The following is a 144,179-nucleotide window of genomic DNA, read 5'->3' on the forward strand; positions in this document are numbered from 1 at the left end:
GGAGGAATCCTGAAAAGGGAGGATATGGTGCGGCACCAAAGGCAGAGAATGAAGCTTTGTTGCCCTTTGCTGAGAATCAAGGCTTCGCAAACTGAGCCTCTCTGAATCTCAGGGGACAAGATGGCCAAGAAAGCTAAGGAACCCCTTTTAGCCACTAGGTCTCCGCCTCTGGCTACTGCAGAGCTAAGAAGGGTGAGTACTATTCTGCACTTTGTATTACCCAGACCAATAAGTGGCCAGTCCCTATAATCATTAGTCCCATTTTACCTGTAAAGAACTCCTTTGCTCAGCAATGTTCACAAAGAAACCCTTGTTTCTTCCCAGATGTCTCAGCTCCATCATGGTCAACCCTTCGGGCCTAGCCTTTTTAAAAAAAGAAATTGCTCTAGGAATCTCACTTCCAAGTGATCCATCATGATTTTATCTCACCCTGCCTCTAAGGAGGTCAAAGTAACAGCCACAGGGTTCCCACCTGCCATTTTATCCTCACAACAACCTGGTGCGGTAAGACAAGCTGAGAGAGAGGGCCTGGCCTTCCGTCACAGAGTGAGCTTCACGGCTGGGTAAATGATTTGAATCTGGGTCTCTCCAAACAATGCTCAGCACTAACCCCATACCACACTCACTGTTTCTAAGTCCCTACAAGTAATTAAGGTGATTGTCATTTGGGGGGAAGGGAGGAATCTTGTGAGCTGCAGCATGTTTTTGAGATTAGGTTAGTGGCTAGCAATAGTTTTTGAAGTATCAGCAATTTCAGACCTCAAGACCAAATCTGATTCTTTGTGCATCACTAGGGATGCCAGGTCCCCTACCCTCCCAGTGGGAGCAAGGGACACGGAGCTTCCCTTGTCAGTGTTCCCGGCTGCTCCTCTTCCCGGAAGTGACATCACCACGCAGGCATCGGAGTGCATACATGCTTCTCAGCAGGCCTATTTGAGGCCAAAATCAGCCCTTTGAGAAGGGGCAGCATGATGACATCACTCCAGGAGGTGATGTCACTCCAGGAGGTGACATCACCACACTGCCCCAGGAGGCCTGTTCCCCCCACCTTTCCTCTCCCACTAACCAAGTGAGTAGAGGCAGATGGCGAGGGTGGCAGCGGGGGATCCCGTGCCCCCAGTGGAGGAATGGCATCTCTACGCTTCACCAGGAGCCATCCTAAGCAGAAAAACGGCTGTTGAAATGGATTTGGCCCTCTGTGTTATAGAGTAGTCTTCCTATAGAACTACTTGCACTAATTCTAACATATAATTCTTCTATATGCAGTTCCTGAAATCATTTCAAAAGAGATCAGCTACTTCAGGGCGGCTTTCACACCAAGCATTTCCCATGTGACTTGTGCCTTTTATGTTCACATTCCACATGACTTGATTCTCTGTTTGTGCACAGACCATTAACAGCCTGTTCTTGCCACACACACACACACACACACACACACACACACACACACACACAAAATCTTCTTTATTTTAAACCTTTAAAAAACTGGTATTTTCTAGGTAAGATGCTTTCAGCATGACAAAGGGAAACCTCTGCTAAAAACCCAGGACAGTCTGAAATCTCTAATTCAAGGGTAATTTCACACAGAATTACATCTGCAATCAGAATACCACAGAAAATAACCCTGGTGTGGAATCAGCCCAGGTTAGGTTACAATAAGTATCTCCTGGTCAAACAAAATCTAATCTTGAGATCCCTGTTTAAACTCTGGCTCATAGTGATGTTTTTCCAGGCCTCGGATTTTTCCTTCTCTCTGTTTCTAAATTCAGCTACCTCTGAATGGCAACCTGCTGGTCCTATTTGATGTTCTAATTTGCCAGATTTCTAATTCCTAGGGGCTGCTCAGCAAGTAACATGCTGGGACTACTAAATAAATAAGTCATAAGCAAATGCGTAGGAGAGTTACTCCTAAATCTTTAATGCCAGTGATTGCAAATCTTCAAATGGTTTAAATACATTTACATTTTGGGGTGTCCTATTTTTTATTTTTTGGTTACTGAAAGTGGCTTGGAAATGTTTGAAAGCACCACACTGTGATTGATGATGCCTTGAATACATTTCCCTGGTGATACCTAATATGTGTTTACTTATTTATGTATTTGCTTCATTTATAGTCCACCTTCCTCACAGAGATTCAAGGCAGATTTAAACTCTAACACCCCCACACCTCCACATCCCTTTCTGGACAAAACATGTTGTAACACTTCGGCTAGCTGAATGAAATGCTAAGTATTATTATTATTTACTATTATTACTTAATATAATATAATCAGCCAATAAGAACCAAGAATTCACACTTCCAAACCAAATGAACTGTGGTTCCTACCTATAAAAAGGACATTCCACCCCCTCGAATTTTGTAGCTGGTTTCTGGATCTTACCCTTTACTCCAACTTTACAGTTCATCTACTTCTTTGCTCTTGCTGAAATCACATAACTTCCTCACCTCAGACCTTGCCTTCACACTGCTTCCATCTTCAATATCGTCTACCCCAGCATGACAACTGGCTCTCCTTCCAGACTCCTGGATCTTTACTTTACATTGGATTACTTTCCTTCCTCTCTGGGATCTTTACCACTACAGACTGGGCTTCCCCTGATAAACTCCCTGTCGTTTGGCATCACTTTCCCTACAACCCAGTGCAGTATAACTTTCCTTGGTCTTTTCCCATTTCCCACTAGCTTATTTTCCCCTCCGGTCTCCAATAGACAGAAAGTCCTAGGCAGGTAGGTTTATGATAGTTTATTGGTATGCTTCATATTTCAATGTTTGCTGTTGTTTGATTGCTCTGTTTTTGTCATTTCTCTCTTCAATCAGTATTCTCATTAAGGATATTTTATTTATTTATTGGATTTTTAGCCTGCCCTCCCCGCAAGCAGGCTCAGGGCGGGTCACAATCATAAATAAGATACAAGAAATAAAACCAATAAAATAACATCTCATGGATATCCACATTCCAAATGGGACACCCTTCCCCCTTTCCCTGCCCACCATACACAAGGGAAGAAAAGGGTGGAGGTGTGTGTTGGTGAACCTCTAACTCCTCAAGCATGGGGAGGCAGATGGACTATATGCTCCCCCCCGCCACTGACAGGAAACCGGCAGGGAGGCTAATTAGATGGATCCAGTGCTGGCCTCAACCATACGCCTGGTGGAACATCTCTGTCTTACAGGCCCGCCAAAAAGATACAAGATCTTGGCGGGCCTGAGTGTCTTCCAACAAAGAGTTCCACCAGGTTGGGGCCAGGACAGAAAATACCCTGGCCCTGGTCGAGGCCAGCTGAGCTTCTCTGGGGCCAGGGACCACCAGTAGGTGTTTACTTGCAGATCTAAGAGCTCTCCGAGGTACATATGGGGAGAGGCAGTCCCTCAGATATGCTGGTCCCAGTCTGTTTATGGCTTTATAGGTCAGAACCAGAACCTTAAACCTTTCCTTGTTCTTTAGAGAGTTGTTTTTCTTCTGAGTGTTGTTACAGGTCGGAACTCTAGTATACAACGGGCAGTTGGTCCCGATTTAGTTAATTGCCCTGGAGACACATGTTTAGCCTGACACACGAAGGGGACAATCTGAGCATTGCTGGCCCTGCGCGTGCATCCTCCTTATTTGTGTAACATACAAGTCTAAACAAAGCAATACTAAAAAGGCAAACACTTCTTTTAAAAAAGAGAGAGATCAGAAGCTGATCGAGTTTTTTTAAAAGAAATCAGAAACTGGTATTACTCAGTATTAAAAGCTGAGGAAGAGAACCGACTTCGCTTGGCATCTAAAAGGTAATAATGGGAGTATTCCTGAGTACAATTCCCTAATCAAAGTGCTAGCAGAGAGAAGATCCTCTATCCGGTAGCAGTGTCAGCCACTCAGCCACTCAGAGAAGGGCCTCCCACCCAGATCATAACAGTCCTCAGTTTCTTCTAAAATGTTAAGGACTGCTTTAATCTACTTGCTGTCACACAATGACAGAAAATACAAAGAGCACTTAGGAAAATGCAATCAACAATTATCCCAAATTCATATATTTAAGGTGCTAAAAGTGCTCAGTGCGAATAAGTCCATCATATGAATTGTTCCATCATACAAATTGTCATATAACAAATATCAGCAATGGTACGAAATCACAAATTTCCTTTAGACATCAACGGTGGTATACAATTCACAACATTTCTACAAGCAGTACATGTAAACAATACATAAAGTGCTTGGAAGCCCTAATAGTCCAATATAAAGCCGGAATTTCCACAAGAATGTAGCGTCCAGGTTATAGAAGTCTTCTCTTGAGTAATGTGTGCGGAATGTATTGTTTACATGTACTGCTTGTAGAAATGTTGTGAATTGTATACCACCGTTGATGTCTAAAGGAAATTTGTGATTTCGTACCATTGCTGATATTTGTTATATGACAATTTGTATGATGGAACAATTCATATGATGGACTTATTCGCACTGAGCACTTTTAGCACCTTAAATATATGAATTTGGGATAATTGTTGATTGCATTTTCCTAAGGGCTCTTTGTATTTTCTGCTTGTTTGGTGCCCTTGAGACAGCTCTTTTGTTACCTTTGGTCTCACAATGACAAGCATGCCCTGTCCTAAATACCTGTACAGCTAAAGGTGCATAATCTAAGAGTCACAGCTGCCCGCCGCCCAAGACGTCTAGGGACAGCACAAGCTAGAGGATTCATAGTGCTACCTTCCCCCGTATGTCCCTCTCACAGCCCACGAGGCAACTCTTAGGACTCTCCAAAAAATAGAGAATGACTGCTAACGTGTAGAGTAGCTATATCTTAAGAGCTTGGATCAGTCCGTTGCAACGTACAAACAAGCAGACGCAAATGCAACTATATCATATTCTGGGCTCAGGTGCAATTAATCCTTCATATGTTTGTCAGTATAGCTGGATGTGTATCCTCCCATATGGCACGAAGAATTTCCTGGCTGCTGTGCGTGGCTGATTCAGTCCTAAAGGCAGAACATTTCCATCATCGGTGGAGACAGCCACACTGCTATTGTCACATGTCTCTTAAATAAATGCAAAAGAAGCCATTTCCTTCTCCATCACCACTTCTTAGCCATCTTCCAGGTCTTCCTCCGCACCAGACTCTGCTTCTTCCATTGGAAATGCCATCCCGGGCTACCGTTTGTTTTGCTACAGGCTTGAGCCAACATGTTGCGGGAGAAGAGCTTTTCCTATGTAGAATGTTTCACAACAGAACTGCACAGAAGAGGAATCCTCAATAGGAAGTCAAAGAAGAATGGGATCCTGGGGCCAGATCATGGGGACATCTCATTTGCGTAGTCTGGTTACCATGCTGTATGGCCCAGCCCCATCGAGCCTGCAAAAACAAGGAGAAGATAAACCTTTCCACGAGGAGCAACCTGTCCTTAGTGCAAATGGATCTAAGCTGTAGCATAGTTGTTAAGTGGTTGGGTTGAGAATCAGCACTCTGCTGGTTCGACTCCCACTTCTGTCATGAGTTCAGCAGGTGGCCTTGGGTAAACCGCTCCTCTCAGCTCCAGCTCCCCAGCTGTATCGTGAGGAAAATTGTAAAGAAACTCATTTACCCAATCTGTTTCTTTTTTAGTTTAAACATCTGGGTTAGGCTTTTGAGACTGAAAATTTGGTGGAGTTTGCATGAAAAGTGCCACCCCCAGCACCCCCTGTCCTGTTGAAATGCAGAATCTTCAGGATATGAATGGCTTCATGTAGAAGATGCCATTTCCTAGCGTCTCCTAATGTAATGGCATTAATAAAAACAGCTTTCCTCTGCTTGCAGACCAAGGTTAATGGCAATGACCAAGTTCACGATAACCTCTCAATGAACACAAGATGCTTTTCACAGCTAAATTCAAAGTGGATTATCTATAGAGAGAAACGCAGGTGACCCAGAGAAGACCATGCGCATCTCATCTACCTAGTTTCAGGTGGGTAGCCATGTTGGTCTGCAACGGAAGAGCAAAATTCAGGTCTAGCGGCACCTTAGAGACCTAAAAGATTTCCATGATATAAACTTCTGAGAATCAAGCTCCCTTTGTCAGGTAATTGACAAAGAGCTTGACTCTTGAAAGCTTATACTCTGGAAATCTTGTTGTTCTTTAAGGTACTACTGGGCTGATGCCGCACACGTTGGATAATGCACTTCCAATCCTCTTTAAAGATCATTTGGAATGGATTTTTTCGTGTTTGGAACAAAAAATCCACCTCAAACTATTGATAAAGTGCATTGAAAGTGCATTATCCAACATGTGCGGAATCTCAGTTCATGCTCATCTCATCTACCTAGTACATTTTTATAATAATAACCTAACCTTGTGCTTATATACCGCTCTTCAGGATAATGCAACGTCACACTCAGAACAGTTTACAAAGTCAGAGTTATTATTATATCCACAACAGACCCCCTGTGAAGTGGGTGGGGCTGAGAGAGCTCTGAGAGAGCTGTGACTGAGCCAAGGCCACCCAGCTGGCTTCAATTGGAGGAGTAGGGAATCAAACCCAGTTCTCCAGATTAGAGTCCTGCTGAATTTAACAGCTAAACCAAACTGGCTCTCCAAGAAGTTCAAGGCAGGATACATGGCTGCCCCTGCCCCTTTTATACAAGCAACATCCCGATTCACTAGGTTACTTTGAGAGAGAGTACCTGGCCAAAGGTCACCCAATGAGCTTTGCAACAGAATGGAGACTGGAACGTGAGTTTCCCTAACCCTGGCCTGGCATACTGAACATCACCCCATGGTGCCTTGGTCTTTTAAACACCTAATTATGGAAAACATACCTTGGTATTCATGGTTTCACCATTACATTTATTACCAGAGATTACGTCATGCCAGATGTTTTCATTTTTGCTCTGACCTATAAAGGTGTTCCGACTATGGAGCCCTGCTTCCTCACTGCCAACCAATACTGCAAAACAACCGGCCATTACTAAGAGTAGTAGACCCTTCCCAAATCAATAGCAGCCCTGCCTCTGGCAGGCAAAGGGGCCAATGGAAGGGTCAAGGAGGCAATTCATCACAGCCTCCACATAAGGGACGGATCTGCTGCAAGCATCTTTCTTTCATAATAATTTTCATCCAATTATGAAAACTCAGAAATCCATTCAAACAGACGAGAAGTCCTGCTATGGCCCCACTGGTGTTGCCATTTAATAGTTTGGAACAAATAAAGCTATCGATAACTCTTAAAACACACAAAGTGCTGGATCTCCATAGAGAAAGAGAAAAAAAGTCTTACTTCACTGAAACAGCTTTGGACGCTACTGATTTAGACTGGGAAGACCAGAATTGTACTTGGTACTTCAGTTCTTCATTCTGGAAGAAAGAATTGCACAGAAACTGTTTCATTTTGGCACCAGATATTAATGATCAATTGCAGTAATTTGTTTAAGCAATTAGTGACCACCAAATCACCACCTCTGGACAGACTGCCTTCAGATTTTAAAGATCTATTCATTTGCTGGCATTTATCAGAATGGCTTTTTGAGGGGTCGGAGCCAGACGCAATGAGGCCTGCATTGAGATATCTGCTTCTAGAAGTACAAATTTATACCCAAGTTAACCTCATGGATTCTAACATCAACCCCTAAAACTGTTACACAAAGAGCACATCACATAAAACCAACAGCCATTACTATTTTTCCAGTGAGGAACACTGCAGCTGAGACACAAAATGATTTATTAATCCATATTTATAAGATGTAATCAACAAGTTGTGTCAGCATTTTTTAGCTGAGAGAGGAAAGGCTGTTTTAAAACCCACATGCAGTAAACCAGAGAGAGAAGTTTAGCATATCACCGGGGTGTTGGTTTATTCATAACATTAGGATATTACACAGAGAAATATGCCCTCCCAAGCAGCACAATATGGCGTAATCTAAGCTACTGCTACCCATTCTGTGCTTATCTGCTCTGAGCTTTGCATGAAGATACAACCTTTGAGTTCCCTCCTTTGTTTACCTTCGCCTGCAGCATCCCAATTTTCTCTTTTAGGGATTCTATTCTTTCATTTTGAAGTCGTAGCTCATTATTCAAGTCTTCAATCTGCAAAAATTGGTGGAAAAGAAAGAAAATTAGCAATAAAACTGGTTACTAATTAATAAATCACTCTCAATTCATGGTGACTCTTTCATTTTATATCTTTCTTGCAAACTTTTGATGGGAAGCAAGTTTATATTAGACCAGCTTTTACGCTATGTAAATGAAACAAGAAGTCACAAACAATTTCCCAGGTGATATCGACAAGTTTAGTTTAGTTTATTACATTTATATTCCACTCTTCCCACACGCAGGCTCACAACAATGTTTAAATACAGAGTTTAAAATATACACTTAGAAGCACAATAAAACACAAAAAAGCTCAATAAATACAGGCGTTAAATAATTAAAATTTTAACACATGATATCGGACAAGCTACAAAAAGAAGGAACTAATTTTTTTTCATCTTCTGGGAAACCTGCTTACATGTCAAACAATTAGGAGGATAGGGTGGGGGAGCAAGGAAGTTTTGGAAAACCTTAACAAAGTTGTGGAGAAACGCCATTTTGTTGGTGGAGTTAACTTTCTATGGGCTGCAGAGGGCAGGGGCCAGTTCTAGATTAGAATGTGATTGGAGGGAGAGCAAGTCAGTTGGTGGAGGGGAGTTGGAAGTTGACAGTTGGTGGCGGAGTTGAGGGAGAAATGGCTCTGAGGGGAGATGGAGATCTAATGTAACCCCAGGTATCAAAGGATTGGGCCTGCCCTACACAACATCTAATTAGGGCATGAGGGAGATAGAGAGTGGGGTTTTCTATTTAGGTTTTATTAGTCCTTCCGTCCACTGTATATTTGCCTGTGTATAGTTAGAAGTTCAATAAATGATTTTTTGGAATTTATGAAGGGAGAAAGCTCTTCTGTTCCACATGGTTCCCCAACCGCTCAGGCCCACTAGCAGAGGAGGGGGGTTAGGAGGCTGTCCCGCCTAACCAGGACCCCATACAGGGACAGTGGTGGCAGCAACTACCCGGAGACAGGAAAGGGAGACGGCTCCTCCAGGTGCTAGGCTAGGCAAGGGAGGGGTAGGCAGAACGGGGTCTACCAGTTAAGACAAAAAAGAAGGGAGAGGCTCCGTTTCGCCACAAAAGTGAATAAATAGTAATAACATTCCAGAAATGAAAACTGGACATGCTTATAACATGCCGTTGCTCATCTCCGTCTGTGCCTTCCCATTCTAACTATATATTTGCTTCATTTATATCCTTCCTTTCTCCCCAGTGAGGATCCAAAGTGGCATTGTTCACATTGTTCTCCTCTCCTCCATTTATCCTCATATATCTACCCTGTGAGTAGGTTAGCCAGGAGTGTTTAACTGGCCCAAGGTCACCCAGCAAGCTTCCACGGCAGGGTAAGGATTTGAACCTGGTTCTCCCAGATCCCAGTCTGGCATTCTAACCACTACACCACGGTGGCTCTGTTACCACAAGCTCTACTCAGCATGCTGCATTCGTGAGCAGAATAAATCTTCTGCATTGATTTAGGAGCCAAGACGGTGTTTGTTCATTTGGATAAAGATGTGCTAGACAAAGATCATTGTCCTCCAGTATGTTATTGCTCTGCAGCAGCAATATGTCAGGCTGTGCGTGGCATGGTGCCTTAGTGTTCAAATGCAGGCACTGATGCAGAGGTGCGCTAGAGACAAGATGAATCCATTCCCCGCCCACTCAGAGATTCAACTTCTTGAGACCCTAGAGAAGGAGCTGAGCTGAAAAATGCCGCTCTAGTCACTCACACTAGAAGTTCTAAGTGGGCATCCCCAAAAGGCAGAAGGCAGGGGCAATGCTGCACCAGGGACAAGTAGACACCGTCTCTCGTAGATAGGGAAAGCCGAAGAACACACAGAAAATACTCCTGATGGTACAGCCCTTCTTGGATAAACTCAGATTGGACGACTCTCACCTGATGGATCACAGCATGTAAATTTTGATGCTGAGAATGAATCACGTGGTCAAGATGACTGATTTGTTCCTGAAGAGTGGAGATCTCTGTCTGAACTTTCACGCAGCTGTTAAGAAAAAGGAAAGCCTTATGGGAAAAAAGCCTCAACTGCCATGGAACAATCTGCTCAAAAATTCCAGATAAACCAGCCCCTTCTTAATAGCCCAGGGTGCAATTTACCAGTAAAACAAACATGAGCTGTCCTAGACTGTCCTTCGATTCTCCTTGCCTGAATTGCATTTGCTATGCCATCCCATATCCAAAAATAAAATGGCCTCCATACATCAATAGGACATAGATTGTATGGTCCTTGCCCATTTAGAAGCTGACAAATTCTCCACAATGGAACCACCTGAAGTTGTGCAAACCTGTTAGTATCTTCCGCTTTCGACATCATCTGTTGCAGCTTCCCTTTTAATAACCGTTTCTTTTCTGTCAACGTTTTCTTTTCCTAGGATACAACAAAAGTATTACTGTCTTTCATTCAGAGGTTTCAGGATTTCCAAGCAACCAGAAATCAGAAGGGTACAACCTTTTATGTGCCTTAGAGTGCAATCCTAAGAAGAGTTACTCCAGTCTACGCCTATTGGTTTCAATGGGTTTGGCTGGAGTAACTCTTCTTAGGATTGCACTGTTAAATGTTTCTTCAGTTGACTTTCCTTGTATGCAATGGCCCTGACCAGCTTCAGATGTGTGCTTCCTACACACTCACATATGGAATTACCACACTTGACAGGAGGTGTAGACAAAGTCTCTATAGATGAGACATCTTACACGAGAATGCTCAAGTGAAGAGAGATGCAATGTTAGCTGGGGAACATAGGAGACAGAGAGCTAAGCTACAAGTGACGCCTGACACAGGTTGGACACTTGTCAGCTTCCCTCAAGTTTTGATGGGAAATGTAGGCGTCCTGGTCTTGCAGCTGTAATGGAGAGCCAAGCTGTAAAACCAGGATGCCTACATTTCCCATCAAAACTTGAGGTAAGCGGACAAGTGTCCAACCTGTGTAAGGCGTCACTTGTAGCTTGGCTCAGAGAGAAGGCTTTGCCACTTTCACCTCTCCACAAAGAGCTGGGAGATCGCTCCTGGGAGGGTTTGTTAATTTCCTCTTCCCCCTTCTCCTTCCTGAAGGCTATGTTAATTTCACCTCCTGGGTGGGGAGGCTAAGAAGAAATAAACAAACCCTTGGAGGAGCAATCTCCAGGTTCTTTGTAGATAGGTGAAAGTGACAAAGCCTTCTGCTCTGTCACCTATGTTTCCCGGCTAACACTGCGTCTCTCTTCACTCGTGCATCATTGTGTAAGAGCTAAGCTACCAGTGACGCCTGACACAGGTTGGACACTCGTCAGCTTCCCTCAAGTTTTGACGGGAAATGTAGGCAGTCTGGTCTTGCTGCTTGGCTCTCCATTTAATTGAAATTTACAGAGCAGCAGTCTATGGGAGGGAGAACATGTGGTCAGGAGGGGAGTGCAGACGTTGGGCTCTCGCTGGGTGCCCCCCTTCCCCTCTGCTGGGCGTGTGTGTGTGTGTGGGGGGGTTCTATAAACTTCAATTAAATGGAGAGCCAAGCTGTAAGACCAGGACGCCTACATTTCCCATCAAAACTTGAGGGAAGCTGACAAGTGTCCAACCTGTGTCAGGCGTCACTTGTAGCTTGGCTCTAAGGTATCTCATCTATAGAGACTCACAGTCATCTCTGGTTACTAGGCTAGACTTAAATCTCTCCTCCTAACTGTAGTGGGACACTCCTGCTTCCACAAGAAGAGGAAGCAATTTCCACCTGTTCCCCCTTCTCCCAGTACAGCCATCCCATGACACATCTCTCTCTATTCCTTGGGAGTGACTTGGAGGTAATGTGCAGAGGGCTGCAGTGGGAAGGCAGGAAATATCCTATTGTACAAGCCACAATCTGTTCATAGTGCTTTAGATTCCATCCCATGTGTATGTGGCATTATTTAGCTAAGAATAAGCATTTGGAAACTTGCTTCCACACCCATCTGCTCCTTGCTGGATGGGAGCTAATATGTTCATTAATGTTAATTGTTATTTGCTGTTTACTATAATAGATGTGCTTGACTTGAGAACTCCAGAAGGGTTTTGTAAAAGAATCTACCAAATCTTTTAATCGCCTTGGATGGGAGTGAACAGAAGTGAAGAGAGTAGGTGTTAAACATGCAAAGCTGTCATACGTTTTTGAGCATTTAATTCTTCTTAAGCCAACTATTTTACTATCATCAGGAACAAAGGAAAGAAATCTGTATCCCCGCCTACATGTTAGAAGAACAGATTCTGGGGGTCCGCTCCCATTTTGCAAACAAAGACATGTTTATGAAATGCGAACAAGGTATTTTACGGCACAGCAACTCTATACAACCTGGGAACCAGGGCTTCTTTTCAGCAGGAATGTGGTGGAACAGAGTTCTGGCACCTCTTGAAATGGGTTGCATGGCTGGTGGCCTCACTCTCTGTTCTTCAGACAGAGGGGAGTTTAGATTGCCCTCTGCGCAGCAGTGCAAAGGGCAATCTAAACTTCCCTCTGTCTGGAGATCAGGGGGCGGGGCCACCAGCCATGTGACCATTTTCGCCGAGGGCGATTTAAACTTTAAAAAACTCCCCCCTTGTTCCAGCTGACCCAAAGTAATGTCATTGTACAGTCCTGAGTTCCATCACTGAGTTCCGCCACCTCTTTTCCCAGAAAAAAAGCCCTACTGGGAACCATCAAAGACCATCATTGGCTTGGATCCTACTAAAAGTTTCCACCTGTAAAGTATGACTTCTCCACCTCCCATCTACCATTACAGCCCCCCCAAATCACCCCAATACTGCTCCTGGGGGCCAGGGAACCACCAGGAATAGCTTAGAGTACCCCAAGGTCTGCCACATTAGACCTTGCCCCCTTTCCTTCCATGGGGCATTTAGGCAGGATCCATGGGACATTTAGACAGGATCGAACCTGGATTGATTGGTGGATTGATTAATTTCCCATGGTACTTATTTTATTTATTTAATCAATCTACTAAAGTTGTGAGCCACATTTTCTGCCCACTCAGGGACACCAACGTGGCTATTTGAGACTATTAGCACACTGTGTGTGTGCGGGGGTGGGGGGAGATAAACAATCAGGACCGCCTTGGGTCTTGATGGTTAGGACAAAGGCAGGCATAGAAATAGTTAAAGTAAGTAAATAAAATAGATAAATCCTAAAAGTTCAGTTTTGCATCTTAGGGGGTGCCACTTGACCTGATTCAAAGTGCATATCATCATCATCATCATCATCATCATCATCATCATCGTCGTCATCATCATCATCATCATCATCTAATTATTTAATTATTTTAATTATTGAACCTCTCTACAAAGAGACGGGAGATCTCTTTGTAGATTTGTAATAATATTTGTAGATTCGTAATAATATTTTTATTATTATTATTTTATTGTATTATTTTATTATTTTTATTATTTTATATCATTATTAATTTATTATTTTTTAATATTGTTGTTGTTGGTAAAGCCCTAAATGCAGTGGTGATCAGGTACTCTGCACATGACTCCCATCTGAAGTCCTCTTTTGAAGCCGTATGTTTTAAAGTGAGATGGCCATGTACAAGTGAGGGGGTGCTTTTCAGTTATGGCACCTCAATGATGGAACACCCTCCACACTAATCCATTCACCTGGTGCAAAATCGTTTGTGGTATGTACAATAACACCCCTTGGTTTTCCTAGGCACTCTGCCCCAAATTGATAGCAACCTTGAATTCTTTTTTGTTAGTTGCTTTTCGTGCATCAAAGGTTTAGCATGCTATAGTGGTTAGAGAGTCAAGTTAAGATCTAGATGACTCAGGTTTGAATCCCCGTGCCATAGAAACACACTGGGTGACCTTGGGCCATTCAGTCACTCAACCTAAACTACTACACTGGGTAAACAAGGAGGGAAGAATAATGTTGTAAGCTGCTTGAAAATCCCAGTAGGATTTTGGTTTCCGTTTCCAGTTCGGGCACTACAAAGCTGTGCTCCGTTCTGAGGCACTTTATTTTTCCTTTATCTTTATTTTGGCTTTATTTTATTTGGTTCTACTTTGCGTTCTGTCTAATTTAGTCCCAGGCTCTTTCTCTGGTTTGTTTGTAAGCTGCTCTGAGAGTTCCTGTTGGGGACATCCACGTGATTTAATTGCTACAGAAATATCACCAGCCTCATGTACCATATTTGATAGAGAATGCAGGAAATGAATTTTTTTTAAAGCCAAGTAAAAGCAGAGTATCAAGAGTATAGCCAAATACCCTTTTTATTCTGTGCCATTTAAAAAAGCCTCCTCCACCTGATGCTTTGACTGAGCCTGTATTAATGGAATGTGATCCCTATTGCCTTCCACGTTCTAACAGAACAGATGGCAAAGCTTTAATTTTAAGTAATGCATTCATTGTGATAAACTGCTCATTGCTAACCACTATTTACTATAAAGGAGGTGGTGTTTGCTCACTGCAAGCACTTGTGAATCAGCCGAGAATGCTGGAAGGGCTTGGGCGGGGGAAGGTAAGAAGAAAAAATGTACTTGAATGATGACAAATAACGATTTAAAGAGTAGGTGTTCGTAAGCAAACTGTTCCAAAGCTGCATCAATTGGCTTCTTTCTGGTATTTAATTGCATTTCAGCCAATCAATAAAATCATCAGATTTTTAAAAAATTGCCTACTTGCTCCCTCTTTACAAAATGGAACAGAGTCTTTGCCTCATCTCCAAACCAACAAATTTGACCGAACATGCAGAAGATAACACAACAACATTTATATTGATTTATATAAACATTGATTTATATACCGCCCTTCAGGACAACTTAACACCCACTCAGAGCAGTTTACAAAGTATGTCATCATTGTCCCCAAACAAAACACCCTGTGAGGTGGGTGGGGCTGAGAGAGCTCCAGAGAGCTTTGACTAGAGATGGGCATGAACCGAAATACGATCCAAAATCAAGCACAAACCAGGTCGGTTTGTGGTTCGCGAACCATGGTTCGTCAGATCCCATTTCTGATGAACCGCCATGAACTTTTAGGCTGGTTTGTTTGGTTCATTTTTTGGTTTGTGACTGCAGACAGCCTGGTGTCAATCAATCAGTTTCCTAGAAAACAGGGGATGGACTTCCTGCTGACCTTCTGCTGACCCAGAAGTGACTGTCTGCTGGCCCAGAAGTGATGATTTCCTGACTTGGATGTGATATTTTCACGAACCAAACGAACCGGTTCGTGAACCAGGGGCAGGTTTGTGAAAGTTCATGGTTCATGAAATTTGACGAACCACGAACTGCATGGTTTGGTTTTTTCTGGTTCATGCCCATCTCTAGCTGTGACTAGCCCAAGGTCACCCAGCTGGCTTCAAGTGGAGAATCAAACCTGGCTCTCCAGATTAGAGACCTGCACTGCTAGCCCAACTGGCTCCACGGATACTGTAGATCTGTAGCAGAGTACGTGCTTAGCACGCAGAAGGTTTCAGGTTCAATTCTTGGAATCTTCAGTTAAAGCGACTAAAGTAATAGGTGATGTGAAAGACCTCTGCCTAATACCCTGGAGAGCTGCTGCCAGTCTGAGTAGACAATACTAACCACGATGGACCAAGGGTCTGATTCATAATAAGGCAACTTCCTGTGCAGAAGCTCCTCTGAGTATCCCAAATCGGAATGCAATTGTCTGTGACTTTCCACTATGGATTGACTCCAAAGATTCTCTTCCACTAAAGGCAGGCCTTCCACTAATGCAAGGAGCCTTCCACCAGTGCAACATACCTCTTCCACCACCAGAAGGCTTCTTGTGCCCAAAAAATATCCACCATTAGCAGAACCAAACCTTTCGATCCAATCCCATAGATTCACTGAGGCAGATAAGTGTCCTGAACAGGTCACAGGCATGAAAACATCACCAGACTGGTTGACAACAAATCCAACAACTTAATGCACAAACCTGCTATGTTCAACTAAACCAACCGGGAATAATTATACATGTGCAACTTAATAGTGATTATCTGGCTATCCCTTGATTAAAAACATTTTCAATCTGCTCTTACATCTGGACCCTTGCAGGTGTCAGAGGGCAGTGTCTGTAGCACCCCTCCCCTACATATCCATTTTACCCAACACACACACACACACACACACACACACACACACACACACACACACACAACTGCTTTTGCTACTAATCAGGATGGGCAATTAGTTATATGAGACACCGAAACCTCACTCCCAAACATGATTTCCACAGCAGGGGAGTGGATGAATTTCACAGGTTGCTTTCATACATGTTCAGAAAATTCCTGAATGCTAAATGATCACTAAAGGGCACTGAAGTGCATTATCCAACATGTGTGAAAGTAGCCAGTTGCACATGACTGCTAAAGGGCATTATCCAACATGTGTGAAATCAGCCTCTCTTTGCATGATTTAACGCAGGGGTCCCCAACCCCCGGGCCGCAGATCGGTACCAGTCCATGGCCTGTTAGTAACTGGGCCGCACCAGCAGCATAGTGTGGTCTATGGCAGTGCCAGTGAAGGGGCGGGAAGCCGAGTGGCGAGGCAGCCCGCTTCCCTGCTTGCCTCCCCGCACCCCACCCCCCCTCCGGTTCATGGAAAAATTGTCTTCCACAAAACCGATCCCTGGTGCCAAAAAGGTTGAGGACTACTGATTTAAAGCATATATTTGCAACCAGAAAAGCTAGAAACTTGGGGGGGGGGTGATTTTAATAAAGAAACAAGGAAGCTGAAATTCTTAGAAAGTTACATTCTGCAACGAGTAATTTTGTTTATTTAGGAAATGTATATGCCACCTCTTCAGAGTCCTCCTGCTCAAGACAGCTTACAGCTTTATTTATTTATTTATGTCATATGTAGTCCACCTTCCCCACTGAGATTCAAGGTGGAATACACAGTGTGAGTAAGAACAGTTAATTTCAAAGACATTTCAATAATCAGTGTATTAGGTCAACTCTGCAAAGATTTAGAGCCAGCAGAAACCCAATACAGAGTTGAAGAAATGCTGAAACAGATAAGCAATTCTAAGACTGACATATTAAGCAACATAGAAAGTACCCAGTAGGATCATACTCTCCGCAACAGACAGTAGGTAAAGGTAAAGGTAGTCCCCCTGTGCAAGCACCGAGTCATTGCTGGCCCATGGGGGGGCATCGCATCACGACGTTTTCTTGGCAGACTTTTGTTATGGGGTGGTTTGTCATTGCCTCTCCCAGTCATTTACACTTTAACCCCCAGGAAACTGGGTACTCGTTTTACCAATCTCGAAAGGATGGAAGGCTGAGTCAACCTTGAGCCGGCTACCTGAACCGGGTTTCCACCGGGATTGAACTCATGAGCAGAGCTTGGGCTGCAGTACTGCAGCTTACCACTCCACGCCACGGGGCAACAGACAGTACACAGTAGTAAAGTCTATGGACCCTTTCTCCTTACTGATGCGCCTCTTTGAGACCACTTCCTTACAGGGCAGCCTTCCTATCTAACTAAAAAGCCCTCTTGAATAATTCAGTGTTGCACAGTTTGCAGAAAGCCAAGAGAGCGGGAGCTTCCCTGACCTCTTCAGGCAGGCCATTCCACAAGGTTGGGGAGAATGCACACAGAAGGGCAGCTGTTGATGTTGCCCATGTGCAAGGCGGCACCTGCAGAAGGCCCTGCTCAAATGAGCAAAGCTGCTGCAGTGGAACAGAAGTAACGTGTTTTTTTTAAAAAAAACATAACATGGTCAACGTTACACTCTTTGCCAAAAAGGCTGTCGAATGCAGACCAGGACACACTTACTTCTTCCATCCTCTGGACTCGTTTCTCCAGTTCTTCGATCTGGATGTACTTTTCTTTAAGTGCCACATTCATTCGACTGAGGTTGTCTGTACTTTGCTTTAACTTCTCTTCTTGCTCAAACTTGCGTGCCTGAAATGGACGGGAGAAAGCTGGAGAGCATTAAAGGAGGAGCAACCCTTGGAGCAAATCAACCTTGCTGTCCTGCAGCCACACAGTCTTTATTTTGTTTGTTCACGGCAAGGTTGTGGTCTGCCTGGGGCAGGTGAATAGATAATAGCCGTGAAAACTGATAAAATGGACAGAGTTATGGTGTTTTATATGATCACGGCGGCCAGAATGTGTTATGCACAGTTGTGGAAGACTCAGGAGATACCATCTATGGAAGATTGGATTTTGAAAGTTTTGAATATGGCAGAAATGGGCAAATTAACAAGGACATTGAAAGAACAAGAAGAATTGGATTATACATTAAGTTGGGAAAAATTCAAGAAATTTGTGGAGAAAAAGTGGGACATGAAGGGGAAACTGTGGTCTTTGGAGAATTAAAGGGGAGATAGAAACTTACTTAAGGTCAAAAAGGGGTATATTCTATTTTATTGTATTTTATTGGATTAGTATGGAGTTATAGTGTTATAGTAATAGGTACTTAAGGAATAGAATGTTACACATTTATATGTATCTTTTTAAAGTTAGTATATTTAGTAGTACTTATTATGTACTTATATAATTTTTATATTTTTTAATTAAGATAAGTAATAGAGTAAGTGTAGATAGTTAGGATGAGTAAAGAGATTTGATTAGTATGCATAACATAGATATATAGTATAGACTTTAAGAATCTATATGATATACTTTTTAGATTAAGTTGGGTATGGAAAACTGCTGGGAGTCACCAGAAAAGGGGGGGGGGAAGGATGGGGAAAATATTATGGGGTAGATAATGTTATTGATTTCTGTGTATGTTTGTGAACGCATCCAATAAATTTTTTTTAAAAAAAAGATAATAGCCGTGAAAACTAACTAGATGTAAAGTAAAGATACCAATAAAGCAATATTGTTAAATTTAAATAGTCTATTTGTCTGATTTTGAACATATATTCAATCCAGATATCTTATTTAAGTGGCATAACACTATAAATCATAATTTGAGGCAAACCTGACCTTTAATACATACAAATATCTAAGCAGTAAGTCTGATGCACTATAAACGAATCTCAACATTTAAAGTGCAAATGCACAGATTCAAGTATACCAGAATAAATACCGCAATAAATACTACAATAAGTATCACATTTTCATACAGTGAGTAAACCTATTACATATCTAGTCCACAAGATTGTAAGAGGCACTTGTACTTTTTGTATTAGCTGCCGCAGATGTGGTCTCTATCTCGCAATCGTTTCCTTCCTGATTTTGTTCATCTGCCTCCCTCGTCATTGTGTTGTCCGGCTACACTGCAGAAATGTGTACAATATGAAAAAAGTGGAGCTCAGATTGTTTTTCTTTTAGATTCTTCATGTTCCCTTTCTTTTACCGCCTTACATTTTTTGGCTGCCTGTTTTATGTTTATAGCCACCACCATGCATGACAGCATGATGTGTGCGCATGTGTGACTGTGAGTGAATTAGACTCTTACTCTCATATACTTTGGACCTGCAGCTCTTACCAGAAGTAGCAGCAGTAGCGCTTGTTCCCACTGTCTCATGGTGCTGCCTACCAGGTGTCCTCCTGCCTATGCACAAGGAACATTGGGATTTGCAGTCCTTGATATGATATACCCTGTCCAATAAATAGTGTTGCCAGCCTCCAGGTGGTGGCTGGAAGTCTCCCGGAATTACAACTGATCTTCAGGCAACAGAGATATGTTCCCCTGGAGAAAATGGCTGCTTTGGAGGGTAGACTCTATGGCATTATACCCTGCAGAAGCCCCTCCACAAACCCCACTCTCCCCAGAATCTACTCCCCAAATCTCCAGGTACTCCCCAACCTAGAGCTGGCAACCCTACCAGTAAAAGAAAACAAATCTCTGTCTTTCTGCAGAAGCACACTATCTCTATTGTAGAAAAGGGCTCGGGGCTGCACAGTTCACAGTCGCTTAAGATTGCTGCTCCAACACTGCTTCTGATTGGCTCCAGCCAATCGCACAAGAGAGCTGGACTACAGATACAAGGAAATAAGTTTCTATAAATATTCTCAGGCACGATTTATAGTTTAACCACAATTTTTCCACATAGTAATGATGGCAGCCTGGGATGCAGCCAGGCCTTCTAGACCTCCGGGCACCAATAAAATGTAACCTTTCCCCTCCCGTGTGGGGGTCCGGGGGAGGCAGCACTGTTTGGCACAAGGGCTAGCCAATACAGAAGCCATCCCTCCCTTCCGCATATTTTAAGCAATTCTTGAACAAACCGATAGGTCATTATTTTTGAGTTTACAAAGGAAGTGCCAAATGTATATTTGATCAGGTATGCTAGAAAAGGGGAAGTCCTCAATCTTGCGGATTAGGTTTGCCAGGTCCCTCTACACTCCTGGTGAGATGAACTGGGCACTTACCTCATGCCGGCAGCGTGTCTCCTGTTCCATGCGTGTGAAGTGCGTGCGTGCTCTCAGCGCATGCGTGATGACAATTTCTGGGGGTGATGTTATCGTGCCAACTGCATGAGCACTCCTGTGCTCTGTGTGTGGCCAATTTGGCCCATTTGGGGTCAAAATCAGCCCCAAATGAAGCACGGAAGCATTTGCATGGCCGGTGCAATGATGTCATTCCTGGAAGTGACATCATAGTGCTTCCTGGAAGCATGTGCGCCGCACGTGTTCCTGAGGTGCCTGTGGCAGGTGACCTACAGGGGTCTGCCACCTCCTGCCAATCACTGGTGGATCGGCGGGCAAGGAGTCAAACCCCCAGGAATTTGCCTGCCACCAGCGGGCACCTGGGAAACCTACTGTGGGCACCTTTGGAATTTTGAGGGCAGAGAAGGGAGACTCCTGCCCCCCCCCCCTGCTGCCCACTGTTGCCAGTCAAGCAGTGGAATAGGTTTGCAGAGAAAAAGTCGCTCTAGCAGTCACTTCTGGCTACAAGGACTGGCTCTTTGTTTTGGGGGGACAGAAGCTTTGCTAAAGAAGAAAATGGGTGCCAGGAAATCCATCTACAGGTGTCATGGTGCCCACAAGAGCCATTGCTTTCGCAGGTGGGGCAATGAGAAAAGGAAGTGGGCAGCAGCAATCCATTTGGAAAGCATGCAGCAAGGCAGGGGAGGAAGGAGCACTCACCCCACGGCAGAAAATCCCCACACTTATGCCTGTTTACAGGTGTGCTTCACACGTGGGGGTGGAGAGTGCCCTCAAGTCATAGCTGGCATATGGCGACCCCGGTGGGGTTTTGAAGGCAAGAGGATAACAGAAGATCCTTGCCTTTGCCTGCCTCTGCCACCCCGGTCTTTGTTGGAGTTCTTCCATCCAATTACTAACCCGTCAACCCTGTTTTGCTTCTGAGATCTGATGAGATCAGGCTCACCTAAGCTATCCATGTCAGGGTGTGCTCTGCATACAGACCTCTTTAATTACTTCATTTACACCCTGCCAGTGTGTGACTGGCCCAAGATCACCCAGCCTATTTGGCAGAGTGGGAAATCAAACCCAGGTCTCCCAGGTCCTATTCCGACACTCAAACCACTTCTTTACCCTGTGCCATTACCTTCATTGTGTGTATAACCCCATCATGCCTTTTCTTAAGACCTTCACAGCGCTGATTGTATTCTTCCTGGAGTACCCGGGAGCTGTTTCTCACGCACTCTATTCCAGCTGCTCTTGAAGCATCGAGCTGGAAAATAAAACATTACCATTGCTCTAGACAACGCTTTATATCTCCCTTCTGCCATAAACTTATTGAGTTTCTCTCTCAGAGCCTAACCACATGATGCGCACCCTTGGGTTGAGTCCACGTCTGCCATGGAGACTGTCAATCACGTATGCTTATGACTTCTCTACGGGGAACTCAACAGCCAGTTTCCCAACCTGAAAATACCGTGGGTGGTCTGTTTGCCACATTGAGGAGATCTTTGTGTATCCTATCAGTACAGATGGAGTCTCCAATAAAGCAAACAACAGCCCCGGAGGCCATTTCAAGTTGGGAAGCCGGTGCAGGATGGAGACCAAAGAAGAGCCACCACCTCCTTGCAAACTGGGCACAGCGCACCTTGGAATTAAGCTCCCAGCATGGAACTCACTACATACATATAACCACAAGGACCTATGGAAAAATATCCCCCCACTCCCTCTATATAAGGGTAACAATAATAGTCTCCTTTACAGGCCTGGTGTCGGATGACTGTGTCCGTGCATTCTCCGGAGTGGCCCCCACTTTATGGAAGAGCCTATCTGAAGAGGTCAGGGAAGCTCCCACTCTTCTGGCTTTCCACAAACTGTGCAAAACTGAATTATTCAAGAGGCTTTTACTCAGATAGGGGGGCTCAACTGTAGAGTAGCAGTCTCAAAGAGATGGATCAATAATGAGATAGGGACTATAGACTTTACTACTGTGTACTATCTGTTGCTATAAGTATGATCTCACTGGGAAGTACTATGTTGTTTAATGCTAATGCTCCATTTCAGCATTTCTTCAACTCTGAGCCAAGCTAGAAGTGACGCCTGACACAGGTTGGACACTTGTCAGCTTCCCTCAAGTTTTGATGGGAAATGTAGGCATTTTGGTCTTGCAGCTTGGTTCTCCATTTCATTGAAGTTTACAGAGTGGCAGTCTATGGGATGGAGAACATGCAGTCAGGAGGGGAGTGCAGGCATCAGGCTCTCGCCGGGCACCTCCCTTCTCCTCCGCTGTGTGTGTGTGTGGGGGGGGGGGGATTTCTGTAAACTTCAATTAAATGGAGCCAAGCTACAAGACCAAAATGCCTACATTTCCCATCAGAACTTGAGGGAAGCTGACAAGTGTCCAACCTGTGTCAGGCGTCACTTCTAGCTTGGCTCTCTGTACTGGATTTCTGCTGGTTTTAAATCTTTGCAAATTTGCCTTTATAGACTATTACATTGTTTCTTGAAAAGTCTGTGAAATTGACTGCATTGACTCACACTATGTAATCCACCTTGAGTCTCAATGAGAAAGGTGGACTATAAATGATGTCAAGAAATAAATAATATCTGAAGAGCTTTGAACACTATACTAGATGAATATTAACCATCATTAGACGAATGGGTCCGATGGACCAGACAGAAGGAGAATTAACTTGCTCAGTGATCTTTGTTAAAAAAAAGAAAAGGTGCCGGTAATCATATGTAAGTTTGTGCTCAATTTCCACCAATTCCCCTCTGTCTGTATGGGTCCCCATAGGCTGTTGCTGACAGTCTACTCTCTCTTTCTCTGGCTGAGTGGAGCGGGCCATTGCATGAGGATCAGGACTTGGGAAGGCCCTTGCAAAAGGTGTCAGTTCTCAGTACCAATGCACAACACACACAAAAATCTCTGAATATGATAGTTAAACACCAGACTTTCCTAACTAGCAAAGCATCTAATTCCCACAATCAGGATTCTGAAGTCCAATGTCTGCTGTAATGTTATGCTACCACCACTAGGTGGCAGCAAAAATGTCATCTCTCCAACACACACACACACACACACACAGAGGTGCAGCGAGCTTATTGTTGCTCTTGAAAAAGAAATGTTACTGGAAATGTGTTAGAGAGACATTTTAAGTTGCAATATGTTGGGATTAAACATTTTAATGTGTATTGTTTAGTTATTTGCCAGCTCAAACCATCTGTGCAGACAGCTGTACAGGCTAATTGGAAGACTGGACAGGACAGGAGATCATCCGTTGGAGAGGGAGGAAAGAATGGATAAGTAGGCTAGGGTTTTTTATTTTTTTTTGAGGAACAAAATGGGGACACATATAGATGTCGACTGCATTGACTCCTTCTCCTTGTATTTACCTGCACTCCATGGCAGAAGCTCTCGCTCCTGAAATAAATAACTAGCCCCACATCTTAGAGACAGGAAAATAAGTAGAACCCAGAGCTATTGCTACTGAATTTAAATATGGAAGATGTTCCTATGCAATACAGAACATTACTATTTTACATGACGACGGCAGCAAGACTTTTATATGCGCAGAAATGGAAGGTGCAAGAAATACCAACTATTGAAGATTGGATGCATAAATTGCTGTACATGGCGGAAATGGACAAAATGACAAGAAAGCTGAGAGATCAGAATTTAGTAGAATTTTTTTACTGATTGGGGAAGATTGAAAACATATTTAGAAAAGAAGTGGGACGTGAAAGGGGAATTATGGCAATTTGAAGATTATTAGAATTGTTTCTTTTTTTACTAGAAGAGACAGAATCTTTACCATATGAAGTGAAGTATTAGCTAATTGTTAGCCTAAATTTAAGTGGATTTAGAGTTAATAGATATTGGTAGAATTAATAAAGTAGATATTTTATTTAATTGTTAGCTTAAACTTAAATATATTTGAAGTCAACAGAAAGTAATAGATAATAGATTTTAAGTTAATAATAATAGTTCTGAAGTTAACAGTTAGAGCTTAGTTGAACAAAGTAGAATGTAAACATGATATAATGAGTTATAGAAAAAGGGGATAGATTAGGAATAGATTAAGACATAGGGTTGGAAAGTTGTTGGAAGTCCTGAAAAAGGGGGGGAGGGGGGGGAAATGATATTGGGATGTTATTTGAAAGTTGTATGTATTAATATTCTCACCTAATAAAATTTTGAAAAAAAAAAGAGACAGGAAAATAAGTGAGGCACTTTTGGAATTGCTTCTGTCTGTTGTGCAGTACTAAGAAGTACTTGTCCTTCTTTCCCCTTACAAGATAGCAGGGACAGCTCCTGGTTGGGAAATTCCTGGAGATCTGGGGGGATGGAACCTGGGAAGGGCAGGGTTTGGAAGGGGGAGGGACCTCAGCAGGGTATACTGCCATAAAGTCCACCCTCCAAAGCAGTCATTTTCTACAGATGATCTCTGTCATCTGGAGAGCATGTGTAATTCCAGGAGATCTCCAGATCTCCTTGGAGGTTGGCAAATTTAATAACAGTATGTCAAATACAGTAGAAAGGAGCAAGAGTCCAGTAGCACCTATAAGATGAACAAAATTTGTGGTAGAGTAGGAGCTTTTGTGAGTCACACCTCACTTCTTTTGTGAGCTGTAACTCATGAAAGCTCATACCCTACCACTAATTTTGTTAGTCTTATAGGTGCTACTGGACTCTTGCTCTTTTCTACTGCTACAGACAGACTAGCACGGCTACCCATCTTGACTGATGTCAAATACAGTGTGAGTCTGCATGGGGCAGGTAAATGGGTGGGACTGGGAAGTGATGTAGGGTTTTTTTTTTGTTTTAATTATTGCCACTCGGAATGGCAGCAGGCAAACAAGTTTGCCAGCGGAAGGCCTTCCACCATAGAAGGACGCCTGTCAGCCTTTATAAGCAAGTCTTCAAAAGCCAAGCTTCACCTTACATGGATTCCACGGCAAACAAGCCCAGATGTAAGTAAGTCTGGTTTAACACCAAGAGTGTTCTACGCTATCAGCTCAAAGCAAAGTAAAACATAACAGACCCTCCAGCTTCAGGCTCTGGCCTAGTTCATAAAAGATGAAGATAATCTTCTTGGAAAATTTGCAGGGCTGTACGGTTGCCTGGCAACCAGCAGGAGTTTAGGAGGCACATTGTGGGTGCTATTGGTTTCAGTGTGACATCACATCCATGCCATATCAAGTGGTGTGATGTCACTTCCAGGTTTCACCCAGAAGTAACATTACACCGACTCCCTCCAGACGTCCCCCTCGTATCCCCACACCCCAGTATCCTGTACCGGACAACCCCATATCATCTTCTCTTCATTCTGTCCCCACCTCCCCCTGCTTTGCTGAAATCTTTCCCAAGCCTAGTTTGGTACAATCTTTTTGGAAAGATGAGAGTCAAAACGCCTTTGCACTTCATGTGGATAAGAAGGTGTGCATTTTTGCAGGCCCTGCTGACATCACTGCCATTTCATAGTAGTTAAGTGGTTGGGTTGTGAACCAGCACGCTGCTGGTTTGAATCCCACCATTGCCATGAGCTCAGCAACTGACCTTCGGTAAGGCGCTCTTCTCAGCCTCAGCTCGCCAGCTAGATTGTGGGAATATTGAGAAGACTGACTAGGTTCACCGCTCTAAGTTGGGCACTAATCTGTCTAGAAGAGCAGTATATAAGCGCACCATTTTTATCATTACTTCGCCTCCACTGGAGAACTTTTTTGGACTTTTTAAAAAAAAATTAAAAGATCTATATTTAAGGGAACGAAACCAGCATTTCTGGTTTCAGGATCTGAGTGATCGTCTGTGAGACAGATCTTGGGTAGATTCATAGATAAAAACAAACCACGGTCTCCTGTTTTTGCAGAATTAATCTCAATGCAAACAATCCCCCAAGATTGATACATGTCAGTATTGTTTATTCTGATTGCTACCCACCAACTCTCCAGGGTCCTATGGAAGGGGCCTTTCCTGTCATCTACAACTTGATCCTTTAATAGAAGATGTTGGACCTGGGACCTTTTGCATTCAAAGCAGATGGTCTATTACGGCCCCTGCCCTGAGATATGCTCAAGAAAACTGGACACACCTTGATCTGCAGCCATTCATTTTCTTTGTTCACACGTGACAGTTCTTGTTCTATCTCTTCCACCTTCTCCACTGTCTTCGAGAAGCTTGAGGCCAAGCTCTCTTCATCAGGTTCCAATCCAGATTCTTGGAAATGCGCCTAATATGAATTGACATCAAGCATAAGTCGATGTTCCCCATTCCATTGGATTACTGTTCCGTGGCTTCCCTGTGGCCCATCATTCTACCGGCCTTCCGGTTAATTAATTTTGAAACTGGCACGTGCTCATTTGACTCGCTTGCCAGCACACACTTGCAGGATGACAGATGCATCCAGCACATTGATTCAAGGAGCACAAAGAGGAATCTTGATAGGATTGCCGAACGGTGCCAAGATTCCTTTTCCTGCGGTGATTGAATCAAAGCATACATGAGCCGATGGCACATCAGTAATCAGTCAAATAAAAAAAGAGAGATGTAAACCGAGGATGGTGCCCAACTGCACAAGCAAAACTGCCTGAAGCCTCAAAATAAAAATGAGAGAAAGGCAGATGCTTCATTCCAGCCAGGGTTTTTTTTCAGTGGGAACGCTGTGGAATGGAGTTCCGGCACCTCTTAAAAATGGTCACATGGCTGTTGGCCCTGTTCCCTGATCTCCAGACAGAGGGGAGTTTAGATTGACCTCAACGCCGCTGAGTGGCGCAGAGGTCAATCTAAACTCCCCTCTGTCTGGAGATCAGGGAATGGGGCCACCAGCCATGTGACCATTTTCGTTGAGGGCAATTTAAACTTTAAAAAATTCCCCCCTTGTTCCAGCTGACCCAAAATGACGTCATTGTGTGGTCTTGAGTTCCATCCCTGAGTTCCACCACCTCTTTTCCCAGAAAAAAAGCCCTGATTCCAGCTACAAAAAAACCAAGAACGGGTAATTCAGAGCCCCCAAATTCAAGAAGAACGGGGAAAATTTCTTAAGCATTTAACCAGCAGCTTCTGGCAGAAAGGTCAAAGCAGTTATCCGGATGAACTCTGTGTGATGAACGCTCGGCCCCTGTCTTCATAGCCACAGTGAACTGAGACCCAAGAGAGTTTCTCTGCAAAAATTATCTTTCCTCTCTCCACGCATGGCAATCTAAAAGATCATGTTCCATTGGCTCAGCTCCCCAGGGTTTCATATCTGAACACATTAGCACAACAGACCTGATAAATAACAGCTTTTGATTCCCCCAGGATGGTATTTTCTGCCTACAAGATTAATTAGTGTTTGGAACACTGCAGCAGGCAGCAAACTCTTTATGCCTAGATCTGCAAAGCAGAGGCACTCAATTGCTAAAAGCTAAATCTAATTCCTTAACATTTTTGCTAATGAACATTTGACTCTCTCAGTGGCTAAAAAGGCCACCGGGCCTCTGGTTAATGAGTAGGTCTGTTGCGCAGGGCAAAAGGTGAGTTGTAACGTTTCACTAGAAACGACAAAAACCAGGCAAGAGGGTTATTCGGGGGCAACAGCTCAGAAGAAGTCAAGCTGCCTGGTGCTGCTTAATTTGGGATGTTTTTGCAGCTGTTTAAAGCACGGGAATTACTTTTTTTTATTTGGAGGCTTTTGTCCATTGCTTGCTGTTTTAAATGGATAGTAAACACTTCTCCAAGCCTCCTTTAGCAGAAAGGCAATTAAACACTTAATATCTGCGCATTACAGAGAAATGTCCAAAATCTGGGCCCTATCAGCATTCCTCTTTGAATGGTGACAATTCTAGATGGCCCCTATTTTGACTATGAAAAAGATTTGTTCATGAAATTCTGGCTCATCCATAATTATTGATAGGCTACAAAAGTCAAATCAATAAGTCAAAGATCTAAACTCTTTAGCTGCCTCCGCCTCTGCACAGAGTCTTGTGAACTGCTCTGCTAACTGAGTGAGTTCCGGATCGTGCCTCTATTTGTTGGAGTGAACAATGTTTTGTGTACAAAGGGTAACAGAAAAAGATCCTACAGGGGATAGCAAGCTCTGATAGGACTGTAGGGGGAGTGCCTTCTTTTTAATGGCGCTTTTCCTCATGATTGCAGAATGCAATTCTTAGACTTTTCTTCCTGAACTCTCTCAACTAGCAAGGTAGCAAGATTCACTTTCTTCTCGTTCCTATCCAGTTTGCTAGTTCTATTAATAACACTTTTGTTACTGTTAACCAGTTCAGTGTATTGACTGCTGCACAGGCACTCTGCCAACACTCTTCTCTCTTGTGTGACAAGTATTTAAGCCTGGGTGTGTGCCAGAGGTACAAGCTGAAGGGTAAGAGCTAAATGGCTCCTGGCCCTTAGTCCATATAGCTCACAGCTAGGGCAGTCAACAGGTCTAGATTTTTTTAAAAAGTGCTGCCTCTTTAATAGTGGCACGATGTATGGAAATGGGCAGGTAAAGCTTTTTATGGCACAGAGGTAAGTAATATCATCTGATAAATAATATCTCACTCAGCGTCTATTAAAGAGATATAATTTTTTTTCTCCAGGTTTTTGGCAACCCTACTCAAAACCTATGGCCCTTCATGAGCAGTGCCAGCGGTTCCAGGAACAACCCAAGAACATGGAGTTTTGTTGTAAAGTTTATTTCTGTCTAAATTATATTTGTGTCCTTCTTCATAAGCTGCTTTGAGTCCCCAAGGGGGAAGAAAATGGGGTCAAACTCTGTGGCAGCATTGTTTAAAGGAAGTGCACATGATTAACCAAGGACGCCTAATTTTAAATTTGTGAGGTCAAAATTTGTAAAGCAATTTCAATTCTGGAGAGCTACTGAAAAGAGAAAACATTCAAGACAGACTTTCGTTAAAAGAACAAGTCCTACATTTTGTTTGCTGAATTATGAATTTATTTTACAATTCCTTCAAAAATCTCAACAAAGACACCTGTAACGTTGATGCTTGGGAGAGATGCTCCATTTATATCTCGGTCCACTAAGAATGACAGACAAAAAATGAGAAACCTCCCATACCTGCATGCCGTTTGCAACTCCATGGTTTTTACACAACAGAGGCCGAACTTTCGCTAGAGTGGATCTAATCTGTGGGAAGAAAACAAAATGTAATTAGACGTCGATACTTTGTGCTTGGAAGTCAAAGCCAAGGCACAGAAATGTTTTGCCGAATAGCACTGGATCCATTTAAACGTGGCCAAAGTCATTTTTGAGATTTCCTGTTCATGTCTACAGATTCAAACTGCTCAAATCTTCGTAACATGATTTCCTGTCATGAACCTGTTTGATGGTGCGATTTCTGACGTCATCGTGCCATTAAACGGGATCATGACAGGAAATTGTGCTATGAAGACTCTGCAGCGCCATGAGTTTTGTGTGATTTTCTGCGGGCTTTTTGACATGTGAAAATGGCCCTTCTAACCAAGTTTCTCAATGCAGTTTGCAGCATACAAAACTGTCTGTGTGATTTTTATAAGGGTGATATAAAAAGTTTATGTTGGAGTAATTTTATGCACACATAATATGACCAAAACCGAAAGAAATTCCAGATAGGGAGCCCTGTAAATTAGTAGTAAGTCAAATAACACCACCGCCACCACCAAGGGTCTAGGGGAAAATTAAGGATGAGCATTTGAGGATGTGAGCTCTGACTCACAAAAGTTTAAACTGGAATACGTTTGGTTAATCTTTAAAGCGCTACCAGACTCGTTTTACGAAACTGAAAGTGTTTGCCATTATGTAGGACACTATCCTAATTAGACATGCCAAGACAGAAGCTCCTTAAAAAGCTGTGAATACCTGACAGAGGAGCTGATGTTACGGATAAGATTAAGTTTCTCCTTTGTGATCTTTACACATTTAATAGACCACAGACACAGGCAAAGCCAGGAAGGGATTTATGGAGGATTTTGTAGTTGATGCTCAGTATCAGGGGTTGGAAGGCTGAAAATTATTTTATTGTTTTACAGACAATTCAGTGTTATACTTTTTTGCAGTTAAAACCCTTTTTGGCTAACCGAAAAAACTCTGAACAAAATAAGCAAGCTAATATAACAGAGTTATATTTTCATAAATTAAAATACATTCACATATCGTACCTGTTTTATATATTCAATTTCCTCCGTAATTTCAGAAGCACTGGATCCATACAGGAGACGATTGCCCTCCGTCCCCTGGTCTTCTCTCAATATGTGCTGCGTTAATACTAGAGTGGTAGTCATAATCAGGGCTTGGGGGTGTTCTGCATACAAAGACCAAAAGGTTTGATTAAAGATCCTTCCGTGTGGCAGAAGCCTGACTGCTGAATCGTGTACACATCTTGATGGTCAAATCTGCAAAACTACTCAGTCAGGAGAAGCAAGTCATGATCAAAGAGCGTGATCAGAAGCCTATGAACACATTATATTAGTAGAAATAGATGTAATGGTTAAGAGTGGCAAGACTCTAGCCAGTTTGGTGTAGTGGTTGAGAATGACGGGACTCCAGTCTGGAGAACCGGGTTTGATTCCCCACTCCTCTGCTTGAAGCCAGCTGGGTGACCTTGGGCCAATCACAGCTCTCTCAGAGCTCTCTCAGCCCCACCTGCCTCACAGGGTAATTGTCATGAGGATAATAATAACACACTTTGTAAACCACTCTGAGTGGGTGTTAAACTGTCCTGAAGGGCAGTATATAAATCAAATGCTGTCAAGGCAAGTGAGAAGCAGAGGTGGTTTGTCATTGCCTTCTTTGGCAGAGTCTTCCTTGGTGGTCTCTCATCCAAGTACTGACCCTGCTTAGCTTCTGAGATAAGAGGAGCTCAGTCTATACCATGCTGCCCTCCCTCCTTAGAACTTATTTAGGCAAAGACAACAGCAGAACAAATATATATATATATTGTCCTTTCGATTCTCTTACAAACCACTATCGCTTGCAGATGACTGAAAAAAATTGCAGAATCCCTTCCTTGGGAACTTTTCAAAGCCTGAACATCCTGTGGAAACACTGTGAAACCCTTTATCTGTTTTAGCATTTATCTTGCCCTTTCTCCCAAAACCCACAGTGCCACACATCTCTTTTCCTTCATTTTGTTCTCCCCTCACAGGGTTGTTGTTGTAGTTTAGGCTGAGAGAGGGAGAGAGAGAGACTTGCCCAAGCTCTGTCAACACATTTCATGGCAGAATGAGGATCTGACCTTTCATAGTTCAGTCCAACGCTTTAACCAGATTAATGGATTGGGCCAATTTTGGCAATTTGGGATGAAATGGGTGATAGGACATGTACTGACTTTTCGTCATGTCTAACTGGCTCTTGATACAAGAAAACCAGTGTGGGTTTGGCTGGGGAAAGCCAGTTTCAACTCCCTGCTAAGCCATGAAGCTTCAACGTTGACTTGGGGCTAGCCGCTCTCAGCCTGACCCACCTAAAATTGCTCAAGGATAAAATGGAGTTCCTCCCAGGCATACCATTCTGAGCTCCTGGGATGAATGTGATAAACAAAGAGGAGAGAAAGAGAGTACAAGTATGTGATTTTGCTCATTTTAATTTAGCAATATGTAGCCATGTACAAATATGCCTTCTTCCCTCTGTTGCCATCGTGAGTAGAGATGGGCATGAACCGGAAAAAAATGAACCATGGCCCTTTTCGCACTTATGGTTTAAACCGCCATTTATGAGCATTCGCCCCGATCGCAGTGGCTTCGGCATTGCACCTGTTCATTTCACACTGTCCACTGCAATTTCGATTTGGTGTCTGTGCTTCATTTCAAAACCTCGGTGCAATTTTGGGCTTTTGGGGCCTTGCAATTCACATCACACTTTTTTTTAAAAAATTGAGCATGCGTAGTAACGTTGCAATGTTGGAACCCTTCCCCCCTTTTTGCTGATTGGGCTGTCCCCTGCCCACTGGAGAGGCAATTGGTGGCCAAGTTCTGGGGGAAAACATGTACCACTCTCATTTTTTTAAATCAAGCCAGGAAAGGGTTAAAATGCTGCCGATTCATCTCCTCCCAGGAAGCAGAGGCTTGTTTCCAAAGGGCTGTGCAAAATGCTTGGGTTTTTTCCCCCTCTTTGGGTAAGTCTGAAACATGCCTGGGAGGGAGGGAAAAGCAGCCATTTAATCCTTTCCTGGCTTTTAAAGCCAGGAAGAAAGTGCAGGAACATTACGACGTTGCAACCCATTCTTGTCTTTAAAAAAAAAACAATGTGTGTGCATACCCTAAGGGAGGAAGGAGAAAGCAGCTATTTAATACTTTCCTTGCTTTTAAAGCTAGCAGGGAATTAGCAGCAAGCTTAGGAATCATTCCTGGCTTTTGAAAAAAAATAAAACAGCATGCATACCGGGAGGAAGGAAACCAACGAAGAAGCAGCCTTATGACCCTCAGCTCGCTTTACTAAAAAAAAATGGTGGACAAGGAGTTCAGAGAGCTGAGGAGGGTGGGAGTGGTTAATTCTGCACAAACCAATCAGCTCCCAGGGAAAAGGAGAGGGGGGAGAGAGAAGCAAAAAGGGGGCAAAAGTGTTCACATTAGCAAAATGCGGGCCAGCTGCCAGTCGGCAGTGAACTTAAAAAAACATCGGGTATGTCCGCAGGGGGAAAAATCGGGGATACAGCGGACAAAAAGTGGGACTGCATCCCATGACTGCTTTTAAGTGTGAAAACCTTGCAAACATGGGATGTGGAACAGGTACAAACACGCTCTAAAAACCAAGTGCGAAATGTACCCATGTGGTTCGTGGTTCGTCAAATTTCATGAACCATGAACTTTCACAAACCTGCCCCTGGTTCGTGAACCAGTTCATTTGGTTTGTAAAAACGTCACATCCAGGTCAGAAAATTGTCACTTCCGGGTCAGCAGAAAGTCACATCTGGGCCAGCAGAAGGTCACTTCTGGGACAGGAGAAGGTCTGCAGGAAGTCCATCCCCTGTTGCCTAGGAAAGTGATTGATCAGCACCAGGCTGTCTGCAGTGATGAACCAAAAAACGAATCAAACAAACCAGCCTAAAGTTCGTGGCGGTTCATCAGAAATGGGATCTGACAAACTGTTGGTTCACGAACCACGAACCAGCTTGGTTCGTCATGAATTTTGGTTTGTGCCCATTTCTAGTCTTGAGCACACGAAGCTGTCTTATACTGAAGGAGACCATTGGTTGATCAAGGTCTTTATTGTCTACTCTGGCTGATCCTTTGAACTGGATATGCCAGGAGTTTCTGCGAGCCAAGCAGATGCTCTGCCACTGAGTCACAGCCTCTTCATGCCACCGAGCCTTTCTGTTTGCCCCAGTTTTAGGGTTGGTGTTCTTTATTTGTTTCTTTGACACCATTAAGTCAAAGACGGCATTAAAACCTGCAGTTTTAGCAGGTGGAGCTTGTTCGTAACATCCAAAATGTAATCTGCATAGGGCTCCTTTTAGGACATTTCAGGTGCCTGCAACTGGATGCTGAAATGACCAGGCAGCAGGTAGTACTTATTTACATGGTCTGGAGCTGTTCATTGTATGCCATACTGTACACTGTCAAAGCCAGGGGAAAATGACAGTCCTCTAGCGCTTTGGATTTTGAGTCATTTTTACCTCCAGATACATTACTTCATTCCAGCTGCCCATTAACTGTTAAAGTAGGAAAACCATAACTGCTAGCCATTGCAGCATGGACTTCTGTATTGGTTACAAATGTATCCATGAAATGTACAGTTTCTTCTCAACATACGCAAAGCAAAATTTTTTAAAAACCTTCCCTGGAGTTACATCAGAATTAAAACTGTCAATAGGATGCCAATAGGAAATACTTCTCCAGGTGTAAATTATGCTTACCTACCTAACTGGGATGAAAGACTCATGGGTCCTACCATTCATCCAAGGAATGCTCCCTCCCAAACTTCTAGCAGGTACAAGAAAGCCTTCCCATTCCGAAGGTGAAATTCTTACTTTACTTGCAGGTACAGCAAGGGGCATTCCCTAGATCCTCAAGCGGAGGGATTTCTATTGCTTATATTTACTAAAACAGAGCAGCTTGGGTTAGGGTAACTTATCTCTACCCCCTACCCAACTTCAGCTGGCTACACTCCAGTTCTTTCATCATTTGGGGGTCCAGCCTCCCTAATTTCTCATGCCAGAGCCTGACTGGGAAAATATGTGCATGAAATAAAAAAATGTAATATGTTAATGGTGGGGCGGGTGGGAGGCAGGGCTATCTTCCCTCAGAGGTATGCTTCAGTTTGGCTGAAAATGAGACTCCGCCCCCTACTTTACACAGCAATGGCCAGACTCGTACATACCAAGTCCCCCTGGAGCTGCAGGGCCTTTGAATACTATAAAGACATCTAGATATCTCAGAGCCTGAATCTAGGGAAGCTCAGCTGGGTGTTGGGGGAAAAAACGCGGAGGAAAATGTGATGATCAGTGGCTATGCCCAGAGATGTCACTCCTTACGAGACCTATATGATTAGCATTTTAGGTGAATGCTAGAGTGTTGCTGGTGACATGGTGACATCACTTCCATGTTGCAAAGGAAGTGACATCATGGGCATTGCCAGTGAGCCTCCTAGTGAGTCTCCTGCCCGTTGCAAACCTCAGGCTGGTAACCCTACCTGAACTAGCAATTAGCCCTTACATACCGTTTGTTGTCACCACCAGTCTCTCTTGCATCTCCTAATCTGTGTGAGTTGCTGTAGCATAGTGGTTAAGTGGCTAGCCTTCAAATCAACACTTTGATGGTTCCAATCCCACTACTGCCATGACCTCAGTAAGCGGCCTTGGGTAAGCCACTCCTCTTAGCTCCAGTTCCCCAGCTGTATTATGGAGATAATAATAACACGGACTTTGTTCACCACTCTGAGTGGGGCACTAATCTGTCTAGAAGAGTGATATAGCAAAGCCTAGCCTGTGGGCAAAGTCTACAGCCCTGCAGCCCAAGTACCTTGTAATAACACATCCTGTACTTATAGAGAATAAAAAAGCCTTACAGATCAGTGAGAGAAAGGAAGAACGTCATGAGCTATTTTGGGTCCCCATAGGGAGAAAAATGGGGAATAAATGCAGTAAAATACTGGAGTGACTCTGCCAAGAAGATGAACATTCTTACTGGGCAATATCCCTGTCTGCTGTACACACCTCTTGGCTGCCCCTCATGCTTTGGAGGAAAATGAAACTAGACAGCAAAGTGCCAGAATATTGGCCTTTCTGGGCCAACACCTGAAAACTGGAAATGATTTTGTTCAGATTGCCATGTTTATAAGCAGGCATTGTGTGTCTGGAACGCTGTCAAATGCACGCCTCTCCTTCTTCACTAGATAAGACTTTTTCAGCAGCAATGAACTCTGCAGACCTGCTTAGGTTTGAGGCAATTCATCATTTTAAAGCGAGTTGAAAGCAGAGCAAGTGAGGTTTCCTGTTCCTGGAATGTTCACCGATAGAGCTGGGGTTGGGGGGCGGGGACATCGCCACCTCTGGTCAAACAGATTTTGCAGGGCTTTGAAACAATGCAAAAATTTGCAAAACCAGAGGTAAGAATCAGTTGTGTGGACAAATCAGGAAATATGAATGTAAAACAAGAAGAACTGGAACTCAGAGTTTCTCTGCATGAGACTCCTCAGTGCATGTTTGTCAAGTGTAGGGAGATGCAATGTTATCCAAGATGTGAAGTTTTAAAAGACAGAGCCTGCGGAGATCGCTCCTCAGAGGGTTTGTTCATTTCATCTTTGCCTCCTCCAAGGCTCTGTCAATTTCACCTCTCTGGTCTAAAACTGTGTGGGATCGCAACCAATGGGCAACAAGAAATGGAAAGGGGCTGGTACTGCCTTCTGGAGCTAGGCTTGGACCTGAAGAGGTTATAATGGGCTGAAGTTTCCCTTCTGGCATTTCACAGCCCCTTCACACAGCTCCAGTGTACAGCAAAGCCTTTGCCTTGCCTCCAGCTCTGTCTTTTTAAACTACCCTTCCCAGCTACCATTGCATCTCTTGACAAGTGTTCTTCACATGTCAGATGTTTAGTGTAGAGAGACTCTCAGAGCTCACATCATATAGGTGCACATTTAAAGGTACACTACATATTAAACACACACACACACACACACACACACACCATCCCACTATCTAGTTGTTTTGTCTTTGCTATACCCAGGTTACAAATGCTTGGTAATTCAGAAGTTCAAAAAGTGATTCAGGACAAATGACTATTAATAACTTTCCACCCTGACTCCTTTTAATTGCTATTCTTGGGAAATGCCATCATGCCGCTGCTGACATAATGATAGGATGGCCTCCAATAAACCAATGTCAATAATTGCTACAACCAGATTAAATCGCAGAAAGAACCGATGAAGCAGTGGACAGTAAGTGCAAAAAAGGAAGAAGCAAAATATCACAGTGGCAGAAGCCAGGGGAACAGAAAGGCATCTCAACAACACGTATATTTAGCGAGGTCAGTTTTTCTGGCTGCATCAAACGTGCTACTTTCAGTGTCAAAATTACAGAACTCTTGGATAAGCTCCAGTTATGTGTTTGCTTTCGGCAATCTAAAGATGGCAATGTGACCACTGGCAAATCCCGCTAAATGAACTCTGTCCACAAAAGCAGCAATATTTGATTCTCTTACGTGCAGACACTAGGGGACAATATTTTTCTGCCTGCATGGCGGAGAAAACAGCCGTTACCAGCGAAATGAACTACTGGCTGCTTTACAAGAGACTAGAAATCCCTACACACAGAAAAAATTGATTTCATCAATGTGTTTGTGGTACAATGGTGACATCCAGTGTTTGAGGAATTAATCTCAGGCCTATATATTCATCAGTATATCTTTTTTTTTTACTGCAGGATTCCATCAGTAGTATAATTAACACTTAAAATGTAAAATGAGATGTAATAATAGAGGAAGGAAAGCAGCACACCCACAAAATTGCTGTTTAAGTGCAGGATCTAACTCCTGGCAAGAACCTGACAGTCGGTGCATTGCAGTTTTCTTTTTTATAAGCAAGTTTCTGGTCCTTATGAAGGCAGAAGAAAGCCTGGAAACATCTGGCTAGGGGGTTTGCGATGGCACAGTAGCAGAAAGCATGGGGCAGATTCACAAAAGTTGGGTCTTCACGAATCTCTGCTTCTCACTCGATCCCTGTCTGGCACTCAGAACCATGGCTGGCAAAGAAGACAATGGAGATTTGTGAACTTAGAGTAATCAGTAAATAAATGTGTCTAGGAAGTATAAGAACAAGGGAAGGGATTCTTACACAAACTGAAGAAAGACAAAATTCCTTTGCTGTCTGTTGCTCAGACAGGCTGAAGAGAAGTAGAAGGGCTGGGAATGAATACAGGAGAATTTAGGAGACGATTGGTTCCTCGGGATCATCCAACTAGGTGGGTTCCACTCTGAAGTCTCCGCTTGTTGGCTTCCTGAATAAGCCATTGCCCTGCTGCTATGTGGTGGCCCAATGAGTAAGAAGCTTGTGTTAAATTCCCAGGTCTCTTGAACCCAGTCACCATAAGGAGACTTGCTCTAGTCGTGTGAAAGGACAAACAGGTACCTGGTGGGAGGAAGCGCTAGTTATAACTCTCTCCCTCTAGTACAGCAGCAGCCCAGGATTTTATTAATATCTTTTTTTAAAAACACACACACACAAATTCCTTCTCCCTCTCCTTCTCCCCCTCTCTCGGGCCAAAGTGAATTCTTATCTCTCCAAAGTAAGCACTAGCATTACATACTTGCAGGGCTTTTTTTCCTGGGAAAAGAGGTGGTGGAACTCAGTGGGTTGCCCTTGGAGAAAATGATCACATGGCTGGTGGCCCCGCCCTCTGATCTCCAGACAGAGGGGAGTTTAGATTGCCTTCTGCGCCGCTGAGCGGCGCAGAGGGCAATCTAATCTCCCCTCTGTCTGGAGATCAGGGGGCGGGGCCACCAGCCATGTGATCATTTTCAAGAGGTTCTGGAACTCCGTTCCACCGCATTCCTGCTGAAAAAAAGCCCTGCATACTTGTCTTTGCATGGCTCATGTTGAAAGAGTCCCTGATCCTTTCTAAAAAGCAGCTGGCGGATTCGGTTTCGTTTTCTCAGCCATGCCGGACGCTCCTCTCGGCTGGTCCGGGAGGAAACGACCGGGCACCCTGACCGGGCGGCTGATCCGCAAGGATTAGCCCCCAGGACTCCCAGGGAGGGAGCCAGGGTCCGGGACCCTGCGGGAAGAACTCCCCGAAATCAATGCGGGGGGGGAATTGCCCGTTTGTTCCTATGGAGGCCGGCAGACGTGCGCGGCGCCTCGAGTGCTGCCGGGCAACGAGAAACGGCAAATAAAAGAAACAGGCGGAAGCCCGTAAACAAGCGAATCCCTTCTGTTCTACAAGCGTTCGTGAAGGAGAGGTTGATCTGAAGAAGACACGTTCTTCCCCTTCGCTGAGTTCCAGAATTTTGTTGGCGCCCCCCCCCCCCCCAAATGGCAGCAAAGAAGCAAAGTCCCGCTCTCGGTAAGTCAATCTCGGCTACCTTGAAGGGAGAGTCGCTCGAAGAGTTGGTGCGCAGGGCGGTGGTGGAAGCCATAAAACCCTTTGTTGACAAGCTGAACGAAACTGATCAAAGGGTGGGCTTAATTGAAAGCGAAGTGAAAACCATTAAGGAAACAGCGGGGGGGGGGCAGAGAAGTCTGCTCTGGAAAGTGCGTCACTTGTGAAGGCTACAAAAAAGGAGCTGAAGTTGGTTGAGAACCAGCTGATCGGGCTACAGATGGAACGAACGCAGACAATTTTGCGTCTCCAAAACGTGAAAGAGGAGGAAAAAGAGGATCTGTGGGAGGTGGTCTCGGAACTATTGGCGATACCCGCGAGGACGACTAAAGAAGAGGTTAAAAGCGCCATTTTGGAGGTCCGTCGGGCTTCTTCAAAATATGCAACAAAGCGACAGTTGCCTCGTGAGATCATTATTGACTTTTCATTTAAAAAGATTCGGGACACCATCCTATATAACTCATACAATGCGGATTTGGACTTTATGGGTTTGAAAGTCAAGATTTTGAAGGACCCATTTCTAGTCCGGAAAAGGCGTTTTAAGTATAAAAAGTTTGCAGCTCTTCTGAGGGACCATGGAATAAAGTACAAATGGTTATTCCCGGAAGGAATATGGTTTAGATATAAAGATCAGGCCTATAAGATACTATCAGAAGATCAACTAAAGGATTTTGAGAATAAAAACCCAGAACTCTGCTGCACCGAGAACGAAGAAAAAGAGAAGCCGGAGGGGGGGGGAGGAGGAGGAGAGCACCGCAACAGCGGTTGCACAGAGAGAATTGCGTCCGGGACCTAGAAGGGGGAGGAAAGTTTAATCAGAATTTGAAATGTTTATGCTCTGTATGATTAACCACTCCATCATTATCCTATGGAGCTATTTTTGTATTATGACAGTATGAAGGGAAAACATTGAAGTGTAGTGTTTAGTGTTTGTAGTTCATTCCCCCCCTTTTTCTTTTTCCACCCCCCTTTGTCCCTTCCCTCTCCCCTTTCCTTGTGATAGTCTTGTGTAGTGCTGTGTAGTGTTTTGTAGTTATGAAAAATAAAAAATTTATAAAAAAAATAAAAATAAAAAGCAGCTGGCAAGCTGGCTCGATTGTCGTGGTCCCAAGGGCCAATTAATGCATAAGGGTGTCTGAGAGATTGAAACAGAAAGCCTTGAAAGGGGAAAAGTGAGATGTGAGAAGAGGCGGCATTCTGCTTGGATTTTCAGATTTCACACAACCATTCGCCTCTGCAATGTATCACATCCCTTCTCTTGGGTTTCCAGACCAGCCTGTTCTCCATTTTGATCCACGTCCATTTTGCTACTGCCAACTTCCTTGATTCTCTCCATGATCTAGCTATTCCGTTCTTCTCTACCCCGCTCCAAGGAGGTGGCAGCAATGTACACAGCGCCCCCCCCCCCCAACTCAGCTGGGTCTGCACAACATTCCTGTGAAGTGGTCAAACTGGAAGAGGGTGACCAGCCCAGTTTCCAGTGATCCTCATGGTAGAGCTGGTATTTGAATTCATGTCTCCCAATTCTAATTTGCCACTCTAATCATGACTAGACATGGACACGAACAGAAAAAAACCCCGAACATGGTGTTAGTTGTTCGTTGCCATCCATAAACAACAAACATTGATGAACATAACCTGTTTGTTGTTCATGGGGGCCAGCAGGCTCTCCTCCAGCCATCAAGATCCCTACCCCGCACCACTCCCAGAAACCCCACCTGAGCAGGAAGCAGGAAAGGTACCAATAATAAATAATAGCTTGGCCCCAGAGCCTGGCAGCAACCCTGGAACCTAAAGGGGTAGATCCCTATCCCACTACACACAAAGAAAATTCAAGCTCCAATGCACTCACCCTGTCTCTCTAACAACAGCTGTCTCTCCCTGAAAGCCAGAGCTTGGAGCCCCCTCCCCCCGGTGTTTTCATCTTGTAACAAATTTGGAGCTCCGGTCCACACTTGGAAGGAAGACCTGCCTATCAAACTAAATTGGGCTTAGATTGAGGTTTCCAGGGCAACAGCAGGAGTTCAGACAGAGTTCAGACAATCCCTGCCTGAGCTGCCATGGGAATTGATTGCAGGTGCCAGACTGTCTGGCTTGACAAACAGCAACGAACAGCAACGAACGAGGCTTGCAACAACCACCTGTTCATTTAGAATGGGGCCTCACGAACAGCTTGTTTGCGAACCACAGATTGGGCTGTTCGTGGGTTTTTTAGTTCGTATTGCTGTTCGTGCCCATCTCTAATAACGATACCCCAACCCAAGATTAGTTTATTCATTTGCTGTGACTGACATTCCTGTTATCCTTCCATATTGCTTATTTGTTTAGAAAATTTATTATACTGCCTCTCCAGAGAGACCAGCTTGATATTATCTGGCTGCAATGTTCAGTGAGACTAATCAGTGCCAACCCCTGTGATCAATTAATAAGGTTGCCAACTGAGGGTTGGAGGGGGGTGGAGCCTGAGGGTTGTAGAGTGGGATTTCAGTGCAATGCAATGCCATAAACTCCACCCTCCAAAGCAGTCATTTGCTCCAAGGGAACTGATCTTTGTCAACTCGAGATCAGTTGTAATTCCAGGAGATCTCCAGACCCCAAGCATACTAATTAAGCAACAGAATTTAGGGAAAATATTTTTAATACAACTATTTATAAGAATGTCCTGACTTGGGTAGCCCAGGCAAGCCTGATCTCGGCAGATCTTGATTGCTAAGCAGGGTCAGCCTTGGTTAGAAATTGGATGGGAGACCTCCAAAGAAGGCAGAGTTGCTATGCTCTGTTGGTCTACCACCATGCTTACATGAATGGCCATTTAAGTGGTAGGGGCCATTGTAGAGGAGGCATCTCCTCCCTTCTCTCTTACAAAGGGAATACCTCTTTTTAAATTGTGCCAACCTAGACTCATATACAGATAATCTAAAAACAAAGAACTTCTTGTATACAAATGAGTGCAGGTCAATTACACTTCATAGGAATAACTGACCAAACCTGGATAGCCCAGGTGAGCCTGATCTTGTCAGATCTCGGAAGCAAAGCAGGGTGTGCCTTGGTTAGTGATTGGATGGGAGACCTCCAATACCAGGGTTGCATTTGCAGGCAATGGCAAACCACCTTGTTAGTCTCTTACCATGAAAGCCTCACCAGGAATCGCCATAAGTCACCACTACTTAATATAAATGCCTTCAAAGTGCTTTGTATATACAGTATTCAGCAATCATCCTTGGTGCAAACAAGGACTCCCCGGATTGCAGCTCAGTCTTTTCACTACACTGCTACACCCATTCTCTGCCAAACCTACATTTCTTTCATCAGGCTATCTTCTCATGGCCAGGGGCTTTAGCAATGAGAGGGCTGGCAATATTAAGGAGCCTCTGCTGTGGTGCACAGCCCTGGAAAAAGACTGCCTAAGTGGTATAGCGGTTAGAGAATTAGGCTCAGATCTTGGAGACCAAGGTTCAAATCCCTACTGCTACGGCCCCCTTTCTTTTTTAAGTTGGATTTTGCCTTTAACCCTCTTCTTCTGGGTAGATTGCTGCCACCAGGAATAATATTCCAAAATAGTTAATTTAAATGTCCCTGTTTAATAATGTGCCCAAGTATCAGGCTCCTTCGTGAGTTTATGTGGCTCTGAGGACAGGATCAGGATATAAAAGAATGACAGATAGTCTGGGATAAAAAAAACAAAAACAAAATGAACTTTTATTTTTACAAGAAGCGTATCGGTTTCATACTATCATTTAAGCTTGATGGTTTCAAAGATAGTTCTCAGTTCTTAAACTTTCTTTATATAGGCTCAGTCACTCAGATATACATAAACTTTCTCTCTCAGGTGCACACCCGCAGTTTGCCTGCTTCAGATAGTTCAATCCCTTACTCAAATGTACAGACTTTCTCTCAGGCTGCACACAGCTTGCCTGTCTAAACCAGAAAGCAAAATGGCTCTTTCTCTCCCCTCAGTAACTAAAAACTGCAGTTCACTCTGCCCCCACACTCAGTCGTCAACCAATCATCTCCCTCACCCATCCGTCTCTTGCAACCCCACTCTTAATCTGTATCACATCAAACATTTAAAGAAACACACACACACGCTTAAATCATTACACCTACTCTGCCATGGGAGCTCACTGGGTGATCTTGGCCCTGTTACACACTCTCACTCTAGCGTACCTCACAGGGTTGTTAAGAGGATAAAATAGAGAAGAGGGTCCCCACTGAGGAGAAAGGTGAGTATAAATGAAGTAAAGTAAATGCTTTGGGGAGGGGCTGTGGCTCAGTGGTAGAGCATCCGCTTAGCAAACAGAAGGTCTGTGGTTCAATCCCCAGCATCTCCAGTGGAAAGGATGAGGCAGTACGTGAGGTGAAAGACCTCAGCTTGAGACCGTGGAAGAGCCACTGCCAGCCTTAGTAGGCAATACTATCCTTCATGGACCGAAGGCATGATTCAGTATAAGGCAGCTCCATGTGTTCATACGCGTTTTCAAATAAACGCCCTATATCTCAGGACCATTTACCCTTACAGCCAACCAACCAACATTATTGAAAGATATTTTACTTATAAAGATGTTTCTGTGTAACACTGGTTAGTGTCAGCTATTTGCTTCCACTCCAGGAAGCATGTTCCCCTCTTCCCCATACCATCTCAGTGGCCAAAAAGCTGAAAAGGGAGCTTTCAAACTGTGGTTCAAACTACCTGCAAACCCTAGTTAGTAATCCCAGTTTGTTGCCAAACAATAAACACCAATTTAAGTGGCCATAATAATAATAATAACAAAATTCGATTTATATACCACCATTCAGGACAATTTAACACCCACTCAGAACAGTTTACAAAGTGTGTTATTATTATCCTCAGGACAATCAACCTGTGAGGTGGGTCAGGTTGAAAGAGCTCCGAGAAGCTGTGACTGACCCAAGGTCACCTAGCTGGCTTCAAGTGGAGGAGTGGGGAATCAAACCCAGTTCTCCCGATTAGAGTCCTGCCGCTTTTAACCATTACACCAAACTGGCTCTCATCTGTGTCCAAACATCAAAACTAACTGAGGTTTGAGCAAACTACTTTAATATAAATCACAATTTCCTATAATGGATGAATGCAGCCAGACAAAGTATATGTAGCCAGTCTGAATTCACATATTCCACTATTCTGATTCCGAAATGGTCAGCCAGATGCCTTCAGGAGGCCAACAGACTACTGCCTCTGAGAATAGAGGTTCTAGTCAGCCATCATGGCTAATATCCATTGATAGATCTATTCCTCCCAAGTTGATGTTTATTTCCCTTTTAAATCACATTGATATTCTATTATGTTGTTTTCCTGCTCAAGTAGATTTAACAACTCTCAGGGAATTTTGAGTACTGTGTCAACAGGTGATTCAGTCTCCCAGAAAACAAGATGGTAACATCAGCACTGTCTTAACAGCTTAAGATTTATTAGCATTCCAAGCAGAAACAAAGTCCTTAGCCTTCAAGTTTCTTACTCATCCTGGGAGGTCACCACGAAGATACACCTTACAGTTATCACACTTACTCTATGAGCTGTTCTACCGAAAGAAGTACAATGAGCCGTCATAGATAGATCCTCTCAATTCTTGGAAGGGTGACGACGACATCCCTGTCTTGGTTGTCTGGAAAAATGAATCACCTGCCGACACAATACAATGTTCTTGGAGAATTCTGAGCATCTTTTGATATGGAGGAGAACCGAATGGACCCAGTCTTGCTGTTTGAAAAGCAGGCCGGTGACGTGGCTGAACTTGCTTTCTATCACCTGCACCCAGTCTGCTAGTTCTCCTCTTTCTTAAGAGTCATCCAACCTGGCCACAATAATCCATGCTTTTGTAACCTCATCGTTGGGCGACTGTAACATGATCTGTGTGCCTGTTGAAGACAACCCAGAAACTAGTTTCAGGAAGGTAGTTATGTGGGTCTGTAGTAAGACAGCTGGATTTGAGTCCAGGGACACCTTAGAGACCAACAAGAATTTCAGGGTATATGCTTTCGAGAGGCAAAGCTCCCTTTTTCAGCTACAGAGAAGAAGGAAGCTTTGACTTTCAAAAGCTTATACCCTGAAAATCTTGTTGGTCTCTAAGGTGCCATTGGACTCAAATCCAGAAACTGCAACTGGTTCTGAATGTGGCCGCCAGATTATTTCCAGGGACTTGCCACTGGGAACATATTTTGTTTATCTTAAAATCATACATTTATCTATTTTGTACTCTATTTTATACTCTGCCGTTCTCCCCATTGGCTTTCAGCATGTTTGCACATTCAGTTCAAGGTGATGATCATGAACGATAAAGCCTAGGACCCGCATATCTGAAGGATCGTCTCCCTCCAGGTGTCCCTGTCTTTCTCTCATTTAGGATTGCCTACTTCACATTATCAGAGCTTCTTCCTTTTCAATAGCATCTCCCACTTTGTGGAAGGAACTCCCCGAAGAGGGAAGAAGGGCACCATCCTTCAAGGCTCCTAGACTGATTTAGTTGACTGTGCTGGAATTAGAGTCTGAGCTGCAGGCAGATTTTTCAGGGGGAGGAGTTAATGGGGTATTATTTTATTATGGACATATTTAAATTTCCCCTGATGTGGATAGCCTGGGTGAGTCCGATGTTATCAGATTTTAGAAGCTAAGCAGGGTCAGCCTTGGTTAGTAATTGGATGGGAGACCTCCAACGAAGACCACGGCTGCAGAGGCAAGCAATGGCAAACCACCCTTGTTAGTCTCTTGCCATGAAAACCCCACCAGGGGTCCCCATAAATCAGCTACGCCTTAAGGGCAAGATTTCATTTCATATTTTAATCTAGAACTGTAAGCTGCCCCAAGCCACAAAGTAAGGCAGGGAATAGATATTTTATTAAAATGAATTTAATATCCAATAGGACAACGTGATGGTAGGGGCTTACCTGAATGAACATTCCTCTATTTTTTTTAAAAAACAAATCCCTGCACACAGAAAGCTAGCTATGAGGGAGAAAGCGTGACTAGAACCTTCTCCTTGATATTATTTTTTTCTATGTGCCAGGAGTGTTATTGCATGGGAAAGCATTTGATCAGGTGAGGAGTAACCTGCAGTCTGAAGTGACGTAGCCCAGACAGATTTACCACTTCAGCGAGAACGAGATTGGTGTTTGTTCAAAGGACTGACGTTCTAAGTAAACAGACAGTGCACAGCGTGTGGATTTTCCGCAAAGCTGTAAAATTTCTCCCTCTGAACATAAAATTTGATTACTCCAGGACAGTGCTGGACAAATATTACCGAGATTACTGCCAAGGTTTTTGCAAATAGTCATTCCCGTCCTGAAGTGCTAAGCAGTTCAAAAATTATTTCGCAACTCTATTCTTTGTTTGCTGTGAATTCTAAGGGGAGAAGGTTCTGTTCAGTCTTATGAGCGTCTGGGGGACAGACTGCAAAGAATGGCAGGATTGGCCCGTGCAAACACCTGCATGGCCGTAGGTCATCCATTTTCCCATTTTGAAAACACAGGTCATTCAATCAGACCACAAAATGATATCCAAAGATCTAAGGCTGCCTGGCAAGAGAGTTTGGGGTGTGTGTTTTGGGGGGAAGTGTCACATTCATGACGAACTTACTGCCGGAGAAAACCCAGAAGTCATGGCAGGCAGCTCTAGAAGTTGTCAGAAGCCACAGAGTTTTTGGCAATTCCTAGAGTTACCCACCATCTGAGATTAGAGGACAGTTATTTTCTCTAGGGGAACTGATCTCTGTAGTCTGGAGATCAGCTGCAATTACAGAACTTCAGGCCCCACCTGGAAGTTGGCAACCTTAAGCCATGCAGCAGTTCTGTATCTGCCTGGGTCTGCAGAAATTGGGGAGGGTAAAATCAAGCATGCGGCAGACTCCAATGTGTGGCCAACAGGCAGAATTTGCCTTGGTGGGTCAGAGGTCGCAAGCAGACCCAAACAGCATTGTTTTAAGATCTGGTCTAACAGCCAGACTGGTCTAATCCTTGCCTCCTGCAATCTTACCCTTTTATGTCAACTCTGCCCCAGTATCTATCCCAGACTCTCTCTGGCATGTTTTTATCACCTTTTCCAAATGGCCTTTCGCAAGCAAGGAACAGCCAACCTCAAATTCTCTTTTGCACGGTATGCACAAACAAGAATACTTTGCCTGAGGCTGCTAGCTTTATTTTAGAGACTTCAGCATGTATTTTTGTTATTAAAAAGTGAATGCCAATGTCTGAACGTTATTATTTGAACAAACATTAGTGGCCTATAATAAACAGGAGTGTTTCTTTGTATTTCATTTACATTGGTCACATATAGGCTATACAATTTTATATTTTAAGATGTCCCAAATCTCAGGGATTTGGTAGATACTTATAAAGACACTGACCAATCAGTTTATTTGACAGCAGTACACAAACGAAACTGCTAAGGTGCTTTCACAACAGACAAAAAAGTACAGACAGATTCCAACACTCCTGTTTTCTCATATAGTCTGACATGCAACATGTTTACCCAGGGGTTTTTTTCTGGGAAAAGAGGTGGCGGAACTCGCGAGAGGGAAATGAGGAAGAAACGCATGGAATTCTTTGAAATAATATTGTTTTCAAGCACTATTGTCGAGTATTTTCAAGATGTGCCGGAACTCCGTTCCACCGCGTTCCCCCTGAAAAAAAAGACCTGTGTTTACCCCTCTCCCTCAAAAACAAGGACATTTAGAGAACAGCCCTTAGCAGTTACACCTTTCCAAACCCACAGAAGTCAGTAGCTTTAGGATACAACAGTGAAGGACTACACTGATAAGATCATGAAAGCCTCCACACAACAGGCTAACAATCCATTTAGACCACCATCCTGTTTCCCTCAGATGCCAACCAGCATTGATGGCATAACATCATTTCTAGGGCAAACCAGAAGTGACATCATGCCAGTCTAGGATTCAGACCATAGAGTTTCCAATTAATCCTGGAGAGGTGTGACATCACATCCTGTTTTGCCCTGAAAATGGCACACCATCAACGTGATGGCTACTTTTTCCACATTTCCCCCCTACCAGTCTACCAAGCGGCAGCAGGGTTTGGGGTGTTGTCAGCAGGTAACTTTACCAACTCGGTGCTTCAAAAGGCCCACAAGATGGATGAAGAGGCCAGATTCCCCTGTAGCTGCCTGCTCACAAAAAACTGGAGGTCAGAGACACACTGCCCCTCTGTGAATGGCCCCTTTTAAAGCCATACACATTTTGTTAAAATGACACTTGTTATTTATTTATGTTATTTATCTGTCTGGAATCTGATAGAAAATCATATCCCCTCCCAATAACCAACAGTGCAGCACAGCGAACACCAGACTAAGGATGGGTGGCAAAGCGGAGGCTATTAGCATCCCAAACCAACCTTAGAGTGGCCAACTGCCTGGAGAAATAATATCCTGTCCTTTTTGGTGGAGAGTGTCCTCAAGTTAAAGCTGGCTTATGGCGACCGCTGGTGGGATTTTCATGGCAAGAGCCTAACAGAGGTGGTTTGCCATTGCCTGCCTCTGCAATCCTGGTCTTCAATGGATGTCTCCCATCCAATTACTGTCCATGGCCGACTCTACTTAGCTTCAGAGATCTGATGAGACTGGGCTTGCCTGGGCTATCCAGGTCAGGGCCCTATCCTTTTAAATGGAGGCTTAATGAGACGTTATTTACCAGGTGTTTTTTTTTAACCTCTACACTGTGAAAAGCTGTAGCTGCTCATTCAGCCTCAATAAAAAGGAACAGAACTTTTTTTTTCTCTCAGCTTGATTATGAAAGGGAGACTTCAGAAGAAACCTTATTTTAAAATAAGCCTGGGTCTTCCCAAATCACATGCTTCAGTCATTGTCAATGGGGCAGAGTTCCCTGTGGATGCCAGAACCAGATCTGCCTTGCTGTACGGAAGCTATATTTACTTGTAAACTTACACAATCAAATGACATAATAAAACGTGCATTCACATGCCATGAAAGCTTGTTGGGTGACTTTGGGCCAGTCACATACGCTAACCTACCTGACGGGGCTATTGTGAGGATAAAATGGAATGTAAACCACTTTAGGTCCTCTCTGAGGAGAAAAGTGTTTTCTAATAATATCAAGGCAAGGTGATGCAGCAATTCAATCACTTCTCCTATAAGATAGATCACGGTGGGTAGTTGTGTTAATGTGTTTGTAGCAGTAGAAAAGAGCAGAGTCCAGTAGCACCTGTAAGACTAACAAAATTTGTGGGAGGGTATGAGCTTTCTGATTGTCCTTATAGGGGAAGTAGAAAAGAACAAGAATTCATTATCTTCAGATGAATCTGAAGTAGTTATATTTGATTATGGCAGCAAGGGTACTCTATGCACAAAAGTGGAAAACTCCAACATTGCCTACAGTGGAGGAATGGTGGATAAAAGTTTTGGAGTTTGCGTCAGTGGCAAAACTTACTTCACTGATTAGGGAAAAGTCAGTTACATTTTTGACTGAATGGAAACCGTTTATAGACTTTTTACATGAAATGGATAATTAGGACTTGATGACATGTGGATTTATGGAGTAAGAATCATGAACAATAGAAAAAGAGGGTTCTTACGTCTAACCTAGAATAAGTGAGACTTTGAAAATGATCCATATTTATGGCAGAGAAAATTGGAACTCAACCTGTAGTTTAGTTTAAGGGGTTTTTTTCTTCTTTTTTCTTTTTTTTCATTTGTTTATTGTTAGCGTGTCTTCTTTTTAGACTGTTGTTTTTTTATCTTCTACGTTTGTTGTCTATAGCTTTTACATTATTGTTTATAGTCTAAATAAAGAAAAATTCCAGGAAAAAAAAGATGTATCTGAAGAAGTGAGCTGCGACTCGCGAAAGCTCATACTCTCCCACAAATTTTGTTCATCTTATAGATGCTACTGAATTCTTGTTCTTTTCTACTTGTCCTACTTGTCCTATCTATCATTATTTGAAACATGGGCACTAAACCTCAACATAACTCATCATATTAAAATAATTTACCTCACAGTACATCTCAGTTCCAGTACAAAGGAAAACAGGGAACAGTACAAAGAAAAACCACTAGAATTCATAATTTCTGCAAGGCTAGTAAAATACAAACAGCTCAGCAGAGCTCTAGTTACTAGAAATGTACCAGGAAACATTGCATTCATTGTCCTGCAAGTAACTAATGAACTTTGATCCTATTTGGGCCCAGAGAGAGGTCACAAAACATCCAAATGGGTTTTCTCCCCCAACAAACTATAGCCTCGGCCTCCCCACGAAAGCCATGCAAGAAATGATTTCTTTTTTGTGAATATAATCCCAGCACCCAATGTTTCTATTAAGCTTTCAAGAATATTTTGAGTTCTGGCTTGTTTATCATTTTCTAAGTAGTCCATAAAAATGGCAGTAATCTATAATGACATCACTGACACTGTCCAATAGGTGCCCTTGACACGTCTTCAGCCATATTCTCCACAGTGGTCACAACTCACAATAGGCATGCATCCTACAGGTACAATCCTACTTAGTATTTATATCAGGGTTTTTTGTACAGTCAAGGTCAGGGCTTTTTTTCTGGGAAAAGAGGTGGTGGAACTCAGTGGGTTGCCCTCGGAGAAAATGATCACATGGCTGGTGGCCCCGCCCCCTGATCTCCAGACAGAGGGGAGTTTAGATTGCCCTCCGCGCCGCTCAGCGGCGCGGAGGTCAATCTCAACTCCCCTCTGTCTGGAGATCAGGGGGCGGGGCCACCAGCCATGTGACCATTTTCAAGAGGTTCCGGAACTCCGTTCCCCCACGTTCCCCCTGAAAAAAAGCCCTGGTCAAGGTATTTTTCCTACTTTTCTCTGCAGGTTTTACAAACAGTCCTCTTAGTTAAGTTGGCATGACTGTGTACACAGGGAGTTAAAAGATAACAGAAAACAATAGCAAGCCACTGAATTTATGGCCGAGTGATTAAGTTTTGAACTAGTGCATTTCTGGCTCACAATACCGCACTCAGGTAAATCCTGCCAAGTTCAATGTGATATATATATTTCCTAGTACCTCAGACTGTAGATTAAAGCACACCTAATAGGAAATATACATCATATTGAACTTGGTAGGGTTTTTCTCTTAACTCCCCACGTACACTAGAGATAACAGACTACAACTGGCAAGCCGCTGAATGTATGGCTGACATCTTGATTTAGTGCTGAGTTCATGGAAATAATGATTGTGCCCCACAAGGGACATATCGTTGAGGAACACTGAGAAGATCAGTACTATCCTAAGGAGAGTTACTCCAGTCTAGGCCCATTGAGGTCAGGGGGTTTAGACTGGAATAACTCTGCTTAGGATTACATTGTATAGAAAGAGATGGTAAATGGGGAAGATACTGCTGACTTGATAGCAGAAGCAGAGGTCCATCTAGGCTGGTTTTCTCCTGCAGGTATTTAAGCCTGGGTAAGAGTTCTTGATAAGATCTCACAAAATGGAACTTGTGAGAGTACATTTAGGGGACCAGAAGTACCAACAATCCCATGTCTATTTGTTTCTGTAATATGGACTCCCCCCCTTTTGTAAGCTGCTTTGGGTAAATCCAGAGGAAAAAAGCAACCTAAAATGCTTAAATAACAAATAACAAATATAAATTTCTGGGTATTTACTACTACAACAAGCCAGGATCTGATGGGTTGCCAGGTCCCTTGAGTCGCCCAGCAGGGGACTGGGAACCTGGCAGTCGTCCTCCACGGTCTTTGGCATCTCTTTTCTCACACTCCCAGTGTGTGTGATGACATCACTTCTGGGAAGTGACATCATCACGTGGGTCAAAGGGTGACCTGGCATGCGGTCCCTCGCTCGCCAAAGAGCTGAATCACCCCGATTCGGCCTGAAATGGGCCCATTGGAGGGCATGGGAGCATGCCTGCAGCGGGTATTAGGGGCACGCCGCATCGCCCAGGGGCGCAGTCCCCCTGCTGGCCAGGTAAGTGGGGTCAGGGGGAGGAGGTGGGAACAGGGGATCCCCCACCCTGGGTGGGGGATTGGAAGCCCTAATGAGAATACAGTCTTTATTTTAAGCCAGCCCTGTTTTCTCATAAAGCAACCAAACATGACAATTTCTTTCTTTCTTTCTGCGATTTTGATCATGCAGCCGTCAGTAAAATCTTGATGTCACTGTAGTTTGTGGGTCCAGCCTTACAAATTATTTGCCAGTTACACCATTCAAATGTGTATAAAGAGATTACTTGAAAGTAGAAGTGAAAAGTTGTCAGCTTTTGAAATGCACAGTTTCTGTTCAGGCAGAATGTTGAAAACAAATAGTGGTTGACTGGGCTTGGGAAATTTTGTAACTCGGGGCCATTATAGATCACTATTTTATTTATTTATTTATTTCAGATTTGTATTCCACCCTTCCTGTGAGCAGGCTCAGAGCGGATAACAACATATTAAAAATACAATTTAAAAATTCATGTACATTAAGCCTTCACAGGGAGGGTTAAGATTTATACACCCCTTTTTCCAGGCCAGCAGAGGCCCAGCCTCAGCCATATGCCTGGCAGAACAGCTCTGTCTTGCAGGCCCGGCAAAAAGATAGTAGGTCCTGCCGGGCCCTGATTTCAGCAGACAATGCGTTCCACCAGGTGGGAGTCAGGACCGAAAAGGCCCTGGCTGTAGTCGAGGCTAGGCGGGCCTCCTTGGGGCCAGGGACCACTAACAGCTGTTTGTCCCCTGATCGGAGTGTCCTCTGGGGAATATATGGGGAGAGACGGTCCCATAGATACACTGGTCCCAGTCCACTCAGGACCTTATAGGTTAATACCAGAACCTTGAATCTGATCCGGTACTCCACTGGCAACCAATGAAGCTCATGTAAGAACAATCTTATATGCACCTTATTTGGCACTCTCGTAATAACATGCACCCCTGCATTTTGTACCAGCTGTAATCTCTGGGTCAGGCTCAAGGGCAGCCCCACATAGAGCGAGTTACACTAATCTAGCCTAGAGATGACCGTTGCTTGGACCACTGTAGTTAAGTCACAGGTTGACAGGTAAGCGACAAGTTGCCTAGTCTGCTGCAGATGGGAAAAAAGGGGACCTGACAACCGCTGTGACCGGTGCCTCCATTTTCAGGGAGGCATCCAAGATCACCCCCAGGATCTTAACCCTCGGAACTGGCACTAACGGTGCCCCATTGACGTCCGGGAGCCGAAGTCCCAAACCTAATCCCCCGTGGCTCAAGTACAGGACCTCTGTCTTCGTCGGGTTCAGTTTCAGCCGACTCTGCTTCAACCAACTAGTCACGGCTGCAAAAGCATGTTCCAGGACATCTGGGGCTGTTGGGCCGGCCGGCCATCATCAGATACAACTGGGTGTCATCTGCATATTGATGATACCCAAGCAAGTATGCAGAGAAGGTTCATATTTGGAAATCAGGACTGTTACTGCAGGATTACACTGAAGTTAGGATGCTACTTTTAAAAAGAATATCCTGCTTTTAGCTAAACAGCTGATTCAGATGCTTGGCTTGCTTCATCAGAAACAGCTTGATGTGTAATGTGGAAGAAATAGCACCTGATCTTCAGCACTAACTGCTACAGGCCCCAATTTGTATGTGCACAGTGGGACTTTTTTTTGAAGCTAGCATGTGGGAAGCTGCACTTGTAATTCTATATATGACTGGGCCAGATGTTATTTTTCTGCATATCTGTGCCTGTGGGACTATTCTGTATAGAGGGTGCTTTGCAGAGCAATCCTAAAAGGTCATCTCAGAATAAAGCCTCTGGCTTTGGGGAAGGGCCGTGGCTCAGTGGGAGAGCCTCTTCTCAGCATGCAGAAGGTCCCAGGTTCAATCCCCAGCACCTCTAGTTGAAAGGATCAGGTAGGAAGTGATGGTAATGACCTCCACCTGAGACGCTGCAGAGAAGCTGAGAGAGTAGACAGTACTGACCTTGATGGACCAAGGGTCCGATTTAGTATACTGCCTCTTCATATGTTTGTGTGGGCTCAAACCCCTGGACCTAGAAACATGAAATTGGAGGAGAACATTCCTTTCATGATATAAACACCCACTAAGAAGGGATTTTAAGAAATTTGCCCCCTAAGGGGGTAAAAAGGGGTAAAATGTGTTTTCCAAAAGAGATCCAGCTTCCCTGTTGCCACCTCCAAGTTGGGAAATTCCTGGAGATTTGGGAAGTGAAACCTGGGGAGTGAAACCTGGAGAAAGCAGGGGTTGGGGAGGGAAAGGACCTCAGCATGGTATAATTCCACAGAGTCACCCTCCAAAGCAACCATTTTCTCCAGGTGAATTGATCTCTGTGGCCTCCATGTGAATTGATCTCTGTGTAATTCCGGGAGATCTCCAGCTACCACCTGGAGGCTGGCAACCCTACTGCTTGCACCTCCGCCACTCGGCCACTCTTCCCTGATTGGACCAGCCTTTCAAGGTCATTTGAATATGCAAGCTGATTGGGGCTCACAACATTCCACACCTCATCCCCCGCCCCCCAGTTGGAACACAGAGGTCATTTGCATCTGCGGCCTAATTGGTCCTCACCCCCCACATTCTAAACAGTCTGCAGTTGCTATTGGGAGTCATTGAATGTATCCTAAGGTCAAATACACCTCCCAGTCAAAGTTCACTAGGGTTGCCAACTAAAAAAAACAAACCCACAAACCCATAAATGTTACATACCCATAAATATTATAACTGGATTTAAATACTGTAGCAAAGCACAGGTATCATGCTAGTTAAATATAAAAGAACAATGTGAAGAATAAAGTTCCTCTCAAAGAATAAAGTTCCTCTCAAGCTGCAGAGTACATTCCCCTCAGCCCTGAGCAAATATAGAAAGTCCTTACACATCAAGAATTATGTGGAAGGGCTCCCAGATGGACAGAAAGGTTATTTTCAACGCATTTCAACTCCTTGACATTTTATTGCAAGATTTGGGTCCATCAGCACATTAAAGACCATCCAGACTTCCAGAGGATGAGCTTTTTGAGAGTCTGAGCTCCCTTCGTCAGATACATTTTATTATTATCATCCTTTTTATAGAATATCAAAGGTGTTCAAAAGTGCTTCACATCTATCATTTTGATGATCAGCATAACATAAGGGCCTTGACCTTGATAGCCCAGGCAAGCACAGTCTCATCAGATTCTGGAAGCTAAGCAGGATCAGCCTTGGTTAGTTATTGGATGGGAGCCCACCAAGAAAGACCAGGGTCACTTTGCAGAGACAAAGCAATGGCAAACCACCTGTTAGTCTCCTGCCTTGAAAATGTGGCAGGGATCACCATAAGTCAGTTACGGCTTGACGCCCCTCTTCACCACCATACTGTAAGGGAGGTGGGTGCTATATTAGCCCTATGTTGCAGATGGACAGACTGAGAGGCTCATGTAGGGTCCCCAACTGAACTCATGGAAGAGGCCAGATTCAAACTAGAAGCCTTCCAGATTCACAGCTCGTGCCCCGAGACTTTATTCCACAGCTCCAAGAACCTAAGGGACTACACATGGTCCAGGTCAAGTTAACGTTATGGTCACAAGCCTACCAAGAAATTGACTGTCCACGGAAAGCAAGATTGGGGTCCAGTCCCACCTTGAAGACCAACTAGATTTCCAGGGAAAGAGCTTTTGAGAAGTTGACCGACCACAAAAAGCAAGATTGGGGTCCAGTCCCACCTTGAAGACCAACTAGATTTCCAGGGAAAGAGCTTTTGAGAAGTTGACCGACCACGAAAAGCAAGATTGGGGTCCAGTCTCACCTTGAAGACCAACTAGATTTCCAGGGAAAGAGCTTTTGAGAAGTTGACCGACCACGAAAAGCAAGATTGGGGTCCAGTCCCACCTTGAAGACCAACTAGATTTCCAGGGAAAGAGCTTTTGAGAAGTTGACCGACCACGAAAAGCAAGATTGGGGTCCAGTCCCACCTTGAAGACCAACTAGATTTCCAGGGAAAGAGCTTTTGAGAAGTTGACCGACCACGAAAAGCAAGATGGGGTCCAGTCCCACCTTGAAGACCAACTAGATTTCCAGGGAAAGAGCTTTTGAGAAGTTGACCGACCACAAAAAGCAAGATTGGGGTCCAGTCTCACCTTGAAGACCAACTAGATTTCCAGGGAAAGAGCTTTTGAGAAGTTGACCGACCACGAAAAGCAAGATTGGGGTCCAGTCTCACCTTGAAGACCAACTAGATTTCCAGGGAAAGAGCTTTTGAGAAGTTGACCGACCACGAAAAGCAAGATTGGGGTCCAGTCCCACCTTGAAGACCAACTAGATTTCCAGGGAAAGAGCTTTTGAGAAGTTGACCGACCACGAAAAGCAAGATTGGGGTCCAGTCCCACCTTGAAGACCAACTAGATTTCCAGGGAAAGAGCTTTTGAGAAGTTGACCGACCACGGAAAGCAAGATTGGGGTTCAGTCTCACCTTGAAGACCAACTAGATTTCCAGGGAAAGAGCTTTTGAGAAACCGACTGACCCTGGAACCCTAGTTGGCCGTCAAGGTGGGACTGGACCCCAGTCTTGCTCTTCTGTTGTAGACCCTTCCTGAAACTGACCAAGAAGCAGCTGAGGGAGAGCTCACTCAATTTAGGAGAAGCTGAGCTTCTCTTCTTCCACCAAGCCTACAGCCTTCACTTTGGATCCTCCTCTGGGATGCGAAGACAGCCGCATCCTCTGTCTCTCCCCTTCAATCAAACCTTCCCAGGGAAGCCCCAGCGCGGCTTGGCCAGGAAGCAGAAGCGGCGCTTCCCTGAATCTCCCACCCGACTCTCCAGGGCGGAGATCTCCCGCGAGGAATGCAAACGCCTCTCGCTTGGGAGCACCTGGGAGCGCGATGGGGCGCCCGGCCCGGCAGCTCCCCTCGCCGCCGGGAAGCCGGACGGACCTGGCCGGAGCCGAACGCGGAGACCCGCTTACCGCCGTCCTCGCCACCCGGGCAGCGTCTCTGCCGGCCTCTGCGCCTCCTCGCCCCGAGATCGGCGCGGCTCCTTCTCTTTGCGCCAAGTTCCTGGCCGGCTCTTTCCGAGCCCAGGGCTGGCCGGCTCCGCCCCGCTCCCCGCCCCCGTTAGCAGCTTCTTCGTCCGTCCCTCGCCCCGGGGAGCCTTCGGAAGGTCCTCCAGCGCCGACTGGGCAAGTACGGGAGGCCTCGCAAGTGGCCGCCTTTCAGACGGGCTTTCCCACTCGACCTTGGAAGGGGGGACCGGTCCCGCGCAAAGCCAAAGGTGAGGTTTAAAAAGCGCACCTTTGACCAGCCCCACCTCTTCTGAGTCGCTCAAGTGTCAGCCGAGACGCAGCCGGTTGTAGGAATGCTGCTGCAAAGGGTTGCCAGCTCCAGGTCGGGAAATTCCTGGAGATTTTGTGGGTGGAGCCTGGAGAGGGCAGGGTTTGGGGAGAGGAGGGACCTCAGCAAGGTATAATCCAATAGACTCCAAAGCAGCCATTTTCTCCAGGGGAACTGATCTCTGTAGCCCGGAGATCAGTTGTGATTTTGGGAGATCTTCAACCATCACCTGGAGGTTGGCGATCCTAGGTGAGACCTGGAAACCTCATAGAATTTCAGCTGTTGGAAGATAGTAAAGAGTCCAGTAGCACCTTTAAGACTAACCAACTTTATAGCAGCATAAGCTTTCAAGAACCACAGCTCTCCTTGTCAAATGCATCTGACAAAGAGAGCTGTGGTTCTCAAAAGTTTATGCTGCTATCAAGTTGGTTAGTCTTAAAGGTGCTACTGGACTCTTTACTATTTTGCAGCTATTGGAAGGTGGACTCTACAGCTGAAGTCTCTCCCTTCTCCAAACCCTGCCCTCCCACCTCCCCCCCCCCAAATCTCCAGGAATTTTCCAACCCAGAGTTGGCAACCCTAGTTGCCAAATGACCAAGCTGGGGAGGGTGGAGGAAGCTGTTGTCTGATCTGTGGCAATCAGCAGGCAAAGCTTTGGGTAGGATGGAGCTAAGGTTGCCAGCTTCAGGTTGGGAAATTCCTAGAGACTTGGGGTTGGAACCAGGGGATAATGCCATAGAGTCCATCCTCCAAAGCATCTTATTTTCTCCAGGGGAACTAATCTCTGTAGCCTGAGAATCAGTTGTAGTTCTAGGAGATTGCCAGTCCCTACCTGGAGGTTGGCAACCCTAAGAGGAGAGCTACTTTTCCCATCTTCTGTTTGCTCAAATCTCTCTTAAAGAAACAGGAGCAAGTTTGACTTTTTCCTTGGTGAGTTGGCAACCGTATCAGCAGGTGACAATGTGGATGGGATGAAAGTAAAAACTGTATCACCTGCTGGGTTTCACAGGTGGCACAAAGTCACAGCGAGAGAGGCAGCCGTAAGAGTTGGCAATCAAAATGGGGAAGGGAATCTTCGTATTGCTTCAGGGCTTTTTCCTCCCAGCAGGTGACTGAGGGTATTTGCTTGTGGCAATGGAGGGAGTAAGCCAGTATGGACAGACATGATATACCAGTATAAAATTTAGTGGCGTTAAGGGAGAAAACCATAACTAAATGTGCTCTCTCTCTCTCTCTCTCTCTCTCTCTCTCTCTCTCTCTCTCTCTCTTTTTAAAAGCCTCTTTCTGTTATAATTTGACTAACTAATTGACCAAGACATTGGGAAACCATTTTCAAAAGGTTTTACCCTCCTTCACAAGGGCCAACCTAGACAAGATGCAGCATTGTTTTAAATTTCAGCTACAGATTCCTGATTCAGATCAGCTCTGCATCATAAAGAGAAAAGAACTGGATTCTTCACACTGCAAGATTTGAAACCGGCCATGCCTGATCATTGTTAGCCTTATAAGCAAAAGAAGACAGGCAGCAAGTGTGTCTGTCTTTTTTCCCTTTCAAGGTAACAGTTTGGGTCAATTTCCATCTAGGATATCACCCTGGAAAGAAGGGGAGAACTCCTCTCCCTTGTACCACAGGGGACTGGGGCTCTGCAAAACTTTGGTGCGGTGTAGAGAGAGTAGGGGCTGGGAAACCTTTACAGGTCCCCACTTGGCCATGAAACTCTCTGGGTTACTGTGGGCCAGTCACTCCCCAGCACAGTCCGAAGAGCCTCAGAATAAGGGATACATTGTGAGGCCATAAGACAATGGGCTGTGCTCTGAAAATTGCTGAAACTTTGGAACTCCCTCCCCAGGGAGATTCATCTGTCTTCCTCTGTTGTTCTCTTCTGCCAGCAGGTGAAGACTTTTTTTGTTTCATTTGGCATACCCCCAGGAAACTCTTATTGGCCCTCTTCCCTACTTGCATTGCGTTTGTAACTTTTCATGTTTTAATCAAATTGTATAAGCATTTTAAATGCCGTTTAATGTTATAAACATTTTAATGTTTGGATGTTAGCCACCTTGGAGACCGTATTTGCATGGAAAGGCTCTGTGTGTGTGTGTGTGTGTTATATGCCATCAAGTTGTTTTTGAATTTGTGGCAGCTCTATGAATTAAGGACCTCTAAAACATCCTACCATTAACAGCCTTGCTCAGATCTTGCAAACTGGAAGCTGATCATCTTGTTTTAGGACTTCTTCTTTTCCTGCTGCCTCCCTCTTTTCCTAGCATTATTGTCTTTTCCAGGGAGTCTTTGTCTTCTCATGATGAGACCAAACCACAATAGTGTCAGTTTTGCATTCCAGGGAGAATTCAGTCTTAATTTGATCTGAAACCAATTATTTGTCTTTTGGGCTGTCTGTAGTATCCATAGAATTCTCCTCCAGCGCTACATTTCAAATGAATCGACTTTCTTCCAGTCCGCTTTCTTCATTGTCCAGCTTTCACATCCATACATAGTCATAGGGAACACCATATTATCAATTATTTTGAACTTGGTCTTCAGTGATGCTTCCTTACACTTAAGGATCTTTTCTAGTTCCTTCATGGCTATTCTTCTAAGGCTCAATCTCTTGGTTGCAGATGCGGTCTCCGATTTGGTTAACAATTGAGCCAATTTCAATTCTTTCATTGTCAGCCTTAAAATTCTGTAATTCCTCCTTATTCAATTACTTTTTTATCTTTTTGATGTTCAGCTGTAACCCTGCTTTGGTTCTTTCTCCTTTAACCTTCATCAGTAGTCATTTCAAGACTTCACTATTTTCTACAAGTATCATCAGCCTGTCTCAAACTGCTAATGTTCCTTCCACCAGTTTTCACTCCACCCTCATCTAAATCTAATCCAACTTTCCTTACGATATGTTCTGCTTCTAGGTTGAAGAGATAAGGAGATAATATACATCCTTCTCTGATGTCCTTACCAACTGGGAACCATTCTGTTTCCCCATATTCTGTTCTAATACTATCCTCTTGCCCAGAGCACAGGTTATGGATCAACACAATCAGATGTTGTGACATGCCCATTTCTTTTAGCAGCATCCATAGCTGTTCATGATCCCTTTAAGAGAGTTTTCATGTCCCATCTAGGGAGTTTAAACCAACAGCTGACACATAGACAAAACTTTACAAATCAGCCACTCTAAAGTCCCTCCTGATGCTGCCTCTTAGACAAGGAGTTTATGTGGCACCTTATCATGCCACAAAGGTTGTGTCAGAACCCATGATCAGCATGGGAGGAGCACATTGTGGCTCCTTTCCACACTATTGTCACTCTAGGAAACACAGAAACATAGAACTGGAAGGTATCTCAAGGGTCATCTTGTGCAAGCCGCTGCACAATGAAGGAAATTCACAGTTATCTCCCATCACTTCCCTAGTGCCCAGAAGAATGCAAAAACTCTCCAGAATCCAATTTGGCCTGGAGGAAAATTCCTTTCTGACTCCAAAGTGGCAATTGGCATTATCCTGGGCATATAAGAAAGAACCACCAGAGCCTAGCTCTGGTTCATCCCTTCCTGCCCTCCGTTTCCCGATCTGCCTGAATTCAAATTGAATCATACAATCAGCATTGCTGTCAAATGGCCATTTAGCCTCTTCTTAAAAACCTGCAAAGAAGGAGAACCCACTACCTCCTGAGGAAGCCTATTCCACTGAGGAATGGCACAGAGGCAGGGGAGCACTTCTATAGGAAAGAGATACTTTGTGACCCAAGGCTCCTGATATTTTCTTCTGTGATATGGAAAAGAGTGATGCAACAAATGCAATACTGTAAAATTAACAGCCACCAGAAAGGGTTCCTGATAAATAGGTTGGAATGAAGGGTGAAGTCTCCAGTTCCGCCAACATTTCTGCATTTTGCTAGAACTGACTGCCAAACTACAGGAGACGAATTACACAAGGATGGCGCATGTGAAGGGAGTCGCAAGGTTAGCCGGGAAGCTGAGTTTTCAAAGAGATCGGAAGGTTTTGTCAATTTCCCCTCTCTACAGAGCCAGCAAAGATGCTCCTCAGAGGGTTTGCTAATTTCCTCTTTGCCTCCCAAAGGCCCTCTCAGTTTCACCTCCCCTGCTAAGAGGAAATTAACAAACCTTGTGAGCAGGGATCTCCCTGGCTCTGTAGAGAGGGGAAATTGACAAAGCCTTCTGATCTCTTTTAAAACTCAACTTCCTGGCTAACATTGCGACTCCCTTCACCTGCTCCTCCTCATGTAATTTGTCTCTTGTAGCTTGGCCCTCAGTCATGTGGGTATTCCTAAACACATGCTTCAAAGTACAGATAAGCAATGCTGAATCAGGGCCAAATTGCCAAAATAAAGGGGAGACCTTGTCACTCTGTGAAGGCATGCTTTTAAATCAGATGTGGTCATTGCTTCAAGCAGCTGAAGATTTGTCAGCATCCAGAAGGATTTTCTTCCAGTACTGATCTGTCAGATGATTTTAACCATTGTTATAATCATAGCTTTGCTAGGCTAAGGTGTGTGCATGTGGATCAGCCTGCCAAAGACTTCCATCCAATAGAATTCATGCATGCAAATCTGCTCCAAAAGGAAGAAGGGTGATTGGTTCAGGAGCTGCCCATGCTGCAATATGTACTGGCATACCTGAGATATTTTTGCAACCTCCAGACTAAACTAAGTGCAACCCTAAGCAGAGTTATTCCAATCTGATCCCATTAAATTCAAAGGGGTTAGACTGGAGTAACTGTTCTTAGGATTGCATTGTTAATAACCTGTATCAGAGGCTGTTTTTTCACAGTGGGATTCAGCTCCAGAATCTTTATCCAGAAAGCCATCCATCTCTGTTCTTTTTTAAAGATATGTTTTTACAAGTTAAAAAATATCAGTACAATAAAATAGCCAGATAGCATGCTGCTGATGGCATATATTAATGCAAATAAAGGGCACTGGGGGCAGGGAGGGATAAATTACAAAGAAGAAAAAATATCCTCTGAAGATACAAAATAAAAGCCCTTAAGATATCACAAAAATACAATTAAATTATACAAACCAAATGCTGGGTAGAGCATTTTTTTTAAAAAAATTAAAGATTACATTATAATTAGTGTAACATAACTAGGAACAAATTAATTTATCACAAAGTAGGAGCAAGCTTTTAAACTGGAACCAGAGCATGTAAAAGGAGAGAGGGGAGAAAAAGTCGTTGCAGGCCACGACGTTAAAAAAATGTTTATATGGCCGCCTTCTTTCTGTGCATCTCAATTAACAGAAATGTAAAAACAACTCTTTAAAAAAGCAAACATTAAAAACAACAGGTATAAAAACATTAAACCCAGTATTTAATCACCTTATGCTACCCACCTGGAGGTATTTGGGGAAAGCTCTCAAAATGCAGAGTGTTGCTTTTTTGCAAAGGAAACCAAGAAGTGCTGCAGGCTTAATTAAATGGTGCTGAGTGTAGAACAGGTTTTAAAATGCTTCAGACACTCCTGGAACGGGGGGGGGGGGGAGGCCATTTGGAAAATAAAAACACCATCAGCTAACCAGATCCGTCCCAGCTCTGATAAGTGGACACAGCGCACGTCAACTTTTTAACCTACACCCTCCTGCGTCCTGTTCCTGTAGGATAGTATTTGGCATAGGAATGGCACAGGCACTGCAGCTAATTAAGGTTTTGCTTCCATGTTCAGAGCTGATTGAAAACAAGGACATTTTAAACCTCATATGAGGAAATGGCCAAAGCGCCTGTTTAGTCTTGTTTTGTCTTGTTTTTTTTTAAATTAAACATTTTATTTAAATATAGAGTATAAAAGAAACAACTATACATAAAAATATATCAATACCTCTTAAAACACCAATAGATTCATACAGATCATATTGAAATCAGAAACACAGGAACGATGGATATAAATTGAGTTTCTTCTTGCCCTCCAACAATCTGACGAAGAGAACTGTGATTCTCTTTTTTATTATTTTTTATTTTTTATATATATTTAACATCTAAAACAATAAACTACAAAAAACTACAATAGTACAAGGGGAGGAAAAGAAGGGGGAAAAAAGAGAGGGGGAAGGGGGGGTGGAAAAAAGGGGAAGGCAATATACAAACACTAAACACTACACTTCAATGCTTTCCCTTCATACTGCCATAATTGAAAAATAAAGCTTAATAAAGTAATGATGGAATGGTTAATCTTACAAAATACAAATTACAGTTCAAATTAAATCTCCCCCCCCCCCGGGGCCTCGGACGCAGTTCTCTCTGAGCAGCTACAGCCGCAGCGCTCGTTGCCTCCCCCCTCCCTTCAGGCTTCGAATCTTCTTCTTTTTGCTTGGTGTCTTGCCCAAATTCTTGATTTTTGTCCACAAAATCCCTTAGCTGATCTTCCGAATTAATCTTGTAAGCTTGATCTTTATAACTAAACCCGATTCCTTCCGGAAAAAGCCATTTGTACTTTATACCACGTTCCCTCAAAAGAGCTGCCAGCCTTTTATACTTAATTCTTCTCTTCCAAACTAAAAATGGAACGTCCTTCAGTATCTTGACTTTATTTCCCAGATAGTCCAAGTCCGCATTATATGAGTTATATAGGACGATGTCCCTGACCCTCCTAGATGAAAACTCAATAATAATAATAATAATAATAACATTCGATTTATATACCGCCCTTCAGGACAACTTAATGCCCACTCAGAGCGGTTTACAAAGTGTTATTATTACCCCACAACAATCACCCTGTGAGGTGCCCGACGGGCTCCCAAAATGGCGCTTTTTACTTCTTTAGTTGCCCTCACGGGTGTCGCTAAAAGTTCCGAGGCAAGATCCCTTAAATCCTCGTTTTCCTCCTCTTTAACATTCTGGAGACGCAAAATGGTCTGTGTTCGCTCCACTTGCAGCCCAATCAGCTGGTTTTCCACCAACTTTAGCTCCTTGTTCGTTGCTCTCATAAGTGATGCATTTTCCCGAGCAGACTTCTCTGCCCCCCTCCGCTACTTCCTTAATGGCTTTCACATCGCTCTCAATTAAGCCCACCCTTTGATCTGTTTCATTCAGCTTGTCAACAAAGGGTTTTATGGCTTCAATAACTGATCTTTTCACCAATTCCTCGAGTGACTCGCCTCTTCCCTGCAGGGCAGCCGAAACTGACTTGCCCAGAGCAGGACTCTGCTTTTTCGCTGCCATTTTAGGGGGGGGGGCGCCAATCTTCTGAGACTCTGCGAGGGGGGAAAAATCCGAATCTTCTAAACTTCAGATCCCACCACTCCTTCACATACGCTTGTAGTGACAGAAGGGATTCGCTTACTTACAGGCTTCCGCCTAGTCCTGTTCTTTGCCGTTTTCCGTGGCCCGGCAGCACGCGAGGTGCCACGCACGTCTGCCGGCCTCCATAGGGACAAATGGGCAATTTACCCCCTGCCTCGATTTGCCAGAGGGCTCTTCCTGCCGCGTCCCGGACCCAGACTCCCTCCCTGGGAGCCCTGGGGGCTAACCTTTGCAGATCAGCCGCCCGGTCAGGCTGCTCAGCCGCTTCTTCTCGGACTTGCCGAGAGGAGCGTCCAACATGGCCGCGAAAACGAAACCGAATCTAGAACTGTGATTCTCGAAAGCTTATGCTACAATAAAGTTGGTTAGTCTTAAAGGTGCTACTGGACTCTTTGATTTTGCTACTACAGACTAACACGGCTAACTCCTCTGAAACTGAGAATGTGTCAATTAACTATACAGTGTGTACTAATGACATATACTAAACATAACTATGATATAATTCCTTTGGAGTCTCCTTCTGTTCAGAAAGATAAGTTAAAAATGGTGATCAAATATTCTTGAAATTAGAGAGGGCTTTAATTGATGTCATCTGGTTCAAATTAAAAGTAAGTCTAGCTAAGACATACTGATCCCATAATAGTGTATGCCACATCTGTAAGGTCGGGGCAGTAGAAGCTTTCCAGCAAAAGGCTGTAGAAATTTTGGCTGCTGTGGGACTAAGAGAGTCGCTATAATAGTCATTGTCCATTGGGGTTGATCTACATCCCAGACTCAGTTTATTTTTAATTTATTCCTTTTAAAATATTGAAATCCCACATTTCTGTAATGTTCAAGGCTAAAAACCTGAAAACAAAGCTCCTTGGAACTATTTAAAAATATATATATGGCAAAAAATATACCAGGCTATCATAGAAAATTTGCAAAGCATATTTCAAGCATGGGAACTAGATTGCATTTTTCACTGGAGAAGAAACAGCAATGTGTAACTGCTGGGGGAAATTGGATTTTTCACCAGTGAGGGAATAGCACTGTAGCGTTTCCAGATCCAGGTTGGGAAATTTCTGGAGATTTTGAGGGTGGAGCCTGGGGAGGGAACTCAGTGGGGTACAATACCATAGAGTCCACCCTCCAAAGCAACCATTTTCTCCAGGGGAATTGATCTCTGTAGCCTGGAGATCAGTTGTAATTCTGGGAGATCTCCAGCCACCACCTGGAGTTTGGCGACCTTAGCTCTGTGTGTGCTGCAAGATAATGCCTTCTGCGTTATTTCATGTCTCAAGACTTATCCTTGGCTTTCAAACCACATTTCTAAACTCAAACCCATTGAATCCTGGCTCTGTTAAAAACCCATTTGCTGCTAGCTAGCTAGTCATAGAAACAGCCCTTATCTACAAAATGATGCCATTTTTAAATGCCGGGGCCACGCCTTTCCCACCTTGGAAAAGCAAAAGCAGACTTAACATCCTCCTATGTTTGGCTTGTAAACTCAGGAATGGCAAGGCAAAAGTGTCAAAGTCTGCAGCTCCTGACCTACAAGGTTGGATGGTAACAACAAGCAGGGCCATTTACTTGCTGGGCCCCACCCTCTATTCAAATTCTGCACTGAGCAGACCAAAGTCTACATATGCAAAAGCTCTGCTGTGTTCCCAGATAACAGATATGGAGATGTATTTGCTTTGCATAAAAGTGGCCCAACTTGAATGCTTGATTCTGAATCTATAGTTATTAATAGAACACGAGGAGACAATTTCTGCATAGTTGGATCGCCCACCATGCCAGTGATGTTTGTTGTCTCTTGGAGTATGAGAGCAAGGATGAACTTGGAGTATCCTAGGTGCAAGACACAGCTCGAGATGTCTGCAAAGCACATAGTTGTAGATTACGCAAGTAAGCAAACCAAGCTATGAGCTCCCAAGAGAATCGTTCCGTTGACGTTTTCATGAAGAAATAAACCCAAAGTTAAGGACAATCAGCAGAACACGACACAGCTCATCAGAAGAATTACGAACCGTTTGAGTAAATTAATAGAGCAAAACATTATTTTTTCTTGCCCAACATTTTCTGTGAGTGAGATAAGACCCATCGTGCACTTGACAATGTTTATCAGCCTGTATGTACACCTCACATAGTTGTCAGCTGAGATATTGTGGCTTGACTTCACACTATCATCTGTGCTGTAATTCCCTGCGTAGGAAGACTTCTCGTTAATAGACAGGGCTCGTTCTGGATTTTCAGGTTTGGCTGACTCATACTTCTTCCTGTCCTAATATATCCTTTGTTATCTGGCTTGGGATATTGGATTGGAGAATTTATTTTGCGTGCGGAGTGGTCACATATTTGGAGGGGATTTTTTTAGGATGGGAGTGTGGTGTGGGGGGAATTAGAGGCTTCAACCTTCCCTGTTACACTGCTGATGAGCTGAAACAGCTGTGGGGGCTCTATTGGCTCCATTGTAGGGCTCCAACATACCACCCAACAGCAGGGCAAGCAGCCCTTCCCCCTGCAACTGTTTCAGTATGGGAAAACAGACTGGGAGGGACAGCCGAAACGCCTGTCCTCACGCCATGCTAACTGAGCCAAATAAGATCCCAGAGCACTTACAGTGAAATCCTAAGCAGAGTTACTCCAGTCTAAGCCCATTGACTTCACTGGGCTTAGACTGGAGTAACTTCGTCTAGGATTTCATAGTTAGTTTCCCAATGTTACGTGTGAGTGTGAGTCGGGTCAGGGAACTTCTAACCTCAGTTGAACTGTTCACTCTAACTTTCTGCGCAAGATCATGGGGGTTCCTATGTGTGTCCCATATGCTGCCTTATGCTTAGAGTGTGGTAAGAATCTGTTGGCCACCAAGGCATGGCTTCACACTATCAAATATTGGTTGAGACTCCATTTTAATTCTGATCCCCCTAGTTATATCTATCATTTATTATCTGAATTTGCCAGCTCTAGTTGGTCAGCCTGTATTGAAGCTAAAATAAGTTCCTTGAACTTTTCTATAGAATCTTTATCCCTGCTATCTGAGTCTGAGGCCTTCTCAAAAATAAAATCCAGTCTTTTGGGATTAGAGTTACAAACTCTCTATAGCTCTGCTAATAGAACTCGTTCTCCCCTAAACTTGGGGATTGTCCCTAATGTAAGATTCCCAGCAGTGTACCTTTACCAACTCCTGGCTCCCAATTTACATAGAGCCTTCTCTCTGGCCAGATTTAATGTTCTTCCTTCAGCCATTTTATCTGGTAGATTTCATGGGATTCCTTATTATAGCAGGTGTCCTTGTTTGATGGACTGTGTTGAAACTGTTTCCCATGTTCTTCTCCAGTGCCCTTTTTATCTGGCGCCACGCCGGGATCTTCTACATCCTATTTTAGCCCAACTTTCAGAGTTTTCTGATGACTGTAAGGTTCAGTTTCTACTTGACAATCCAGATGGGGAAATAACTGAAATAGTAGCAAAGTTTCTCTACAGCGCCATGGCTATACGCCCTGACAAGTAATATTCTATACTGATTTACTTCACTGTTGCCCTGTTCCTTTCTGTAATTTTAATCTCAATTTGTATGGACTCATTTCTGTATTTAAAATTTTATATTTTATATATGCCAATAAAGGCTTGCTTGACTAACTGACTTGTGTCACAAATACCATCAAGTGAAGCACTTAGAATTTCAAGTTTGATGGACAAAATGTGAAACTGGCAAGTAATGAATTCTATAGCTGTGAAGACGTGAAAGTTTTCTATCGTGCCTGATGCAGATGTTGCAGGAACCAGAAAAACCGGTGCCTGGAATAATGTCGCACTCGCTATGAAAGCAAAGATGCTGATCTATCCCTCCAGCCCTCTGTGCCCTGTTACATGGCAATGGAATGTGGATCCTTTCTAGCTGCCAGGAGAAGCAGCTCGATGGCTTTGCTACTGTTTGTGGCATCTTTGGTATTTCCTGGAAAGATAAAGTCACTGTTTAGATGTCTTCGCCACAATCAATTTGCCAAGCAGATTCCCAACAGTGATTGTCTGGGAATATGCAAGATGTTGGCATTCCAAATCCCGCGTGTTTTAATGAGATAGCCCATACGAAGACAGTCAGAGACTGCTCAGAGTTCTGATCTGAGGAAGTTTGCAAGTATGCTCTAAGAGACTTTGACATGACATCAAAGAGTGGGAAGTTCTAAAAAGTCAATAGCGTCACAGATTTGGGGCGAGCTCATACAACTATGACTCACCCCGCTATGAGCTTAAGAAGAAATCCCGATCTAACTAATGAAGATGTGACACTGTAAACATTTCAATGCTAGACTTGAACTGATTCACTAGTCCCTCTTCCGGTAGTTGTAAATGACTGAGGGCCAAGCTACACATGACGAATGACACTTGAACGGCAAGTGTATTTCTCCCTGTTCACTTGCCCTCCACTCAATCCACTTGCCGTTCAAGTGTCATTCGTCATGTGTAGCTTGGCCCAGAGAGGCACCTGCGAAGTGAAAGAATGATACTGGGGATAATAATAACACTAACTTGTTCACCGCTCTGGGTGAGGCACTAATCTGTCTAGAAGGGCAGTATATAAGCGCAGTTGTTATCATCATCATCATCATCATCATCATCATCATCATCATCATCATCATCATCATCATTCAGATTACATGCAACACAATCAATAATAAATAAAGATCACATGTTTTTGTCATTGGCCTTGCTGAGCTGATACAAGTTTCCACCCGAGACCTAAGTATCAGCCAGGTATCAATGCAATATGTACGCTGTTCCAAGTCTTTTGCAATTCTGCTTGTGTTATGTCAGAAAGCTGCAGTTTTTCCATATAAGTTGCAAAAATTTTTGAAATAGTTCCCAGTGCCCTGATGATATCATCATCATCATCTAAAGCCATTTGCATTAACTATTGTGGCCAGCAAGTAGGTGCTCCTTTTAAGAATAGACCTAACTATTAGGCGGAAAGAAAATAACCCAGATTTCCTAGAAAAATAGTTTTAAAGTCTGATCAGTCCTAATGAGTTTGACGAGGCTTCTGTATTCAGAAAGATCTCTTGCTTCTAGTGAAATCCAATGCAGAGTTATTCCAATCTAAGCCCATTGATTGCAATACAGCTGTATAGGATTGCGTTGTTTTTCTTGATCTCAGTCCTCAGCCTTCTGTTGCCTTTCTCTGTTATTATAACCTCTCCCGTCTTCCTGTCTTTGTTTTCTGTCTCTGTTCATTTTTAATGTTTTCTGTCTCTGTTCATTTTCTTCACCAGTGTTTTGCCAGTTGCCTTTATATCTACCTCATCTTTTATGATATGTGGCTGTGGGGCATTCCAGGATTCTTACGGACTGGAAGGCAGATGGCTGGATCATAGGCCGGCTAAGCAGGCTTGGTGTAAGCATGCCCTTTTAAACTACTGTGTAAGGCATGACTTCCAGCCTTCGGACATTTGTTAGAATCTTGTTTTAAAAGTATCACTCCATTACAACTGATTTGCATCTAACTCGCCACTTGTGCTTACTGCTGAAAATCCCGCCCTTTACACCTGCATGCTAGGAAGGGATGTTTAAGTTTAAATACCTTAACGTGTGTGGTATTGGTGTTGCAATGCCACATTACCAAAGGTATATAGTGCTTGTGCACAAACCTTTCCATGTATAGACTGAGACACAAGAGAAAAGCACAGAAATGTTATTCCACTATTGGATATTATCAGGGCTTTTATTCTGGGAAAAGAGGGGGTGGGACTTGGTGGGTTGCCCTTGGAGAAAATGGTCACATGGCTGGTGACCCCGCCCCCTGATCTCCAGACAAAGGGGAGTTTAGATTGCCCTCCGCACCGGAGAGCAATCTAAGGAGTGCAATCTAAGAAGGAGTGGAAGGGCTGCTCATTAAATTTGCTGATGATACCAAATTGGGAGGACTATAAACTTACTTGTACCTGTAGCTATTGAATGGATTCCCGTTTTGTGACCAGGTGATTGGTCCACCTTTCTCACTGGGACTCCAGGCAGATTACAAATATGATAAGAACTAGGCAGTCAATCGGCAAGCAAATTACAACATTTAAGAAAAGACATTTGAATCTAGCATTAAAGATTCCCAGGTTAATGCAGTGGGATTTGGCAGGTTACAGGTATGAGAAAGACTATTCAGCCAATCAGCAAGTGGAGTACAAAATCTGATAAAAACAATTCAGTCTAATAGCAACAATTCTTAAAACAAAATAATGCAGTGGGGCTAGAACTGAAGAACTGGGAAAACAGCACAAGGAAACAAATAACTGGCACAATGTACAAAAGTATTTAATTTATTTAATTCGGTATATAACCAGCACAGGTCTCTACAGTAAAACCAGAGTAACAGAATAAATAAAAACACACTAAAATACATTAAACCTAACTGCAAGATTTACTTTAAAATTCCCCACCTTCTCTAGAGAGATTAAAATCAAAGTGCAAAAAATACTCGTTCTTATAAGCCCCCAGCCTCCCAACTACATTATGCTTTTTCTTTGCAAATCTTATGGGCTATAGCTAAAAATTTGGCAGAATTCAATATGTATTGGGGATTAGGGTTGAAAAAGAGCTTTCGGCATATTCTCTCATCTGTAAGTCCATAAAGCCTCTTTAATAAGGGGTAGATAAGCTTTACTCTGCTGTCCTCATAGAACCTACAGTGCAATAATTCGCGATCGATCGATTCCATGTTTCCTGACCCACGCGGGCAGAGCCGCTCTATCAATGGTACCTTTTTGTACTGGCCTTCTGTTACTGCTGATGGAAAGATGTTACATCTGGCCATTGAGTAGGCCCTGCAGTGTGTTGGGATCTCTACCAGTGATAAATACGCTGCTGGGGCTACTACGTATTTTATTTTCTGTGGGGCCCAGGAGCTAGGGACCCTTACAATATCATTCTGCCTTTCTATGTCATATATTCTTTGTTTAACTATCGCCTTAGCTTTTCCAAGTGGCATTATCTGCAAAGACTCGAAAGAGAAACCCAGTAGGGATATCTTGTGGTATACAGCCTTAAGCCAAGATGAGTGCTGGCTTTTTTTAAGAATTAGAGCGGTAATATCAGAGATACAAATAAATATTGTATCAGAGATACAAATAAATATTCGTAACTCTGATATTACCATACAATAAAAGTATTTATTGTGCATAGCCAAAGGCCATTACAAACAAGCACAATGAATTAAAAGAAAAAATATACAAATCATAACTATTGATACTAAATTAACCAAGCTCAAAAAATCCTCATGTTAAAACATGATAACCTTTGGATGTGACTTTCACTCATATTTTCCTTGCTGCCAAAGCAAACATCACTCTGTATGCGACGACTATGTTGGCATCTGAAAGAAGGATAAACAATTTCTCAGCTCCTGAGGAAGAACGTAAGCCCTTCAGAAGCACTGCAAGAAATTTGGTTCTAGGCTCTGTGTAGAGTGGACAGAACAGAATGTAATGGGGTAAATTGCCTAGCATTGGAGCACTGCAAATATAAAAGTGCAACACAAATGGGTTTTGGAAATAGTCAACAACAAGCAGATATTGGCATGGTCTGAAACTGGACACTATTCTGAGACTATGAAGAGTGATGCTGATCAGATAGGAAACTCTTGCATGGCCCCTGTTAAAATTTGGAGCTGAAGATTAATAGTCTATCGTCTAACTGTAATAAACTTACTTGTACCTGTAGCTATTGAATGGATTCCCGTTTTGTGACCAGGTGATTGGTCCAGCCATATACTCCATACAAAAATGTTGGGACAGCCTTATTCTGATACATTTTCAGAGCTGGATCAACCAAGAAGCCACCTGAAGTACTGTAAAATTTCAGAATAGCACCTATGGTTCTTAAAGCTGTGGACCTTGTGACCACCAAGTGAGCCCTCCAAGATAAAATTTGACTAAAGTTTACACCAAGATATTTAAAGTTGCACCATGGGTCTGCTGTGATGCCATCTATAGATTTATTATCTTTCCACCGGGCCTGTAAGACAGAGATGTTCCGCCAGGCATATGGTGGAGGCTAGGTTGGGCCCCCACCAGCCACACTAAAGATCTGTCCACCACCTCACATATGAGCCAGGGCTTGAAAAGCAGTATTTTATCATCGCCATCTGAAGAGAAGCTGTATTGTATAAAGTTGTTTTAATGTTATTTGTATACTGTTTTATCTGTTTTAAACTGTATTTATGTAAATTGAAATGTTTTACTCTGCCCTGAGCCCGCCTGGCGGGGAGGGTGGACTAAAAATCCAATCTAATAAATAAATAAAATAAATAAATCTATCGTCCACTTAAATGTATGACATCTTTCCCTAAAGACCATCACTTTGGTTTTAACGTAGTTAATATTTAAGACCTCTGTAACATTCTTTATGATTAACTTTCTAGATCCAGGAGGCGGTATAACCAGGGCCGGCGCGCCCATGGAGGCCAGGTAGGCGGTGGCCTCGGGCGCGTGGGCACTGGAGGGGCGCCGCTTGAGCCCCGCTGCCGCCGCCACACTTCCCAGCCGGGCGCAGCCTCCACGCACCGCCCCAGCAGCGGCTCGCAGCTTCTGCTCCCGGCTGGGGCGTGTGAGGGCGGCGGCGGTGGAAGCACGGGGCTGGCTGGCTCTGTTGCGTGCTCCTCCGCCCCAGCCGGGCGCAGAAGCCGTGAGCTGCTGCTGGGGTGGCGCACGGAGCAGCCTCCGTGCGCCACCCCAGCCCCGGCTCGCAGCTTCTGCGCTCGGCTGGGGCATGTGGCGGCGGCAGCACGGGGCTGGCTGGCTGGCTGCAGCTACTGCTGCAGCCAGCCACCCCAGCTCCTCTGCGCACTCCTCCACCCCAGCTGGGCGTAGAAGCCGTGAGCTGCTGCTGGGGCGGCGTACAGAGCAGCCTCCGCGCGCCGCTCCAGCAGCAGCTCGCAGCTTCTGCGCTCGGCGGTCCTCCACACGCCGCCCAGCCCCCCTGCGGCGCGTGATGACGTCTGCAATGACGTCATCACGCAGTCCGTGGCGCGCCCGCGCGCACACGCAGCCGCGGGCGCCAAAACCTCTGGCACCGGCCCTGGGTATAACATAAGATGAACTTTGATTAACTCTTTACATAACTTAGAAAGCAGTAGATCCAGGGGAGTTCACCATGTTAGTCTGTAGTAGCAAAATAGAAAAGAGTCCAGTAGCACCTTTAAGTTGGTTAGTCTTAAAGGTGCTACCGGACTCTTTTCTATTTAGAAAGCAGTGCTAGAGAGAGGGAGAGCAAGTAACTTGCCACCCCAGCCAGATCTCTCAGCTCCTTCTTGCAAAGTTGTCTGGGATGTGTAGAACTTGTTCAGCACCACCCACTTAAAGAGAGACTGTCTACACAGCCTCTTCTCTATAGAAGTTGCCTATTTTTGGAGCAAGCTTTTAAGGCCAATGCATGCAAGAGACATTAGAACTATATCATCAGTATATAAAAGAGTTTATATTTTACAGGAGCTTAAAGAAGGTGGAACAAACTCAGGGCCTGATAGCCTCGGAGGCCAAAGATTTCAGCCACGACAACTTCAAGAATCTGAAAGGCATATTCTAAAGCCATAGTCAATGGCAGAAATTCCTGGAAATGTGATTTGAGAATCCAGCCATGAGGGGGGTCCATCATTCCTGGCATGGTATGAACTTTTTTTTGGCAACAGACTTCTTCATCAGATGCATCATCTAAACAGAAAAAAATGCCAGGTAGACTAAGAGACGGTGAACAAAAAGTCACAAATTTATTATTTTTGTTTATATTTCTCTTACTATGTTTATACTCCAGCTTTCTCTCCAATGCGGACTCAAAGAAGCTTCCATACTTCTCCTCTCCTCCATTTTATTTTCACAACAACCCTATGAGGTAGGATAGGATAAGAGTATATGACTGGCCCAAGGTCATCCCGCTAGCTTCCATGGCAGAATGGGGATTTGATCCTAGGCCTCTGACACACTATCCTAGACCAACACACTATTACATTACACTGGCTCTCAAATGAGAACTAGAGATGAGGACACATAAGCACATTGATGTGGCCTTAATTGGTGATAGAAGATTATGTAACTGCAAGATTTACTGCAATTAGTAAACATGGAACATACCACGGAAGCAATGTGTAATTGTGGTGAGAGTCTTCATTAGCACCACCATTATCTTTGCTCATCCTAAGAAACACAATCAACTATGAGTCTCTCTACACAAGACATCTTACACGGGGAAGCACAAGTGTAAGGAGACGCAATGTTAGCCAGGAAGCATAGTTTAAAAAGACAGAGCTGGTGGAGATCGCCCCTCAGAGGTTTTGTTAATTTCATCTTCACCTCCCCGATGTCGAATTTACAATTAATGGATTATTAATGTTAATGGGTTTAAAATAAAGGTAAGGATGTCATCAGCCCATGTAATAATTATTTAACGATGAGTTTATTCCCTGAACTTTCAGGGATCCAAGTCCAAATACGCTGCACTTGTGTAACCCTAATATCTAACTTAAGCTATTGCTTAGCAAAGAGCTTCAGTCTAAGCCTTAATAAGGGATTAGCTTCCTGTTGGTTGGCCAAGAATCAGAAAATCAATTTCTCTTGTTTCATCTTAATTAACTCTTGGGAAAGTCCAAAATGTTTGCTGGTTAACTTGGAGAAACATGCTGTGGATGATGTGGTTTTAGAATCCCTGTTCTCAAAGTGTCATCCCAGCATGTTTTCACAGACTAAATCACTACCCCACCCTTTAAAATGTCACACGGAAGACGATGAGTCCTAGCTTGGGTATATAAATGGATCATGAAAGCATGTAGAAGAATTATTATTGAAATAATCCACACACCAGCATTTTCTCAGCAACTCTGCAACAGTTCTATACCCTGCTCTGGTTTTGGCATAGAGTGATAGTTTTGGCTCTGTATAGTTAACATCTTTACTCCTGAACATGGTTTCTTGTTAATTATCCCCTATTGGTTTCAGTAACTTCACTGCAGTTTTCTTTTTGCATTCTTAAGATTACAGCCTTAGAAACAGCCTCCTCTCTTGCATTAGATCACAATAGCCATCAGTTAGGCTCTTGATAGTAAGAGATTCTGAGATTCCTTTTGAAGCTCCTAACATTCCATAACTCTAGTGGAACCAAGGAATTTTGTCTAGGACAGAGGAAACTCAATCTGCCCTTCCCCAGACACAGTCAACAAGACACTTTTGTACCTGTGTTGCAGCTGGGTCTCGCTCTCTTCTTTCCCTTCCCCCTTCTCCAAACCCAGTCTCAAGAGCCTTGGATCCTTTAATGACCACATTCTCTTAGGGATTATACTGACCCTTCTCTACCCATGGAGGAACTTTCTAATCCATCCTCAATTGTCTCATCAATTAGCTTCCCTAACTTGGACATTCATTGTTTAGTTTTTGAGTGTTCGTAATTGATGATTGTCCTGACCTGGATAGCTCGGATGAACCCAAACTTGTCAGATCTCTTGAGCTAAGCAGGGTCGGCCTCAGTTAGTAATTGGATGGGAGACCTCCAAAGAAGACCAGGGTTGCAGAAACAGCCAATGTCAAACCACCTCTGTTAGCCTCTTGCCTTGAAAACCCCACCAGGGGTCTCCATAAGTCAGCTGTGACTTGAGGGCACTCGCCTCCACAATTAGCGTGGAATCCATCACTGTCACCTCTGCAGATCTTCTGAATTACTTTCATGTTATATATTTCACTAAATGTGTATTTTCAATCAGGAGGTTACTAAATTTTTCTCATGGAATCTGAGGGCAATAATAACACTACCAATGTAAAGCAGGTTTATGCCACTTTCATCACCATGGCTTCCTCAAAATTATTTCTGGAATTCTGACTTCTAACTGTATTCACAGTTAGAGACCATTCCCCCAACAAGTACAGTTGCCAAGTTTCTTTGGAAAGAGGAGACAACTGCAGCTACTATTTGTAGGGCAGATGTGCTCAGCGTTGGAAGACACCTCCGAGCAGCCTATATAATCCATGTGACAGTGTGCCACAAGCAAGGAGCAGGTGTGTCCCAGAAATGCGCTTACCTGGCTAGTAGCTGAAGATGACTCGTACAAATAATACAAGCCTCATGCTGTGTGAGATGGTGATAACACCTCAAATTCACTGCCAATCTGATTTTTGAAGAAATTCCTTTCTGGCATCAATATCAGACTGAGTATGGCTGAAACTTATCTATCAAGTTATCCCAACGAGTGTGTTTCCACATCTCACAATGCCCAATCTTTAGTGATGTCATGACTGTGTTATCTGGGACTAGCATGCAGGATTATTTCCTATCTATTCTGAGGGCCAAGCTACAAGTGACGAATGACACTTGAACAGCAAGTGGATTTAGTGGAGGGCAAGTGAACAGAGAGAAATACACTTGCTGTTCAAGTGTCATTCGTTACTTGTAGCTTGGCCCTGAGGCCCCTTCATGGGATACTAATTAGTTTCTGGGTCCAGTTTGGATCCCAGTCAAGCCAAAAGGAGAAAAATCTCCTGATCTCTCGCCACCAACAACACTCCCCTCCCTCTGAAATTTCAGGGCAAGCTATACTGTAAACTGGCAAACAGGGCCTAGGAATGGATGAAGAAGTTGCAGAGCAGCTAAGATGACCCTTCTTCCCAGAGTGATTTACAGCTCAATCCTAGGCATGTTTGCTTGGTAGTAAGTCCTGTGGTATTGAGTGGGACTTTGATCTAGTGAGTTGTGCCTAAGATTACCACAGAACAGGAAAGGTTAAGAAGGCTGAAAGTGAGGACGTGGCCGCGGTGATGGGAAGAGGAAAGAGTGCTTGTTGAAAAACTTGCTCTTCCCATATGCACATAGAAGATTCACCACTGCTGCCTCACTGCACTGTGAATAAAAACTCAGAGTCGGTGTTTAACTGAAGAATAGTCCTCAGCTTTACACTCGGGTTTCGCTGGTTTCTAGATGGAGCAGTTTGAGTTTCCAGGATGTGCACTGAAATTACCTCATAATCCTCTGCTGGGCATGAGGCAAATAATGTGCCTCAAGTCTTTAATAGTCACCAGGGAAGCCTTGTAATTAATTTACACATTTAATTATACAACATGTTAGCTTGATCCTGAGAATGTCTCCCCTCACTTTCCCCCCAGAAGATCCAAATTTTGCCACGGAAGTAGCACAGGCAGGCCTGAAGAAGCCAGTTATGTAGTTCTTTTGCTTGCTTACCTGGGAAACAGAGTAGCAAAGAAGTGGCAGATATGTGTGAAATATCATTTTCGGGTCCACATCCAGGCATGGCAGCACCTGACGTACTAGCACCTGTTGTGGGTCTTTGGGCAGCGCCTTTGATCTTCCTAGGCTGAGGCCTCTCGGCTCATGCCTTTCCACCACTTGTCAAAGGCTTATGGGCGGCAGCCTGCAGGTCTCAATCGGGCATTGGGTTTATGGCTGGAGGGGGGGAGGTATACATCACCCTCGTTCCCTCTTCTCCATTCCTCCACCCTGCCTGCCTCTGGCCGGCCCTCCAACTCCCTTCTTGGTCTGTCATACTCCTCCTCCTCCTCCTCCTCCTCACTCACTTGTACCAACTCCTTCCTTCCTTCCTTCCTTCCTTCCTTCCTTCCTTCCTTCCTTCCTTCCTTCCTTCCTTCCTTCCTTCCTTCCTTCCTTCCTTCCTTCCTTCTCTCTCACTCCCCCTCTCCCTCACACCTAACTGTTCACCCCTGCTTGTGTGTGTGCTTCCTTTATATCCCTTCACCCATTCCCAGCTCCACCTGCCAGCCACACCCCCAACACTCTAGCCACGGCCCTGGCTGGCCCAGGCAGCCACACCTGAGGCTGCTGTGTTGGCTGCTCTGGGCAGCCCCACCTGTGGTTGCTTTGCTCCCAGCCTCTCCTGGTCTTTGCTAACCTCTGCTAGCCTGCCTGCCAGTTGGGGCATGGCCCAGTGCTGTCTTGGCTGCCTTTCCTCCACTGCTGGTAAGGTTGCTGGCTGGCTGTCCCTGCCTCTTGTGCCTTCTCCCTCTGGTTGGGCCCCCTCCTGGTTACCCTCACTCTCTCTGCCTGGGCTCCCAGCTTCCCACTGGAAGATGGGGCTGGCTAGCCTCCACCTGCCCCGTTTGACTCTCTGAGGCTTGGGTGTCTCTTTACCTCCCTCGGTTGCTGGCAAGTTTGGGACCTGGTCTGTCGGTACGGCTGAGTAGCTGCCTCCCAGCTGTTCCTCCCAGCAAGTCCGGAGGCCGAGCCTCAGACCCTGGACAATCATGTCACTGAATTTTTGGCTCTTGGCAAGCCACTTTCTAACTGATAAAGGTAGATGCAAGTGGACAGCCATGTTGGTCTGTAGTAGGAGAGCAAGATTCAGGTCCAGTAGCACCTTAAAGGCCAACTAGATTTCCAGGGTGTGAGCTTTTGAGAGTCAAACCCCAGTTAAGGTTCAGAGGAGAGACCCATCTGCCTCCTGGTGGTGTCTTTGAAGAAGAAGAAGAAGTTATAGTGGTGTAGTTAATATGGCGGCTGAAACAGTTGCCGTTAGCGTTTTCTCTAGGCCCCAGCTGTACTGTATGTAAATAAACCTGTTGAGTTCTTTCTCCAGAGGCTGGGATCAGGTCTCTGGGGAATACGAAGGATCTTCCTAAGCTGGAGACCTGGGGCTTGAATTGGGGGATTCTTTTCACACAAAGGTTTGACCCTGGCTACTAAAAATAACTTGGGGTTCCACTTTTTTGGGGTGGGGAGAAAGGGGCCTTACAGTTTTTATTCACTGAAATTGTGTCCAAAAATTTGGCCTCACTTAGTGGACTGTAGACATAATCAAGGACCTCAAAGGTAGTACACAGAGCCTCCTTTGCAGGTATTTATTTCGTTAAAGTCCATTTAATCTAATGTCTTTAGATACAAGATGTGATTTTACTTCAGAAAACTTTTAACTGTACGTGACTAACAAATTCCCCATGCCAGTCATTTGGCATCAACATGCTTCGATGGCTTCACAAATCAATGATTTCTGTGTGGAAATAGTCATTAGATTCCCTTCTGTTCCATTCATTTCACTTCCCATTGGTCGGTGACTCACATCAGTTTTGTACTTCCTAGCCTACAGCTGCTCTTTTAGACTCCAGATTTGAAAATATAAGCTGGTAAGTTTTTTTCCAAAATTGTAAAGCCATTGCTAGCCTCGATCATTAACAACTATTGTAAACAGACACCGATTCCTGTAAATTATTGCTCCTTTGTTCTCATTTGTTTCCCATTTTTAAGGGCTATTAATTCCATGTATTGCTTCCCTTGGATGCAGAAGCGCAAAACCAACATGCATTGTTCCCTTCCAGTCAAAGCAAAAGCGTAAAATGTTAATGCTTTCGGTAGGTAAATGTCTGCAATTTCATCCGGTAGAAATTTCACTCACGCCTGTTTGATTAGTGTTTTGATTTCATTGATAACATTATTACAGAGGCGTTGAGGCTTTCGATTGGTGGCATAGCTATCAAATAAATAAATACAGCTCTATTAATTTAGTGCTGTGGTATGATAAAAATTAGACTAATTTAATTCCAAGTACCACAGGAGTCTCTACGGTGCTAAAACCAAGCATATGACGTGCATATGTAAGTGAGATCTGCCTCGGAGTCTTGCTTACCATATTCCGGTTGTTGTTTGCGCACTCCAAGCTCTGCCCATATATGGACTTGGCTTGGAGTATTCAAACAACAGCCAGGCCCTAAAAGAATCCTGTTGCGCTTTTGGTTAGGGGGGAAAAAGTTGGACCAGATGGCATACTAAGAATTCAGACACAGGAAAAGGAACATGTGAACCTCTATTGAAATAACAAACAATTATTTTCTGGCTTCATTGTTTTAAAAAATTAAACTATCCTATTTCAGCAAAGATCAGTTGCAAACGTATCAAGATTCCCTGACATGTTGAGTGTCAAAAGCCAGCTAGTCCAAATCAGGTGAGGATTTAGGATGTATCCAGACGTATATAATTTGAGCAAAAAGCTGACAGAGGAATTGCTGGGTGGCAATCATCTGAAAGATCTCTCTACTAATGATCATTAGTTAGGGTCATGCAAATCAGGGTCTGAAACCATGGTTTAAACTTGGTTTGTTAATGGCAGTTAATCTTAACTATGGTTTCGCAAGACGTATGAGCATAGATGTCCTAGCTGCATTCTCCAGCACTGCTTTCGCCATAATGCAAACCAAGATCCCAGGCAAGTTTCTGCCTGGAGGTTGGATAAAAAATGCAGGCCTTGCAACTAGCATTCGTCAACTCAGAGCAGGATTTGAATTAGCTGCTGTGAACCAAACCCTGGTTTCCCAAGCTAACCATTGGTGAAATGAACCATGGTTCATGGTGGAACTGTGGGCCAAGCTACACATGACGAATGACACTTGAACAGCAAGTGTATTTCTCCCTGTTCACTTGCCCTCCACGCAATCCACTTGCTGTTCAAGTGTCATTCGTCATGTGTAGCTTGGCCCTCTGTCTGATGAAACCAGGGCCCGGCGGGATTTATTACCTTTCCACCAGGACTGTAAGACAGAGATGTTCTGCCAGGTATATGGCAGAGGCTAGGGCCTCCGCCGGCCATACTGAAAAGATCGGTACACCACCCTGTGTACATATGGGCCATGCCTGAAATGTAGTATTTTATGGTTGCCATCGTGAGAAGTTTTATTGTATACAGTTGTTTTAATTTTACTGTAATGTTTCATCTGTTTTAAATTGTATTGTATATAAACTGGAATGTTGTACTCTGCCCAGAGCCCACCTGGCGGGGAGGGCGGACTAAAAATCTAATCTAATAAATAAATAATAAATAATGCCTGGACCAAGCTAACCCAAGAGTGAACTTTTCCAGTTGGCCAAGAATCTTGCAGCCTGGTTGCCCGAACAGCAACATCTCCCTCTCTACCTGCAGTCTTCCCAGGGAGACCCTGCCCGGTGCACGTCTTCGATATACCAGTTGTATCACACACCTTTGCTTTGCCCATCTGATTTTAAAGGCTAACGTTAGGATATTTTCCAACTGTAAGAGAAACATTAGCGCACGCACACTCGCATAACTCCTCTGGTGAACACAAAAAAAGCGGCCCATGTTTCAAGAGCACTGTACAAGGCACAACTGGGGATAAGTGATTTCCCAGCTTGCGCAGCAGACATTTGTATGTGGGAAGGATGGCAGGTTGGTGCAATTAGAAAGCGGACACCCTAAGGGACTTGACACAGTTGTCTTTCTGTCACAGCGAAGACAGCAATGAAAACAGGAGGCGTAGCGATGCCACAGCACAGGTGGGCTTTTCTTTCCATGCCTCAGCACTCCTTGTTTAAGGGAAGGAAGCAAATGGATGTTTTGCGTCTTGAGACGCCGTTTAATTGCAAGCACGCCGTGTTCTCGATGGGCCCTGCTTTGCTATCTGTGTGACTGCAAGAGGAACACAAAACAGTGATGTGGTGAAGGGTGACCAGGAAGGCTAATGACTGTGTAAGTTCAGCACAATTTAAATCAGATTTTCATGTTTTTCGCAATCCTCGCAGACTGCTTTACCCAGCCTCTTCTTCCTCGGAATCTACGTCTCCTTCTTATCCTCTGATAAAAACCCACCGTCTCTGGCAGGGATGCTTTTGAGCCATCGCTAAGTCAAGGGTTAGGGTCTCTCGTGCACCACCTGTGCAGGATACCCTTCCTTGACCACCTTTCTTAACCAGCATTTGCTTCCGTGATGTAATGGGTGGTGGTGGGAAGTCATGTAAATCGGGGACAGGCCAGTGGTGGTCTATGGGATGAACCCTGTTTACGAGCGGGTTCCATCCGTCCCCCCACTCTCAGTACTGATCCCAGAGGATTCTGGGTCAGGCTCAGAAGTGAGGCAATGAAATGCTGTTTCTTTTCTTGCCTGGGCAATGATGCAAGATAGCAAATAAGGATGGCGTTTGGGTAGATGGGATCCTGAGTTCCATAGAGAAATGGTCACATATTGCAAGACAATCACAAATGGAAGGTTGGTGGGTTTACCAATTGCCTGCCAGTGATCGGCCACCACTGGCAGGCAACCCAGGAAAGAGTGCACTGGGCACACTTCTGGCAGGGCATGACATCACTTCCTGAAGTGGCGATATTGCACATGCTCCTGCGCCCTTCTGGAGCCAATTTTGGCCCCAAATAGACCAGAATTAACTGTACACAGAGCATGGGAGCGCTCCTGTGGCCGGCGTGATGACATCACTTCCCAGAAGTGATGTCATCATGCCTCTTCAGGAGTGTGTGCATGCTTTGCATGTGCAAGCTTTGCACGCATGCAAGGAGACTGAAACAGGTAAGTCCTGGGTCCCCCCTCCTCCGCTGGGAGGGTAAAGGGACATGGGAACTGTGTTGGCTGCAATTGCTTACAACTTATTTTTATGTGCAAGAGTCACAATCCTATACATAAATATCCACTGTCTTGGCCATGGTCTGGTACAAGCAAAAGATGAGCATCGGGAACCTTAAACTCTCCCTCCCCATCCTTAGACACCTCATGTTGGCCCTCGAGGGGAACTGGCTGGCTATGAACAAACAGGATGCTGGACTAGAAGATACCACCGGTTTGATCCGACGCAGCTTTATTTATGTCCTTATGCTGGTTGCCCGTTTTCCCTTAAATGCACAGTGTTTAAACCCACATGGTTCGTGCCTAATGCTACGTCTCTGTAAACTTGTATGCATCTACCCTATGACACTGTTTATGGAAATGTCCTTTGACACTGTATGGAAATACCTGCCCTGGTCTTTGCCACTGATTGTACTGATCTCACACTGTGTAATCCACCTTGAGTCTCAGTGAGAAAGGCGGACTATAAATGACATAAATAAATAAATAAATAAATAAATATTGCCTAACTCGGCGGATCAGGCACTCTCCTGAGCCAAGTGAAGCAGGCTCCCAAAACGTGATTCTCTCTGCCGCTTTGAGCTCTCTCCCAAACGTCTACTCAGCTACTAAGCTCACATCGCCCTGCAGAAGGGTGGGCAACGGGCATATCCACTATGGCAAGGACATGCCTCGGAGTGGTGCAGCAGGCTCGAATATCTGCCCCTACACCTGCCCCATTGGCAAGAATCAATGAGACTCCTGGCCTGGCTCCTGCCAACAGAGAGGTGTGAAAGAGGGAGGGTGGAGCAGAAAGATCCCCGCCCCATTCAAGGATAGCGAATGGTGCTTAAGTTTTTAAAAGAATGTTGGGCAATGTTTTACCAGTGCACAGGAGTGAATAATGCATGCATCGGTAAAACATGGTACAAAAAAGACCTCAGCAGAATCATATGTATGATAGTATCCTGACAGCTTTTCTTATCAGTACACACATGCGCATTAACAATGGAAATGAAATCCTGACCTCAAGTCATACTTGGCTTATGGCGATCCCTGGTGGGGTTTTCCAGGCAAGAGACCAACAGAGGTGGTTTGCCATTGCCTGCCTCTGTAACCCTGGTCTTTGTTGGAGGTCTCCCATCCAGTTACTAACCAAGGCTGACCCTGCTTAGCTTCTGAGATCTGACACGATCGGGCTCTCCTGGGTTGTCCAGGTCAGGAACATTAACAATAAGGGGATGACAAATGAGTTGATTTTACTGTATTGTCTTTTTCTTGCTTTTTATGAACTGTTACTGTGTCGTAAGGGAAGCAATCGGTAAATAAACATGGAAATGGAAGATGGTGTAAATTGTGCCTTTCAATTCTGGAATTAATTTCAGAAACTCTCCTACTTGGAGTACAATTCAGGAAGACCAGATTTTAATGCATAGTGGAATTCCAGAACATTAAAATGACAGAGTAAGGGAAATCGTCAAATCCTTGAAAAATGCCTTCAAGAATTGTGTTCTGTTTGATTCTGAAAATTAAATGCCAAGGTCAAAGGCTTTGCTGGAGATTACTGGTTAGTTTCCAAACTATCTAGGGTGATTCTATATGCCTAGCACCAGTGGGCATTGAACAAACCCTAGTAAGTAACTGCCTGGTTTATCAGAAACTTAACAACTGAAACCATTTTTTTCTCAGCCAATAATGTGACAATGTACTGCCATCTAGTGTTCGTTTCTATGAAATGCAGAGCAGGATTAAACCACAACACAATAGCAAATTATATTTATTTACATCATTGCACGGGACAGAAACAGTTAGTTTGAGAAGGCCAACAGTTGCATTTCTGAATTGTTTAAATGCCCAAAGGTCAAGCAAACTGACCAAGAATCAGCAGTTCCTAAAATCATCTCACGTTTCCTAACTGTTATTGCAAACGATCACGCAATGATTGGTTGTTGTGGGTTTTCCGGGCTGTATTGCCGTGGTCTTGGCATTGTAGTTCCTGACGTTTCGCCAGCAGCTGTGGCTGGCATCTTCAGAGGTGTAGCACCAAAAGACAGAGATCTCTCAGTGTCACAGAGTGGAAAAGATGTTGGCAGGTCATTTATATCTACTCAGGAAAGTGGGTTTGGGCTGAGTCATCCTGTAGGAGTTTCCCAGGGTGTGGAATGCTAATGGAGGGAGGCGTCACTGAATCCTGAGGAGGTTACCTGCCAACATCTTCTCCACACTGTGACACTGAGAGATCTCTGTCTTTTGGTGCTACACCTCTGAAGATGCCAGCCACAGCTGCTGGCGAAACGTCAGGAACTACAATACCAAGACCACGGCAATACAGCCCGGAAAACCCACAACAACCATCGTTCTCCGGCCGTGAAAGCCTTCGACAATACATCACGCAATGATTATTTTATGGTTTGGATTATTACTGTTTTTATTTTGTTTACAAAAGTGAAACTCAGACTGGATGAATGGTTTCCATATGAAGCCAAACTGCCATGGTGATGGAGAAATAGTTAATCAGAAAAATTAAGAAACTATAGTTCCAGACCAGTCCTAGGTCTGGAACACAGGACGATTGGCCAATGGCCATTTTAAAAAAAATCAGCCGTATTATTTTATTTTAATACAATAATATTGTAATAGGTCATGACCATATACCAATGGTAGGGTTGTGTGGATGTGCTTTAGCTGGACTAGACAAAGTCCTTATGCCCTTTAGAGTAATAGTGGCAGCAAGAAACTGGGGCAAAGCTGATTCCAGGTTTTGGAGGGGCCTAGGCAGAGATTGTCAGGGGACCCCCTCCCCATACACCCACTACTAGGCTCCCCTTCTTGCCCTCCCACCCATATGCCCCCACCTGCCTGTGCATCTTTCCTTTACCTACTCGCAAGCTCTCCCACCACTGGCAGTCACCGTTGCCCATGCTGCCTGCACTCCCTTTCCCCGATGGTGCTGGGTGGTGGTGGGTACAGCTGTGAGTGCCACTGCCATGGTTCACCAGGACTTTGTGCACCACCCACATGTCCTTCACCAGCAGTGCTAGGCATCATATGCAGCTGGGCGCAGAGGAAACAAAGCACGCACAAGCAGACAGTGGTGTTACCCTAGTGGGAGGGTCTCCTTGTAAATTGGGGGAATTAGCATTAAAGGAGATGCAGCGAGAGGGGGTAACTGGGATTTCTCCACCCATATATACCAGGATTATTCCCTTAGAGAACTCTCAGATGACCAGGTGGATGTACAACAGGACAGGTTTCTTTATTAAAGAGGACTGAAAGGCAATCAAGCGAACACAAAACACGCACAGCGCACATACAGAGCTAACTGGAAAACAGGGAGGAAATGGGACAGAGTAGTTGGGAAGGGGTGATATTTACCAGTTCTGGAGAGGGGGCAGGTCTGTGAAAGTAGCAGTGAAGATGGTCAGCATTTCACGGCGAGAAGAGAAAGCTAGGTTGTGAACTTGAGGGTGGTGTTTGGATCCTGAACACACATTCACCACACATGGCTGGGGGAGTCTAATTATAGGGTAAAACATGTCCCAAGGCAAAACCGATGTCTTTACCTTAGAGACAAAGGCTTGATAGCTTGTCCGGAGGTTGGGACAATAAGTTAGGAGAGGCTTGATGGCTCAACGTGAGATGGACAAAAGGTGTGAATGGGCCTTGATGACCCAAAAATTGTTGGAAGGGGAGAGCCATCAGGTTCGCTGAATAGCTCAGATTAGGAAAGCAGCGTCGAGGAAAGGGATGGCCAAGGTTAGCCAGGAATTCTTGGGAAACCTCTTTGTTCTAGGTATGTGTCACTCTCTGGGGCGAAGGGGTATCGGCTAGAGCCAGTTTGGTGTAGTGGTCAAGAGCAGGCGGACTCTAATCTGGAAAGCCAGGTTTGATTCCCTACTCCTCTGCTTGAAGCCAGCTGGGTTAGCCTCAGCTCTCTCTGAGCTCTCTCAGCCTTACACACCTCACAGGGTGACTGTTGTGAGGATAATAATACACATTGTAAACCACTTTGAGTGGGCATTAAGTTGTCTATTACTATTACTATTACTATTACTATTACTATTACTATTACTATTACTATTACTATTACTATTATTCCCCCACCCCTTACGACTCACATTCTGGTAATTTTCCAGCTCCCACCAGGCTGGCAACCGTTCCGCCTTGCTAAGCAGTGCCATGTGCTTATGGCATAAGAGGAAGGGGTTTATGATAGTCCATATCCATAAAGTGGCCTATTGCAGTGTGAGGGGTGGGTCTGACTGCTAACAGAGGGAGTGCAGGCATCATGGTTGAGTAGGGAGTTGCGCCCCCCCCCCCCGAATCCACAGGCCCTAGCAACTGCTTCACTCACCAGGTGCTGATGTGCCTGGCATCAACACATGGACTGGAGGCCTCGGCCATCCCAGAAAGAATAAAAGACACCTCCCCACCCTCTGCTGGCTCCTAATCCTCCCTTCCTTTCTCTCAGCCCTACCCCCAAATTGGGCTCAGTGGCAGAATATTTGCATTGTTCCCATTTGAAATTTCATTGTAAAGGTTAACTTCACATCACAAGAGCAGGAAGTGTCCCCTATCTAAACCCTCCCAGAGCTCTTGCACTCCTGCGTGTCCTACTCAGTTCAGAGGGAGGAGCATATCTATGCAAGTAGAGGAGTGCAAACATGGGTTTGCTTCTTGCTTTGAAATGAATGACGCAGCGCATGTTCCATCAGCGCATGTTTAGCACTCTCTTGCCTGTCCAAGCAAATGAAGGCTGCTTTGGGTCTGTCCAAGTGGCCTAAAAGAGCTTAAACAAACAAACAAAGCTTGACAAACATGTAATTTCACTCTTCAGTAGCATCATGTTCATTTGAGTTGATGCTCTTGGTACACTTTGCACGGCACCACTTTCAAGATATTGCCTCCCTTTGCAATATATCCAGCATATGCATTGGTAACATAGGAGACAGCCACAAAACTGGCTCAAAATAGAAAGAGGGGCAGGGAATATGTATATACAGGAACTCCACAAAAGCCCTTTTACTTTTCAGTACAAATGTTGGGTATCAACATCAACACCCTATATTTTATTTGTTTGTTTGTATATGTTATTTATAGTCTGCCTTTCTCACCGAGACTCGTCGGATTACACAGTGTGAGTTACTACAGTCAGTTTCAAGGACATTTCAATAAACAACATAAAAGGGTCTATAAATGCAAATTCGCAAAGATTTAAAACCAGCAGAAATCCGATAGAAAGTTGAAGAGATGTTGAAATAAAATACAACTAATTATAAGACTGACAAATTAAACAACAATATAAAACTCCCCTGTAGGATCATACCTAAAGCGACAGATAGCACATAGTACACTGCCTCTCTAATGGGAGCTGGTGCCTCAACAGGACTAGAGGAGTCTCCCGCTGTTTTAAGATTTCCCTCATTTAGACTGGGGTGCTTAAGTAGATCTGATATTGGGGTGGATTCTAACCTTATTCTACTATCTCACCGAGCAATACTTGAAGCCTTCTTCCAGCCAAAGGAGACTTCCTCCAATTTAAGTAGTTCTTCCACTTCCAACAACCTCTTAAATGGGAGGAAGGCTCCTTGGGAGATGTTTGGATCTATCACAGCCATACAAACTGAGCTGTAAGCAGCAACGGGAATGATAACTAAGGGTTCATAGGTGGGGCCTAAGGTCACCAGATCTCCTGCTATGGTAAAAGACCTCCTGCTAGCAGCCCTCGATTTCTCACCACTACTTGGTAGAGCAAGAGGGGGGAAACGGTGGGAAAATCAGTGTTACTTCAAAATCATAAGAGTTCTAATGGAATCCTAGAGCGTCGCCCTGATGTGATGATGGCAATTCAGGGGTTGTGCCAGAAGTGACATCATACTGTCAGAACAAAAGCAATTTGAATTTCCCTGCCCACACTGAGCTTCCTGCTGGTTGCCAGAACTTGACTGGCAAGTCTATTGGTGTTCCACTGTGTATATCATGCCACAGGCAGTCCCTTCTTTAAAACCACAGTTCTCAAAGTGTGAGAAATGGCTGCCTCCCAAAGGACACACAAGAAACTGCTATAGGAAGCACGAATGCCTAGCAAACAGATGCGCTGAGCAGTGATCAAGGATGAAAGAAAAGACCAGTGTGGTTACTGGTAGGTATTGCTAGGAGCATCATGGAACTTGCCCTGGATTTTCCTTCTGAGAGATTCCATCTGCATCGGATTCCTTCTAAAATGACACTTTCTCCCTGCAGTAAAAGGCTTTGAAAATGTTTTCATTTGCATACTGGTTAGCACTCCCACTGCATTAGGGGTTTTGTAGTCTAGAGGCATGAACATTGTACATATATGCTTTATTTGTGAGAGAGAGAGAGTCTGATGCGAGAGATGTTTTCATTATTTTTATTTACTGTCACTTTCACACGTTTATTACATTGATGGATTATGTAATAACAAAAAACTTCTTGTTGAAAAGCTTTATTGTATAAAAAACTTTATTGTGAACGTCAGCTGTTAGATGCTTTTGATTACTTCCATCTAGTAAGCCACGGGTCCCTGAGGAAGTCCTGACGAAAGCTGCTATTTAGCTGGCCGCAGTTAGGACCGTCAGTGGCGCCTCAATTTTGGAGATGGAGGTCCAATTGGAAATACATAGAGACACCTGTAAGAAAACGAAGGAAAGTTTTGTTTTTTTGGACCGCTCCTCCCTCGCAACCTACGGAGCACATACTTTGATTTAAAGCGACAGCATTGAGGAAGCAACCAGAAGGGGGTCCTAGTCACCACTCCTTTTTCTGTGAAAGAAAGACGTTGTATTGCTGAATGAATAAATTGGTGGTCTACTTGCATGAAGTTACAGTATTGCAGTATACTCTTGTACAAGATTGTATTGCCTTTGCTATATATTTGTAATTTTTGATATGAAAGGACTGGAGTAATTGCATTGTTTATTCTGGAATACACTTTGATAAATTTCTAATATGTATTCTTGGTGAATTATTGTTGGATATCGGGGTGAATTGGCTGAAGCCAGCACGGGGCATGTGAAAGTGACAGCCCCATTCTCCTGCCGCCCATAAGTGGCAGGTGAAGGGGGCTGTCTGTTTCAAATGCTCCGTGCTGGCTTCACCCAATCAGATGAAGCCTGTAGGGGATGTTTTGAAACTGACAGACTTCTCCTGCTGCTTTGGGGTGACAGGAGAAGGGGGCTGTCAGTTTCAAACACCCTGCACCGGCTTCAGAAGCCAGTGCCAGGCGTTTGAATTCCATGATCCACGAACCACGAACTGATTCGTGAGCTGGGAAAAGTTTATGGAGGTTCATGGTTCGTGGAACAGCGATGAACCACAAATCACGTGGTTCATTCCCCCCCCCCAGTTCATGCCCATGTCTACTCACCATCAGCAGGGGCTTGGTAAACTGGAGATTTCCAGATTTTAAACTAGTCCTGGGCCATTTCCACACTACTCACCTTCATCCGGAACGCTGCGGAATGTCGCAAAAAACCCGCAGAAGATAGAGTCTTTTCGCATGAGTTTTGCGTGATGTCGCACAAAACTCGTGCAAGAAGACACTATCTTCCGTGGGTTTTTTGCGATGTTCCGCAGCGTTCCGGATGACGGTGAGTAGTGTGGAAATGGCCCCTCTAGCTGTCTCTTTAATATCAACAGACAAAGCAGAGCATGCAAATATTATGTTATTTAACTTCATGTCATGTAAATCTTTATGGATTTATGTATAGATTTATGTCTTTAAAAAAAAACATTTTAAAAATCTAGGCCGCCTTTCTGCCATACGGCCACTCAGCATGCCCCTTTGCTTTCCTCTCAAATGCCACAGGAATAGCTATATTTCTTTGCAATGGTGAGAAAGACACAACAAAATATGCCACTGGGGAGACAAACAAATGCACTGAGAATCACACTGTGAGTACCAGATGGCGCAGGGACAGTTCCTGCATCACTTCATGTGGGAGGAACCAGAGTACACTGGTAGCATTCACTCTGGGGAACGCTGAAGGTCCCAGACCAATTGTTGGTATCACCATCTAATAATGTCGGGCCTGGTCCACATGTACACATTTATCAGGAACTGGACTCTTAGTACAGATTATTAGATTAAAAGTAAAAAGTAACTAGTGTAACAATTGGTTCAATATAATGCTGTACGTGGAATTACTTTTGAAGAGTGAAGAGAAATTTCAGCTGCATGTACGAGGTCTACACGTGCCAAGTTAGTCAATATGGAAATATGTGAAAGGCATGAGAGGCGGGGCTGGTATACTGGATGAGTGGGGCAGTGATCCAGTATCCCCACTGCCCCTAGGGCCAGACTGTCACTGAAATAGAGGGGTCCCACCCAGCTAGGGGTGCCACTTGCCAGCTCTAGCTTGGGAAATCCCTGGAGATTTCGGGGCTGGAGCCCGGAAAGGGCAGGGTTTAGGGACGGGCGAGGTTTCCACAGGGCATTATGCCACGGAGTCCACCTGCCAAAGCAGCCATTTTATCCAGGGGAACTGATCTCTGTAGACTGGAGATCAGTTGTATTTCTGGGAGATCTCCAGCCATCACCTGAGAAGAAAAGTTTTTCAGGACTGGTTGGATATATTAATTAATTAATTAATTAATTAATTAATTAATTAATTAATTAATTAATTAATTAATTAATTAATTAATTAATTAATTAATTAATTAATTAATTAATTAATTAATTAATTAATTATTGTTTACAGCAATGGAGATTGTAATGGAATGTATCGCTGATGTATAGAGGATATAGGACTATGTGACTGCTTTGGTATTAGATTGGAATATATATATATATATATATATATATATATATATATATATATATATATATATATATATATATATATATATATATATATATATATATATATATATATATATATATATATATATATATATATATATATATATATATATATATATATATATATATATATATCTTTTGCACTTGCACTTCACTTTTGCACCATAAGAGTGAATATATTGTCAGTTCTAGGGATGACAACCCATGGCAGATAGATCCCCAAGCCCCTCACAGCAAGCAATCCCATGCATTGGTTGAAAGATTTTTATTTAGGGATCCATTCAGTTCATGGGTACATCCATAGATGGGAAAGTTGGCAGGAATGATTATTCAGGCAAAGGCACTATTGATATAGGGAGTACTATTCCCCCCTCCCTTGGAGCAGTTTGCATTTAGGCGCGAAAACCTAAGAAGTTATGTGAAAACACAATAGCTTAAAAAAGGAAGAATATTACAACAATGTCCATCTGCTCTGTACATTGGACAAACCAGCCAACCTCTGTGCAAAAGAATAAATGGACACAAATCTGACATTAAGAATGGCAACATCCAGAAACCAGTGGGAGAACTTCAGTCTACCAGGAAATTCCATCAAGGACTTAAAGGTCACTGTAGTTTAACAGAAACCTTTCTAAAACAGAATCCAATGGGAAGCTGCTGAATTGGAATTCATATGTAAATTTGACTCAGTTAGACTTGGATTGAATAGAGACTATGAATGGTTATCTTATTATCAGAAGTAACAGATTTCATTATCAGAAGCCAACTGATCCCATTATCAGAAGCTACTGATTGCATCTACTCCCCCCTCCCCTCTCCACCTATATATATCTGGCCAGTTTCTTCATACCCTCCATGCATCTGACGAAGAGAACTGTGATTCTTGAAAGCTTATGCTACAGTAAAGTTGGTTAGTCTTAAAGGTGCTACTGGACTCTTTTCTAAAGAAATCAAAGTCTCTCTCTCCCCTGTGAAACGGTTACATTTCTGGTTGCAGCTGCAAGGTCAGTGAAGCATATTTTCAGAGATAACAGGTTAGTTACTTGTTCTGTGAAATCAGCATTAGCAAGGCACGTTCGGGTTTAGGCATGACTATGTTACTACATTACAAAGTACCACGATATGAGCATGCATGAGATCAATACATTAGATCAGAGAATACATAAATGGCATGGGTGTGTGCATACATGACATATATATTGAATTGATAATAATTGTGTATATAGTTTCCTTACCCCTGGGCAGTTGTGCCTCTCTTTCATGATTACGTTGTAACAGGAGTAGTCCCTCCCTGGATGCTGGCCCCCACCCAGCCCATCTGTTCTGCAGTATCTTTTATTCCATTGAGAGTTAGGCTTGCCAGGCCTCCTGCAATGGCAGGAGACCTCTGCAGGCAAGCCCCATTGCCCTCCACCACTCCAAGCAGCAGTGGGAGAAAATAAAATAAAAACCAGCAATGTCACTGCCCATAGAGTTTCCAGCGATTCCTAGAGCGACCCTTTGTCACTTCTAGGTTAGGGTGACGCTGTGACATTGGCAATGTCACACACATGCCTTTTTGTCCCTGCCCTCAGCCCTCAACCATTTTGTACTCCTTTTGGAGAGGAGGGACACTCGAGAATGTGGGAATGATGATCTATCCTCTCCCTAGGAAGGGCTACCAAATCATCTCCCCACCACCGCTATATCAAGGCTTTCGATCCCTAGATTTATGCTATATTTAAATATTTGTAAATTATTAATATTTATTATTAATAATTATTTATTAATAACCCTTTGAAGCCCAGAATGCATTAGGAGGGCTGCTCTAAGCCATTCTGAGACCATAGACTACATATGGATTTAAGTTACAGTAATAAATAATAAATCGGCCATTATCTAGTCCATTGCTTATTGCGTATGTACTTATAATAGTGAACTGACTTACAGAATTGTTGTAAGGATTACTGTGATGATGTCTCCAAAAGTCCTTGAACATAATAAGAACAACAACTTTTGATTTATATACCACCCTTCAGGATGTCTTAACACCCACTCAGAGCAGTTTACAAAGTATGCTATTATTATCCCCACAACAAAACACCCTGTGAGGTAGGTGGGGCTGAGAGAGCTAGAAGCATTTACAAACAAATAGCATTATTGGCCCCAGCTCTTGCCCTTTCCCTGTCATTGCACGTCTTCAAAAGGACCACCTCAACTTCTGAGAGGTTTTATGTAATACATTACAGTGAATGTCTGATATTTGCTCAGTGTTGACATCACATGGAAATAGTGCATAAAGGTATGGAGTGAAGAGTGTCCTCAAGTCATAGCTGACTTATGGCAACCCTTGGTGGGGTTTTCATGGCAAGAGACTAACAGAGGTGGGTTGCCATTGCCTGTCTCTGTAGCCCTGATCTTCATTGGAGGTCTCCCATCCAGCTACTAACCAAGGCTGACCCTGTTTAGCTTCTGCGATCTGATGAGATCAGGCTCACCTGGGCTATCTAGGTCAGGCTGCATAAACGTGCAAAATGAAAAGGAACATATAAGGGGCTTGCAGCCCTGTCCTCTTAGCCCATGACTTGCGGCTTGGACAAACTGGCCCACTGGATCAGCCCAAGACATAGCCAGTTGTTTTTCTTGCTTTTATTTAAATGGCATATTTTCTATTGTTTTAAGCTTCTTTGAGCCTCATCAGGGAGAAAGATCAAGATGCGTAGTCATGTTAGTCTGTCTGTAGCAGTAGAAAAGAGCAAGAGTCCAGTAGCACCTCTAAGACTAACAAAATTTGTGGTAGGGTATGAGCTTTTGAGAGTTACAGCTCACTTCTTCAGATATCTTCAGGCATCAAATGCTGAACATTCACTATGAGAAATGAAAGTAATAGAATAATAAGTTTATAAGCAGGAGTGAACTGTAAATGAACCTAAGTGTGTGTGGGGGGGGAGTACTTTGTAAAATAAGATCCAAAAGGTTGACGCTTGTGTGCACCATCTTTGACCTCCAAATTCATTTTTAAAGATAAGTTGGACTGAAGTTTTGTACTCTTCTGAAATTAAGTTGAACATGAAACACAGACCCCCTTTCCCCTCCCCAAAATGATTAAACTCATATGCACAAAGTTTCTCTATCATTTCATGAGATAATTATTGTAATTAGCCTCTTAATTTGAATCTAGAAGCAATTTCCTTTCCTTCCTTTCTATCCCTTCTCCCCCCACTTTCTTTTTTTCTTTTTTGGAAATCTAAATTAATTCCCTGGGAAACTGATGAGAATTTTTCAAACTAGAAATAAATGCCTGTAATAAATCAAGAGATAAGGGAACGGCAGAGATTATTCTGCAATTAAAGTTTACAAAATTAATTCCATTTAAAATCCTTAGAGCTTAATGCCAAAAAAAAAGAACACCCAGTAGCCAAGTCTCTGCAAGAAGCCCATTTAGAAATTTTGGGGAGAGAAAAAAATGAAGAAGAGGAACAATTCTGGAGAAGTAGAGACAATAATCAATATTCATTTGCACCTTACTAATCAAAGAAACTTCAGTGCTATCTTTCTCAGTGTGACATTTACATTAAACAAAGACACAGAAAGTGCCCGACATGATGTCCCGCACAAGTAGAGTCTGGACAGGTGACTGGGAGTTGAATGAGCATCCTTCAGTTTTACCCTGATGCATGCAAATTTCATTAGCTGATAATTAAAAGGAAATTATACAGACATTACATTTACTGCCAATGGCATAAGTGATGAAGCTATATGGTGCAACAATTTAGGATCCCTTATTGCTGTTCTTTTTTTTGTCAATTTGGTTACCAAAGAAACCAAGAATAAATAATGTACTTGGTGGCTCTGCAAATGAAGCATTGATGTGTTGCTAGGCTGTTAAGGCTTAATGCCGTTGCATAAAACAATAATGTTAAACATTATTAGTTTTTTAATTATGTCAGTTAATTAGAATTGCTCCTGTTAATTGCCTATGATTCATCTCCAGATTTTTTTAAAAGAAGAGGAACTTTGGGGAGGAGTTCCCAACTCTCCCAATACTCTAGGTTTTTTTTCAAAAATAGGTACAAAGGATACCATGAAAGAAGCATGACTTGACCAACTGGCCCACTGCAAATGTAATTTTGAAGATCTGCTAACCAGGGTTAAAGGAGCAGGAAAAACAGGCTACAGACATATTTGTTTGTCCTTTGTCTCTGCTCACGTCTCTTTCCCTTAGTAACGTGCCCCTTATTGGCATTAACTGTAGTGTAGGATTACATCTGCACCGTCGTCAGCACTGGTTGATGTTAACTGAGGTTTGCAAGTCAACTTCAAAACCCGGTTCAATACTAAACATGGTTAGAATAGGCTAGGGGCAGAATTGGTGCACCAGGATCAAAACTGTGTATCCTGGATCATATTCAGAAGAGTGGTGGAGGGAGAAGGAAAGCGTGAACTTACATCCTAGTCCAATCTCTTAATCAACATTTATTTTATTCATTTATTTAGAAAGATTTTATATCGCCTCTCCAGGGAACTTTCCTTGGGTGGCTTACAAAATAATAATAATACAACAATAAAAACAAAACATTAAAAGTTATTCATTAAAATCCAGCATTAAAAACCCAGCCACTGCATAAAAACATAGATGATAAAATCATAGACCGGCTGAAGAACTTACAATAACCATTTTCAGATTAAAACACACTAAACTGGTGTTAAAAGATCAGCTCTTTGACTAAAAGCCTGGATGAACAGAGAAGATTTGGCCAGACACCTACAAGAGAGCAACACAGGCAGCAGGCATACCTCAAGGGGAACGGTTTAATGTGCAGCATTGTATCGGTGCCTGGCTATGAGTTAAGCTTATTATTCCATAACTCACAGAAAAACGATGAATACGGAATTATATCCACCAATAATGAAGTATTGTTTTCATTAGAAATATTAATGATCTTCAGAGTTCTGCTCTGAGTAATTTGTGCTGATATTCTGTGCATTAATTTTGATTGAAAATCATTCTTACAGCCTAACTCTAATGATTCTGTCATCTCAGAATATTTTGGGGTCCATTGCAATGGGGAGAAGACTAGAAGAGTGCATGTCAAAATGTTGATGCTGCCCCCAAACCAATGCTGCAGGTTGTGGTTCTGGAAAGACACATCAGTATGAGTCTTAGGCAGGGGCAGAGCATGTACTTGGCATGCAGGAGTTCCCAGGTTCAAATCTCCAGTTAAGGGGGCCAGGCAGTAGGTGATATGACAGACCTCTGCCTTAGACCCTGGAGAGCAGCGGCCAGCCTGAGTAGGCAATGCTCAGGAGTAGAGATGGGCACGAACCACATTACGAACTTCAAAAACCCACAAAATTGGCGATTGCGCAATCTGGTGGTTCGTGATTGTCCACGGCCAACGAACCAGCGTTCGAGAGATGCCTGGTTCGGTGCGTTTGGCGCGGTTCGGGAAGCCAGACAGTCAGGCGCCAGCAATCAATTCCCCTGGCAATGGAGCCGGGGGAATGCCTGAACTCTGTCTGCGCTCCTTCTGTCGCCCTGGAAACCTGAATGGAAGCCCATCTTACCTTGATTGGCAGGTCTTCCTTCCAACCACAGAGCTGCAAAGTGGTTACAAGTTGGGAGAAGACACCCAGGGGAGGGAGGGGGAAGGGGGTGTTCTTTAGCCATGGGCACTCCAATCTCATCCCTACAAACCCTGATAGGCAGCTCTGACAGCCAAACACAGACCTCCTGCATTGCTCAGTGGGACCTGTGTTTATAAATAGCCGTGGGCTCCCAGGCTGGGATTCACTTACAACGAGCAGTGGAGTGGGACAGAGCTCTTTCTTGCCACTTGCTAGCCTTTGGGGAGAGAGACTGAAAGTATAATTGAGCTTGGATTTTTGTGGGAGTTTCCTGTGGGCCTTGGATTGGAGAGGGTATAACTCCAAGATCCCTTTTGCAATCTTGTCCAAACTTGAGTGGTGGCTGTAGGAGAGCCTGCAAAAGACTCCCCGGGAATATGGGCTCTCTAAGCGCCATGGGGGCCGTCCCATGCCCCACGAACCGTGAACCACAAACCAGTTCGGCAACAGGAAATGTCCGTTGCAGTTCGTGATCTTGGGATCATCGTTGGCACCGAACCATGAACCGCTGGTTCGTTAAATTTTTTTGGTTCGTGCCCATGTCTACTCAGAAGACAATCAAGATATGATACTCGATAGTCAGTATCAATGCTGATCTGATTCAGTATAAATGTGGTTCATATTATGATGATTCAGTATATGGCAGCTTCATATGCTCACATATATTCATACAGATAAATCCTATGAACATGCTTGATCCAATTACTTGATTTCTTTTCTCCAGTTTTCCCAATATAGAAGCCTTCTGTTATGGACCACACCTTTGTTTGCTGTTTGGCAACTATCCAGAAATAGCTGCCCCCCCCTTTCCATCTGATGACAATAAAGCTATCAAAGCCTGCTGAAATAGCCTGGGTGTTTCCTGTCAAATGCTCTTGACATATTCATGGTGGGTGGAGAGTGCCCTCAAATCATAGCTGACTTAGGGCTACCCTTGGTGGAGTTTTCATGGCAAGAGACTGCCAGAGGTGGTTTGCCATTCCCTGGCTCTGCAACCTTGGCCTTCGTTGGATGTCTCTCATCCAATTACTAACCAAGGCCGACCCTGCTTAGCTTCTGAGATCTGACGAGATCAGGCTTACCTGGGCTATCCAGGTCAGGGCAAAGACATATTCATACCTGGCTGTTTGAACGTGAAGGGAAGAATTTGCTGGGTGCAAACTTGAGTTATTGTACCATAATTTCAGCATATCTAGCCGTTTCCACTTTCTCCAATCTGTTAATTAGTCCCCCCCCTCCAACCGCTCCTCGGCTGAGCACCTGTGCAAAGAATAGACCATATTGTAGCACAGAATAAAATGCAAACAGACATTGTTTATAACACATAATCTTTGGATACAGCTTGACACTACTAAGGTGACAAATGTTTGGTTCAACTAGATGTGTCAGAAATAAGTGTGTATTAGCAGGTTGATTAACTAGCTATTCCATTGCTAAATTTAACATCTATTGTTGCTAGCAGAAAATTCTTGATGGCGATGAAAGATTATCTAGCTTTGATAGGAGCTTTGTTGTTTTTAAGTTTTTTTTTTCTCCCAGCAATATGTTGTTGCCAAATTGCAAGCAAGAGGAGTTTAAAGCAGATATAAAAGACAGGATTTGCCATGGAGTCCCTAATTTTCTTTGGAAATTCCAAAGGTTATGTAGAGTTAAGTCTTAGGAAGGAAAAAAATGGCAAAGATAATTCCATTGTCATTTGTGGGATGCTCAACTTGGAATGGACTCTATGGCTGAGTTCAAACATCACATGAAATCCTGCTTTAATGAAACTAACTAAGGTTACTGTGATGTTCTGAACATGGGCCGCTCCACTAAGTGTGGCTGCTTCCACGGGGGGCGGGGGGGTATTTTTCCCCAGTGTGGCACTCCCCAAATTTAATAGCAGCTTCCATATGGATCATTTGTGAACACGACTTATGGGCCTACCAGAGCTTTCCCCTTTGAGACGGTTCAAAAGAAAACCTCCACTGATCAAGCGCAAAGGAGAAGCTGCAGTGTGGCTATGTAGGGGGGCATCCATGTGGACACAGCCTGCAGCAAATACAGGGAGGGGGGAAGACCTAAGCTCCACCTTCAAAATGGCAGAGTTAAGCTTTGCTTCCTCCCTTAGATTTTTAAGGGCTTCCCCCCCCCCCTTTTCCCAACTGTGCTGCACCGCATCGCTCAGCTAGGAAGGGGGAAGAGGGAGCTGCCAGGCCACGCTGGGGCCTAGCACAATCTCCGTAGCATCTGTGTCTTGCGCACAAATACTACAGTAATAAAAGGGGTGAGTGGGATGAAGCAGGGGTGACAGCAGCCAGTTGCTCAGGATCAGGGTGTATGGATGCTGTTTCCACCCACTCCCATTCCACTTGCTGCCACTATGGCATGAATGCATTTCCATGCCTCCATGTAAAAGCAGACTAGGGATGATATGAATTTGAGTTATTAATTACCAATAGGTCCAGTTCAAACATAACTCCAAATTATAGTTTATTGATTTTAAATATCGTTTGTTTGTGAAACCAAAATTTGGCTTCCATTCAAACTCTTGTTTGCATCAGCAAAGACTGGTTTCATTGCCTCAACTCTTCCTTCCACCTCTCTGCAGAGACCTGACTGGCATTTTGTCTAGGGCTGTCAGACAAGGCTAGCTAACTGGCAGAAGACTCACTGTGGTAGGGGGACATTGCTAGCAATGTAAAGTCATTGCCAGCAATGCTCTAGCATTTGGACAAAATTCTATGGTTAAAAAAGACTTTAACCATAGAGTTTTGGCCAAATGCTAGAGTGTCCCAGTGACACACTGATGTCACTTCCAGTTGTACAGGAAGTGACATCAGCACAGTGGGATGCTGACAATCCCCTCTCCCATTCCTCTCCCATTGTTTTCCTGTTGCTCGGCTGAGTGGTGGCAAGAAGGGCCCACTGGGAGTGGGATATCCTCTGCCCCAATGGGAACTTCGGAAGACTACTCTTGGCTTTCATTGCATTGCAATGAGGACAACAGCAGGGAACAAATGAGAATTAAGCAAGGATATCTACATTTACACATTACCTGAATGACTGTCACGCTCATAGGAGTCGCAAAATTGTTAGGATTCTTCCATACCACAAAGAAAGCAGAATTTGGGAGATTGTGGCATGGTATTGCTTTCAAAGAAAACCTCATGTTTATTATGAGATGAAAACAGTCTTGTGGATTGTACCATGTGCACTTTGAACAAATGAATCAGCTCCAAAAACAGGTCTTAAAGAGCAAGCCTAAGCAGTTCTACTCAAAAGTAAACTCCATTTTATTCAATGAATTTTACTCTAAGGAAAGTGCTCGTAGGACTACCGCCTCAATGAACATTCTTTCTCTGACATGTTCTTCTGTATGGAACATTCTAGAATTCTTGAAAAGATACGTTCTCCATTTTACTGAAAGATACTGATGGGAATACTGATTCGGATTTTGGAAACAAATCCTGTGGATTATTTTCAAAGGAAAAGCCACTCTACTCTTTCCTACTTCTACAAATGCAGCAATCAGCCCCTTTTCATAGTTTAATCCTGAAAAGTTAATTTTTTAGAATGATAGAGATGTTCCTGTCTACACATACTTGTGCACGTTCCATCTCTAGGAATCTACGCTTTTTCTTCATCAAGTCCAGTAGATTATTTGCAAACTACTGCTAGATTTACGTTCCATTTTTTTCTCCAAAGATGCTTTTTATTCTTTATTTTATAATCTGGTTGATTGGCAAAAAATTGACTGAGCATAAGTATAATCACAGTTGATTTTGCTTGTTGCTGATTCAAAAGCTATATTGAGTAGCACAAACGATCCATTTCATCCCATTCTTCCAAGATTTTTTTTAAATTAAAAAATCCCTTAGCTTTTATCATGTGCTAGTATTTACATTACAAAGGTCCTGATTCCCTCTGTGTATGATGGTACAATCCAAAGTTTACTTCCTTGTTTAGAATACAAGCTAGAGGATTAGAAACTTTTCTTTAAAAAAAGAAAGAAAGAAAAATATTCAAGATATTGAAAAAGAAATTGGCCTGGATCCAAAGAATGCAGGCACTGGTTCTGCAAGCCAAGGGAGCTTGGGAGCTTGTGTTTCTTAAACAGCACGGCAAAGGTGTTTTGAAATTAAGGGTGTCTTGAAAGATGTTTGTGAGATAGAGGAGGGGGTCTTTTATATAATCGAATATTCATTTCCCCAGGTGAAGGTTAACGTAATCCTATTTATGTAACAACAACAACAACATTCTATTTATATACCACCCTTCAGGCCAACATAGAGCAGTTTACAAAATGTGTTATTTTTATTCTCAAGACAATCACCCTGTGAGGTGGGTGGGGCTGAGAGAGCTCTGAGAGAGCTGTGACTAACCCAAGATCACCCAGCTGGCTTCAAGTGGAGAAGTGGGGAATCAAATCGCCAGATTATAGTCCTGCCGCTGCTAACCACTGCACCACACTGGCTCTCATATGGAACTTTGCTCATGTCAAGTGCTGGTTGTACAGCTTGCCTCTGGAAAAAAAGATCTTAGTGTCATGGTTGAACAACGCAAGCAACCTCAGCATGCCAAAAAGGGGAAAGGTGGTAAAGGTAGCATGGATATAAAGGATGGGGAATGCTTCTGCAATCTGCAGTTAACTTTTAGTCTGCAGTCAAAAGCACAATTTAGCCATGCAGTAGTTTGAGTGGATTGGATTGCTTGCCCACCTGTTAAACTCCTTCATTTTGTGAGGTAATTCGGGGTTTTGGCTTGTTAATATGCTGCCCCTCTTCTGACAGCTCCATTTTCCAAACGCTGGATTGCAATCTCTCTCTCTTTTTCTGTCAGTCTTTATACCTTTTCGTCTAAAAACAAAGAGAAACAAAGATCCTAATTATACCCACAACGATTATTCTCTGAAGAAGTTCCCAGTAATTAAATTTTAAAGAAAGAAATTATTTAATGAGCTTTTTTTTTGGTGCGGTTACAGCCAAGCAATACATATTCATGTAGATAGTGATTAAGATGAAACAGTTCTAATTTGAATGACTTGATAAAAGCCCCTACTTCATGACTGTGTTTTTTAATAATTGTGTAATTACACAGAGAAGGGTCCCTGTAAATATCACTTGTTTCTGAGGAGAATGGAAGGCATGGAGATGCATTCTTTCAGAAGAAAATCTTCAGTATTTTGAAGCTGTGTTTTTATGTCAGCTAAAAAGCTAATGCGTGTATCTGAATTTCTCAGAAACGTGGAAAATATTTCCGGGGGAGCCCCAAAGCAGGTGCGCAGTTGCCATTGGCACCTGAAGATCTAAGGCTGTCGTAGAGGGCAGGAATGAGGTTTTTACTCTTCTCCTGTGTATGACTGTGTATTTAGTTCCCCGCTCTCTAGTTCCGTTTCCTAACCTTATCCTGTAACCTGTTACTGGACTAAGGTTTCTCAGTTCAGATGATGATGATTTTCCAGAGGTTTATTCTTACCAGGCAGCCAAACACATTTTGTGAGGTGGCTCGGGGTGTGTGATATGCAAAGGCAACTTATTTGTTTGCAGTTAAACATGTGTGAGTTAATAAGGAGGAAGGTTATTTCCTAAAACAAGTAAGAAAGAAAAATAATAAAAAATAAAAAATAGAGTAATACTGTTTTTTTCATTTCCCCTCCCTCTCTCCCTCCTCCCTTCTTTTTCTATCTTCATTCTTTTCTTCCTGTTCATCTTTCTTCCTCTCCATTCTCAATCTTCTTTCTTCCTTACTGTTCTTGTCATCTTCCTTTCGGTTTTTGTCACCTTCCTTCCTTCCTTGTCCTCTCATCTACTTTTGTTCCATCCATTCAAATTAGAAAAAAGTTTTTCTGTGACAGTATTAACACATAGTGGGTGAAGGTGCCACTGCACTGACTATGCAGTTAGGGGGGAAAACATTCAGATAAACCCTAATTTCCAGTTGGCTTGGACTCTACCTGCCCATAACAGCCTGCAAGAAAGAGTAAGAGGAGAGACTAGAAAACCTAACATCTCCTTTCAAGACACACTTGCAGGCAAGATTGTGGTAGGAAACAGGGTGGACAGAGAATTAGGCTGCACTCTCTTCACTAGGGTTGCCAGTCTCCAGGTGGTGGCTGGAGATCTCCCCGAATTACAACTGGTCTCCAGGTGACAGAGATCAGTTCCCCTGGAAAAAATGGCTGCTTTGCAGGGTAGACTCTATGGCATTATACCATTCTGAGGCCCCTCCCCAAACCCCACCCTCTCCAGACTCCACCCCCCCCCCCAAATCTCCAAGAATTTTCCAACATAGACTTGGCAACCCTACTCTCCACAGTAAAAGAAATCATATACAACCAAACAAGATGCAAGGGACTGGTGATAAGGAAGGATCATATCATCTTTCTGTCTGGAATAGGGTTGCCAGGTCCAGGGTTGGAAATTCCTGGAGATTTTGGGGGTGGAGCCTGGAGAGGGTGGTGTTTAGTAAGCAGAGGGGCCTCGGTGGGGTATAATGCTATAGAGTTCACCCTTCAGAGCAGCCGTTTTCTCCAGGGGAACTGGTCTCTGTGGCCTGGAGATCAGATGTAATTCCAGGAGATCTCCAGCTACCACCTGGAGGCCGGCAACCCTAGTTTGGGAGTACCACTGATTCAACATATAGCATCACACTTATAATGTAAACACATTTATTCTGCCTTTTCTTCAGAAAGCTCAGCTATACGTGGCTCTCCCTTCCCCATTTCATCCTTACAACAGTTCTGTAAAGTAGTTAAACTGAAAGAGAGTGACTGTCCCAAGTTCACCCACTGAGCTTCAGGCCTGAATGGAGAGCACTGAACATTTTGTGATTGGCCCCTGTGGCAGCCATTTTATGGTTGGCCATGTCCCCTTTTCCATGAAAGCAGAGATTTTGTGATGGGGTCCAAAATTCCACTAATGACCACAGTGTTGGAACAGAGGCGATGCAGCATGCCAGGACACTGGGGGGAGCTATGTTCCCCTTTTGCTAAAACCAGACTGTAACTGTGAGATGCCTCTCTTTGTCTGAGCTAGGAGCATCTATCTGATATCTCTTCCTGTTTCTGTGCCACTGTCTCTTGCTAGTCTTGCAAGAAGCAAGCAAGTTCTGTAGAATTAGCCTGTGCAGGTGGCACACCCATACTTTCACTCACATGCAGCAAGATTAGCTGGCCTTTTCTAACGGGGAATCGTGTTACTTAGAGTAGGCTTCTGTGTCTCCTCTCTTACTACAAAAGTGCAAGAGAATGTGAATCATGCAATAAAAGTAAGCTTTATCTGTTCCACTATATTGGTTTGAAGAGTGTTTTTCACCACCTATGGTTCCATGCTGCAGTTCTACATTGACTAACAAATATCCCCAAGACACAGGGGATTCAACAAGCTAGAGGCACCCTAACAAACTACAGGATGCTAACTAGCTTGAAGCTGGTGCTGATGTATCAGAGGTAGGGATCCCATTCCTCCAGTGGGGGTGGGGGATCCTCACTTTCACCCTCCACCCACTGTCACCACTTACCTGGCTGGCGGGGCAGGAGAGTTGTAGGAACGGGCCTCCTGGGTGCACTCCCAGGGCAGTGCGATGACATCGCTCCCTGGAAGTGACATCATCATGCTGCCCTGAGAGTGTTCCCATGCTTTGTAGAAGGCCGATTCAGGCCCTAAAAGGGCTGAAACAGGTCCGTTTGGGGCCCAAATCACCCTGCTGCAAAGCGCATACACGGCCTCATGCCTGTGTGATTATGTCACTTCCCAGAAGTTATGTAATTGTGCAGAGGTGAGGAGCATCATGGGAGCAGCAAACAGGTAAGTGCCAGGTCCCTCCCTTCCCACCGGGAGGGTAAGGGGACCTGACAACCCTGGTCAGAGGTCCTTTGGACTTCTTTGTTCTATGAGTGAATGATGATATAAGGCCAAAGTGAAACTGAGACCCTTACTAGGATGGAAAAGAGTCCAGTAGCACCTTTAAGACTAACCAACTTTACTGTAGCATAAGCTTTCGAGAACCACAGCTCTCTTCATCAGATGCAGGATGGTGTACAATGTACACACAGCACATCCCTACTGTAGTGTTGTGATTTCAGCCCCATGCTTCCTTTTGCCAAGGTTGCACGCAAACATCATCTCATGTTACCACTTTAGTACAGACTTGCCCAAGGTGAAGTCTGAAAACCTTGCATTTGAAATGCAGTTTGGTATATAGGAAGGAGCTGAATTTTGAGCCATGCAGTCCATTTGCATCATATTTTAGGGGTTGTTTTTCCCCCCAGACAAACTCCCAATTATATGTGCCTATATGTATTCAGCATCAAAGTGGTAGTTTTCCCTGATTGAGATTCCTAAGTAGGTTTTAATAATAATGGTGCTACTAATTTGCAGAGATAGGAGACTAAATCTAAGTGATGTTATGGAAGGGATAATTAAATAGGGGAAAAATATAACGTTAGCTCTGATTTTTCAAGCAAGGCTGCAGGTGATTCTCTGAATATCTATTTTGCCTTCTGCAATGTGATTGCATTTGGTAAATCCCAAGGCATGTTTTCACAACATATTGTTCTTCTTTATTATATATAGACAGATACGGGGATAATCAAGTTGTGTAGCAACTTGCATTCATTTCATCTGTAATGCATTCCACATTTCTGCAGAATTGATTTAACCCTTCTTGAAATCTATCCATTAAGAGATTTGCAGCCCCCATCAAATAGTTTTGCTGAGGCTCTTTTGCTGTTTTCTTAACCTAAGTTTTGCACTAATCTTAACCAAAGCGCTGCAATTGCTTAATCATTTTGCCTGCTCTCTTCTATACCTTTTACAGTTCTGCAAAGTACTTTTTGAGATACAGTGACCCAAACTTCAAATTCTTGTGATATCATAAAGGGTTTCTCTGAAAAGATCAGTAATGGCAGACAAGCTTTCATAAAAAGGGGTCTAGCTTACCACTGCTGTGCTGATATTCCTCTATAATAGGGTTCCCAAGTGCCCGCCAGTGGTGAGCAGACTCCTGGGGATTTTCCCCCTTGTTCACCCATTGCTGGGCGACATCACTTCCATGAGCGTTTCTGCGCTTCGTTTGGGGCCGATTTGCGTCCCAAACTGGCAGAATCAGCTCCATATGAAGCGCTCGCACAGCTGGCACGACGACATCACTTACAGAAGTGACATCACCATGCAGACGGTGTGGTGACATCACTACAGAAGTGACATCATCACATTGCTGCCAGAACGAGGAGTTGAACCAGCCTGGCAGAAGGTAAGTGCCAGGTCCCAAACCTCCTGGTAAGAGGACAGAGGGACCTGGCAACCCTACTCTATAATGTGTGGTCACAATGGTCTCAGCTCATGTGGTGTGGCCTGCCTTGTGTGAATTGTGTGTGTGAATAGTGTGTGCCCTAGAACATGTTCCCAAATCTTCTCTAGTGATCAGGAGGTCTGTAGAAGGTGCACAAAGGTCCCTCGGCAGACAAATTGATCTAGAAAGTGATCTCTGTAGGTAGAAAGTGTGGGGAAATAATTTTTCTAAGAGTCAAACATATTTACGGCCACTGAAGTGATCGGCCTGCTTCCTCAAGGTAAGGGTGGAAAGAATAGCCAGTGAAAGCAACTCATTACAAAGCAAGTTGACCTATGAATTATACAAAAAGGACTAGCGCTGATGTTCTTAAGAAAACCCCTTTCGGATGCTGCACAATTTGGAGAAATAAAAATATAGCAATGAAAAAGTAGCTATAAAATGTCCTCTTGACACCATATAATTATTATTTCCAGTAATACATTTTGTCTATACAGTGATAGCTAATAATTTCATGCATTAACTCTATGCACATTTGAAATCTCTTACCATTTCAAACAACAGCAATGACTGAGTCATAGCTTTCCTTTTTCAAATAGTGCTTTATTGTTATTTTTTTCCTGGAGGAGATGTTCCAGGTGCATGCAGATTTCAGGCCATGACAGATTTCTATATCATTGGAACAGTGACTCAACTGCTTTGCCACGTAATCAAAATACATTAATGTTGCGTCTAAACCAAGTAAGGTTATCATAGGTTGTCCCAATAAAAAGGAAAACTGGTAATGAATCTATAAATCTAGCACTGCAAAAAATAACACAAGCCCTATTTTACTAACCATGAATGCTATATTGGGAATTAGTGTGGCCCAAAGTGCAGAGAATTTGAACTTTAGAAATTTAAATGTAGGCACCTTACACGGTGACTCACAATATAAGGGCAGCATTAAATATAACAGTTCTCCTAAAAGGAAAGCACAGAAGTCTAAATGCCCATTTAATACAAAGGGAATGACTCAAGTATAACAATACCACTTGCTCAGCAGGACATAACAATAGCACTGCTGGGTCAGACCAAAGGTCCGTGTAGTCCAACATCCTGTTTCCTGTGCTGGCTGCCAGGTGCCTCTGGGAAGCTCACAAGCAGAGCCAGCAGCCTTCCTGGCTGTTCCCACTGTTATTCAGAGGGATGCTGCCTCTCAATCTGGCTGTGGTGGTGATGGGGAGAGCCCTCAAGTCAGGGCTGACTTATGGCGACCCCTGGTGGGGTTTTCATGGCAAGAGGCTAACTGAGGTGGTTTGCCATTGCCTGCCTCTGCAACCCTGGTTTTTGTTGGCGGTCTCCCATTGAATTACTAACCAAGGCCGACCCTCAGGGCTCATTTTGAGGGGGAACACGCAGGAACACAGTTCCGTCAGTTCCCCAAAGAAGTCACGTCAGGTGGTCCCGCCCACCTGACTCTCAGCCATTTTGGGCCTGTTTAGGCTTGAATTGGGGCTGAAACGGCCCAGATCGGGCCTCTGACGGGTGGTGGATCACTCTCCCGCTCAGCAGCGGCCCAATCCTGACCATTTGGGGCCCCTTTTTGGCTCTTTTCAGCCCCTTTTTGCCATTTTGAGCCCAATTTCGGCCCTGAATGGCCAAGATTGGGTCCAAAACAGCCAGGATAGGTGATGTCAGGGGGTGCGGCATATGCAAATCAGTTATGCTAATGACACACTTCTGGTGATGGCAAGGGGCATGGCATACGCTAATGAGTTATGCTAATGAGTTCCTCCAGCTCTTTTTCTATGAAATGACCCCTGCCGACCCTGCTTAGCTTCTGAGATCTGATGAGATCAGGCTCAGCTGGGCTTTCCAGGTGAGGGCTAAATCTGGCTATACATGCAGTCAAATAACTGAATGGTACTCTGAGGGTTATTGAGATGAGCGGCGGACAAATTCTCGAATCTCAGACATGTCTCTGTTCCAAAAGGGCCAGTTTGCATCTTCCAATCAGTGATTGACATATCAAGCTGCCTTATCCTGAATCAGACCCTTCGTCCATCAAGGTCAGCGTTGCCCACTCAGACTGGCAGCTGCTCTCCTGGGTCTCAAGCAGAGGTTTTTCACATCACCTGCTACCCAGGGATTGAACCTGGGACCTTCTGCACGCAAAGCAGGGTGCTCGACCCCAATCCACAACCTCAATAAAGCAAAGCCATTTGCAACCAGAGCAGGTGGCGCTGAGCTAGATGAAGCAATGGTCCAATTCAGTCCACAGCATCTTAATACGTTCATGTATATATAAGAATGAGCCAAAGCACAGACTGGCCAGACATGGCCTGTATGAAAAGAAAAAGACTTCTAGAAAACAGTGAAAGAGCATAAGAACAGGACGAAGAAAATCAGGGCACAGCCAAAGCAAACGTCGGGGCTGGCAAGAAGTGAGCCATCCAGTGGATTTCACAGAAAAGCTGGATTATTCTTGGGGAAAACATGCTGATTTAGCAGTGGATCTTCAAATAAATTTTTAAAAACTGAAAGAAAATATATATTCATGTATAGCTGTCAATGTAGGCTACAGTAAACCTCTGATTACCGATGCCAGGAGGCAACATTAGAGGATGTTCTTGGCCTCTGTGCCCTCTGGTTAGCCCTCTGGAGTAACCAGTCAGCCACTGTGTGAGATGGGATGCTGAATTAGATGGACCGCTGGTCTGATCCAGCAGGGCTCTTCGCCTTTTCTTGTGCAGACGAAATTCACGCTGCCTCTTAAAGTGCTACTGGAGCCACTACATCAAGAGGGAGAACAAGAAGGAAACACTTTTGTGTTATGGGGCTAGTAACCTGATGATGGGAGGGAAGGTGGCATGGTCTAATCCGATCTCATCAGATCTCAGAAGCTAAGCAGGGTCAGTACTTGGATGGGAGACCACCAAGGAAGACTCTGCAGAGGAAGGCAGTCACAAACCGCCTCTGCTTCTCACTTGCCTTGAAAGCCCCAGCAGGGGTCGCTGTAAGTCAGTTGTGACTTGACTACACTTTACACACACACAACATGATGGATAGTCTAAGACATGAGAAGGCCTCTGCAAGAGGTATTCCTATATGTATGTGAGTGCCATCAAGTCGCAACTGATTCATGGCAGCCCCATGAAGTTCCATCTTACGGGGTTTTCAAGGCAAGAGAAGAGCAGATATGGTTTGCTAGTGCTTTCCTCTGCATAGCAACCCCAGTCTTCCTTGGTAGTCTCCCATCCAAGTAGTGATCAGGGATTCGCTTCCAAGGCTGGATGAGATCAGGCTATATATCAGGCCTTCTTACCCAGGAGGAGCTCCTATTGAGCAGTCACAGTAAAGCATTCAAAGAACTTTGAAAATTCCAAGACAGTCATAAAGGACAGAAAACCATTTTTACTCTTACATTCGGCCATCTTATTTGATCATGCAATGGTTACAGGAGCCAACACCAAACAAGATTATCGAGTCTAAAAACTTGTAAGTGGTTGTTATGAGAAGAAAATTGTGCCACTTATTAAAGGGGGCTTAGTTTTTCATTAGATCACAACAAAATATCTTTGACCAAATATTCGCCGTGGGACTGGTTTTCATGATTTATGGATACGTTGCCCTCTCTCCTCCCGTCTAGCAGCTGGGAAAGCAGCTCTGGAATGAAATGCATTATGTGACGTCCACTTAAAACCTGCAGAATAAAGACCAAATCTATGTATACGGCACTGACCCAAGGAACCTGATAAATGATGCATGGATTCTTCTATACATTAAATCACTCTCAACTCTAAGACAAAGCGTGTGGTTCAACGTGGCTAAACGTGGCCAACAAGGAGCTGATGAAGAACCGATTTTGCTCTGTGTGCATTCAGTTAAACTTTGTAAGGACCTTTATTCTTTGGCAAAACCGGAGTGGCAGCCATTTTAGAGACTTTCCTATGGCTGCAGTAGTCTAGGCAAATGGAGTGTTAAGTCTGTGGGCTGAGCAATTCAAAACCAAGGTAGTGTTGGTTGCAAATCAACCTTGCTGGAGCTCTGTGTCTGGTCAGTGCCTAGATGGGAGACCTCCTGGGATCCTAGGTAAGCTGCTTTGAATTGCATGGTAGAAGAAAGGCATACTTCCATATGACAGTGAGTCACATTCACAAAACATACGTGACATGCACAGGGCTAATATGAACTAATTGTGGTGATCTTAATGATCCAGGTGGAGAGAGCCCTCAAGTCAGAGGGCCAAGCTACACATGACAAATGACACTTGAATGGCATGTGTATTTCTCCCTGTTCACTTGCCCTCCACTCAATCCACTTGCCGTTCAAGTGTCATTCGTCATGTGTAGCTTGGCCCAGAGTTGACTTATGGCAACCCCTAGTGGGGGTTATCATAGCAGGAGACTAACAGAGGAGGCCTGCATCTGCAATCCTCATCTTCGTTGGAGGTCTCCCATCCAATTGCCAACCAAGGCCGACCCTGCTTAGCTTCTGAGATCTGATGAGATCAGGCTCATCTGGGCTATCCAGGTCAGGGGCCTTAAAGATCCTAAAGACCCTGAAATCCTAGTGTATGTGTAGGTGCGATAATAAAATCATACAACCTGCCCTGAATAACACATTTCCTGGATGATGGTGGAAGAAGATCTATATGAGTGGATCAGCAGAAGAGCATGCTAACAAGTTGTCCAAGACCTTAACTATACTTTGTGTACTTGTACGTGCACGCACACACACACACACACACACACACACACTCAACTTGCATGATTTTCACTGCTGCAGCGCACACACCACTTGTTGGGTTGTCTTACTTGTACTGAAAGTGTATGCATAGTATGTAAATGAGAGTGATTATTATGGACTATTGGAATGTGTCTTAATCTGGATTGGGTTGTGTTAAGTAATTCTGAAGTTGACTGGAAGTCTAGGAAGTTAGGGATGACGTAGGGAAAGAAGGAGGTGCACGATGGATGGATGGGAATGGAGAACTGCAGAAGGGGAGACAGGGATATGGGTACCAGGAGATTAAAGAGGGGCAGGTTTCTACAAAAAGATACTTATCTGTAAGGGTCACAATTTGAAGAACACCGTTTCTTGGGCAGGATACCATAAACGGTATCGTGGGCGATTAAGGGAAATAAACTTCTTGTGTTCTGCTTGCCCTTTCCAGGTTAGGTACACAATTAAAACCAGGGTAATATAACTACAAAAAATGCCTAGAACAAGCTAAAATAAACTCTAAAACTAATCTGGGTAAATGAAGAAACATTCTATTTCAGCTATAGCATTGGATAGAATTGAGACAAATAATAACAACATTTGATTTATATACTGCCCTTCAGGACAACTTAATGCTCACCGAGAGTGGTTTTAAAAAGTGTGCTGTTATTATCTCCACAACAATCAGCCTGTGAGGTGGGTGGGGGTGAGAGAGCTCTGAGAGAGCTGTGACTGACCCAAGGTCACCCAGCTGGCTTCAAGCGGAGGAGTGGGGAATCAAACCTGGTTCTCCAGATTAGAGTCCTGCGCTCTTAACCACTACACCAAACTGGCTGTTTTTTGCAGTGGAAGAGACTGTGGTCAGTGCACCTCTGGGTGCTGCCACCACCTGTAGCTAAGAGCCAGAGGAGAAACCCCTCCTCAGCTATTTGGTACCTCTATTCTCTTTCAAAACAGTGCAACAAAGCATGTTTGGCTTATAAAGCTTCCTGAATCCTTTCAAGATTACTCCCTCTAAGAAGAGTTTGGCCAGCATTTGGGTTGACCTGGCAACTCGGGATGCTGCAAACGTGATGGTGTGAGCCAATCATGTTGTCTTTCTAGTTCACACTGAACAATTCTAACAGCAGCCAAACATCTTTGCATTGCGCAGTAAACAGTGGGACAAAGGAAATGTATGTGTACACTGAGGGCAACCATTGCTTCTCTCAGCTTTCTTAAAAATCATCACCTCTCCGAAGCCATAACGGATACAGGACCACATAGCATAGAAAGAAAGAGCAGTACACACCAATAGCAAACCCTGGCTTGGCTGCTACAGAGTTTGCCCTTTCTAGTTTTACCATTTAACTCTCTGGAAAGTTAATTATGAGCAATTTAATTAAGATCCCTTGCTCATTAATGTGCTAGTCACTTAGCAAGTTTGGGTTAGCGCAGCATGCTGCAAAGATGTTATTCTTTCAGTTATCTTCCCATTAACTCATCTTGCATCAGTACTGTGATTGTGTACCATTGCCTGCCCCAGGTAGCTAAACCATTTGAAATATCATTAAGTGGGAGGTTCCAAAGATTACTCTGTTTGGGGCTTGCCACCTGCTTTGCTCAACATAGGGTAGCATCGTTGTGCACTTTGACTTATGGCAGGAGGGAAACAGTATCCCAACCTTGGATCTTTCCATGGAATTAACTGACAGAAATCAAGCAATAAATCAAGCAATTCCTAGCTGGAAGAGTTGTAAGACTGCCAACACAAAACACAATTCAGTCAAAGTTAAGTCTTTTTGAAGAGAGCCAGGTTGCTGTAGTGGTTAAGAGGGTGGGACTCTAATCTGGAGAACTGGATTTGATTCCCCACTTCTCCGCTTGAAGCCAGCTGGGTGACCTTGGGTCGTTCACAGCTGTCATATATGCCTCCTGCATATCTGCCATGAATGCATATTGGCTCTGCCTCTGAGAGTATGGGAAGTTCTTTGTTGCTGTAACGCCAGTAGGTTATCTTGCAAATGTTTCCTTTCTCTTTCTCGCTCCGCTGAGCCAGTGTCCTTGACTGCCAGCTGAAACTGGCTCATAATGTATTCTTCTTGAGAACCAAAGATAAGTTCATCTTTCTCACTGGCTACTCTAAAACAATGTCTCACCTCAACCCCCCCCCCCCCTGTTAATGGTCCTCTTTCCCACAGGCGGGAATATTCCCTATAACCAACATTTCTTGCCCCACATACGTCACCTCTGCCAATTCCACTGTCTAAGCACCTTGTACTGAATGGATCTCTAATACAGTTACTTCAACTGGAACACCTGTGTGTTAACTGCAGAGAACTTGGGGATCTAACTGCCAGGGACTGACAACAGCTCTCTCAGAGCTCTCTCAGCCCCACTCACCTCGCAGGGTGATTGTTGGGGGGGACAATAATAACATACTTTGTAAACTGCTCTGAGTGGGCGTTAAGTTGTCCTGAAGGACAGTATATAAATTGAATGTTGTTGTTGTTGTTGTTGTTGTTGTTAATCCCACTGATTGCCATGACTGATTGTGTGAATCTAATTTCAGACCCACCCCCTTATCCCTGTTTCTTAATTAGTGTGGTTACTGTTGCCTTCTGCCCACATAGTTCCTCTAACATGCCACATAAGCCATGCAGGTCACTTGGGAGATACATCAAACACACTGAACGCAAAGCACACTTTTAAACGAAGCCTGGATGCAGCTATATGCTGATCTAGCATGCCACAACAAATTAGCTAATTTAACCATGTCAATTGCTCATTGTGAATGTTTTGCTTGAATATACCGTCTTGTGATGAGAGTGAGCATTTGCTACACTAAGATGAACTCTTGCGTTTACATGGACCTAGGATTACCAAACTCAAAGTAGGGTCTGGGTGTCTCCTGGAATTAGAACTGATCTCTAAACTACAGAGATCAATTCCTCTAGAGGAAATGGAAGCTTCAGAGGGCTGACTCTGAGAGCAGAACCACAAGTGACAAAAGGCACAGGTTGGACTCTTGTCAGCTTCCCTCAAGTTTTGATGGGAAATGTAGGCAGCTTGGCGGAATGTTGAAAAAGTGACAGTTGAAAAGTCTGTTGGACAGCAGTCGGAGAGCCAAGCTGCGAGGCCAGGATGCCTACATTTCCCATCAAAACTTGAGGGAAGCTGACAAGTGTCCAATCTGTGCCTTTTGTCACTTGTGGTTCTGCTCTGAGGCATTGCATCCCCATTGAACTCCCTCCCTTCACCAAATTCCACCTTCCCCAGGCACTTCCCCTAAATCTCCAGGAATTTTCCAAGCCAAATGGGATGGGAGCATGTGGAGGCAGAAGGGTGTAGCTTGAATCTGCCACCATCCATGCCAGGTCCCCTTACCCTCATTGCAGGAGGAGGGGGGACCTGGTGCTCACCTATGGACTCTTCTTGCATGCACATGAAACGTGTGCACTCCCGGCACAGTGTGACAATGTCACTCCCAGGAGTGACATCATCGTGCAGGGCCCGGAGCACTCCTGTGCTTTCCATTTGTCTGATTCAGCCTGTTTGGGGGCCGACTTGGCCCAGCATGAAGTTCAGGAGTGCTCACAGGCCCTACACGATGATGTCACTGATGGGAGTGACATCATCTTGCAGAGCCAGGAGAGTACCCCAGGAGGCCCATTCCCCTGACCTTCCTCCCTGCTGACCAGGTGAGAACTAAACTACACGAGATGCCTGATATGTGTCGCATTCCTGCAAGTTTACCTGGGAAGTGTAGTCAGGCCCTCACCCGCGAGTTCCTGGAGGAAAATCTGAGTGGATTTATGCTTCCCCTCTCAGTGAGAATGGACGGTTGAATCTAGCAGCGGTGGTAGCAGCAGTCTCAACAGCTCCTTCTGCCGCTGCTAACCCCTTCAGCTTTGGGCTCTGCTCTCTTTGGTCTCCATTTGCTGACTCTTTCCCTCCCATCCTTCCGGCCCTGCTGCTGTTGCTACTCTGACATGCCCCCCTACCTCCAAGCTCCTCGAGGAAAACCCAAGCAGAGTGGATTTTTGCAAGAGACACTTGCAAAAAGCTGCTCTGCTTGGGTTTTCCTTGAGGAGCTTGTGTGTGGGGTGGGGGGTCTGACTACACTTCCCAGGTAAACTTGCAGGAACCCAACAAATGTCGGGTGCCTCGTGTAGTTTAGCTCTGAGTGGTGGCAGGAAGAAGAGGCTCAGAGCAGGGAATTCCCTGCCCCTAATGAGGGACCAGCAACCCTATCCCTGAGGCAGTTTCTGGTAAGCTGAATCCCCCTAGAGGCCACAGAGAGGAGGGGGAGAGAGTGGCTTCTACTTCAGTTCTCCTCTACCTTTGTGCTTCTATTCTTTCTCTCAGCCTGCAGGAGAGTCAGTCAGCTACCACCTCCCTGGTCTCATCTCCATGGCAACTGCTGAGAGCCATCTGGCCCTTCCAGGCCTCCATGCTGACTGCCTTGAGTAGAGCGTCGGTCCAAGCCTCCAATCCAGGCCTTCCTCTCTTTGGTTATGTTCTGCCTCTGGAGATGACTCTCACCATTTAGCTAAGCTGCAGTGACTATGCTGGAGGAGGACCAGCTCAGAACAGAGCAACGGTGAAAGTCATGGAAACACACCAGTTATATGTGTAAATGGGGTCAAAGACAATTTATTGGAACACACTGGGTGTGTATTTTTCACCTATGATGACTTCTTTTGGTTGTCTAGGTTGAGCATAGAAGTATTAAAGAGTAAACTGAGAATCCCACCATCTCCCTAGATATTAGTTTAGTGTGCCACTTCCTCCCCCACCCCCAGGAACATCACCACTGGCTGATTTTACCATGTCAGTTATATTTGGTGAGCATTTTGTTATAAGATGTGCTCACACAATGATTCCTGGCATTTGTTAAGGCTCATGTTATGTCTTTGTATTTATGTACCCTATGGCATTGTTTATGGATATGCCCTTGACATTGACTGTACTAACCTCTCATTGTGTAATCTGCCTTGAGTCTCAGTGAGAAAGGTGGACTATAAATGATACAAATAAATAAATACATAAATAATGTTACATCTAAGTGCACTCTTGTTTTTTAGTGCATTTTGCTGATAAGGCAGATGTATGTTGCCACCAGGGAGACTGTTCACATGAAATAATCCTTATGTGAAACTAACCTTATAAAATTGTTGCTGTTGTAATTTGTTATCTGCTTTGCTCCCCAGAAGGAACTTCCCTTTATTTTGAGAAGATATACCTTGTTCCTTTTTTAAAAAAAAAAGAAAAATGAAAGCTGAGAATTCATAAGGACTAGTAGATGATGGCAATACATTGTTACAGGGTTTTTTTTCAGCTAGAACACAGTGGAACGGAGTTCCGGAACCTCTTGAAAATGGTCACATGGCTGGTGTCCCCGCCCCCTGATCTCCAGACAGAGGGGAGTTTAGATTGCCCTCCATGCCACTGGAGCGGCACCGAGGGCAATCTAAACTCCCTTCTGTCTGGAGATCAGGGGGCGGGGACACCAGCCATGTGACCATTTTCGCAGAGGGTGATTTAAACTTTTAAAAGCTCCCCCCTTGTTCCAGCTGACCCAAAGTGACATCATTGGTCCTGGGAGCATACACGCACTTTGCACGCACACACATGGTACCAGGGGCACCACCTCCCGCCAAGAGTTGCCCCCTGTGCTGGCAACCTACTGAGTTCCACCACCTCTTTTCCCAGAAAAAAAAGCCCTGCATTGTTATATAATGGTATAAAACTATAGGCATCTAGCAACTACTGGGTTTTTTAAAAAAAGACCTTTGGTGGCACTTCAAGGAAAATGATGTTTGCAAGACAAAAGCCCCTCACTTTCCCGAAGGCATGGAATCGGCTTGTCTGGGCTCTTTTGTACCTCTCGTGTTTGGTCAGTGTGGTACCATACTTTTTTGTCTGCACCATGTCAAAATATGTCAGGATGGATTTCGTCACCAATGTCGTCATCGGTGACATCACAGCACCAGCCCTTTCCTTTTTCCTTTTCTTTTTTTACACATGCAGTGAATCGATGCTTAAATGGAATGCTGGATCAATCTATTTCTGGATTTCTCTCTCTCAACACATTAGTGCATCGATCCTATGCTGAATTAAAACAAAAATTAAAATGAGTGGAAAGGGAAAAGGAAAGGGGAGAGAGGGGAGAAATAGAAAGGAGGGGGAGGGAGTGGCTAGATAGACAACAGTGGCCAATCACAATGAAGTGGGCTGGCAGAGGGTGAGAGGGGGACAGAAGAGGGTGGAATGCTAAAAGATGTATTGTGGAGCTCCCAGAGGTCTCTGTACAGTTTATTTTAGTTTATTTCCCTCTCTCCCTTCCCTTCTTTCCTTCTTTCCATGTCTTTCATATTTTCAATAACAATGTCGGGGTTGCCAGGTCTGACTCAGAAAATACCTGGGGACTTTGGGGGTGAAGCCTAACAAGGATGTGATATCACTTTTGTCAAAGGTCAGGTAATGGCTCTTCCCAAGTTCCACCCCTTCCGATTATGTCACTGCCAGCATACTGCACCAAAACCCCATCCCTTCCTGTGATGCCACTTTCAAGACACTCCCCCAAACTCGCCTCTTCCTCTGAAGTCACTTCAATGCATCACGTCTTGCAGCTCTCAAACATTTGACGTTTATTCTATGTGGCTCCTACATTAAGCAATTTTGGCCACCCCTGGTATATGTGCTCCCAGGAAAGCTGCGGTAAAGCCGCATAGTAGCTGGCATGACTAATCATGGCAGCAAATCAGGTGCAGACGATCATGAAAAAATGCTGCAGTATAGGAATGAAACAAGTGAACTTGGCCTGTGCAGAAGGGGTTAGCATAGTGGTTAAGTGGTTGCGCTGCGAATCAGCACTCTACTGGTTCGAATCCCATGACTGCCACGAGCTTAGTAGGTGGCCTTGGGTAAGCCACACCTCTCAGCCCCAGCTCCCCAGTTGCATTGTGGGGATAATAATAACACTAACTTGTTCACCGCTCTGGGTGAGGCACTAATCTGTCTAGAAGAGCGGTATGTAAGCACAGTTGTTGTTGTTGTTGTTGTTGTTGTTGTTAAAGAAAATGGTGCAGATGTGAGTGGGATCTTCAAAAATGCATACCTTTTGGTCCACATGGCATGCAAACACGTTTTGACTGCTATCATATCAAACCAGTTTTGGGAAACAGCACAGTTGAGTATGAGAAATTCTGCTAAATGGATGAATGGATGAAGATGTTGTCTGGATGTTAAAAAAACCAACAAAACAAAAACTTAATAAACCCACCATTTTGCAGAAGCAACCAGACTTTGAAACTTCTGTGTTTCTTTTGTGTCTCAGGTATATCTCTGTTTGCTAAATCAGGAAGAAGGGGGCTGAAACAGGGCGGCAAAAGATAAAAGGACACATTATTAAATATAGAGCTCTGAGTCTTATACTATCAGCACTTAGAGACACTTTCTAAAATTATGCTGAGTGAGGGGAAAATGGCACAAAGACAGAATGATGCTTTGCTTTTGATATTGTGGTAAGCACTAATAATAACTATGGCATTTGCTTATGCAGAATATCATAATGAAAAATTTATTTCTCTGGTGTATGGGCGTCATTGGAATTAAAATAGCTCTCGCAGGAGAAAAAAATAAAAATGAGCAAGCATATTTTTTGACTGGAAGAAAAGGTTGTGGTAGAAAACATACTCATTTTGGTAGACTAAAATTAATTTGAAGTTGGGATAAGGATGGAACATGTATTTCAACAGGTCAAAAAATGTGAAACTCAAAAGTGAGAGTCTCTGGTCCAGGTATCTTCAAGCTTTTGAGCCAGTGGATATTTTTGGAATTTTAAGACAGTGTAGTGGGTTCTATGACTAAATGGCAGCCATGGGGAGGGGCCAATTACATTGAGCTGGGAGGTATCAAACCAAGCATCTTTCTAGGATAGGAAATTCAATGCAGACCCAAAGTTCAGGCCCCCTCAGGTCTTCTGAAGCACTTTCTCCTCCAATGAGGTGGAGGCGAGCCAGAACTGGGTGCTACATTGGAGACCACTGCTCTAGTTTATGGAGGATCTGTGGTTCCATAGCAGAGTAGCTGCTTCATACGCGAAGATCCCACATCCAACCTCGAGTATCTCTGATAGGACGTGTTATGAAAGAGGTTTCTCTGCCAGACATCCACTGTTAAAACAGAAAATATTGAGCTGGATGAACCAGAGATCTGACTCAATATGAGGCAGATTCATAAGATAATAAATTAAGTGTCCACAGACCACCCCACTCATTCATCTATAGTGATGGTGGTTGGAATGCTAGAGAACCAACGGTCCTGGATCAGGTCAAGGCTCCATCTTGTCCCGCATCCTTTTTCCATTGGCCTAGCAGATGTTTCCAGCAAGTCTACATGAAGTTACCACTATTGTCTCTCTGATGTTTCATTCAGCTACCAGGGTTAACATCTATTGATTAAATTTCCCTCAATGAATTTGTCCGATCATTTGGTGAGACCAGAAGACAAACTGGATCCAAGAGCAATCCAAAACGATGAACCCGAATATTTGGTACAGGTGTGACTCCCACCTAAGATAGGCATTTCCATCATTTCGCCATTTATAGGACTGCCCATTGCGAGCAACTCCATCTTGTCTGGACTGAGTTTCAGTTTGGGCACTCTTATCCAGTCCAGTACTTAATTCAAACAGTTATGTAGAACTGCAGTTGCCTTACCTTCTTTTGACAAAATAGAGTCAAATGCTACGTTCATAGTGATAACAGCCCTCTTAAAAAAAACTCTGTTAATATAGACGTTAAAGTACGCAGGAAGAGCATCAACTACGAGAGGGCTTTGCACCTGAGCTTTCATCCAGACAAAGAGCAATCCTACCGCCCAACCACCTTCTGGTCCATCCAAGCAAATCAGAAATGGAAACACCATAATGCAGTGCATCCAGTTTTCATACCCTTCCATTGATTCAGTAAGATACCCTGGTCAATAAAGCCACTGAGATATCTAGAAGAACCAACAGGACCTCAGAAGCACAAAATCACAGAATCACAGAGTTGGAAGGGGCCATACAGACCTTCCAAGTACAGGGGTGAAATGTTATTATGTTAAATTCAAATCTAATCCAAAAAAAATAGACAATTCTTTAGTTATGCTAAGCTAATTACAGGTGTTAGCTAGATCAGCATATCTAATGAATGGTGGTCTCTGTATTTTATGTGATTAGATTGGAATTGTACAAAATCATATTTTTCCTTGTACCCTGAGTGCTTCACGCATTGACCCTGCAGTTTGTTTTCTGCATACCCCCTTCCTGAAATGACAAGAGTGAGTATCCACTGACCATACCTGAAGAACTGGGCTCTAGCCACAAAACCTTATGCTGGGATAAAGCTTTGCTCCTCTTTAAAGTACAATAGGTCTTTTTGTTTATTCATATCTCTTTGGTTAGCCAAAAGACTGGAGCCGCAGCCATTCTCTAATCTTGACTAGAGATGGGCATGAACCTAAATACGACCCCAAAACCCCCACAAACCAGGCCAGTTCGGGTTCACGAACCAGGGTTTGTGGAAGCTCCTTTCCATGCTGGTTCGTTGGGTCGTATTTACAGGGGCAGTTTAAATGTCCATTTCCCCAGGCAAATGAAATGGATCCCCCCTGCCTCCTGCCAGCGGATAGTTTAAAGGGACCTGGTGCTTGCAAGGCAAGAAAGGGCCCTTTAAACTGTTAAAGGCCCCTTCCCCTGCTGCTGTTAAGGCCAGAAAGGGGCATTTAAACCCCACGAACCATGAACTACGAACTGGTTCGTAACTGGTCTAGTTCCATGGTTCCTGGTTCATTTTTTTTTTGTTCCGTGCCCATGTTTAATCTTGACTACATCATGGAGAACATTATTGAATATGTCCTGAGCAATAAGGATATTTTTATAATGTTCTCTCTTCCTCCCACATCCTTTTATTAATCTCTTTATTACCCTCTCCCCTTCATACATTTTTGAATTGGGTTCTTAGGTCAAGGCTAATGGAGGCAATTACTAAGGGCTTCTGACTTTAAAGACAAAGTGAAACCAAGCAGAATGTAATGTTGTTGATCTATTTTCAATCTCTTTTCCACAGATCCCACTTTAAAAAAAAAAAAGCTTCATTATTAGAAGTTGAGTTCACAGGATTCAAGCACAGCAAAAGTAAACAGGCCAAGAATTTGGAAACTCATTCATCTTAATCCAACCAAAGGGTGGTAATCCAATTTATTGGACTTGAATACTTCGAATTTTGTCAGCTAAATTAACATTGCGAGATGCTAAAAAATACAGCCTCCCATCTGAAGGCCAGCAAGGTATATATACCAGTAAAAATCACTCAGTGCTTAATCCTTCACAATGAGTTTTTCATTCTTTCTTTTTAAAAACCTGTTTTAGTGCTTTTGATGTAACAGTAATAGAATCAGGTTGTGTCAAGAGAAGAAAGGATCATTTTTTGTATATTTGATCACCTTGGGAGCCACTTTGGTATAGTAGTTAAGAAGAGCAGCAGGACACTAATCTGGAGAACCCGGTTTAGGGCTGCCAACCCCTCGCCTGGGGTGGGGGATCCCGTTCCCACCTCCTCCCCCCAACCCCACTTACCTGGCCAGTGGGTGGGCACGCCCCCAGGCTAAATCAGGCCTATGTGGGGGGGGCAATTCAGCCATTTGTTGAGCGCAGGAGAGCACACCGGGCCGCCCTTTGACCCAGCGTGCACTCCAGGGTAAAAGGAAGTGACATCATCATGCATGCCAGGAGACACCAAAGGGAACGGAGGGTGAGTACCAGGTCTCCAGTCCCCCACCGGGGGACTCAAGGGATCTGGCAACCCTAACCGGGTTTGATTCCCCACTCCTCCACTTACAGCCTGCTGGGTGATCTTTGGGTAGTCACAGCTCTCTCAGAGCTCTCTCAGCCCCACCCACCTCACAGGGTGATTGTTGTTGTGGGGGCAATAATAACACACTTTGAAAACCACCCTGAGTGGGTATTAAGTTTTCCTGAACGTTGGTATATAAATTGAATGTTGTTGTTATTGTTGCTAGTAATCATTGATGAATACTTTAAAGTCTGAAATTTACAGCTGGGTTGAGAGATGCATCTATGGTACTGGGAAGGGAAGCTCCATTGTGTTTGGAACAGAGTACTCAGTTTAATATTCAGAACTCTATTCCATGTTTTACTATTTGAGAGTACTAGTATTTGGAGTAGTTCCACAACAGGTTTTACTTATGGCTAGATTTTTCCAAGTTTACTCCCGAGCTCTAATTCCACTCTCACTCTATGAAGCGGTGGGAGAAAAATTTTGTGAGAAGTCATCATGACTTCATTTCCATGTGTACTCAGAAGTACCCAGAAGCCTTTTGTACAGCCCCCACCACCCAAATGCTCCTGCCCCACCAACACTCCCAGCTGGCACCCTTGCTTATGGCTCTGAATAGGCAGGATCTAGGCAAAAAGTTATGAAGGACTCTGGTAAGCCTCATTCTCCTTTCTCTGTTTCATACTGTGTCATACTATATAAAATTACGCTTTACTTAAAAAGACCCTCAGTATATTACTGAAGGAGTACAGCATCTTACATTCACCTCTTCCCTCTTCATTATATATACAAGTACACGAGAAGATGCCCTAACCTGGATGGGCAAGGTGAGCCAGATCTCATCCGATCTCAGAAGCTAAGCCGGGTTGGCCTTGGTTAGTAATTGGATGGGAGTTCTCTGGCGAAGACCATGGTTGCAGAGGCAGGAAATGGCAAACCACTTCTGTTAGTCTCTTGTGATGAAAACCTCACCAGGGGTCGCCATAAATCAACTACGACTTGAGGGCACTCTCCACCACCACATGAGAAGATATAAGAATAAAGTTGTAAATTCCCCATGCTCTTTCCTCTCAGACCCTAGAGGAGTTTCTCCTGGAACTTCCTTACTGTGTGCTCAAAACAATATTTTAATACTGCTGAAACCATTTTGTGTGTATGGCTTCAGTTTTAGAAGCCCATGCATGTCATAGGAAGAGTAGCTGTGGAGTTCTGCTTAATTTAATGGGACATACTCCCTAGAAAATGTTTCTGTTCTAGGACTATTTTCCAGGCTTTGTTCTGTTCTCACAGATGTCATATGAACAAGATCAGGCCCTTAGGGCTGCTAACCTCAACATAGAGCCTGGAGATCTCCCAGAATTACAACTGATCTCCACTTCCCCTGGAGAAAATGGCTGCTTTGGAGGGCGGAGTCTGTGGCATATCCTACTGACTGGAGGGCGGAGTCTGTGGCATATCCTACTGACTGGAGGGCGGAGTCTGTGGCATACTCTCTTCCCCAAACCTTGCACTCCCCAGGTTCCACCCCCAAATCTTCGGGAATGCCCCAACTCTGAGTTGGCAACCCTACGTTACACTCTGTATTCAGTAATCTAAAATAAGTACCAGCCTCTGGTTCTGTGTTCACAATAAATACAGTAGATTACAACTAGAACTAAAAAAGGTGAGGGGGAATTATCCACTTCGTAAGTACATGATAATCACTCTGGTTTTGTGAGCAGGAAATGGGCAGTAGAGACTAGAGAGCAATAAAGAGAACCAAATCCACGGTAAGTAAGATTGAGTATGAATTCAGTGGGAGGTGTTAAAGTAAGAAAGAGTCTGACAGTGCAATCCCAAGTATAAATCTAAGCAATGGGCTTAGACTGGAGTAACTCTTCTTAGGATTGCGCTGTGAATCTCTGTTTAAACAGGAATACATTCCATTAGTTCAGTTCATAATTTCCTTTTAAGGTTGCTGACTGTAGTATGGAAAATTTGGGATTTGGGGATTTGGATAACCTCCCCTTTAACACAATCAAGCTAAAGATGTGAGTAACCATTTGAATAGCTTTAGCCAATGCTAATACTGACTGGACAGTTCTGTGGTAAAACAGTGTCAGCCAGTTCCCAAAGAGGTGTGACATCACTTCCACATTTTCCCAGAAGTGACATCACACCATCAGATGATGGCCACTTAAAATTTTTATTTCTTTCCTCCCACGGCTCAGAGCAGTGGTGGAAAATGCCAGGGGAGGGCAAAAGATTCCCTGCCCTCACCGGAGGGTTAAATCCCTACTCCCCCACCCAAAAAATCTTCTCCCCGGTGACCACCTTAAATTGCTTCATTACAGAGCAGCCCAGGCAGTCCAGTCTATTTTCCTCACACTTTTAAATCTCTTTCATCCTTCACACTTCCTTGTCTAACCTCCTCCAGCTCTCTCCTTTAACTGGTGTAGAGAGAATGGAAAAGTAGCTAGAGAACAGTCATGCCATACACACCTCACGCTGCCTGCCACAGAAGTACCACCTCCCAATTTACTCGAGTCTCAGTCTACAGCAGTTCATACAAACTACAGTCACAGTGCTGGGAGAACTTAGCAAGATACAGTGAAGTCAGTCTTTGGAAAGAAACAGCCTAAGAAGCCCCAAACGCCACAGCAGAAGAGGAGTTAGGTAAACAAACACATGAGTATTAAAATGTAAGCTCTGCTAGTGAGTGAAGTACAGGGTAATAAGCACAGTAGGGTCCCTAAAGGTACTTTAGAGTCCTACTGTTTTTATTATCTCGTATCAGTAAGGAAATATATGCCTGACTACATTTATGGGGCTATTTAGAACTTTAAAATAGGCTCTTTTTCTCAGAAAGAGGTCATTAAAATACTCACCCTCCAAGGTCTTTCTCTTGATTAGCATACCGTAGTTTCACCCATGACACCCTTTATCAAAGATGCACTCCCTCGTGGTACTCTGTAGGCAAAGGGTAAACGTTCAAGGAAGCATTTGAAGTTGTATGGGGTGTGTTCTATGACAGTCAGCGACTTCAGCCGACAGCCACAGTCCCAAACAGGTCAGTGGATTCCCTTTGAGGAAGATTCCAATCTCACAATAACCCCATCGGCCCAAATATTTCATTCTCAGGTCTACATACAGCTCAACTCTCTAAGGCATGTTGATGTTTATCTTTACAAACAGGGAGTTGTTTATTATTATTAATTTATGCAGAATCACAATACACAGGGCATTTAAAAAAGTAATTGCAAAGCAAAAAAGACTGGGAGGAGATTTATTTTTCTTTATTTACTGTATTTCTAAACCACTCTTCAATTTAGCAAATTTCCCACAATAGTTTCTAAAGCAAATTAAAACCAGTAATAATTAACAGATCTTAAAATATAAAAATAACTAAGCCAGACGTACATAAAAACTATGGGCTGTATCTTACCAGATTTTGCATTGATGAAGGAGGAAGGAGGGGCCCCTTTTTGACCACCAGAAAGGCTGTGCCAGGTATCATGGGACTTGTGTAGACAAAACCCATACAGGATGATAGCTGCAGCGAGGAGGCAAAAATGAAGGCATCAAGCAAAAAACCTTGTTGTATAACCCAATTTTAAATAACCCGTTTTAAATCCAAACAACCATTTATCTTGTGCAAATCCACAAGCATGAGGAACAAACCAAGGCTGTAATGAATTCTAGCTGAAATTATTTAAGGTGTTTCTAGTTGGCTCCAGTGTGTAGTGGTCCTATACAAACACTTTTAGAAACAGAGAAACATAGAAAACTAGAGCTGGAAGGGACACACCAGTGTCATCTAGTCCACCCCCACGCACAATTCAGGAAATTCACAGTTACCTCCTCTCCTCACCGCATTTTTGCCGACCCATGCAGAATGGGTCTGAATTTGTGCTATGAAGGTCACAATCATAAGCATGCTCATTTGATTGAGTAGCACCATGTTTGGGGACTACATTCCCCATTATGCAGTGCAACTGCAAGAATAAACATGTATACACAGGGCGCACTATAAAAAGTAGGGTTACCTACTCTAACTCATGACATTCTTGGAGATTTGGGAGCAATGTCTGAGAAGGGTGGAGTTTGGAGAGCTCAGCAGGAATGTGATACCAAGGAGTCCACACCCCAAAGCTTCCATTTCATCCAGAGGAACTTATTTTTGTAATCTGGAAATCAGTTGTGTGTTTGGAGGTGCACCAGGCCCCACCTGTAGGTTGTGAAACCTAATTAGAAGGAGGGACCTCTATATCATGGATGAGGCCATCTAGGGCAGTGCGACGGCACCAGTTGATATACTGAGTACTTAACTTACAGATGTTATAGCCAGATTGGATATGAGTTGTTTTGTGGAAACATTTCATCACCATCTTCGGGGCATCCATAACATGTGCTTTCAGGAATGACTGAGTCGTCTGCCCAAGTCCACTGTGTGCACTCTGGCAACCAGTTATTGAAATAATGGAAGGCCATAGCTTTTTGTGCACACTAGATGGCAGCATGGTATATTTTCAGAGTACTTGGAGTCTATTTTTCTCTACAGCAGCCCTCCAAAAGATACCTAAGGAAGTTCGCTTGGTAATGCACATCTGTTATTGTCTACTTCCATATTATTCCTCAAGAATGCTTTATGGCAGAGATATACATCTCTTCCAGTGTTTATTGTGGTATAGCTATGGGTGGTTCAGATCTTGCCAGGAAATTTAATTTTTTAGACATTAGTAATCTTTCCCAGTGTGGGTTCCCATTGGATTAGGCAGCATGGCAGAGAATCAGAGTTTTGCCTCCGTGGGGCTACTGGAAAGCTCGGCCCAAATGGCTTTTAATTAGTGTGCAAAATAGATTATAAAATTGTGTTGGGGGGGACCACCCCCCCGGCAGGGAGGTTAAATATCAAAATTATTTTGTAATCCAAAACACTTTGCTTAAAACTTGTATCCTCATGAAAGGAGGACAGTGTGTACATGGATCTAAATATATACTAAAGAAAACTTGATAGTTTAAAGCCAGTCACAAAAGATGCACAAGGTAGGATTCCTTAGATGGGCAGGAAAAAACAACTTTGTAAATTAACCAAATTACAAAGAAAAACACTCAGATCACCTTAGTGAGTACTGAGGTTGGTCCCACATTGGTGTTTTGCTGAACTGGAGTGGGATTTTTAAAAGTATACCCATAATGTGGTGGTGGAAAATGCTATCAAGTCATAGCTGATTTAGTGTGACCCCTGATGGGGCTTTAAAGGCAAGAGGCTACCAGAGAGTTCTCCCACCACCCGTAGGTGTTGCCTGCATGCACTCCAGCAATGAGGGTGGCTGTCAGCGATGGTGTGATGTCACTTCCAGAGAAAACCCAGAAGTGATACCAGTCCTCTCTGAGAATTGCTAGTCCTCTCTAGGAATCGCTGAAAACTCTATGGTAATACCTAGAGAGATTCCCTCTATAGAGATTACCTCTATGGTAATTCCTAGAGAGATGTAATAAGTCATACCATCACTGACAGCAATTCCCACCCATGTTCCTTCCCTCCTCCCAGTGTCCCACTGGTTGCTAGGCCAGACCAGGAAGCCCAATTTATAGCAATCTTGCTGAAAGTAGGTAAATCTAGATTCAGCAGTGCCTGGATGTGAGACTCTGAACCTTCTGTATACCATTTTGAGCTGTGTGTTGGAAAGAAAGTGTGATAGAACTGTAGTAAATAACATGGAGTAGGGATGAGTGAGGAAGGGAAGACATCATGGTATAGCCCAATCTCGTGAAATCTCGGAAGCTAAGCAGGGTCAGTACTTGGATGGGCGACCACCAAGGAAGACCCTTCAGAGGAAGGCACTGGCAAACTACCTCTGCTTCTTGCTTGCCTAGAAAGGCCTTTGTGGGGTCACCATAAGTCGATTGTGACTTGATGGCCCATACACACACACAGAGGGTTGAGTGAAACTCCCAAAACAGTAACAACAACAACAATGTGGTTATATACCACCCTTCTGGACAGATTAGCACCCACAAAGAGTGGTGAGCAAGTCAATGTTGTTGTTATGCCCACAATACAGCTGGAGAGCTGGGGCTGAGAGGAGCAGCTGACCCAAGGCCACCTGCAGAGCCCACGGCAGGACTGGGAGTGCTGCTGACTCACTGCCCAGCCACTTAACCACTATGCTACAGCAGCTCCACAGTAGCAGCATGTCACACATTTGACCTTCCATTATGGGAGAAAGCAGGAGAGGGAAACGGAACATGTATTCCCCGCCTGATGCTCAATGTCCAAAGCCCTCTCAAAGCGTTATCCATAGTCATTCTGAAATATAAATACCAATGACTAAGCACTAAGAGATACCAAGCAAGAGCCAGTGGTTGTATAGTGGTTACAGGGCCCGTGTAGAACCAGAGAGGCCCAGATTCATATCCCTGCCCAGCCCGGCAGCTCATTGGATGACTTTGGCCCAGTCACTTATCTCAGACTAACCTACCTTGCAAGATGAATGGGAGGATTAAATGGAGGAGAGATGTGAACCTAGTTTTCTGCCTTGAGCCTTTGGGGAGAAGGAGGGGAGAGGGAAAAAATATAACTTCTCTCAGTATGTGGTAACTATTCTACTTGAGACTTCATGCTAACAGACTGTGGAGATGTTTTAGTGGACACGGTTGTTTCGGTGCTATTCTTAACATACCTGGCAAAGGCAAAAGGAATCCAAAGCCAATCTCATTGTTTCTATAGTTGTGCCATTCCTTTAAACTGGGCAGCTAATGCCATGCCATGCATTCCACCCTTAATCCTGCATTCCTGCCCTATTAGATTCAATCCAAAAGCTGAAGGGTTCTCAGACTCCCTCGTGACTGTTCGAGTTTTTCCAGGTTACAGCAACAACCAAGCAAATAAATATTGGCAGCTCAGCTAGCAGCATTTGCTATTATCTGGAGGTAAAGCTCAGTGTGAGTGTGTGTGTGCACGCGCACGCACTTTGCATGCATATTTCATCCCAAACCTATCCAGTTTTAGGCTTCTTTGGTAGCAGAGCTCGGAAACAGCTCTGCCTGACACTTCACTGATGGTCAAAGGGCAGGTAACAACAACATTCAGTTTATATACTGCCCTTCAGGACAACATAATGCCCGCTCAGAGCGGCTTACAAAGTATGTCATTATTATCCCCACAACAATCACCCTGTAAGGTGGGTGGGGCTGAGAGAGGTCTGAAAGAGCTGTGGCTGACCCAAGGTCAGTCAGCTGGCTACAAGTGGAGGAGTGGGGAATCAAACCCGGCTCTCCAGATTAGAGTCCTGCTGAGCTTAAGTGACTGACCCAAGGTCACCCAGCTGGCTTCAAGTGGAGGAGTGGGGAATCAAACCCAGTTCTCCAGATTAGAGTCCTGCTGCTCTTAACCACTATACCAAACTGGCTCTCAATGAGATATTTGGCAATCTATCTGACAGAAATACATAGCCACAGGGTGGGAATGTGGCTCAGTGGTAGAACATCTGCCCTGCATGCAGAAAATCACTCATTCAGCCCCCACCATCTCCTGTTGAATGGATAAAGACGTAAGGGGATGGGGAAAATCTCAACCTTAGACCTGGGACAGGTGCTGCCAGGCAGAGTAAACAATGCTAACTTCAAGAGACCAAGGGTTTGATTCAGTATATTGCAGCGTCATGTGTTTGAGCATGGTTGGTGCATGTGGTTTGCTGGATGTCAAGATGTGGAGATTTGGGACATGGAGTACAGAGATGAGCATTCCAATCACCATGAATTATGCCGGATAATACTGGGTTGGTTATCGTCTCTCAGGATAAAATGGGATGTCTTTTTGTATGCTGCCCATGCCAAAGGAAAGGTCAGATGCAAGCAGGGTACGTAAATAAACAATACACCAATCCTATGTCTGTCTGCGAAGGCCCAACTTCATGTATGAAACCATGTGGTCATTCCGTCAACTCCATTTCTTTGGTGTTTGCTACACTGCCAAATGAAGGCTTTGGGAAGCTTCCTAAAGGACCTATCTTGGAAGGGAATAATACCAGGAGTTCCTTTAAAGTTTATGGGGGAATATGTCATGGGAGCAGAGCAAAATGTCAAGAAAAAATAGGTTCCTATGCGACGCAAAGAGAGGCCTCATGAAATATAAGGATTATTTCCAAATTTTGCTTTTTATATGAGGATCCTGTCTTGTGGCTACAAGGCCACCGTATTTTCTTACAATCCCATTGACAATTTTTTTGTTTATTTTCTCTCTGCTAGGACAGTTGATTGCTGAAGGCATTTGCTTAGTGCCTTCTGATGGCCCCTGGTACTCCATGCTACTGGAAACTGCAGCTGGTCATATCTACCATTATGAACACACATAAAACTGCCTTATAATAAATCAGGCCCTTGGTTCATCAGGTCAGTATTGTCTGTTCTGATTGGCAGCAGCTCTTCAGGGTTTCTGACTTGAGGTCTTTCACATCTTCTACTACCCAGTTCTTTTAACTGAAGATGCTAGGGAGTGAATCTGGGACCTTCTGGGACCCTTATGAGAGCTAAGACCAGTGTTCTACCTGTGTGCATGCCAAAAAGTTGCAAAAACTGACTACATTGTCTGAATTTCGGCTGAGAGATGTTCAGGGGTTTCTTTTGTAAGGGTTAGACAAGAAGCAATTTTAGGGAGCTGTCATGGAGTCGTCTCTACACGAGATGCCTTGGTGTATGTTTGTCAGGTGTAGGGAGATGAAATGTTAGCCAGGAAGCATAGTTTAAAAAGACAGAGCTGGCAGAGATCGCTCCTTAGAGGGTTTGTTAATTTCATCTTCGCCTCCCGGAAGGCTCCGTCAGTTTCACCTCTCCAGTCTAAGAGCAGAACCACAAGTGACAAAAGGCACAGATTGGACTCTTGTCCGCTTCCCTCAAGTTTTGATGGGAAATGTAGGCAGCTTGGCGGAATGTTGGACAAGTGACAGTTGAAAAGTCCATTGGGCAGCAGTCAGAGAGTCAAGCTGCAAGACCAGGATGCCTACATTTCCCATCAAAACTTGAGGGAAGCTGACAAGTGTCCAATCTGTGCCTTTTGTCACTTGTGGTTCTGCTCTAAGACTGTGTGGGTTTGCAACCAGAGAGCAACCCAGAATGGAAATGGGTTGGAGCTGCCTTCCAGAGCCGGGCATGGACCTGGAGAGGTTATAATGGGCTGCAGTTTCCCTTCTGGCATTTCACAGCCCCTACACACAGTTCCAGTGTATAGCAAAGTCTTTGCTCTGCCGCAGGCTCTGTCTTTTTAAACTACACTTCTCGGCTAACCGTTCCTCTCCCGACACATGTTCTTTATGCATCAGATGTCTTGTGTAGAGAGACTCATGGTCCTCCACTGCTTTTCTATCTATTTATCTGGCCCTTCCTCCAGGGAGCTCAGGGGGGCGTACTTGAGTCTCCTTTCCCCCTTTTATTCTCACAGCAACCCCAAGACATAGGAGTGACTTGCTCATGATCTCCCAATGAACATTTGGGAAACAGATATGGCTTGAGAGATCAGCGGTATATGTTTGGATGATGCCAGCTTCTTCCTGTTAACATATATGTTGTAAATTAAAAGATGTATTTCAAAAATGCCACAAATATCTACAGCTTTTCTCCTGACAAAGAAATAAACCCTGTAAAAGACTTTTGTGAAACTACATAACACAAACGTTCGGTAGTAAAGAGTCCAGTAGCACCTTTAAGACTAACCAACTTTATTGTAGCATAAGCTTTCGAGAACCACAGCTCTCTTTGTCAGAGAATGAAGCTGATGAAGAGAGCTGTAGTTCTCAAAAGCTTGTGCTATAATAAAGCTGGTTAGTCTTAAAGGTGCTACTGGACTCTTTACTATTTTGCAACTACAGACTAACACAGCTAACTCCTCTGGTTCTCTGATAAAGGTTCAGTGGCACCTTCAAGACTTCTAACTAGAGGTGAGCACGATCCAAAAAAAAATAATGATCCAGCTGATTGTGGATTGGCAGTGGCGACAATCCTGAATTAAAGATCCACAATGATCATCGCCCGTGTCCGATCCGTGGATTGTGGATCGTGGATCGTGGAGGCCAAAGCGGGGCACGCTGCTATTCCCAGTGATGTGGGCAGGTGGGTGGTGGCAGCTGCTGCTGGGCCCGGTGGGTACGGGGAGACAGCGACAAGCCGCCTCCCCTCAGGGGCAGGGGGTCTGGCCGCTCGCTGGCGGCACCCCCCATGTGCCTGCCCACCAGGCTGAAGAGGTGCACGCGGGCGAGAAAAGAACGGTGGGTGATGACGGCGGCCGCTGGGCATGGCGGGCATGGGGAGATGGCGACGAGCCGCCTCCCCTCAGGTCTCATTCATTAACACAGAAGGTCTGTGTTTGGCCGTCAGAGCTGCCTGTCAGGGTTTGCAGGGATGAGATTGGAGTGCCCATGGCTACAGAACACCCCCTTCCCCCTCCCTCCCTTGAGTGGCTTCTCTCAGCTGGTGACTGCTTTGCTGCTCCATGGTTGGAAGGAAGCCCTGCTGATCAAGGAAAGCTGGGCTTCCATTCGCGTTTCCAGGGCAACAGAAGGAGGACAAACACAGCTCAGACATTCCCCTGGCTCCATTGCAGGGCAATAGATTTCTGGCACCTGAGTGTCTGGCTTCCCGATCCAAGCACAATCGCTCCAATCCAGCCCCGATCCGGGCCCCTCCCGACCACTGCATCGTTGGTCATGGACGAGCACGATCCGCTGATTCATGATCGCGCAATCGCCATTACCGTGGGTTTTTTTCAATCGTAATGCGGATTGTGCCCATCTCTACTTCTAACCAACATGAAATGATATCCTTCTAGAAGTGGGAAGTAGGAAACAAGAAAAAAAATCTTTTCTTCCAGGGTCACGTTTTCTGCACCAAAGATTGGTAATTATGGACACAACTTATTGATTTATCCTTTTCTTCATTTCTATTCCTAGCCTGCCCCATTCCAAAGGTTCAGGGAGAGTGAAAAGCAGTTGTATTTTTTTTTCAAATGCAACTATAAAAACCCAATTAAAAGCAAATAAACATCAATGCTGATGCTAAAAAATCTTATTTCCCTACTGGCCTAGTTCCAGATGCCAAGAGATAATAGATCCTTACATTTGCTTGTAAAAACCTGTGGTCACATGAATTGGATGGATGGCTGCCATTTTGGGGGTAGGAACTGTCAAGAGCAACAGCCCAAGGACAGCTTGCACAAAATATGTATGCTTAGCTCTTGGAAGCATTTTCTTCCTCTCTCTCCATCGCCTGATTAGGGATTAAATGTCCATTTTATGACGGTACCAGGTTTGCAATTCACTCTCAATACATGTGTGATACAGCCCCTTTCCAATATTTTAATTTAATTTTATTTGTGTTATTTATAGTCCACCTTTCTCACTGAGAGTCCAGGCCAGTTACAGAGTGAAAGTCAATATGATCATCCACTGGGGCATTCAAGAAACAAAACAATATGGTACGGGTTGCAGAAATTTGAAAACAAGCAAAAATCCGATATAGGGCAGAAACAATGGTGAAACAAAACAGAAACCATTTAACATGACATTTTACACAATGCAGAAATGAATAATAATAACAACATTTGATTTATATGCTGCCCTTCAGGACAACTTAACACCCACTCTGAGTGGTTTACAAAGGATATTATTATTATTCCCACAATAATAGCCCTGTGAAGAGGGTGAGGCTGAGAGAGCTCTGAGAGAGCTGTGACTGACCCACTGTCACCCAGCTGGCTTCAAGTGGAGAAGTGGGGAATCAAACCTGGTTCTCCGGATTAGAGTCCTGCCTCTCTTAATCAATACACCAAACTGGCTCTCAAGAGCATACTTGCAGCAATACAATGAACCAAGTACTATAGTCTACAGTCCCTATGATCTGAGGGTCCTAGGGCAGGAAGGGCTCAATAAACAGTTCTGTCCTTTATTCTATATTCTCAATCCCTTCCCAACCAAACTGCAGGGGAAGAGTTTGGAGTTAGCAGAACCTCTGCTGGCTGTTGCTTCAGTCTTAGATCATCTATATTCATGAAAGATGCCACCCATATCTTATTGTACTTGCTTAGGGCTTCTGTCTCCCCATATGAACCCCAGAGGACTCTTCATTCTTGTGGTAAACATCTGCTAAAGGCCCATTACCCCGGGGAGGCCTGCCTGGCATTGGCCAGGGCCAGGGCCAGGGCCTTCTTGGTCCTGGCCCCAACCTGGTGGAACGCTCTGTCTAACGAGACCAGGGCCCACCAGGATTTGTTATCTTTCCACCAGGCCTGCTAGACAGAGTTGTTCCACCAGGCATACGGGCGGTGCTAGGCAGAGCCCCCGGCCGGTTAATTACAGGATATGCCCTCTCCACTAGTAACGCCCCCATTTAATAAACAGTCCCTGCTACGATGCTCTGGAGATGGATAAAGGTTGGTCGGTTAGATTTTGTGCTACTATGTATATGTATATATATGTATTTTAAATTGTGTAAATTTGGATGTTTTTATGGTTTTAATTGGTATTAACTATCTAATGTATTTTAAACTGTATGTGGTTGTAATCCACCCTGAGCCTGCTGGTGTGGGGAGGGCAGAATATAAATCTCTCTATATAAAGACAAGTGTCCTGTCTGATTTATATCAATGCCCAGCCCAAACCCCTGGATCTAGAAGTGTGAAATTTGGGGAGGATGTTCCTTTTGTGGTGTAGAGGCTCACTAAAAAGGGATTTTGAGAAATTTGCCCCCTAAGGGGGTAAAAAGGGGTAGAATGTGTTTTCCCATAGGGATACAGCTTCCTTGTGTGGCTGGGAGGCTGATGGGTCAGCTGTGGAACTGTGTTCTGAGGTAAAAATTAGGTCAAGGAAACTGCAGACAGTTGAAGAAAGGCAGTACAAGACTCCAGGAAAGGAATTTTATATAAAAGTCAGTATGGCAGCTGAGTTTTTAAATGTTCATGGGGAGATGGTGCATGACCTTTCTAGGGGTCATTTCAATGCAAACCGCTGGAGGGCCCACCATACCACCCTCCCTCAGTCCAACTCCACCTCACACCTCTTGCAGCCATCACCTTTTAGTGCCCCCAAGAAGCCTTCTGGCAGACGTTGTTCAAGACATACCGATGTCTTGAAGGCTAAGTGTGTTTGGGCTTGATTGTGTTTGAGGGTGAGTGTGTTTGTAAGGCTGCTGGGGGTTGCTGGAGTACAAGCCACACACCCCCTTTGTGCTCACCTCCTGTGCTTAGCAGGAAGTGACCTTTTGCATTGAAAAGGCAACTGCTGGGCAGGGGCAGGGCAGAGCAGAGTCACCTGGGCTCAGGAGCACATGGTCTGCAGCTGCTAGAGGAGGTAAGGGCTTTTTGCCTTTCTTGGCTGTGGTGGGTTAAGCTGAGAAGCTAAGGGTGGTCCTCTCTAGCTTTGGGGCTTTTTGTGTGTAGTTTTGTGTTGATTTGAGTGTAGTTTTGAGGCTAAGTGTGTTTGGGCTTGATTGTGTTTGAGGGTGAGTGTGTTTGTAAGGCTGCTGGGGGTTGCTGGAGTACAAGCCACACACCCCCTTTGTGCTCACCTCCTGTGCTTAGCAGGAAGTGACCTTTTGCATTGAAAAGGCAACTGCTGGGCAGGGGCGCGAGCCTTTGGCGCGAGCCGAAGAGCGAGAGCTAAAGGGCTCTTGGCCTGTGGCTCTTAGCCGGGGGATCATAGCCGTTTTCTTTCCTCTTAGTGTGTTGTTCCTAAAACAGAATAATGAAGTCAGAATGCCAGCAGGGGGTTGGGGGCTTTCCAGTGTATTGCACTGAGTGTCACATGTATGACTATCTGCCTTCTGGTCAGAAGTCCTGGATGTGTGCTCGCTGCAAGGAGCTCCTGGTTCTCAGGGAACGAGTACGTACCCTTGAGGCCAAGGTGGCTGACCTGGAGAAGCGGAGACAGTTAGATAGGCACGAGGACAAGATTCTCAGGGACAGGATAGATGTGTCCCACTCTAAAAATGGCAGCATTCTTGTTGTCAAGGAGAATGAGGATCTTGTGGAATCAGGGCACCGTACTGAGGATAAGGGGAACATGCCCTCAGAAGGGACCTCTTCTTCAGTTGGTGAGCAGGTTTCCTTTCGCATCAAGGAACCATCCCTGGGTGGGGCGGGAGGGAGGCTCTTGGTAGTTGGTGATTCGATCCTTAGACAAGTAGATAGCTGGGTGGCACAACCGCGTTCTGACCGTATGGTGACTTGCCTGCCTGGTGCGAAGGTAGCGGACATTACGCGTGTTATAGATAGGCTGGTAGATAGTGCTGGGGAAGAGTCAGCGGTCGTGGTCCATGTTGGAACCAACGATGTTGGGAAATGCAGTCGTGAGGTCTTGGAACAAAAATTTAGGCTGTTAGGCAGGAGACTCAAGGCCAGGACCTCCAAGGTAGCCTTCTCAGAAGTGCTACCTGTTCCACGCGCAGGGCCAGAGAGACAAACGCAGATCAGGAGTCTCAATGCGTGGATGAGACGATGGTGTAGGGAGGAAGGGTTCAAGTTTGTTAGGCACTGGGATTCTTTTTGGGACAAGCGGGAGCTGTACAAGAGAGACGGTCTCCACTTGTCCCGAGAAGGAACCCAGCTGCTGGCACTTAAAATCAAAAAGGTGGCAGAGCAGTTTTTAAACTAAATGCTAGGGGAAAGCCGACAAGAGATAAAGTGTCTCTGGTTCAGGATGGTTCATCTCAGAGAGATGAAGGGCTAGGTATAACACTTCTACAGGGAGATAGATTAGAGTTGTCAACTGAGATGGAGACAAACAGTGCAGATGACCTAACTACGTCTCGAGGCAAAGTGTGCCGGGGAAGTTACAGGTGTTTATATACAAATGCTAGAAGTGTCCGAGGTAAAATTGGGGAGCTGGAATGTTTAGTGTTGGGCGAATCCATAGACATTGTGGGCATATCAGAAACTTGGTGGGATGAGGAAAATCAGTGGGACACGGTGATTCCTGGATATAAATTATATCGGAAGGATAGGGAGGGAAGGGTTGGTGGTGGGGTGGCTCTATATGTCAGAGAAGGTATACATTCCAGTAAGATTGAGAAGGTAACTGAATTAGATTCGCTTCTGGAAATGCTATGGGTTGAAATTACGGGCCCAAATGGAAACTTAACTGTGGGAGTTTGTTATCGCCCTCCAGATCAGAAAATAGAGGAGGATTATAAAATGATGACAGGATTAAAGATGGCTGCTAAACAAAAAAACTGTGTTGTAATGGGTGATTTTAACTACCCACACATTGACTGGGCCAATGGGTGTTCGAATCGGGGGAGAGAAAGTGAGTTTCTAGACTGTCTCAATGACTGTGCTATGGAACAGATGGTTACAGAACCTACTAGGGGAGAGGTGATCCTGGATTTGGTCCTCAGTAATGCTGAAGACCTGGTGAGAGATGTAAATGTGATTGCACCACTTGGGAACAGTGACCATAATGTTATTGAGTACAACATATGTATAAATAGGAAATTGCCAAATAAGACCAACACAGCCATGTTTAACTTCAAAAGGGGTAACTTTTCTGAGATGAGGGGGTACGTGAAGAAGAAACTGAAAGGGAAAGTAAAAAAGGTCAAAACACTTGGGGAATCTTGGAGACTATTTAAAACTACAATCCTGGAAGCTCAAATTAAATATATACCGCTGGTTAGGAAAGGCACAAATAGGTTTAGGAAAAGGCCAGGATGGTTAACAAGCAATGTAATAGAAGCTGTAAAAGGTAAAAAGGATTCTTTTAGGCAGTGGAAAACTAGTCGGAGTGAGGTTGATAAAAAGGAGCATAAGCTGTGGCAAAAAAAGTGCAAGTCTGTGATCAGACAGGCAAAAAGGGAATATGAGGAGCATATTGCAAAGAACATAAAGAAAAACAATAAACAATTCTTTAAATATATTAGAAGTAGGAAACCAGCTAGGGAGGCAGTGGGGCCCTTGGATGACCAAGGCGTAAAAGGATTACTAAAGGGTGATAGGGAAATGGCCGAGAAGCTGAATGCGTTCTTTGCTTCTGTCTTCACTGTGGAAGATAAGAAGTGCATGCCCACTCCGGAAGCACTGACTTTGGGAGGGGTTTTGAAAGACCTGAGTCACATTGAGGTGACGAGAGAGGAGGTTATGCGACTGCTAGATAATTTAAAAACTGATAAATCACCGGGCCCAGATGGCATACATCCAAGAGTTCTGAAAGAACTCAAGTGTGAACTTGTAGATCTCCTCACAAAAATATGTAATCTGTCATTAAACTCTGCATCTGTTCCTGAGGACTGGAAGGTAGCTAATGTTGTCCCCATCTTTAAAAAAGGTTCCAGGGGAGATCCGGGAAATTACAGGCCAGTCAGCCTGACGTCAATACCGGGTAAGTTGGTGGAAACTATTATCAAAAATAAAATTAGTGGGCACATTGATGACCAAAAGCTGATGAGGAAAACTCAGCATGGGTTCTGTAAGGGAAGATCTTGTCTCACCAATCTGTTAGAGTTCTTTGAGGGAGTGAACAAACAAGTGGACAAGGGAGACCCGATAGATATTGTTTATCTTGACTTCCAGAAAGCTTTTGACAAAGTTCCTCATCAAAGGCTCCTAAGTAAGCTCAGTAGCTATGGGATAAAGGGCCAAGTCCTCTTGTGGATCGAAAACTGGCTAATTAATAGGAAACAGAGAGTGAGTATAAACGGGCACTTCTCACAGTGGAGGGTGGTGAGCAGTGGGGTGCCACAGGGGTCGGTATTGGGTCCAATGCTTTTTAACTTGTTTATTAATGATTTGGAATTGGGATTAAGCAGTGAAGTGGCTAAATTTGCAGATGACACGAAATTGTTCAGGGTGGTGAAAGCCAGAGAGGATTGTGAGGCACTCCAAAGGGATCTGTCGAGGCTAGAAGAGTGGGCATCCATGTGGCAAATGAGGTTCAATGTAGCCAAGTGCAAAGTAATGCACATTGGAACCAAAAATCCAAAATATAAATACAAGTTGATGGGGTCTGAACTGGCGGAGACTGACCAAGAGAGAGATCTTGGAGTCATGATAGATAACTCACTAAAAACGTCAGCACAGTGTGCGACTGCCATAAAAAAAGCTAATGCTATGCTAGGGGTTATTAGGAAAGGGATTGAAAACAAATCAGCCGGTATCATAATGCCTCTGTATAAATCGATGGTGAGGCCTCATTTGGAGTACTGTGTACAGTTCTGGTCGCCACACCTTAAAAAAGATATCATAGCACTGGAAAAAGTACAGAGAAGGGCAACTAAAATGATTAAAGGGTTGGAACACTTTCCTTATGAGGAAAGATTGAGGCGCTTGGGGCTCTTTAGCCTGGAGAAAAGACGACTGAGGGGAGACATGATAGAGGTTTACAAGATAATGCACGGGTTAGAGAAGGTAGAGAAAGATGTGTTTTTCTCCCTTTCTCACAATACAAGAACTCGTGGGCACTCTATGAAATTATTGAGCAGTCGGGTTAGAACAGATAGAAGAAAATACTACTTTACACAAAGGGTGATAAACACATGGAATTCGTTGCCACAGGAGGTGGTGGCAGCTACAAGCATTGCCAGCTTCAAGAGGGGACTGGACAAATATATGGAGCAGAGGTCCATCAGTGGCTATTAGCCACAGGAGATAGATGGTAATCTCTTTGTGGGGAGGTGGTGCTCTGTTGTCTTGGTGCTGGAAGGAAGGCAGTGGGAGGGCATCTGGTGTCCTGGCCTCACTGACAGTCCTTTAGATGGCACTGGATTTCTAGCCACTGTGTGTGACAGAATGTTGGACTGGATGGGCCACTGGCCTGATCCAACACGGCTTTGCTTATGTTCTTATGATGCTAAAAGAAGGAAGCAACTTAGAGATGCAGCAAAGAAATGTGCACATCGTACTCCTGCCGTGCACTGAGCAGCATTGGGCAAGTACCAGCAAGTCCTGAGTCCAAGAGAAAGATGACCATCCCTGCAGGCCTGGGCACAGTAGTGACAACCTTAGCAGATCTAACAGACATGATATACCCTGATATCGTCACTAACATGAAGTCTATGGATGGGCTGTGCAAGTGTGCCACTCTGACCCCCCAAGGACAACTAGGCTGCCCTCATTAATGAAACACAACTTAACTCCCTCAAAGGGGCAGAAATGGAGTACAGATCTGTGGACTCTGTGGTACAAATGGATGATGTGGTCCACTACCCTGTGGAGTTCCTCAACATGCTCAACCCTCCTGGCTTCCAAGCCCACAAGCTTCTCCTCAAAGTGAGGGTTCCAGTGGGGAAAAACCACCAATGAGGTCTACAAAGAGGTCCTTCAGTAGAAAAATAAGGTTGTACATATTTTTCACTTTAATTCTTGAACTACAAACTTTTCCTTTTAAAAATCTCTTCAATAAGTGTTACATTTCGAAATTCACTTCATCAGTTTTAGGCATCAACATGCTTCGCTTTATTCAAACATTTTTGTGAAGCTCAGGTATTATGCTATTATACTACAAAACCAACTCAACCCAACCACCACCACCCCAAACCAAAAACGTAACTTACCCATAAATATTATAACTGGATTTAAAGTAATTAAATACCGTAGCAAAGCACGAGCATCAAGCTAGTCGAATATAAATAAAATTCATTTTAAAAAATTAGAATGATCTCCTGCTGACAGAGATCAGTTCCCCTGGAGAAAATAGCTGCTTTGGAAGGTGGACTCTATGGTATAATACCCCTCTGAGGTCACTTCCTCTCCCAACTCCACCCTTTTTAGGTTCTACCCTTCAAACCTCCAGGAATTTCCCAGCCTGGAGCTGGCATCCCTAGATGTAAAAGAGGTCTGGGTATCAGAGGAGACCAAGTCTCAACACCAACCCTTAAGCAAAAGATGTTTCAATCTGTCAATTGGTGGTTTTTCAATACTTGCTTTACAAGTTGCTCTGAAGGATTTTTTTTTTAAGTGAAGTTTTCTTTTGGTGTCAGAAGAAGTCATGAGATCCTTCGAATGACTGGAATACACAGTATTTCTTGCCGTTGCTTTCTGAATTAGGATACTGCACTGTGTTGAGCCAGAAGGAGAAGGGAGTAAGGCGTAGAGATGGGCATGAACAGCAATACGAACAAAAAAAAGCCACGAATGGCCCAATCTGCTGTTCGAGAACAAGCTGTTCGTGAGGCCCCATTCTAAACGAACAGGTGGTCGTTGCAAGCCTCGTTCGTTGCTGTTCATCAAGCCAGACAGTCTGGCACCTGCAATCAATTCCCTTGGCAACATAAGCTGGGATTGTCTGAACTCTGTCTGAACTCCTGCTGTTGCCCTGGAAACCCCAATCTAAGCCCAATTTAGCTTGATAGGCAGGTCTTCCTTCCAAGTTTGGAGCTCCAAATTTGGTACAAGAGAGCAAAGATCATGCGTGGGGGGGCTCCCAGCTCTAGCTAGTCTTTGCAGACAGTGGAGAGGGAGGGACAGCTGCTGTTGGCATTTTGATAGAGAGACACGGAGAGTGCATTGGAGCTTGAATTTTCTTTGTGTGTGGTGGGATATGGATCTACCCTTTCAGGTTCCAGGGCTGCTGCCAGGCTGTGGAGCCAAGCTATTATTTACTATTAGTACCTTTCCTGCTGACTGCTCAGGTAGGGTTTCTGGGAGTGGTGTGGTAGGGATCTTGACCAAACTTGGATGATGGCTGGAGGAGAACCTGCTGGCCCCTACGAACAGCCAACCACGAACATGTTCATGAACAGGGTCATGTTCATGGTTGTTCGTGAGTCCCTGTCCGTGGATGGCAACAAACAACAAACATCATGTTTGGGTTTTTTTCTGTTCATGCCCATCTTTAGTAAGGAGCAAGAAAGACCTGAGCAATGTCCTTTCTGGGGTGGAGCCAAAGGATCCCCTCACCCAGGGCAGGACTGGAGTCTGGTCAGGTTGGCTCCTTCAAATGGGCCAGCACCATCTCCTAAGGTGTTCCATGGAAATCGGTGGAACCAACAAGGCTTCTTGCTGGGTAAGGTTTCAGCAGTCCTAGAGGGAAGCCTCCCCCCTCGTACCTGTTCTACATGTTGTATCTGGGGCTTCATCTTGGAAAGAGTTTATCAGGCTGTGAGGAGCCAATGAGGCATTGTAGATGCAGAAGCTGTAATCCAGCTGGGTGGCCACATGCCCACACCTTCTTGGCATGGAGTAAGGGTCACTGGGGTGCATGTGGGGAGGAAGGTAGTTGTGAATTTCCGGCATTGAGCATTCGATTTATATACCGCCCTTCAGGACAACTTAACACCCACTCAGAGCAGTTTACAAATATGCTATTATTAGCTCCACAAGAATCACCCTGTTAGGTGGATGGAGCTGAGAGAGCTCTGAGAGAGCTATGACTGTCTCAAGGTCACCCAACTGGTGAAGGCATGGGGAATCTAACCTGGTTCTCCAGATTAGAGTCCTGCCACTCTTTTTTAAAAAAAAATATTTTGAAAGCTTTTCTTAACAGTGTAACAGTAACATAACAAAACAATTACTCTGGACAGTATTAATATATAGTTATAAACAGTTTAAGTAATAACTTTAACAGCGGTAGGTATATGGTCATCTAAAAGAAAAAGAATAGGTTGCATTAGTCGACTTAATAAATTGCCATAATTTTAAATGTGTCTGGAACTGACTTCAAACATTCATTATGGTAGTCATTAAACTCTAAAAAGGGCCACCGTCTCTCGTAAAAGTTGGACTGGAAGTTTTGGTTTTCAGCGGTTGAGATGTGATCTGTGACCTTTTCCATTGTGAAAAATTCCCACATTTTATTGAACCATGGCTGAATTAAGAGAGAAACTTTAGATTTCCAGAATTTGGAAATGATATCATTTGGATATGATAGCTTTGGCTGCACTTATCATTAATGTGATCAAATTTTTCTGAATTTTTGGGATTATTCTATAAATTGAGGAATATTATTTATTAAATTGAGGATTATTCTATAAATTGAGGAATATTAATTCAGGGCTAGGAAGGATAGTTTATCCTGTTGTTTTTTTTATTCGTTCAAAAATCAAAACCCAATATTGGGAATTCAATGGGCAGTTCCACTAGCAATGCAGAAAGGAGCCTATTTGTCCACTTCCACACCAGCAATGTGGATCAGAAGTAGGATTCATAAAGTGTAATTTAAGTGGAGTTAAGTACCATCTATGCACGAGAGTCTGCCACTCTTAACCACTACACCAAACTAGTTGGACCAAATGATCCTGGAGGTCCCTTCCAACCCAATGATTCTATGAGTCTATGATTCTATGTGTCAGGAAGTCAACAGCTGTGCGCATCAGGAGTGTGCTCCTCCCAACACACATGGTTGCCATGTTGTCTGAACTGGCTCACTGCATGTATTGTATATGCATGCACACTTTCAGTATGAGCGAACCAGAACCACTGAAAATCTAGTGTTCGTCTTGTGTTTACCAAAGCAGCAATTGCATGCCAAATACCTGTGGTACCCCTGTTCAGACAATATGGTGACGGCGCAAATGAGGAGGAGCACATTGCTATGTTAGGCGCAGTTGCTGGCTTCTCAGTATGTATGGTCATAATGTCTGAAAAGGTATATTATGGAAAGGGAATTCTCAGTGGTCCTTTGCTACACTTCTTCTGCCCCCCAAAGCTCTGAGCAAATCAAATAGTCAAATATTTATACGCCAACTTGAGTGGGGGAGATTTGCTACCAGCCAAAATTTTGCCAGTCTCATCAGTGAAATTATGTTCTACTTGGTAGTGAGGTCTGAAAAGCCAGGAAAGACCAAATTTTACCAGGCTCCACTCTTTAATCTATGAGCCTGCATGATATACTAGTTCAGGCTAGGACCTAGAAAACCTAGGTTCAAATCGCTAATCAATTATGAAGCTCATCAGTTGACCTTGAGTTAGTCACTTATTCTCAGCCTAAGATACAGGAAAGGTTGCCAGCTTCAGGTTGTGAAGTTCCTGCGATTTTGAGGGTGGAGCCTGGTGAGGGCAGGACTTCAGAGAGGAGGGGCCTCAGCAGGGTATAATGTCATAGATTCCCCCTTCCAAAGCAGCCATTTTCTCAAGGGGATGTGATCTCTGTCCTCTATAGATCAGTTGCAATTTGGGGAGATCTCTAGACATTACCTAGAGTTTGGTAACCCTGTTTTCAGATTTGTTGCGAGGACAGAATGTGGGAAGGGCATGTATGCTACTCTGAGCTCCTCAGAGGGAACGTAGGAGAAAAATGTATAGCTAAAGCCTTTCTGTTACAGCCAGGCTCAGCCTGGCTTGATGTTTTTCCCTGAGCGCAACCATTTATGAAATCTCTGGCGGTGGCTGTCAGGCAAATTCCATGCAAGTATGTGGACACTGAGCCAGTT

At 44.1% G+C, this 144,179-nt stretch overlaps 1 protein-coding gene and 1 long non-coding RNA gene across 2 annotated transcripts; both read right to left on the reverse strand.

Moving 5' to 3' along the window:
• Nucleotides 1–4,535: 4,535 nt before the first annotated feature.
• Nucleotides 4,536–56,741, reverse strand: CCDC68 (coiled-coil domain containing 68). The gene is made up of 11 exons (XM_054987247.1): nt 56,683–56,741; nt 30,446–30,588; nt 29,367–29,435; nt 26,406–26,543; nt 21,461–21,586; nt 17,767–17,895; nt 10,337–10,419; nt 9,930–10,035; nt 7,955–8,038; nt 7,233–7,309; nt 4,536–5,334 (listed from the first exon to the last, which is right to left on the reverse strand). The coding sequence occupies exons 2-11, from the start codon at nt 30,566–30,568 to the stop codon at nt 5,286–5,288; spliced, it is 984 nt and encodes a 327-aa protein (XP_054843222.1). The 5' UTR covers nt 30,569–30,588; nt 56,683–56,741; the 3' UTR covers nt 4,536–5,285.
• Nucleotides 56,742–89,026: 32,285 nt separating this feature from the next.
• On the reverse strand, nt 89,027–124,784 carry LOC129335199 (uncharacterized). The gene is made up of 3 exons (XR_008597572.1): nt 124,718–124,784; nt 101,745–101,882; nt 89,027–89,266 (listed from the first exon to the last, which is right to left on the reverse strand). It is a non-coding gene; the product is annotated as an uncharacterized LOC129335199 (long non-coding RNA).
• Between the last annotated feature and the right edge of the window lie 19,395 nt (nt 124,785–144,179).

The sequence above is a fragment of the Eublepharis macularius genome, chromosome 8 (genome assembly GCF_028583425.1).
Source record: "Eublepharis macularius isolate TG4126 chromosome 8, MPM_Emac_v1.0, whole genome shotgun sequence".
In the NCBI taxonomy this organism is placed as follows: domain Eukaryota; kingdom Metazoa; phylum Chordata; class Lepidosauria; order Squamata; family Eublepharidae; genus Eublepharis; species Eublepharis macularius.

What these genes read in the sequence shown, in the direction of transcription:
- CCDC68 (XM_054987247.1), bottom strand. Translation starts at nt 30,568, where the DNA reads ATGACTACCACTCTAGTATTAACGCAGCACATATTGAGAGAAGACCAG. An exon ending in AAAGCGGAAGATACTAACAG is followed by an intron (nt 10,036 to 10,336) that starts GTTTGCACAACT and finishes TTTTCTTAACAG; the next exon opens with CTGCGTGAAAGTTCAGACAG. An exon ending in TTGGGATGCTGCAGGCGAAG is followed by an intron (nt 7,310 to 7,954) that starts GTAAACAAAGGA and finishes TCTTTCTTCCAG; the next exon opens with AATGAAGAACTGAAGTACCA.